Source organism: Suncus etruscus, chromosome 4 (genome assembly GCF_024139225.1).
Source record: "Suncus etruscus isolate mSunEtr1 chromosome 4, mSunEtr1.pri.cur, whole genome shotgun sequence".
Lineage (NCBI taxonomy): Eukaryota > Metazoa > Chordata > Mammalia > Eulipotyphla > Soricidae > Suncus > Suncus etruscus.
In genome coordinates this window covers 86,573,142-86,694,793 of record NC_064851.1, presented here as the reverse complement: position 1 = coordinate 86,694,793, position 121,652 = coordinate 86,573,142, and the positions used below count along the sequence as shown (strand labels likewise).

At 36.6% G+C, this 121,652-nt stretch overlaps 4 protein-coding genes across 4 annotated transcripts; 1 reads left to right on the top strand and 3 right to left on the bottom strand.

Annotated features, from left to right (window-relative positions):
• Positions 1-12,793: 12,793 nt before the first annotated feature.
• RWDD1 (RWD domain containing 1) lies at positions 12,794-31,580 on the bottom strand. Its single transcript, XM_049771373.1, has 7 exons — positions 31,339-31,580; positions 23,873-23,938; positions 20,872-21,002; positions 17,678-17,821; positions 16,666-16,798; positions 15,920-15,982; positions 12,794-13,093 (listed from the first exon to the last, which is right to left on the bottom strand). The coding sequence occupies exons 1-7, from the start codon at positions 31,409-31,411 to the stop codon at positions 12,969-12,971; spliced, it is 735 nt and encodes a 244-aa protein (XP_049627330.1). The 5' UTR covers positions 31,412-31,580; the 3' UTR covers positions 12,794-12,968.
• A 9,405-nt stretch (positions 31,581-40,985) lies between these two features.
• On the bottom strand, positions 40,986-46,580 carry CALHM4 (calcium homeostasis modulator family member 4). The gene is made up of 2 exons (XM_049771366.1): positions 46,020-46,580; positions 40,986-41,366 (listed from the first exon to the last, which is right to left on the bottom strand). The coding sequence occupies exons 1-2, from the start codon at positions 46,578-46,580 to the stop codon at positions 40,986-40,988; spliced, it is 942 nt and encodes a 313-aa protein (XP_049627323.1).
• Positions 46,581-58,418: 11,838 nt separating this feature from the next.
• Positions 58,419-91,852, top strand: TRAPPC3L (trafficking protein particle complex subunit 3L). Its single transcript, XM_049771377.1, has 5 exons — positions 58,419-58,460; positions 62,818-62,915; positions 64,813-64,912; positions 88,412-88,597; positions 91,733-91,852. Exons 1-5 carry the CDS (start codon positions 58,419-58,421, stop codon positions 91,850-91,852), a joined length of 546 nt encoding a protein of 181 aa, XP_049627334.1.
• CALHM5 (calcium homeostasis modulator family member 5) lies at positions 79,988-85,870 on the bottom strand. The gene is made up of 2 exons (XM_049771365.1): positions 85,331-85,870; positions 79,988-80,377 (listed from the first exon to the last, which is right to left on the bottom strand). The coding sequence occupies exons 1-2, from the start codon at positions 85,868-85,870 to the stop codon at positions 79,988-79,990; spliced, it is 930 nt and encodes a 309-aa protein (XP_049627322.1).
• Positions 91,853-121,652: the final 29,800 nt, after the last annotated feature.

The following is a 121,652-nucleotide window of genomic DNA, read 5'->3' as shown; positions in this document are numbered from 1 at the left end:
CAGCAGTGGAGGTTTGCCCTTACACTCAGCTGACCTAGGACTGACCTGGGGACCTAGGTTCAATCCCCTGTGTCCTATATGGTTCCCTAAGCAGGAGTGATTTCTGAGTGCATAGCCAGGAGTAACCCCTGAGTGTCACTGGGTGTGGCCCCAAAACCAAAAACCAAAAAGAAAAACCCAAAAAACAAAAAACACCCACCTTCATCAGTGCAGCATTCCTATCAATGTCTCACATTTCCCTCCTTACCCACCCCCTGCCTGTATTTGAGACAGGCATTCTTACTTCTCCCACTCACTACCATTGTTATGATAGTTGTCAGTGTAGTTATTTCTCTGACTAAGCTCACTACTTTTTGTGGTAAACTTTGTATCATGGGCCGGTCCTTCCAGCCCTCATCTCTATTGTCTCTGAGTATTATTACAATGATGCTTTTTATTTTTCTTAAATTATACAGATGAGTGAAACTATTCCTTCTCTTCCTTTGACTTACTTCACTCAGCATAATAGTTTCCACGTCCATCCAAGTATAGAAAAATTTCATTACTTCATTTTTCCTGACATCTGCAGTATTCTATTGTGTATATGTACCACAGTTTCTTTAGCCATTTATCTGTTTTTAGCCATCTTGGTTGTTTCCAGATTCTGGCTATTGTAAAATGCACTGCAATAAATTTATTTGTTCTTCTTTAAGTTTTTCAAACTGGAGAGATAATTTATTTCTTGAATTTTTTTCTCTTGTTTCCTAATCTATACCTGAATTGTTCTGAACTCTTTCCTTTGCTCTGTTGAATAGGTTCTGATAATTTGTGCCTTAATTCTGTTTTGCAGAATTTTCTTATTTCTTCCTTGATTTTTCTATTCCACCCTATAGCTGTTAGATAGTATGTCTTCTATTTTCCAAATATCTCCATTTTACTTTTTAGTTAACTTCTATTTTCATTGTATTGTGGTCTGAAATGAAAATTGACATATCTATTTTCCTAACTTTATTCCCTTAATATGTCCCTCAACATGTTTCTTTATAAGCCACAAGAGTACCATTTCATGTCTATTCCTCTCCTTCAGTGGACTTTACTCACAATACCCTCCTGTTCCTTCCATAAAGTGGCAAATTGAATTTCCTCTTTTCTTATAATTGAGTAGTATTTCATTGTGCATATATGCCACAGTGCATAGTTTCTTTATCTAGTAATTGTTTTTGGACTCCTGGGTTGTCTCCAGGAGTTTTGACTATTGTGAATATTGCTGTAATAATTGTAGGAGCACAATATTTTTTATGAATAAAGGTTTAGGGACCTGGGAGTACATTCCCACAAGTATATTTTTGAGTCAGAAGTTCAACTCTTTCCTTTTTGAGAACTGCCAATAATAACAATAATATTGTTTTCCAATAAGCTTAAGCCCTCTTTCACCAACAGTGGAAGAGAGTTACTATTTCCCCCACATTCAGGCTAACACTGGTGAATTCCATTCTTTATTATTTTTTTTAATGTGCATCAGTCTTACTATTTTGTGGTGATATCTTGTTTTGATTTGCATTTTCCTGATAATTGATGAGAGATTTTTTTTTCATTTACTCATTATCTACATATCTTCCTTGAGGAAATTTCTATCTATCTCGTCCTACCATTTTATGATAGAGTTGTTTTTATCTTTTTTAGTTTTACAAGTTCTTAATATATTTTGGTTATTAGATCTTTTACAGATGAGTAGTGAGGAAACATTTCTCCCAGTCTGTAAGGTATCTTTTTATTCTAGTCACTTCTATAAGAAGCACTGTTTTTTCCACTGCAGTGCTCAGGATCACTTCTGGCAGACCCAAGGGACCAGGTAGGGTTCCAGGAATCAAACCCAGTTTGACTGTGTGTAAAGCATGGGTCCTATTCACTGTACTATCTCTCACGCTCCCCAGTGAGGAAACTTCTTAATTTGATTTTGTTCCATTTGTTTATCTTTGCTTCTGTTTGCTTGCCAATGGCTGAATATGTCATTGAATCACTGAAAATAGCTTGAGATGCAATATCATGAAAGATTCTGCAACTATTTCTCAATATAATGTATTCAGTTCTGAAATCAAGATCTTTAACCACCCCCCCCTTTTTTTTGGGGATTTGGGGCCACACCTGGTGACGCTCAGTGTTACTCCTGGCTATGCACTCAGAAATTGCTCCTGGCTTGGAGGACCATTTGGGATGCCTGGGATGAAACCCAGTTGGCGTGCAAGGCAAATGCCTTACCACTGTATTAATGCTCTGTCCCTTCTTTAATCCATTTTAAATTGACTTTTGTGCATGATAAAAATGATTTATACCTACATGTGTCTTTGTGATAAATGTCTTGACTATCTTGGTGGGGTATTACACTAAAATCTAGATGATTCTGGATAGCCATACGTATTCCCAGCTGACCGTTTTCCACCATTCAGTCCATTAACATGGGATCCAATTATTTTTTCAGCAAAGAAAGCACGGTACTTTTTTTCTTTTTAATCTCTACAGATCTTTCATTTCCATGGCCAAATGTATTCATAAGTTCATTGCTTTTAATGTTATTATAAAAATAGTTTTGTTCTTCTCCATATAGTTCATTATTAGTATAAAGAAATGCAATTCTTATATATTTATTTTGTATCAATTCATACTTTGAAAAAATGTGAGCCACATTTGATGGTTCTTAAGGATTACCCTGATTCAGTGCTTAAGAATCATTCTTAGTGGTATTCATTTGTGGTGGAAATTTTATATATGCTCATCTCAGAGAGCAACAATTTTACTTCTTCCATATTTAGATGCCTTTTTATCTTGGAGTTCCATGGCCTGTAATTTGAAGCTTAGCTTTTGTTTTTCAGAAGGTGGTGCTAGAGTACCAATTTTTTTGTTTCTTTTGGCATGGCTAGTCAGAAAAAGTTGGCATTCTTAGGAAAGAAATCTAACTTGTTTGAGATTGGTTTTGTGTCACACTGGAATCAGGGTTTACTCTTTGCAGTGCCTAGGGACCATATGTAATGCTGCAGATTGACTCCAAATCACCTGTGCAAGTACCCTATCCACAGTACCATCTCTCCTACACCAAAGGCTTACCTTTGGAGAAAAAAAAATCTGTCAGCAATATTGCAGCACAGAAATAGCTTCTGAGCACTCCCAAAAGTTTCAAAACGAAAATAAATGTTTCAAATAGGCTTCTTTCTTTTCTTTTTCTTTTTTTTCTTTATTTAAACATCTTGATTACATATATGATTGTGATTAGGTTTCAATCATGTAAAGAACACCCCCTTCACCAGTGCAACATTCCCACCACCAATGTCCCAAATCTCCCTCCATCCCACCCACCCCCACCTGTACTCCAGACAGGCTTTCCAGTTCCCTCATTCATTCATTCATTCATTCATTCACATGATTATGGTAGTTCTCTGTGCAGTTATTTCTATAACTGCACTCACCACTCTTTGTGGTGAGCTTCATGAAGTGAGCTGGAAGTTCCAGACCTCCTCTCATTGTCTTTGAGAATTGTTGCAAAAATGACTTTTATTTTTCTTAAAAGCCATAGATGAGTGAGACTATTCTGCGTCTCTCTCTCCCTCTGACTTATTTCACTCAACATGATAGACTCCATGTACATCCATGTATAGGATTCCAATATAAGAGCTACAAAAACAGGTTACCTTCAGTAATAGTCTGAACAAACAGATCTTTATTTTCCACCTCCTATAAAATATCGGTTCAGGCCACTCCCTTATGCCAGAGCTTCATCTTAGGTCACCCAAGCAGAACTGGTTGCATCTCACAGGTGTTCTGTATTAACATGCAGGGGTACTTAATTATTAAATTATGGATAAAAGTTGGAAATTCATAGGACATTAAAAAAGGAGTAGCTTATGGGGCCAGAGCAATAGCACAGTGGACAGGGCATTTGCCTTGCATGGGGCAACCCAGGTTAAATCCCCAGCATCCCATATGGTCCCTCCAGCCTGCCAGGAGTAATTTCTTAATGCAGAGCCAAATGAAACCACTAAGCACAGCCAGGTGTGGTTCAAAAATAAAACAAAAAAGAGTAGTTCAGGATGTTCTAATGCGGACCTCATACACAGTCTTTCCCATTTCAATGGGGGTAATTTATTGAGAAGCTCAAAATGAGAGATTTTAAATCACTGAACATTTGTTTAAATGGGTATTGACACAGGGTTAAAATGTAATACAATAATGAGAAAAAAAATACGACTCATGAAATTAGGTGGCAACTTAGGAAAGACCAGTCCCCCACATCCCGAAAATAATAAACAAAAACAAAAAAAAAAAAACAAAAACAAGCACAGGGGCTAAAGCAAAAGTACACTTACCACACATCCAACCAATCTGAATTCAATCCCCAACAGCCCACATAATTCTCTTGAGCACAACCAGGAGTAATTTCTAAGTGCAGAGCAGAAGTAACCCCAGAGCATTCTGGGGTGTGGCCTCCAAAATAAAACAAAAAACAAATATAGGAGTTTTTTCTATACAAAATACTACTCACCTTATGAGAGAAAATCCTCCTTAGGATATCACTTTGTCTGAAACAAATCCTGTCTGTACAAATGTAAACCCCATCTAAAACTCTAAAAGAGAATTGCTAGTGACTTCTGCCCATTTTGACAATGTAGTTTTCTCCTTCACCTGTCTCCCTCTTCCTTTTTGTTGTTTCTTTTACTCACAACTATGTTTTGTTTACCAAAAAGAAAATAATGGCAGCACTTTCATAGTTGTGACAGTAAGGAACAGTTTTTCTGTTTTGAAATTGTTTAATCTCTGTCATTTTTGCCCCAAGATCCAGTCACAGTTGTAGAATAGTACTGGATGCTAAAAATGCAAAAGATACTTGAAGCATTAGAAGGCACTAGTTGATTTTCAACACAATTTACTAATTTGGTTAATAGATGATGGTGATATCCTTTTCTTGATAAAACAAAGTTTTAAATAATTTGAGATAATTTACAAATTCATTAGTCTAAAAAGTCTGTAAAACAAACATATAACACAGAATTTTTTTTTTTAATTTTGGGCTATACCTAGCTGTGCTCAAGGCTTACTTACTCCAGGCTTTCCTCTCAGGGATCATTACTGGTGGATTTGGGAACTATATGGGGTCCTGGTGATCAAACCTGTGTTGGCCACCAAATACAGGACAAACTCCTTATCCACTGTACTATTGTTCTGGGCCCTATACAAACATTTTCCTATAAAATGGTATTACAATCAATCAATCAAATCGTAATTCAGAATAAAATTCCCAGTAATTCTCATTCTTTAACATATAGCTTTGCCAAAAAAAGCACTTAAGTATAAGGAATAACGAAAGCAAGGAATTAAACAATCAATAAAAACAAACCATGATACTGCCAACAGAACAGCCAAATAAGGCTGAAAAGTGGTGAAAGAAAGAATCTGAGACAGTGATACAGTGATGGAAGGTTACTAGCATTCTATGGCAGAGTGGGGGTAGTGACATGGCAAACATGGCAAAACATGGCAAACATAAAATAGTAATCTGAAGACTGCTATAGACATTACCTCAAAAAAGTGGAAAAAATAACTGAGTACATACATAGATATATATACACACAGAGCAGCTGCAAAAAGCAATTAAATCATGCAAATTGTTGCAATTAGAATGGAATTAGAGTATATCATATTAAATGAAGGAAAAAGGACATGCTAATGGCCTTACTTTATCTGTGGCATATAGAAGAATAAGGGAAGAAAATGCAAAGTACTGAAGTGAGGATACCCAAATTACCTTTAGCTCATGATTATGAAAATAAGAATAGCATGGAATGAAGGATAGGGACTAAGATATAGGTGGAATCATGGACCTTAGAGACATTAATGGTACAGAGGTATGGTATATGCGTATGTAAGCTACAGAGCCAATATTACTATTAGCATAGTCCGAACATCAACAATCAAACTTAAAAATGTGCCTGTCTAAAAAGCAGGGGTGGGAGAGATATTGGGACACTGGTGGAGGGAAATGGACACTGGTGGTGGGACTGATGCTATAACACTACTGTGTGCCTTAAACTTAACTATAACTTTGTAAATCATGGTAACTTTTTTATGCTATTAAAAAAATCTCATTTTCAGTAAAAATTCTATACCTTTTTATACAACTGTTTCTTGATCTGTTAAACTCTTCACAGGAATTTGTCTACAAAGCTCTTATACCATTACCTTCACACCTTATTCTTTTTGTTTGGCTTTGCCATTTAGATTTTATAACTATCTTTAGAAAATAATCCTCAATGCTTATGTATTACCTAAAAGATGAATTGCTCCACAAAGTCAACTCACAAAACCAAATGAAGTTTAAATCAAAGCTTTATTACCTGATTCAATAATCCCATGAACCGGGAAAAGCACTGGAATCAATGAACCAAGTATGTGCAAAAAAAAAAAAAATAGAGGTCTGCATTTTCCTATAACTAGTCTCATTTTAGTCTCAAATCCTCCTTATCACTACCAAAACTAATTTGAAGTTTGTTATAGTACAATAGATTCTTTTTTTTTTTTTTTGACAGAAGTTTCTGATAATTCCTCTTGGTTTTCCAAGACTTGTTTTATTCAGGATTACATGCCTTACATCAGTAGTTATATACCATTATTTACTGGTGTATAAAATGATGTTTAAACCCATGAAAAACTTCTTAAAAGTCAGGGTATACACCTGGTATACAGGTATACACCGGTATATTGCATGCTGAAACTTACTTCTGCTTCAGGGAAGAGTGATCCGACCCCCCTCTTACGGCTGCATCCCATCCAGCTGTCAGGTGTCATCAGTCATCTGCTCCTGATTCATCTTTCAGAACACACAGAGGAGCTGAGTTACCAAGCATTGCATCTCATCCAGTCACTGGGTATGCAGCTTTCCAGTGTGCAGTCCTCTAGTCAGCTTTTATGGGACACAGAGGCACTCTGTCTCCCTCTAGCTGTCCTATTAATCACTGCACCCCAGCCAGCTGCTCTTGCAGAAGCCCCCCTTTCCCCACTCTCAATGTAGATTACAGTTAAAAAAAAATGTCACTCACTATAAATGACAACTGTAAATTAATTGTTGGCACTCCAAAGTCTAGCTTTATTAAATATATGTTAACCTTTGAAGGTTCTACTCTTTTTCTCTTACGTTTTTTTAATTTCCATTTGGTGTGGGTTAAGAGAGGTAGTCTTATATGGTAATCTAATATGGCAAATATAGCCCAAACCCTATAATTTTTTATGGCTTAATTACTTTTTTATTTTTAATAATGATTTTTTATTTTGACCAAAGTGGATTATATGTCTTTCACAGTACATATTGACCACCAAAGTTGTCCTTCCTCCATCCCTGTTACCACCATGCATCCCATATTCCCCTAACCTAACCCCCGGGCTGCTAGCACAGTGGTCCCTTCTGTGTCTATCCTGTTGCAGATTGGATATCGATTCTGTTGTCGTTGGATTGGATTTGGTATTTAAGACCCATCATTTTTATTACTACTTAGTGGTCATACATCTGTTTGGTCTTGGTGCCCTCCACTGTTTCTCTCTCAAATTGGAAGGCGGAACGAGTTGGTTCAAGTTATGTGGTTCTGTTTGAGGGAAAGGAAATAAATAAATAAAATGGGGGTAAGAATCAAACAAGCAAAAAATATGTGGAGTCCTTCTAGAGGCTATAAATATTAATTTTAGAGAAGGTAAAAAGGAGAGAAACACATCAACAGGAGCCGGAGAGATAGCATGGAGGCAAGGTGTTTGCCTTGCATGCAGAAGGATGGTCGCTCGACTCCCGGCATCCCACATGGTCTCCCGAGCCTGCCGGGAGTGACCTCTGAGCATAGAGCCAGGAGTAACCCAAAAACAAAAAAACCAAACAAACAAAAACAAAACAAAACAAAAAAAGAAACACATCAGCATTACAAAAAAGAAAAATCAAACAAAATATCCAAAAATGCACCACAGCAATAAAGACAAACATCACACACTAACCATGGTCCTGAAATAAAAACAAAACGATATGCAAAAAATGAAAACAACAGTAACAACATTAACAAAACTCCCCCCTGCAATTATTTTATGCTGCCTTTTTTTTCCTTGCATAGGCACAGTAAATATTGGGGAAATTAGAAAGGGAATTCCTTTGGCCTAATAGTTACAGGGTTTCTCCACCCTTGAAGTATATTATCAAGGGAATAATTACTAACTCCGTACATGTTCATTTACTCTCCCCTAGGTCCTTTTGTGGTGTACAAAATACTATTGTTCCATCATGAATGATAAAGTCAGACCTTTTATCTAGACATTTTTGGTATCTGCATAGGTCAAAGAATGGAGACTATGATGGATTCTTTCTTTACCATTCTAGAAGTTCTGTTCCATCACTGTTGTTTTAATCAGTCTTCTGTAGTTGGTAGTCTTGGTTTTTGCACTGATCCTAGGATGAAGCCTAGGATAGAGTCTTTCTTATGTTTTCAGATGACCTGTTCAGTTGCAGTTGTCTCAGTCAGACCTTTGGAGTTAGAGATCTTGGTTGTACAGATCATAGACCAAGGCCTACACTAGGGCTTTATTTATTAGTCCCAGGATAAGTTCTGCCCAGTCATTGTTATCACCGTCAGTCTTCTATAGGTTGCGATCATGGCTTTTGCACAGATTAGAGGATGACAAGTTTTCTGACTGCATCCTATCATTAAATAGTGAGGTAAGACAACCTGCTCTTATCTCAAGATGTTGCCATTTCCTCATTGTCAGGATATCATATTAAACCTGGCATAAGTTTGGTGTCAGAGCAATATTAAGAATGTCCCGGGGCCGGGCGGTGGCGCTAAAGGTAAGGTGCCTGCCTTGTCTGCGCTAACCTTGGACGGACCGCGGTTCGATCCCCCGGTGTCCCATATGGTCCCCCAAGCCAGGAGCAACTTCTGAGCACATAGCCAGGAGTAACCCCTGAGCGTTACTGGGTGTGGCCCAAAAAAACAAAAAAACAAAAAAACAAAACAAAAAAAAAGAATGTCCCAGAGGGAGTTTGGTTCCTGGAGCTGTTGCAGAGAACCGTGTCAGTTCTATGTCTGGGATCTAGGCAAATCCTATATTTTAACAGAAAAAGTAGGGCATCATCTTATATGCCCATTCATTTTATATACCAGAAAATACAGTACATTTTTCTCTAAGGCATCTTTGTTGGCAAAAATGTGAGGTAATCAAGACCAGACAGTCATATGTCCATTTCTTGAACACTAAATCCAAAGTCAACGACAACATAAATGATACCCAATCTACATCAAGCTGCACATGGGGGGAACAGCTGCACTAGCATTATGGGGGGTAGAGAAAGGGGGAAAGGGATGCATGCTAGGAACAGGAGTAGAGGGAGCACAACACTGGTGGTGGGAATGCCCCTCATTCATTGCTACTATGTGCCTTAAATATTATTGTGACAGATTTGTAATTCACTTTGCCCACAAAGAAAAAAAAGTGAGGTAATGCAAAAATTAGAAGCATTAGAGTTATAAAGGACATTTAAAACATTTTTAACTGTCATGTCTATGCTATAAATGATGGAAAATTGTGTGTTGTATTCCATAATTCATTCGTTCAACATATATTAAGTGACTGTTCTATGACAAACATTGTTATAGGATACAGCAGTGAAAATACCTATTTGTTTTTAATGTTCATAAAAATTAACATGAGTAGAAAAAATATAATAATCCAAGAACCAATTATTATTCCAAGTGCCAGTTGTTATGCTGCTGCATATTCTATAATGTAAGTGCTTTAGTCAAAAATTTTTTTGGTTGATTCCCTAAAAACAAAGTTAACAGTAAAGTTAAGACTTACTCTGGATGAAGAAACTTGGGAGTATCATTATAATTTGACATAGTGTTTTCATTTTCAGAAATCCTGCCCATACTACAAAATAACAAAGGTAGAATCCACTTCAATTTCTATACAAAATTTAGGCTTTAAAGATCATATATTGCATAGGCACATTTAAATGGGAAATTACTATATATGCAAACACGTTCTTATCTTATAGATGGGAACACAAAATCTTGTAATGCAGTGGGACCTTACACCCTGAACACTGTCTTAATGACCTGGCTCAGGCCTCAGAAGTACAGGCATTATCCATTTACCCCTGAATCAGGGCTACCATCTACAAAACAACTATGGTTATGTACATCACCTGAAAGCAATCCTCTACCAGGGAAGACCCTACCTCTGCTCTGGCATAGATCTACTCAACAGAGACTTCTCTTAACACCCAGAAGACTTAACAACCTGCTTTCAGGACAGGGATCTCTGCATCACCCTCTAATTGTGAGGTGAAACTAAAGGATGCTTCACATCATCCTGACTTTGATGTAGGAAATGGACATATTCCAGGATCCTTAGCTACAGAAACCTGAACAGTGACTGTGTGAAAAATAAAAGCGTATTGGCACTACAATGACTTGGGTTGGACAACCTCGTATGCCTGAAGCTTAGAGTTGGTCTTATGCCAGAAAACTTCAGGGGTAAGGTCTCTGTATTTAGACCAAGGCTTTTCCTTCCCATGTCCCCTATATTTTGCTGGGCCTATGGAAACAATTGCCACTCTAACACCTTCTTTGCTCTGCTCCTTTGACTCATCCTTAATGAAATAATGTATTATGATCAACTGTGTCAACAATACTATAGCCTTTAATGTTAAAGGAGGTATTAACATAAATCTTGTGGCTTTAGATTGCTTTATGTACTGCTAAGAAATGTTATAATGTACTATAATCTGGGGACTTGAGGGCCAAAGTAATTGTGCATGTGTTTTGTTTAATTTTTCTTAATGTTTTTTGGCTAAAAATGAAATTCTGTTTATGGGTGATTGTCTTCCCAGTGTAATTTCACCTTGTCCTCTCTCTTTGCATCTTTGTCTTCATAAAATTTAAAAAGAAAAAAAAGAAAGATAAACAGATCAAATTTAATTCAATCAACTTAGAAAACACATTTTTAAAATAAAAAAAAAGACCACATATGAGGGGAAAGTGGAATAATTCTTGGTATTCAGGTCAAGTCTTCACTTACTTCAGTATAATAGTTTTACTTAGCTCTAATTGAACTACTTTTTGAGGTTCTTATGTACTTGCTAATTAACTTCAAAAAGGCTCTCCTTAGGAAAAACAAATTCCCATTTAAAATAAAATTTCAGACTTCTCTCTGCATAGGTCTGAAAGTACATGAAAATTTGGTCTTAATCAGAAAATCTGACTCCAAGAAAAAGCATGGAAAAGATACTGCTGTACTTCTGAATATGTATTTTTGAATGGAGACAGCTATTTCTAATGACACAAGTGATTTCCTATTGGAGTTCAGATTCACTCCTCTAAAAGTACAGTTGTGGGTGACCGTGCACCCCACATGCTCAAAAGAACTCTGGATGAACTTTCCACCGCCTGCCTGATCCAAGCCACAAAGTTTGCATAGCCCCGAGCCAACAGGAAACTCTGCAAATAAATTTAGCTCAGCACACAGAATCTGGCTTAACCAGATTCCTTAACCTTTCCATGGAATTTGTTTTTGTGCCTGCTCTCTAAGAATTTGCTTCCCCTCCCCTCATCCTGCCAGGTTCCTCTTTATCCTTCCCGCCATCAAAATGTGTACGTGCAGTATGTGCACTAAGCCCAAAAAGGGAATGAACTCTCCCATTGGTTAATGTTGCTGTACTTGTACAAACTTGATTGGTTTATGTTTCAATCCTGTGTTGTTACCCCTCCTACAGTAGCAAAGTATAAAAAACCCTGTTGTCCCCTCAATAAACGACTCTCGATCGGCATGTGTCACCCTGAGTCCTTTATTAACTTCTACAGCTTTATTTTACAAGTGATCACAAAAGAGCTCAGCACTTACGAATTATTTGTGATTGCTCTTCTACTCTGTCCTGGTTGAGAGAAGCTGCTGGCCGGATTTCTCTCCCACAAGGGACGGAGAGGAGGCAATTACATACAGTGACTTATTAACCTGCATGAAGCTTAGCTTTAACTGGCACTCTCCTAAGTCAACTATTTAAAATTACTATGCAGTCTCATGTTCATGAATGTGGGTTATGTATGGCTTTCTCGTAGTGTATAGAAATCCAAGAAATTTAGACTCTTCAGACTATGAGTTAGAAAAGTAAAGTCAGGGAGATAGCTGAAAGGGTTGGAAAATATTTTTCATGTGAAATTCCAGGTTCCATTCCTAATACTACATGGTCTCCCAGGGCAGAGCCAGGGATTGTACTGCAAAGTGTGGCAGAAAAAGGAAGAAAGAGGAAAAGAGGCAGGAGAAAATAACAGTACATACTTTACAACTTTTAAAGAATGGTTCTTAACATAAATATGCATTAGAATCACCTGTGTCACTAATATAAATGTTAACTGTTTTAAAATTAAGATTGAGGCTCAGTGATCATTAACTACATTGAGAATGACCTACAAGTATACACATGTCAACCCTACAGAGGAATCTAACTCATATAATTTTATTTTTAGCCATAATAAGCTTCTAGTTATGCATGTCCAAAAGGTGAAAATTCTTAAATATTAATGTTCTATCCATCTTATGCTAATATTCTGAATGGCAACTCTTAGAATTCAAAAGCTAGCATTGTCTCCAGCAGAGAATTTCCAAGACACTCAAACATAAATTCATACCTGTGCACAAAGTTGCCTATCTTCAAGTCTTAGTGGATTGGCAAGATCTCTCTCCAACATTAGATAATTATAAACATGAGTGTCTTCCTAACAATTAAAGGAATGAAACATTTTATATTTGAAATTTTATGTCAGTTTATTAAGTTCAATGATGAAAGCTCTCAGAAGAATATTCTCCTGAAAATTATTTTTTCTTAGAAAAAAAGAAAGAAAAATCAACCCCTTCTAAGGATAGCCACAGATGCTGTGACAGTCAGGCCTCGTTATACAGACAGGGAGAGTCTATTAGTCAGTCGAATCACTCTCTGGATCAGCTGGATTGTAGTCTGGGTCATCATCATCATCATCTTCCAACTCCAAGTCATCCATTTCCTGGAACAAAGACTCATCTACCTCCACACTGTTTCCAGCTGCGAAAGACAAAAGATTTCATAGTCAGTCTAATACTCAGAATAAAAGACATTACCTACAGACAGTACCAAACAGAAACTCCTAGATGTACTATCAATTGCAAATGATTATGTTTTAAAGTATTACTGCAAAACCTAACAACAGTGATCTATATTGCTGAGCAGAAAGCAGCTATGTGCTTCCAATCCAATTTTAAGAGCAATTTCACCTCATAGTTCTAATATTTTATGTGAATGATATAAGAGCCCAAAAGTTACCATTCTCTCCAAAGATTTTAAAAAAGATAGTAGAATAAAAGTCCAGATATTAAGCCTTTCAAGATAAATTATTTAGGATAAAGTATATGTTATGTAATGATACCATACCCTGGCAATACAAACAATTTTAAGTGGACATGGAACTCAGACCAGTAATTCACACTCCCAATAATGACAACTATAACATTTTCATTCAGCTTATCATTTAATTAATTTAATTTGATCTTGCTCATCTAGTTCCCCTTGAAATCAATAGCTCATATTTTATAAGATTCCAAATATCAATAATGCTTTATAGAATACCTTGGTATTAAATTAAGCAACTTGATTCTTTAGTCTTGAATAGATGAAAGTAGTATATTACAGTACTCTTGAGTGACCAAAATTTATGTTTCTCTTCCTTCCTTTTCATACAACTCACTGACATTCAATTAAATGAGAATAAGTCTTGCTCCATACTTACTGACAACTAAATAGTAAAATACTATTTACTAGTAAACTCTGGTCAAATAATCAACTCCATGAGAAGTAATAAAGACTTATAGAGCACATGAAATCTGAAATACCTGCACTGCTCACTTCAATGGTACATATACTAAAATTGGAACAAAATTTGAAATACTTTCAAAAAATCCACTCCACCAAGATGAAAAGGAACTAGAATAAATAATTCTACATAAAAGTATATGCAAAGGCAAAGAGAAAAGAAGATTTTGAATACTACCAATTGGAATAAAAGATTTTGGGAAACAAGGGGTGGTGTCAAGCAATGATCAGGACATTCCCAGCAATATTTAGCCTGGTGTTGTTCAGAATGATAAGATTGATTTGGGGCCGGGCGGTGGCGCTGGAGGTAAGGTGCCTGCCTTGCCTGCGCTAGCCTAGGACGGACCGCAGTTCGATCCCCCGGCGTCCCATATGGTCCCCCAAGCCAGGAGCGACTTCTGAGCACATTGCCAGGAGTAACCCCTGAGCGTCACCGGGTGTGGCCCAAAAAAAAAAAAAAAAAAAAAAAACAGAATGATAAGATTGGAGGACTCTCAGACCACTTTAGTGAAGTGCTGGAAATTGAACTCAACTTCCCAAATGGTTGAAATCCCAGTCCTTTGAGCCATTAACACTTTTACTTTTTGACCTACACACACACACACACACACACACACACACACACACACACACACACACACACGAACTTTGGCTTCGTACTCAAGAGTCATTCCGAAAAGCCCAAAAGCATATTCAAGGACCTATGCTGTGTTGGCAACTAAACCAGGGCCTCACACATGCAAGGCAAGATTTCTACCACTGAGCTATTTTCCCAGTAGTCTAACAAAAGATTCTGGAGTACAGAGATACAAGAGGAAGGACAAATGGAAGGACTGTGTAAATTAACTTTTCCCTATATGCAATAAGAGATCATCAAGACTTCAAGTAGAAAATATAGTCGCTATGTTCCCACCAGGCTAGCTCCTTAAACTCAACCTTTTCTTTTTTCTTTTTTTTTTTGGAGGGGGCCACACTGATGATGCTCAAGGGTTACTCCTGGTTATGCTTTCAGAAATCCCTCCTGGCTCGTGGGACCATATGGGACGTCGGGGATCGAACCCTAGACTGTCCCTGATCAGCCATGTATAAGGCAAACGCCCTACCGCTGTGCTATCACTCTGGTCCTTCAACCTTTTCTTGAAGGAGATGTAAACCACACTATGAAAAATCTCTGGTACACTGGTCACACAGCAAAAGCTGGCAATCTCAGGAGTAGAAGGTGGACCAAGCCCCTGCACTGACAAAAGCACTCCTGCTGCATCCATCACCCAGAATCACTGCTTTGTCTATCACTGCCTCACCACTCCTTTACAATTCTCTTTGGGAACACCAATCTGACCGTACTTCAGAGACTTCATTATTTGGTTTAATATCACCAGGGCTTTTTGGGAATGAGTGCGGATATTGTCTCCCCCACTGATATCTTCCTTCTACCAGGAGACCCAAAAACACGTTCCACAGAAGTAGTCGTAAAAAGTAATAATGCTTTGAATTTCTGGATAGCTTCGTTTGATACTGTCTTCCTTGTAGGAAAGACCAATTTAACAGACTGCATAGTTAACAAGAGCTTACTAAACCTTCTGACATTGTATTAATGATTTCACTGGAGATACATTAGCTTGCCATTGTACTTTTTTCTTATTTACTTTCTTTTCTTTTTTATTTTTTTAATAACTTTGCTCTCACTAATCTGGAAACAAATATATTATGGTCAACTGTCAACTATGTGATGCATTTTCTTTAAATAAAGTAAAAATAAATTTTATTTTTAAAAACCCTACTATTAATATAAGCATTTGAAAATAACACCTTTGAGGAGGAGATTACTGGGAAGGACATTAAGAAAGAGAGACTGAAGCAGGTAGATATTTTTAAAAACTACTGCATACTTCAGTGAGCAAACAGTAGCATTTATTCTTTACAGCCTTTGGGAGAAAATTTTACATTATTACTGTGAGCTTCATCATTAACATAAAAAAATACCCACACATCGGCAAATATGAAATTCTAATATTATCTTACCATCCTCCAAGAACTGGATATCAGATGTGTCAAGATTATGATCTGTTTCAAATAGCTGTTTTCCTGAAAGAAAGAAATATTTTGACTAGGGCAGATTTTGCTTCCACCTTCCTATTAACCCTTTATGAAGTAGAATAATCCCCCCCCCCAAAAAAAAATCTAAAACCTGCTTTTCTTTTGAATTATAATATATGTGGGGTTCAGTAGCTAAGAGGCATAAAACATTTTCAATAAAATAGAGTAAGAAATTGTTTCCAAGTGACAAATCAACAGGCAGGGTGCTTGCCTTGAAAATGGCTGACTTGGATTCAATCCTAAGCATCCCACATGGTCCACCAAGCCTGCCATTGGTCCAAAACAATAACTAAAACAGAAACACATCCACTAAAGGCTTAGAAAAACAAATGGGTTTGATCTATCTCGTCTATGTTTATTCAAAATTACAGGAGCTATATCTTGGGACCTATGCACTGAAGTATTAAATTTAAAGGTAAGCCATCAAAATTACGACCAGGAAGTTCCTCAGGGGCAGAGTACCTGCATGACCTGTCTGACGTTTTGAGATCAATATCTGACAACACAAAATGTAATACCTGTATGAAGAAACATTACCATGTAGAGGAATGCTTTCACTCTTTGTCTTAGATTGTCAACAATATTTTCTTACACAAATCACTACAAATGATCCTCTTGCTAAATGCAAAATAATATATGAATGTATGAGGAGAAACTGAGCATTATCATACCACTTAATTTATTTTTTCCTGCTTGTTCTTCTTCTTTCATTCGTTTCTTTTTAATTTCTAAGAGTTCTGCATCAAATTTGGCCTTCCAACTTAAGAAATTCTCAATTGTAACTGGAGTGCCATGAAAAAGTTGCTTAAAAAAATAAAAGACAAGAATTACCAATTGAGCTTATAGCATAAAACCCAATCACAAGCTAGGAAAAAAGAACATAACCACTTTTAAAATAACCAGAGAAAAGCCAATATTTTAAGTTCTGAAATACATTAATCTGATTTCTGTTTTACAATCTACTTCTACTAGTTCTTAAAATTTACTCTGAAAAAGCAATTTTTTAACATAAAAACAAAGACAGTATGCAAGAAGTCCATTAATTATGAACTGGTAGGAAAATCTATGCTATATGTCTTGAAAATACAGATTTATATACTAATACCATAGCTTATCATTTCAGAAACAGAGATTTGTCTTTATAATTACTAAATATCTACATCACTCTGCAAGAAGTTTTATAATGTAACTCTCATAGATAAAATAATTTGTTTCTTCTTGCATGAACTTTACAGATTAATCATTCCTCATCCTGTGTGTGCGCACACACACACACACACACACACACACACACACACACACACACACACACACACACAAAGAACTTCATGGAGTCGAAGTGGTGGCACAAGGGATAAGGTGTCTGCCTTGCCCGCACTAGCCTAGGATGGACCACAGTTCGATCCCCTGGTGTCCCATATAGTCCCCTAAGCCAGGATTGATTTCTGAACACATAGCCAGGAGTAACTCCTGAGCATCAATAGGTGAGGCCTAAAAACCTAATTAAAAAAAAAAAATTAATAAAAAAAAACACACACACACACATAAAGAACTTCTAAAGTTTTAGTGGGTTATAGGTTTACTGAAATTTATTCTTGTTTCAAAAATAGTTATTTAATTATCCAAAATATCCAAAAAAGTAAAACAAAAGACTTAAGAGTAAATATCACATTTAAATAATACCTTTTCAGCTTCTTCTGCTTCTTTTTCTTTTTGTTTCTTTTCTTCTTCTCTTCTAGTTTTTATCTGATCTACTATTTCATTTAACTTTTCTTGCACAGCTGTCACTAAGGTAAAGATCATTACCATACCAAGATTTTCTTCTGCCTATATAACCAAAAGCAAAACAAATAAAAACTATAGTAAAAAACAAACATTTCAGAAAGATCAAAACCAATAATAAAAAGTTTCACATAGGGGCCGGAGAGATAGCATGGAGGTAAGGCGTTTGCCTTTCATGCAGGAGGTCATCGGTTCGAATCCCGGCGTCCCATATGGTCCCCCGTGCCTGCCAGGAGCAATTTCTGAGCCTGGAGCCAGGAATAACCCCTGAGCACTGCCGGGTGTGACCCAAAAACCACAAAAAAAAAAAAAAAAAAAAAAAAAAAAAAAAAAAAAAAAAAGTTTCACATAATCAGACTCCATGTATTTATGATTACAAATTTAGTTATGCCACAAATCCAGTAATAAATGACCATTTAATATTTGAATGCATATGTATAACATCTTAAATATTAAATCTTAAAAATTCGCTACACTCAACCTTAAAGTTAGTTCAGTAAATACAAGTAGAATCTAAAAACTCTTTCCTTATAGTATAATGTACATGAATTCTCCAGCATGGTTTCATTATTTTGGTATTTTAAGAGCAATGAAAATGAACTTAAACTTTGAAGTCAAAGTGATTTTCCAAAATATTCAATATAAAATTTAATTTCATAACTTATCTTCATTTATTTCTTTCAGTATGAAAAAGGTTTAAGTCAAATATAAAATCTCAGTCTGAATATTCACAACTCTTACCTACTTTTAATCAATATGAGCTTAACCCAGGACACCATGATCTTCAATTTGGAATAATGTAAGAAATTTCTATGTGGTTTTCTCTGGAATTAGAACCAATGTTTTAAGAGGCCTTGGTTCAATTCCCAGAACAGAATAAAAACACCCCCAAATCTGGTCTGTTATTCCTTATATCAACTTCTCTAACATTTCAATATGCCTAAAAAAGTACTGTGGTTGACCTCTTTAAAAACTATCTTCAGGAATAAACTCATACTTTTTAGACCATTTAGAAGATTATTTGGAAATAATTTAATTCTATTATATATCATCACCAATCTCAAATTTTAAGCTTAAATTACTTAGTAGGATATAAAAAATTCTAGATATAAACAATGATTTCTTCTTTTCTGATATCTTTGCTAAACTTGATCCATACCCTGATAAGCTTTCTACTCCTTTTAGAGTCTGGCAAATTCTTTCTTCAGATCTCAGCTTCCTGGAGATTACTACAATACTTCAAACCTAAGTTCATTAATGTAGTCTTCTACCTCACCCTCTTTTCCACACAAACTAAAAACTTCCAGTTCTCTAGCATATTTCTCACCAAAGTATAAAATCTATGTGAGAGGGACAGTATCTACCATAGTCATATAACTGAAGGCTTGATACATTTCAGAAAACAAATTCCTAAAGGCAACACTTTCTTCTATTAGTTGAGTGAATATAAATTCTGCCACAGATTTTCCATTAATTTTATTTTCTGTTTCTTACTATTGTTGTGGGGGAGGGGAGGACATGCTCCAGAAATCCTGGGACTGCTCAGGTACCATATGAGGTTCAAGAGATTGAACATGGGTCAACCATGTAAAAGGTAAATTCCCTATCAGCTTTACTATTGCTCCACCTCCAAGAATATTTTTTTATATATATCATTGTTCTAAAAAAAAAAAACAGTACCAAAAAAGGGTTAATATGGGAACTAGATAGCTAGAAGCTTTATAAACATTTTCACTTTGAAGTAAGGAAATTTAAATTATGATGTTATTATTTTTATCTTGAGATTCTGTTAGAATGAAAATGAAACTCTCTAGTGTTCAGCAAATATGGACAAACCCTTGAATGACTATAGTGAAATCATAACTTGGCACAATTAGTTTATAAGTCAATTTGTCATTGACTACAAAATTCTTTAGAAGTCACACATTTTCATCCAGCAATCGATCCTACTTCCAGAAAACACTGGGCTAATATGACCATCAATAATTCATTTCAAGGGACCAGAATGATAGCACAGTGGGTAGGGTGTTTGCCTAGCATGCAGCTAACCCAGACTCGAATGCCACATCTCATATGGTCCCCTCAGCCTGCCAAAAATTATAAATGAGGGGCCAGAGGGATAGCACAGTGGTAGGCATTTGCCTTGCATAAAGCCAAACTGGGAGGAACTCCGTTTGATTCCTGGCATCCTATATGGTACCTCAGCCTGCCAGCGGCAATTTCAGAGTGCCAAGCCAGGAGTAACCCCTCAGCTTTCCTAGGTGTGGCCGAAAAACCAATCAATCAATCGATCAATAAATAATAAAGTTTTAAAAAAATTTATAATTGAGACTGGGGAGATACTTCAGTGGTCAGTGGTAGAAGTTTTGCATGTGTCAGGACTCAAGTTCAAACTCAGCACAGCACAGTCCCTCAACGACTGTGAGATATAACGCTGAAGACTCCTGAGCGCCAGTATCAACCAACTATGTAGATCAGTTGGCCAAATATTATTAGGAGTGACACTGGAGCCTCCTGAAATTGCCTGAACATCCTTCACCACCCTCCAGAAAAACCTTTTTTTACACTGACAGTCTTGTTCCCACTGTTCAGAAATTATTTTTGTATAGTGATGTCATGACTGCAGGGACAGAAAAAAAAAAAAAAGAGTAATTATTTTGTGAAAGGGCTTTAGGCAAAACCCAATTGCTCACAGGGAGCCATAGATGGCAGCAACAGCAATGTAAACCAGGGTCATTAGGTCTGCAGCCATATACAATGCAAGGCAAGTACCTCACTTCCTGTCCTTTATTTCTGCTCTCTCTATTAAATGTTTTATTCCCCCCACCAAAAAAAAAAAATCACAAAGCTTATTTTTCAGTACTGCAGATCAAATAAACAAACTCATGCAAGAAAGTAGTTTACTACTAAATTTTACTAAAATTTTAGAGTTATAGTAGGAAAAATAAAAATGCTTTGTTTATGTATAGATATGTATGTTTATGTAAATATAATAAATTCTGCTTGTAAATATATATAACAGCATTTTCTTATTCTTAAAATTGAAATTTATATTGACCAACATAAACATACAGTGCAAACCATAAAATACTTACCTGCAATGCTAATAATTTTAAAATGTCTGAGACATCATTATCTTCTAGATTTTCCTGGGAGAATATTTCATAAAGGGGGGCTTCATCTGGATATTTTTCACTATATGTAAACTTGAGGGTAGTCTGAACAGCTAAAGACACAAGAATTTGATATGAACATTTTAAAATGTAAATTAGAGAAGTCATCATCTTGCTAAATTAGTAATTAACTTAAAATGTGTCAATGAAAAGTATCAGGGACCAGAGCAATAGCACAGCGGTAGGGCGTTTGCCTTGCATGTGGCCGACCCCAGATGGACCCAGGTTTGATCCCAACATCCCATATGGTCTTGTTAGGAGCGAGTTCTGAAGTAACCCCTGACCACCTCCAGATGTGCCCCCGTTTCAAAAAAAACCAAAAGTATCAAAATAAATTTCCTTGCAAACAAAAGACATGTTACAGTGAAGCCAGGCAATCACTAACTATAAATAACACATACCAACCCAGTATGTGTGGGGGCAGAAAGAGGGGGTGTCTCTTCCAGCAGTACTCGTGTATACCTGGACTCTACTTCAGCAAGTATAAGTATGTATAGTAATGCTCTAAACTAACTCTCTAATCCAAGTTATTTTTTTACTTGGGAGGGGGCACACCTAGTGATGCTCAGGGTTGTTCCTGCCTCTGCACTCAATAATTACTCCTGGCAGTTCTAAGGGGAACATATGTGAAGCCAGAGATCAAACCCAGGTCACCTGAGTGCAAGGAAAATGCCCTACACACTGTACTATCATCTGGCCCTCTAAACTCCCCTCTTAAGTTGAACAAAAGATACTGAAAAAATACAGGAAAAATAGGAATCTTGGGCCAAGAAAAATAAAGAAAAATATATTAGCATAGACTCATTTCAGGGCCCTATAACAGTTAGCTCCCAGTACATAAAGTCCATTATGATAGCCCTGGAATTTTGAGTTTCTATCTACACAAAACTAGTTAACCACTGCTTAGGGATTGCTTGAGTATGTTTTAAACTGAAAAATTTAGTGTCTTTTTTTTTTTTTTTTTTTTTTTTTGGTTCTTGAATCACACCCAGCAGTGCTTTAAGTCTTACTCCTAGTTCTATGCTCAGGATCCCTCTTAGTGGGGCTCAGGGGGCCAGGATCAGTAGAGCCAGGGATCAAAACCAGGTTGTTGTTCAAGGTAAATGCGCTACTGCTATACTATACCTCTGGTCCAATGTCAGAAAAACTATTAACTTCACGCTCATATACATACTTTTATTCTTCTGGTCTATATCAATTCAGATCTGCCACTTGTATCAGAATAAAATTCTTACAGGTACATTAGTCTATTTATGTCAGGTATTTATCCCAGTAATTCAGCCTTTCAATTGTTTAATCACACCATTTCTAACTAGACAAAAGTATTTATTAGTCACAAATGATTCTTTACTGATTTTACCTTTCTTATAACTCATTTTTGGTTTTCTCTTTTTGGCCACACCCAGTGATACTCAGGGGTTACTCCTGGCTTTGCGCTCAAAAATCTCTCCTGCCTTGGGGACCATGTGGGACACGGGGGTGGGGGAGTGGGGTACTGAACCGTAATCCGTCCTGGGTCAGCTGTGTGCAAAGCAAATGCCCTACCACTGCGGTATCGCTTTATCCCCATATAACTCATATTTTAATTTAAAAAGCTTCCTGATTTTGATTTAACTTACATCAAAATTTCACTCCATGAGAAGAAAAAGAGGAGACACTTCAATGTGCTTTTATATTTTAATTTTTGTGTAAGATACAAAGAATTCTGTTAATGGATATGAAAATGAATCAGTATTAACTCAATATTAAGTATACAGTACCATTAGCATTCTTCACTCGTAAATATTTCAAATTTTATTAGTAGATCAGGATAACTTTAACTTACTGGTTTTATTATATAATTCAATATAACCATTGTAAAAAACAAATGTATTAGGGAAATGTAAAATAAATAGCAATCCCATCATGAAGAAGTGATCATCATTAACATTTCGGTATACTTACAGTATCTTAAAAATATTTTTAAGTAGTCATCAGGTACATATTTATATTTTAAACAAAATATCTTTTTCTATGGCAGAATTTTAGCCTTACTGGGAGGGATGAGGGGGCAGAAGTTTGGGGCCAATAATATTAACTGAACAGGACAAAGGTGGAAATGTACTTCAGACCTCCATCCCACCCAACATCTTGCCAAATTTAAATGTACTTAATTTTAATGTACTAATTTTATTGCTGATTTATTTCAATTTGCATATTTGTCCTAGTTCTATGGCTGCATATTAGTGTTTTTATGTATAACATTAAATAGCAGCAATATATCTATACTAAGAAAAAAAAAAGAAAGCATATAATTAGGTGTTTATTCACCCAATTTAGAACAACAGTTTAGAACCAATTAGATTGTCCAGTAAGCAATCAAAATGTCAAAAGGTGGGATCATGGAGGAAAAATAGCTCTCAAAACAAAATCATAAACTACTGAAATATGTATCCAGAGAGTATTATTGCTTTAATCAAAAATCTTGTATCCTTGCTTTCTCCATCTAACACTGTTACTATGTTCATTTCTAAAGCTAAGTTCACAATGTCAGAAAATATTTCATTTATTTCCCATTGCTTTCTGTCATGTTTAAATGTAAAATGGTAAAAATTCTGAGAAGCATTCATACTAGATTCTCTTTTTTTCTTGCAGTCAATTGAACAAAATTAAAGGCTGGTGCTCTACTTCTTCTGATCAACATGGCTGGCCCTCTGAGTAGATTTGACTAGAATTTTTCATATACCAGGTCACACCTGGTATTGCTGAATAGGAGAAATACAGTTTAGGGGACTGAAAATACAAGACACACTCTACCTCTTAACATCCACAACCTGAGTCTTAGAAGCACTTTAGTATCTCAATATCCAACAGAACAGCAGTAGAATTCTTGGGAGAGTAAAGTTGAAAAAACCTCAAAGATGTACTTTGGAGTTAAACTTACTTTCATCATTTTCTCCAGCTTCAGATGCCACAGTAATGGTGAAGCTGGGTGGATGTTCTGATAATACTGCAAGGAAATATACACAGTTAAATCAGTAAATATTCCTAAGGCAAATTCTTCCCCTTACTAGCAAAATGACTACCCAGTCCTAGAAATTGAATGCTTATATTCTCATTTCTACAAACTGGATAGAGTATTCAATTGACACAAATAAGTATCAACAACTTGACCCACCAACAAGTATCAAGGAAAATGATTAAAGTTTTTCATACAGGAGGCCCAGGTTTTATCCCCAACATTACATGGTCCTCCAAGAATTGTCAGAAGTAGTACCTGATACCAGTGTATGATCCAAAAAACAAAGAAAATTGCCACCAGATTTCAATTTCCATCTAAAGATTTCTTTAGAAATCTTTGAGTTTTATCAAATCAACTAGAACAATTCACCTCCTTTTCTTTTTTCTGTGTGTGTTATGTTGTATGTGTGGTATCAGAGAACAAGTATACATACAAAGCATGTGTTCTACCACTGGGTACATCCCCAGCCCTCAAAATTTACCTTTAAATTCATAATTCCTACCTATAAACAAGAATTTCTAAAAATGTCTAATGAAATAACAAAATGAAATAAACAAAAATTTCTAAAAATGTCTCAATGAAATAACAAAATGTTTGCCATTACAATACACAGTTATTCAATATTACCAGTAATATTTATATTTATACATTCTAGGTAACAAAAAATAAATATTAATTTAATAGCTTTTCTCCCACATCATCTCTAAAATCACTGTGCTATCTGTCATGGAATTATAAAATTTGTTATAAATCCAAATATAATCTGTTAAAACATAATCTGCTTATAATTAGGTACATATAAACCAGCATTTATATGACTTTCATATATTTTTTTTTGCAGCCTGATGTATAAGTAATATATGTTAGGTATATGCTCCTTCATAAGAGTTTTATAAAAAAAAATGGATGAGAGTTTCTAGAATAACGTCTGGTAGTATCTAAAAACAATAAATTTTGGCTCAATGAAAGAGCTAAATTAATAGAGTATAAGAACAATAATAAATGTATATTCAGAAGCATAAGAGTGACAAGGAAAGTTCAAGCAACCTGTAACTGCTGCTGAGTCCAAGAGAAAACTCTATGTCTCATTCAAGGACAGGAATGTGTATGCCTCTGTGAAGGCTGACAGCACTCAGCAATCTCTCTCAGAAATGAAAGACTTTGGCGGAGTGATAGTACAACACTTGACTTGCATACGACTAACCTGGGTTCAATCCTATATGGTCCTCTGAGACTACTAGGAGTAATCCCTCAACGCAGAGCCAAAAGGAAGCCCTGAGCAGTGGTAGGTATAGCCCCAAAACAAAATAAAATGAAAGAATTAGAGGAATCTTTTAAGAATTCACTATAAAAACTACTCAGATTCTGTATACTCAGAGCTTCTAAAAACTTCATTAACATTAACTATCAAGTTTTCAAAACTTCATTTTTAATTGGTTTAAAATTACTTGAGGCAATACTGAATATCTATGATTAGTAGAAAAAAAAAGATTTGCCGGACTATATATTTTTCCTCAATTTTAGCCGGAGGACTCTTTCTCAGCCACACTTGGTGGTGCTTATGAAACCATGCAGTGTTGGGATTAAACATAGGCATCCTGCACACATGCATTCATTCATAACAGGTCTGGGGGTAGGGAGTGGAAGTCATGTTGAAAAATCCTTGAAAGGTAATTATAGTATACCTTATAATTATGATTGGAATTATATTTAAACCAATCTGTCTATAATTGATCAATTTAATCTCTATTTTCAGATGCAACATCAACCTTTGCATATCATGAAGTCTAACAGTTGAACTACACACATACAGGTTCTATCGAATGGCATGCCAATGTCCTATACATTTTAGAACTCCAAGAGACACCAAATAAGGGGGTTACCTATATTGAATAAAAACAGCTAACATTTATTAATTATTCTATGCCTGTGCTGTGCATTTATATAAAGATTCTTTGATTTCAAATCAAGTTCATGACTTTGTAGGTAGTGTATCTTGTCAAATGAAAAGTATAACATTATTTATTATAAAACTAATTTCAGAAATGTTAAAATGTATAAGTGTCTTAGAATTAATGAAATACAGTATTATATTGAAAAGAATTTTGAAATAATTTTCTCAAGGCTATACAACTAAGAATTAGCAGGACTGAATAAATTGTTTATAGGATTTCATTAAAAAATAAAAATGTTGGTGCGCCAGGTGAGAGAGATATAGTGCAGCAGGTAAGGCACTTGCCTTGCACACAGTCAACCTGGATTCAATTGAACCTGGGTTCAATTCCTGGCATTGCATTTGGCTAACTTGTGGTTACCACTAGGAGTGATCCCAGAGTACAGAATCAGAAGCTCTGAACAGAGCATGTGTGGCCCAAACATATATATGTACACATACGCATATAAAACATGCACTAAAAAAACAGCTATGATATATCTAAACAACAGCAGGTAATTTCTGTTGGAAGTATGCAATCAGAAATGGAGAAGTGGATTTAAAGAGGGCAAAAGTTAACAGTCAGAAAGAAAATACAGAGAGAAATAAAGACCAGCTCTGAAAGAAATTCTAAATCTGGGAAACAAAAGAAAAAAGTACCTGTTTTAAATTAGTAGTAATGCAGTAAAAACATTCTACAGACAAAAGCGTTAATAGAAACCAAAAGTAGAGTCAGCGAGGTATAAAAGATGATTTTCCCTACCCACCCAAAACTAGCCAATGTCTAGGCCACAGAAAAAATTTTATAGCATATTCTATCACTTTGTTATCAGTCTATAGCAGCAGTTTTCTGTACACAGTGCTACTGAGATTGATTCTAAGAAAGAAGTGGTGTCATAGTCAAAAACAAAAAATATCTATAATCTGAAGCCTATGGGACCACCCCAAATACATCTGGATTTACTGTGACAAAGTCTGCAGTGTGCAGTATTTAAACCCGTGTGGGGTGGGAGGGGGAAAGCAAAACGACCCATTGGCTTGCAAGATCACATCTAAATCCTTTCTAAATCCTTACCAAGGTCTTTGTGACCTGGCCCTGCTAACTTGGAAAGTCTCATCTTCTATGCCTTTCACTTGTTGTCCTATTGTTTTTGGCAATAGCCAAGTGACTTGTCTTTTTTGAACAAATATTGCTCAGAGTCAGATTTCTGAGCATGCTGTATTGCTCCCCTAGACACATTTACTTGGCCTCTCTCTCTTTCTCTCTCTCTCTCCTTTCTTTTCTCTCTTTCTCTATATATACATATATATTTATAATCCCTCAATTCTCCAAAACAACTAAGGCTTTCCTCTCTCTTCCTCTTTCCTCTCTATATATATATACATACATATATATATATATTTATAATCCCTCAATTCTTCAAAACAACTAAGGCTTTCTCTCCTCCTTATGCTACAGCTGCATCCTACCCACACTATAAATTACTTACATAATGTCTCTGCCCATTCCAAGAAAATACATAATAAAAATTTGGGAAATGAGGAATCAAGTACCCAGGGATGCTAACAAGAACAAGACCAAACTGTCCTCCCATTTCTACCAGCCTTAGAGAACTGGGAACAAAATCAGCATCTACAATGATTAATTTCTTGTAAAGAGTATCATAGTTTATTAGTTATAAAGTTTTTACACTCATATCATTTCTCCGTATATAGATATAAAAATTGAGCATGTTGAGATTATTATTTGTCAAACATACACACATACAGCTAAAACATACAGCTAGTACTACACCAAACTTCACTATAATAACAAAGTTGTAAGGCAGATACAATTCAGAGAAAACTGGAAGAACACTGCTAATTTTGTGCAAGTAATTATTTTGCTTCTACAACATTTCCCCTTCTAGTTCTAAGCATCTAAAAAGTTAGGTGTCTTATGACTGAATTTCAGGTAATGAAACAGAAGCAAATATATCCTTTGATAGTTTCCTGGTAATTTTCCTAAGAAATTCCTGCATTTTATCTCCAGTCCATCTTCCATTCCTTTTTTATACTACAGTCTGGAAAAGAACACCTTCTTGACCAAGGGGGTGAGCTTTGTGTGCTTGTATATGTGTTTGTGTTTGTGTGTGTATGTGTATGAAGCAAAATCATTTTTATTGAATAAAATTTACTTAGATGTAAAGAGCAAGAAAGAAGAATCTGTGTTCAAATGAGAGGGCCATTTAGAGCAGAGAAAGTAGAGCACTTGCCTTGCATGAGACTTGGCTGGGATTATCCCCAACATCCCATATGGTCCCCCAAACCCTACCAGGACTGATTCCAGAGTGCAGAGCCAAGACTAAATCTGAGCACCAGCATAGCTGGGCTTTGCCCCCAAACAAAAACAAACCAAAAGAAGAGAACATAAATATCTCTAGCGTGAAAAAAGCAGAAAAAAATAATCAAGCAAAGAGATACAGAAGATGAGGAAGTTACAGAGGTGTTCAAGGAAGAACTAACGCCTAAAGAACAAGCTTTTTATCTTAAAGATGACCATTAAAAAGCAGCCTGTAACCCTGAGGAATTCTTGAAATGGAGTTTTAAAACTGTTATCTCTTAAAACCACTGTAATTTTGGAAGGAGTGATTGTCACAATTTAAAGTAATTGAACATGAAAAAAATTATACTCCAAAGTTTGGAGGTAATTTAAAAAGACATGGTATACTGTATTTGAAAAAAATAATGGATCCTGAGTTCTGATCAAAGAATAATTCTAGTACATTTCTGAGTGTGCTAAGGTGAAGAATAATGAAAACAGTATAGGACAGAAAGAAGTAGAGGAAGGGGCTGAAGGTTACATAGGGCAACTGATTGTACACTAGAAAGAATGATTTTATCAAATACAGAGATATTGAAGACAGCAGCTGAAAAGTACACAAAATGATGCACAAATGGAATTAAGGTTCTCCTATAGAACCACAGTCCATATTAAAATAAGTTCTATTCTTAGGGAATGCCTGTCTTACTAAAACTGAAAAACTGTCCTTATAAGTTGACCTCAGTCTCTATAAAGTGCCTGCTCAATCCTGCTACTTGGACAAAAATTTGGTCCAACTAAACTTCCAATAGCCAAAGATTTTGATACAGAAATGGGAAAACCAATTCGAAGTAGTAGTACCATGTCAAGTGAAGTACTACAGAAGGAGGACAAGATAGCAGGAGAGTCCTTTTATATTTCGTAAAACAAGTTATTAGGAGGATTTGAATCAATGGGAGGAGGGAAAAAGGGGGAGGGGAAGGAAGTAAAGGATGAGGAGGGGAAGAGGAGAAGGAAAAAAGAAGAAGAAGAAAAGGAGGAGGAGGTAAAGAAGAAACAACTGTATAGAAGAACTGGGCTGAAGAGATAATACAGCAGTTTCCTTGCATCCTGTTTGATTCCAGCACCCTAGATGGTCTCAGCCAGGGCAGGGAGGCAGGAGTAAGCCCTGAATAAAAGAGTTTGACACCACCACCACCCCCCAAAAAGAAATAAACCATATTATGACATTACATTTCACTAAAAACTGCAACATTGGGCCAAAAAATTCTTTGCAAATGAGTCAATTCTCAGATTAGGCTACATCTGTGTACCTATGGCTAAAGGCTGGCTGGACTGTGCTTCTTTAGCATCCACAAGGAGGTGATCACAAAGACACAAGGCTTTTTTTTTATCAAGATTTCAGCTATCTATGGAAGCAGGGTATCTACTTCCCTCAGGAACAACACTAAGGATTTACCAAATCTAATATAAAATGTTATTCAAAATGAAGTTAGAAAACTACCAACTGTTGTTCCTTGGCAAATAGAAGTAAACCCTTTCTTAAATCTGGTATGAAAATATGAAGACTGAGATTTAAGAACTGGATATATAGAGCAGCGAGTAAGGCATCTGCTTTGCATGTGGCCAGCTTCAATCCCCAGCATCTCATTTGGTCTCCCCAGCACGGCTAGTGGAAAGAAATTGAACAAGATTAGAGCTAGATGGGGTTAGCTGAGAAATATCTGCCTGTTGGTAAAGCAAAGAAAAATCTGTTACCATTGCAACGGTGAAAAAGTAGAACTTAAAAAAACCAGGCTTCATTAAACAGTGACAGGAAAGAGCTGAAGTTTATACATTTAAATAACATGTCATGTTCTTTGACTGCTGACAATCCCCAAGAAATGTCTAGGGAAGGAATGAGGAACGAGTGACTCACAATCCTAGGCTTTACTCACTATTCCTGGCTTTATTTCATTACTTCTCAAAAACTGAAAGGAACAACTGAAATCACGCTGACATGGTTATCTTGTAGCACTTTGACAATCACCTGAGGTAGAGCTTCATACATGTCTTCCTTTAAAACATGCCTAATTTTGGAGATTAGCTCAATTTAGCAAATAATTAGAGCCCTCTTTATCCCTAGAAGAGCAAGATTCCAAATCTCATTAGGCTGGAAGGTCAAGATGTAAATCAGAGGGCCTGCAGAAATAGTACAACAGGTAGGGCATTGGCCTTGGGTGCTGTCTACCGAATATGATCCCCATCATCCCAAATGGTCCCCAGGAGTGATTCCTAAAGGCAGAGCCAAGAGTAATCCCTGGGCAACGCAGGGTATGGACCCACGACTTACCTCAACTCCAGCAAAATAAAAATGTAAAAAAAAAGTAAAAAAAAAAAAAAAAAAAGTAACTCATGTGGACTCAGAGCAATCCACGGGACCCTTCGGAGGTTCATTACCTAGCAAGAGAGTTCAAGACCAGCTCAGGTCTAATATCCACACCCCATCCAGCAGAACCACCTTTGTGGTTAGTTGGAGGAAGGGAGGAAGGGAGGGAGGGAGGAAGGGAGGGAGGGAGGAAGGGAGGGAGGGAGGAAGGGAGGGAGGGAGGAAGGAAGGAAGGAAGGAAGGAAGGAAGGAAGGAAGGAAGGAAGGAAGGAAGGAAGGAAAGGAGGGAGGGAGGGAGGGAGGGAGGGAGGGAGGGAGGGAAAAAGATGAAAGAACTTCAGTGAGGAAGTCATTCTCAAACTGACATGGGATGATAACTCTGAAGACAGCCACGCTGGATGCCACCCTGGTAAGGAATTAAACAGTCTAGCTCATGACAGGTGAGTCTGCGAAAGTCCACGCCTTGCGTCCCCGGAGAGATCAGTCCCTGGGAGTCCCCGCGCAAAACGTCAGAGTCCCCAAGACGCCCCGTGGCTGCTGGTAAAGGACACCCACACCTCCGAGGGTCCCCAATTCCATCCCAGGCCCCAACTTGCCGAGGACCTCCCGTCCTTTCCCAGACTCCGCTGGCAGACTGCGGTCAGCAGAGCAAGGGAGAGCTCGGCTGCGGAGTTCCTAGGCAAGTGCCTGCGCACCTAAAGTGCAGAGCGGGCCCCGAGGAGGCTGGCCCAGACGCCGGCCACGCGGCCCCCAGCTCAGCCCAGGAGCGCGGACGCGGACGTCACCTGTGAAGGAGTCGGGGTAGATGGACTCCAGAGCCTCTAGCTCGTTGCGCTGCTCCTCGACATAATCTGTCATCCTGCCCCTCGCTGCTGCCCATGGAGCAAGCCAGACACGCAGGCGGCGCGGCCGCGCCGGGAAAGCAGGCAGGGGTGGCGGCGGCGGCGGTGGCGGCCGGCCGAGCGCAGGCGCACAGTCCCGGCCAAGGCGGCTCCAGCGCCCAAAGCCTCCGCGGGGCCTGCGGAGCAACAGCCCCGCGCGCGGGCCTCTTCCTACTTCCCCGTTCTGCGTTCGACTCTTTAGGTCTGACTACTTGGGTCACTGATGTGCTGCCTGTCCCGCTCCCGCTTGGAATTGGCTGGAGGCGGCGAAGCGTTCTGACCGGCATTCGCTGCAGACACCTACGACCAGTTGCTGACTTTGGTGGGACCTGACACGGAAAAGCCCCCTCGGCGCGACATCGCGTTGCTCTACTAGTCTGGGCTGGAGGCCATCCTGGCTAATCCGTGCGAGGAGTTAGGCTTGCTGGGACGTCTTCCTTTCTTGATTTCCAGTTTGTGACCTCTTGGCCCTTGCGAGGTGCTGCGAAGGTGGCCTGGGTGACGGTGGCATTCAGGTGATTACTGCCGTGCCTGAGCCTCCCAAGTGCCTTCATATCCATGGAGTCGAGTCAAGTGGACGGGTGGATTGTGCATTTGATACCTTTAGAGTCTGAGGGAAACCTGGGAAGAAATGGACAAGCAGGCCAAAGTTCCGGATTCTAAAAATGTTTTATGCACTGTTTTACAACCTTTTATGCAAAGGCACACTTTTTGTTTTCATGAAAAAAAATCACGTAGCACACCACCATTAGAAAATGTTAAAAATTTAACTCTTGGGGCCAGAGAGATAGCATGGAGGTAGGGCGTTTGCCTTGCATGCAGAAGGACGGTGGTTCGATCCTCGGCATCCCATATGGTCCCCCGAGCCTACCAGGAGCGATTTCTGAGCTTAGAGCCAGGAGGAACCCCTGAGCAGCGTAGCCGGGTGTGACCCAAAATCCAAAAAAGAAAACATTTAACTCTGTGCCTATATCGACTATATATAAAGTAATTCTCTTGAATAGGAACCAAATAAACACAAATTATTTTATAGTTACTTTACTATGAAATAAAGTATTTTATAATTGTTATATTTTTGTTTACTTACTCATTGCAAAACATGGGCCTGTTTGGCCGAACACAAAGCTGATATTCTGGGCCTGAGAGATAGCATGGAGGTAAGGCATTTGCCTTGCATGCAAAAGGACGGTGGTTCGAATCCCGGCATCCCATATGGTCCCCTGAGCCTGCCAGGAGCGATTTCTGAGCGTAGAATCAGAAGTAACCCCTGAGTACTGTGGGGTGTGACTCAAAAACCAAAAACAAAACAAAAAAATAATCTGATATTCTGGCAAGAATCGATGAAAGACACACATGTAACTCTTCATCAATAGCTCTCAGTCTTTCTCTGTCTTTAGTTGTTATAGTCCATAACGTGCACTTTGGCTCACAAATAGATTGATCATGCTGAAGCCGCATGTTACGGATGAAATTGGAATTTTTTCCACAGCACACCAGACAATATCTCATGGCAGAGTGGTTGAAAAATGCTGAATTAAAGGACCGTAACTATAGTTATTGATAGTTGAATTTTAGACATGCATATTTCAACAGCAGTTCTACTCCCAAGTGGCAACTACCACCACCAGTCTTCCCCTACCCTATCATCTGCTACCTCCCTCCCCACACCCCGTCTGCCACCTGACAAGCACATTACAAAGTTTGTTGGCTGCCTCTTAGCTCTCAAGTTTTTAGTGTTGTTTTGTCTGTTTTTGGATATGTAACTATACCACTCCCATGTCACCAATATAACCAGCCCAACCCCTGTTCTTACATTACTTCCCTTTATCTTTTTCTTCCTTCTCACCTTGATGTCTTTCCTTCTCTTTCCTCCTCCCTAAACTCTGGAGTCAAGGATGATCTACATTTTCTCACCCAATTACTCTATATACCACAGTTAAGTGAGCTCATCCTTTCCTCAACATGGTATCACCCAATTCCAACCACATGGCAGCAAATTGCTTGATTTAATTGTTCCTTGCAGCTGCATAATATTCCATTGTGTATATATGTGCTGCTTAATAATCCTTTAATCTGTGGCTGGACATGTAGGTTGATCAGGATTCATTTTTGAATTTGTCAAGTAAATACAACTGAGCACAGATCTAAAGATGTTTGTAGGGGCCAAAGCCATAGCGCAGCAGGTAGGGCATTTGCTTTTCTACAAAGCTGTCCAGGGACCAACCCGAGTTTGACCTCCAGCATCCATATGGTCCCCTGAGCCTGCCAGAGCATTTCTGAGCACAGAGCCAGGACTAATCCCTGAGTGCCACAGACTGTGCCCTAACCCCCGTCCAATAAAAGTTTGTAAATGGGTAGAGTTAAGAGTTAAATAAGAGATTTAGTGACATGTAAAAGTAAATTGCAGTATTTAGAAAAATACTCAAAAGCTTTCATTTAAGGAAATAGAAGAGGAAAAAAAAAAAAAGGAAATGTTCATTTCAGCTGTTAGATAGAATTGAGACCATAGAGGCACCATCTTATTTTCCATTGTTAAGGTTTGAGTCTCATGATTTCACTGTTGTTGACTGTGTGGTGTGTTTTTTGGTTTTGGTTTTGGCTTTGGTTTTTGGGCTGTATCCGGTGACATTCAGGGGTTACTCCTGGCTCAGAAATCGCTCCTGGCTTGGGGGACCTTATGGGACGCCAGGGTTTGAACCCAGGTCTGTCCTGGATCAGCCGCATGCAAGGCAAATGCCCTATCGCTGTGCTATTGCTCTGGCTCCTTGACTGTGTGGTTTGGATATTTAGCTCTATGATTCTTTAATATCACTATTGTACTTGAATTTTCTGCTTCTCATGTGTCTTTATTCTCCCGCCTCTCTACTCTCTTTATTATCTTCTTCCTAGATGCTGGGTCAAGGGTGAGATCTAGTTAGTCATCCCCCTCCCTTTAACTATTGTATTCTTTATTTAGGTTTTTGTTTTGTTTTGTTTTGTTTTTGGTTATTGGTTTTTGGGTCACCTCCGACAGTGCTCAAGGGTTACTCCTGGAAGGTGTGGGGGACCATATGCAATGCTGGGAATCGAACCTGGGTCCATCCTGGGTCAGCCACATGCCAGGCAAATGCACTACAACTGTGCTTTCACTCCGGCCCTTATTTAGTTATTCTAAATGTCACATATAATTGATATATATATAATTGATATCTCATTGTTATTTTGGTTTGGATTTACCTAGTGATAAACAGTTTTTCATTGGCCATCTGTTAGTTTTCATAAGAGACGTGTGTTCATTTTCTCTATTTTTATGGAGATTTTAGATTTTTTGGTTGATCTTATATACCCTTATAATATTTTGTAAATTTTTGCTTTTTAAATTTTTAATAAATTATTTAATTGAATCACCCTAAGATAGTCACAAAGTTGTTCATGATTGAGTTTCAGTCATACAGTGTGCAATACCCTTCATTACTGCACATACCCCACCACCACTAGTGTCCCCACTTTCACTCCTGTCATCTCCCCTTCCTGCCTCTGTAGGAGACATTCTCTCTCTCTCTCTCTCTCTCTCTCTCTCTCTCTCTCTCTCTCTCTCTCTCTCTCTCTCTCTCTCTCTCTCTCTCTCCCCCTCCTTCTCTTCCCTCCCCCATGACATGCCAGGATAAAATTGCAAACCAAGTGCCCTACCTGCTGTATAATTCCCCCCATGTCTCTCATATTTCTTTTAAATCACCTTTAAACACAATTCAGAATGTTCACTCATTCCCCCAGTTAAGAGCATATAAAAGATGGTTTCCCTACACTTCCTACATAAGGGTAACCCTCCATATCACTGCCCTTCCATGCCCTGCCCTTCCTCGGAGTTTCTCCTGAACGCATCCTCTGCTTTCAATCTTGAATGCCTGCAGACAAGAGCCTAAATGCACAATATAGAAGTGATGAGAGCCTGAGCCCAGTTGGAAAGTGGGATCCCAACTTCCTTACCAGTCCTGATCTCACCTGAATAAACACTCCCTACCAATAACTATAATATTAATAAAATCTGAAATTTTATAAAGAACCTACTGCTTTAATATCTGGTTTATTCCCTTTTTCTGATTCTTACCTTTAATAATCGTCTTCTTACTCTGCCTGTGGAAGCTTTATATAGTTGAGGTATTTTCATTTGTTTTGTTTTGGGTAACACCCACAGATGATGTTGGTCTAGATCCAACTCAGTGCTGTATGATTGCTCCTAGAAGTGCTGAGCAGATACTGTAGTGCCAGGATCAAATCCAGCATGTAAAGCGTGTGCTCAGCTCATTCAGCTATTTCCAGCTGGAAGTTCGGAGACCTTTCAAGACATTGGTGTTAGTGGACAAGAAATATTCTTGACAGATTGAGATCTGAAGGTCTCAGTCTAAACACTGTAGGAAGGAGTGACTCTACTACTGCTATCAAAGATCCACTGTCTGGGCTGCACCCATTCTAGATGCCAATGGTGCTATGCACTGACCAGCTTTACTAGAAATAGACTGGACTCACAAATCTACAAAGTTGGGCATTGTAGATGACAATCACCACTGCTTTTCAGGTGACCCCAATGTTTCTATCAATTTCTAGAGAGGCCTAGAGTGGACAAGGAATTCAGTTCTGTAAACTAAATTGTGCTCTATAACAATGAATCCCAGAAAATTACTGAGAATAAGGTCAAAGCTCCTGGAGCCAGCATAGGCAGGCAGTACTCAATCACATGTTAAATTTAATTGTACAGCTGTCGGTAATAGCTTGGAGTTGTTACTTATCTGCAAAGTATGAACCATTCTCTTAGGACTTCATAGGATTAAATAATCAATGGAAATTATTAAAAATTCTTAGTTTGTGGGCAGATTTCTCAAATATGGATTATCTCACAGTAAAAGAATGACAGACTTATCAAAAAACATTAACTCAGATTTGTAAAGTTTATGTAATCAGTGAAGCATCACATACCGAGTAGTCCCTACCCTCCCTTGGTCCTTGATATCTCATATTTCAATTGCTAGAATAAGTTCACATTAAAGCATTTGAATACATTTATCCAACTACAAAACAAAAATATAAATGTTTTATAGTTTTTGCTGAAATATCTGTACATATAAAATATATTCTGCATTTTTCCTTTACTTTAAAACAATTATATATTTGTAATATATTCTGTTGCAATGTATTTTTCAGAAGTAAGTTTTACCTCTGGCACTGTCCATAGAATCATGTGATATAATTATTTTGAAAGTATCATAGTTTATGATGTTTTATTCTTCAGTGATTGTGTATTCATTGACTAGGCAAGGTATTAGTTTTCTCTTCCCACTATAATAAATTTAGTGACAAAGCAGTTTAAAAACATCACTTTATAGTCTTATAATCTATGAACATGTTATATTTCCAGCTATTTCAGATCAGATAGAAGATCAGTGAGTTTGAAGTGAAAGTACCATGTGGAGGTGGACTGTGTTCCTTCTGGGAACTCTTTGGGAGAACCATTTCTTGTCTTTTCTATTTCTAGAGGTTTCCTGCATTCCTGGATCCCTTCATTTTTCAACTCCAGTAACTGCCTTTCTTATATATCACTCATTCAATATTTATCTTCTTGTACCATATCAACTTCTCTATGACTCTGATTCCACATCAGGATTATTTCTCCATTTGGGAAAATTTGGAGAATGTGAGCATGGATTTGGATATATACACAGTTGTTTTTTTTTTTGTTTTGTTTTTTGTGTTTTTTTTTTTTTTTTTGGCTATTTGAGAGAGGCTGGCTTTTATGCAAACATGAATAATGAGAGACTTCCACCGATATTCATTTTGACCTTAACTTTCTTTTTAGTTTAGTTTTGTTTTGGTGCCACACCCAGTGTTGCTCAGGGGTTACTCCTGGCTTTGTAGTCAGAAATTACTCCTGATGGTGCATGGAGAACCATATGAGATGCTGAGGACTGAACCCAGGTCAGTCTCATGCAAAGCAAGAATCCTACGCATTTATAATTGCTCTTACCCCTCCTCATTTTGATCCTTTCAAACTAGTCCTATTAAACAAACACTCCACTGACTATACAATGGGGTCTATCCACTCTCGGCTTGATAAATAGAATCTCTGAAAATCCTAAGCAAGTTTGCAGTTAGTCTGTGGATAGCTCAGGTCAAAAGTTAGGCTCCAGAGAGAATGGGCAAATCACTTTGTTAGCAGTTTTATATATGCAGGAATAGTAGAAGATGAAAGAGAGATACACAGATCTGACATACCTGTGTGTTATGGGAACACAATATTTAAGTTTTTTGTTACAAGAATAGGAGAATGATACCAGAGTCAAAGTCCCTAGGACTTTGATAAGGTGCTTCATTGCAGTATTCTGGTTCTCTGTTCCAGTTCCACCATTTACAGCCACTTTCCCTAAACATTGCTTTTCTTCTTTATGTTTCAGTAACCTGATCAATTAATTAGAGGACCTAGTTTGAGGCTTAAGGTCGAACCTGCTTTTAATTATGACCCTCAATTCATTAGATATCTAATGAAGTAATTATGCAAATTGAAAGCATTTCATTTGGGTATGACTTTAAACAAAATCTCTTCATATTTATGTATTTTTGGGGGGTGGTACAACTGGAAATTATTAGGAATTACTTCAGGCTCTGAGCTAAAAGATCACTCTTGGCAATGCTCAGAGGTCATATGCAGTATTGGAGATGAAGCTTGACTTGACAAACACCTTACCCACTGAACTATCTCTTTGGCCCAGTATTTTAAGTTTTTTAATGTAATTGCAGAACATTATTCACTATGCATAAAGTTATTTACCTATTTAATATAAGACATAATTAGAATAATTGATTTCAAACCACTAGCTTAAACACTTAAGTATTTTACTACTAGTGCTCTACGCCACTTGGGGGCAGCAGAGAAGTTCTGGTATATTGAGATTAGAAAAGGTTTCACATAATTGATGGTTAAAATACAGAAAAATAATTTCATTCAGGGCCCTGGAAATATCAAAGGATTTACAGCCTTTTCACATTCTGGGTGACCATATACACCCTCACCTTTTGCCCCAACATAAGTGCAGTGACTTTGGTCATCCCTCATACCTCATCTGTGGAGTCTGGCAACTATGAGCACTATTTGGGATCTTCCCTCCAAAATAACACTAATTTGATTCGGAGCTATAGCACAATGAGTAGTGTGTTTGCCTTGCATTCACTCACATGCATCCATATGGTCCCCTTAGCCTGCCAGGAGTGTGAGCACAAAGTCAGGAGTAACCCCTGAAAGCTGCCGGGTGTGTCCCTCCACACACACCCCCCCAAAAATAGCAGTAATTTATGCCAGAAACAATTTCCTCTCTGAAATACTACATTGGTGGTTTTTTTTTGTTTTGTTTTGTTTTGTTTTTGTTTTTTTTTTGTCTTGAGGTGACATTTATAAGTTGCATTCTGCAGCTCTGTTATTTGGTGACTTTATTGTGAGTCCAGTGTTCTTTTTATTTAGACTCATTTCAACTATAGTTGTATTTCTTTACTTTGTGTTTTGAAATAGCAGTACTTAGATGACAAAAAAGAAAATCTTTCCTTGATCGCTTGAAGATCAGTATATTAATATTCTTTTAAAAGTGAAATGTCAGGACTAGAGAGATTGTACACCTTAAGATCATTGCAACTGGCCCTTGTTTGACCTCCTGTACTGCATAAAATCTTCTTTGAACCCCTAAGTGATCCCTGAGAACAGACCTAGGAGTCTGCCCTTAGCACAGCTATGAGTGACCAAAAAAAAAAAATAGTAGACTGCCAGAAAATGCTCATAATCAAACAGTGGATTGTGTGTGTTGTGCCAGGCAAGTACTTTACCTGAGTCCTCAGTCATTTTCTCCTATTACTAGAATCAACCTGGAATTACTACCATTCCATAAGATTGTAGATACACATATTGACCTACATACATATGAAAATTAAACTCTTCTAAGACTTTGAAGGAACCTTGATCATTTATATGGTTAGTACCTTGCCTGATGAAAGGCAAGGTATCATTATCACTATTTTATAGAGGAAGCAACTGAGTCCCAGAGAGACTTACCCAGTAAGTAACTGGGAGGAAGTTCTTTTATCCTAGCAAATTTGTTGTCTCGTGTTTTTTGTGTCTCATATTGTTTTTTTTTTCTTAAAAATAGGCTTCCTAAAATATATTTTTACTATTAATTCTAAGGAACCAATAATTTCACACAAACTAAACTCATAATTGTTCAAACTTAGATAACCATGTAAATGATTATATTTTATATAGTCAATTAAGTTTTCTTCGCCTTGAAAGTGATTTGAGTGAATCTGACCATGACATCTAAGTTCGTTGTCCAGTTATATTTTAAGTAAACAAAACTATAATCTTACCTCTTGTCTAATGAACACATTGCTTAAATGAGCCTGTTAAGAACTAGGCACAAGAGCCTATTAAAAAATCGGTGAAATATTACATAAGTTTTATTTTTCTTCAGCTGTTTTAAATAATAATAAGCAAAATAAAGATTTTAGTCTTGCTTCTCCAAATAGGTCTTGAGTAGAAGGATGTGATTTAGTAATAAATGGCATGTAGCATATCTGCATTGCATAGTGGAGTGTAGAAAGGCAGCTTTCTATAATAAACTTATGTTGTGGCTATAAAAATAATCCTGTATGGAGGTATTACAAATAAAATGTATTTACTAATGAAACAATATTCCATCATCTCTTAGATATGTGAAAATGATGCAATATTTTGTATGGGCTTTGTCTTTGCATGTTATCATTTTAACAGGTTGCCCTTATTCATAAAAGGTAAGGTATTTTAGGCTATTGATAAGAAAGTAAAGTAGTATAAAAAAATCTTGGTTATTATTCAGAGGTTAAGTTAAAGCCAGAAACAGGAGACTGGAAAAGTAGACATGGGAGGAAAAGAGAAAGTGAGAGAGTAGTTTTTATCAGCACTAATTTCTTAAAGATATTGTGCTGTCTGTTGTGTTTATATTCTCACATTTAATCCTGGAAGCCCTATCAAGTAACTCTTACATGCAGATAATAAAGTAGGATTCAAAATAATAATTTTCATAGGACTAATAAGTAAAAGAACCAAATTAATTATTTTTTGTCTTCAGTTTTTTGGTCACATCTGGTGGTGCTCAGGCATTACTCCTGGCTCTGCACTCAGAAATCACTTCTGGCAGGCAAGGGAGACCATATGGGATTCTGGGATTCAAACCATCGGCTATCCTGGATCAGCTGTGTCCAAGGCTGATCTACCTACACTCTACCTACACACCTCTTCGGCCCCCAAATTAAATTATACTTTATATAATTTCAAATTTCTTATTGTTTAAATAGACATTAACAGCATCACTGAAAATTTTAAGAAGAGAAATTGATAGAATTATTAGATTTATTTTGAAAATAGAATTTTGAAAGAGCTTATATGAAAAAACAACTAAAGAGAGAAAATATTAACATATTACATTTAAATTCCATTCTCATAAAAATAATCTGTTAAGCAACGTGAATTGTGAACAATTTATAATGAACTGTTATTGCAATCATTTTAATTCAATGCCTTCTGATTTGTCTTCATTCTCTTCATCTACTCTGTCTCTTAGGAAGCTATAGTGACCTTGAAAGTCCTCATCCAAGCACAAGAGACTGGGTGCAGAAATATCTTTCCAGTCCTGACATGAAGGAATACGGATGTTTTTGACTTCTTCATTTCCAGGAATGAAACCAAATAGTTTCTGTATGCGCTGTCTGATGAGGAATCGTGAATGCTGCTCTGCAGCTTGTTGAAAGAGCTCCCTCTCATTCTGGAGATGGTTATTCCAGTAATAATACTGCAGAGAGGTGAAGGGTGTGCAACACCTCGCCACACAGCGGGAGACAAGCACAGCAATGGTTATCAAAATGATCAAAATCCAGCCCAGCATCTTCAATTTAAAAGAGAAACAGACAATGCCAATACAGTGAATAGTCAAGTTACAATTATAATATGAGAGGGATTCCTACAAAGCTGTAAATTAAAATATGGATATGAAATTTTCCTTTCTAGTCTAACATATTTACAAAATGCTGATCAGCATAATTAGAAATAGATATGAGAGTAGTAGAAAGAGAAGATATAGACACAACTATTTTAACCTGGGCTCTGGGTTACAGTGAATTTTGACCAGTTAACTTGAAATGAATTCTAAGTGCTATCTTGGGGATGGCAGGCATGATCACAGAGCAATTACCCTTGCATAAGGTACATAAATTATATACTTTACTTTTAATTCAGTCTTATTTTTTAACACTCAGGTATAGGCTCATAAGTTCTTTCAGCACTTAATAATTATTTGATAATGATGGTGATGCAAATGATATGCTATATAATAATGGTGATTTCCTAAGGTGCCTCAATGATGTGCCAACAAGCATTTATTGCCATGTCTTCCTGGATTGCTCCTTCTTTTTTTTTTTTTAATAACTTTTATTTTGACCACAGTGGATTACAAATCTCTCACAGTAATATTTTAGGTACATAGTGAGATTGAATCAGGGGCATTCCCACCACCAATTTTGTTCTCTCTCCACCCCTGTTCCCAGCATGCATCCCGTATCCCACTCCTTTGACTCCGGGCAGTTATTATTAGTGGTTCCCTCTGTGTCTAGCTTGTTGTAGATTGAGTATCAATTCTGTTGTCATTGGCTTTAGATTTGGTGTTCAAGTCTGATCATTTTTTTATTTCTACTCGATGTTCATATGACTGTTTGGTCTTGGTACCCTCCATTATTTCTCCTCCAATTCGTGAGGCAGAACAACATGGTTCAAGTTATGTACTTCTGTTAGAAGGAAAGAAAAAGAAGAAAAGAAAAGGAGGGGGCAAAAATCAAGCAAGCAAAAAACTGGGAGGAGTCATTCTAGAGGCTATAAATATCAATTTTAGAGGAGAAAGGGAAAAAGGAAGAAAAACATAACAAGAATGCAAAAAAAATCAAACCAAAAAGAAACCCAAAAAGCACCACAGCAATAAAGACAACCACAAAACAATAACCATGGTCCTGAGATAAAAAAAAAAGCAAAGCACAAACAAAAATTCAAATAAAAAACAAGCAATAACAAAAATATTAATTTGAGCTATTTTTTTGCATAGCACAGTAAATATTGGGGAGATTAGAAAGGGAATTCCTTTGGCCTAAGAAATACAGTGTTTCTCCACCCATGAAGTACACTGTCATGGGAATAACTACAGGCTCCGTACATGCTCTTATTCTCTCCCCTAGGTCCTTTAGTGATGTTTGGAAACTTTTTGCTCAGTCGTGAATGATAAAATCATGCCTCTGTAACTAGAGATCTTGGTATTTGCACAGGTCATAGGATTGCTCCTTCTTTTTTTGCAATCTCAAAAGGAAGATACTAATCAGACTTCCATATCATTAAACAAAATGCAGTTTATTGTTCTGCTTTTCATTTTTCTTTCCTTCAAATTGGTGTTTGTTGATGAATTCTATAGTTTTATTTTGAAATATAATTTGACTGGAAAATGATCTGAACTTTATTTATAACTATAGAGTTTCCAACTTAAAGACTGACAAACAGCCGTTTTCTCATCTCAGAATCTTTTACTTTGAATTATTCTTTTTGAATGATTTAGCTCAGATTGCATAGAGATAATTTCTACATATTTAGCAAGGCCAGTAGTACTCTGAGAGGTGACAGTCTCTTATGCAGTTTCTGACACATTACAAGTCATGTGTGCAAAGCAGGAAAATATCACTCTATGAGAGGAAAAGCCAACAAAGTGATTCATCAAAATTTAACATAATAGAGACCAGCACATAGATTTAAGACCATCTCAGATACCCATTAATTTGTCAGCAAGTTGACCTCCAATCATGTTTTACATGATGCCTCTGGGGATTCAGACATTTTATATAAATTCAGATATTTATATACATTTTTTTCTACAACTTAAAGAAAAACTGAAGTAAAAATTATTTGCAAAAAGTGTCATGGTAAAATGGAAATAGTATGAATTTTTAATATCTTGTCACTGATGAATTCTGCTATATGAACTCTCTGAGCTTCAGTTTTCTTATCTATAAAATAAGATAAATTATACATATCTAGATTATAAGTATCAGAGTTTATATGAAATGTTTATATAGCATATAATAAACATCACAATAAAACTTAGTTTCTTTTAAATCACTACACCAAAAATAAACTCATTGACTAATGGCATACAACTGAAAGCCTCCCTAAGTCTGAACCATTTATTGACATCTCTGAGTGTAATAAATAAAACATTTTATTTTTAATTTACATAAATTTTTATTATTGAACATTATATCTTAATGTTTATTTATTATGGAATAACTTTTTCCAAATATAAAATTGCTACCTCTTTATTTTATTTACTTTCACCTAGCTGCACTGAATTCTTCTATCTCCACTTTAGGGCTAATACATGAAAATATTGAGACAAACACAATCTATTTTTTATAATTTGTTAATGCTTTTCTTTTAAATATCTTTATTTAAGCACCATGACAAACACAGTCTTAATGGGATATCTAATTATGCAAAACTTCTATTTTCTGTGCTTTTGTCCTAAATTTTTCAACTATATGATAGATAAATTTTAAAGTTTAATAGCAGAAAGGAATCTGGGTTAAAAATTGTATGCCTTTACAATAAGTGGTTTAAAAGAGTATGATTGTTGAAGCCAGAGAGATCGTACATGAGTTGAGATAATTGCCCTTGGATGTGCATGACAGTGGTCAGCCACCCTTATGGTCCCCCAAGAACTGACCAGTCATGATGAAGTGACTAGCACAGAGCCAGAAGTCACCACCTCCACAAAAAAAAAAAATACGTTTTTGTATAAAATAAATACAATTGGTTCAGCTTTATTTCCTTCTTACCCCAACCTCTCTCACAAAACTGGTTAATAAACACTATGTTTATAATCATAATTTAAGTTTATTTTTAATTGTAATTAAGACTTTCAAATATTAGATGGAATTTCATTAAAGAACATGTTTAAGTGTATATTAATAGAAATACATTTAATAATATAATAACAATACTTTTTTAGGGTTAGGAAATTTTATTTAAAAGCAGAGAAAAGAAATGTTCTCAAGAGATCACGGGCAGCTCCATAGAGAAAACCTCATAAAGTGAAAGACAAGAATTATGAACCACAATTGGAATGTGGACAGTTTAAGTGTAGAATGCCCAAATAACAAGATTATTTTTTAATTTGGGGGCTATTGTTTTGATGTTTTGGGAGGTAGGGGATCACATCTAGAAGTGATCATGCCTTATCGTGGTTCTATGCTCTGGGGTCTTACACATAAGACCATATTAGAGATCAGGGATTGAACCCAGTCTGCTGTGTGCAAGGCAAATGCTTTACCTGTTGTACTATCTCTAGCCCAAATAGCAAGATTTTACTGTACTATATGACTTGAAAATGTTTTTCCTAAAATCCTTTGAAGAAACAGAAGGTCAATACTTTTCTACAAAAATTAATTTTTTAATTTAAAAGACCTATAAATACAATTGGTTCAGCTTTATTTCCTTCTTACCCCAACCTCTCTCACAAAACTGGTTAATAAGCACTATGTTTATAATCATAATTTAAGTTTATTTTAGTTGTAATTAAGACTTTCAAATATTATATGGAATTTCATTAGAGAATGTGTTTAAGTGTATATTAATAGAAATGCATTTAATAATATAATAACACAATACTTTTGTGGGTTTTTTTGTTTGGTTTGGTTTGGAGGCCACACCTGGAAATGCTCAGGGGTTACTCCTGGCTCTGCATTTAGAAGTCACTCCTGGCAGGGCTGCAAGGACCATATGGGATCTTGGGATCAAACCTGAGTCGGCAGTGTGCAAAGCAAAATGCCCTACCCACTATAGTATCATTCAGATTCCAGTCAGAATACTTTTAAATCATTTTTAAAATATAGATTTTGGACACAGTACTGAACACTCTCTTTGTTTATTAAGAGTTTATAGCAAGCATTTATTTAAGAAAGTCAAAGAGGACTTGAAGAGAGAGTACAGAGTAAATTGTATGCTGTGCATACACCTCAGATAATCGCAGGCACTACTAAAAGTGATCCCTGAGAACAGAATCAGGAGTAAACCATGAGGACACCAGATGTGGCTCAAACTTTTTTCCTGCTCCCCCAATAAAAGAAGTAAAAGAAGGATGAAGTGAAGCATTTACTTACCCAGCAGGGGGTAGGGTAGCCAAAGGATTACTGTGCACTTTAAATGTTTTAGCTCCTATGTGGTAGATATTTTATTTATAGCTGAGAAGAGTAATACTTGGGTAAATTCAATAATTTATTTAAGTTTTCACAGGGTAATAAATGGCAAAGCAAGATTCAAATTCAAATCTACAAATTTTGGAGCCCAATTTCCTGACTAGATCTATGTAGATACTCAGTAGGAATCATTTTTATCAATGATGTCTAGTTTCTGTTCTATAATGAGGATATATGAGGAAAGGAAAATGTATAAAGTGTTTCCAAAAGCATTGTTAATAGGATAGCATAAGAAAAAAAAAAAAAGAACTTACTTGAGATTGGTATCTGTGCAGAAGGGCTATGTTATCTCTTGCGAGTATCATATCTTCAGACTCAGTTAATGTGAAGCATGGAAACTCAGCCAAGATTTTTTCCCTTTTGTTAGCACTGACATTGTCAAACACTGGATATTGGTCCACCGACGTGAATTCACTTGCTGCACATTCATAGTAGGTACCTCTTAATAAGGTCACTGCCAGCCACGTTAATGGAGCAACAAGTGCCCTCCCAGTGATGCTGAAGAATTGAAGGCAAGCCAGCTTGCGCTCCAGAAGGCTCACTTTCTGATGTGGAGAGGCACATCTGCAGCAGTAGTCACTGGTGATTTTCCATGTTTGACTTCTCAGAGCATAGCCAACAACCAGAAGTATCAAGGTTGGAATGATTAAAAATGCAGAACCATAATAGAAATTTTTCCCGACCTGACAGGGACATCCAAATGTAAAAGAAGAAAACAGTTGTTGTCCAGCAATCGTCAAAGCAGCAATTAAAGAATTAATGCATGTTCCACTTCTCTGCAGAGAAGATAAAATATTGTTTAGAGTTGGACTCATCCTGAGAAGCTCTTCCACAAATCAGCCAGTAGCTCTTTCTGATCATCAGACTCCATGGGTATAATCATTTTATGGGACCTTACTGGTTAAACTGGTTGTGTCCAGTGTCCCAACATTCTTGCATGTTTAAAGGATTCTTGCATCTTTCCGTATGTACTTTATGGACCCTGAGCTAATAAATACACTGATGATTTACAACTGCAAACAACTAGAGATTCATGTCATAAATTAAAAGAGCGTGGTTCTTCAGTATATCTTTCCTCTGAAAAGAAGATCACGAGTAGTGAAGCAAATTTTTTCCATTTTGCTATATGCTTTTTCTGTGGCACAAAATGCTCTGCACCACCAAAATAAGCAAAACAGGATATTCTCGGATTTTTACTAGGTCAATGTTTTTGTTATCATAAAATTATAACATAAATAATAATTAGGAAAATACCATATATGGAGGTGATCCAAAATTTAGAGCTGTCTGAAATATCCATAACTTGAATTCTTGCAGAAGATTCCAAAAACTTTCACCCCAAAGAGAAAAATAAGGCAAGGCTATGTATAAAGTTAAAAAATTCTAACTTTGCGTTAAATGTTAGTGCTAATTTACTATAACAATTTATTTCTATAAAACTTGAGCTATAAATTTACATCATATGATCTTATTATGTATTTTGGGATTATCAACATTTTATATCTAGAAACAAAATGAGTAAATGCTTAAGGTAATTTTTGGCATTTTCTATCATTCATTATAAATTTTTATTATGTAACTTGTGTTTAAAAGATTGAATTAAATTTTGCTCTAGTGAATATCATAAATTTTTTAAAAAGTGTGGCAAATGGTCATAATTAATATATAATTAGTGAAGTAAAAATAATGTTAAGGAATTCAACCCAAATGAAATAAAAACAAAGACATAAAACTACACAACATATTTTAAAAATCACCTCCATGATTTGTGTAGTAGCAGTTCTAGAATAATTAAAAGCAAAGGGATACTGAAGGGAAATAACTGCATTATGTAGAATTGAAGAAATCTGCCACATCAGAAGTGTTGGGTGGTCTAAGTAATGTAAATAAGCAAAGAACAACCTAAGACACATCATAGTAAGACTACAGAATGTGAAAAATCACATTTTAAAGGCTACCAATAAAGACACAAAAAAGCTACAAAAGAATGACAATATACTGACAAATGTGGTAACAATAGAAACCACAGAGTATTTTCAGAGGTTTAAGTCAGCCAAGTGAGCACTCAAGACAGAACAAAATAAACAGTGAGACAATGCAAAATTTAAAACTCATGCTTTTCATACAGCCAATCCATTTTAATCCAGCCCACACATATTCCCCGGGGCATCACCAAGTGGAGACACCTGGAGCACTGCCATGGTGGCACCTCAGAACCTTAGAAGCTCTGTATCATCCAATTGTCTATGAGCATTGCGTGGGAGGGCCCCCACCTCAAATAAACAAGATTCTTAAAGGCAAGGGAAAAGTAACTCTAAAGATCATGAGGAGAAAAGGAGATATTTTTTACTATGAGTAAAAAAATTCACAGGAAAGACATAGGAGAAAAAACTAATGATTACAATATGTTTAAAGTTTTTATTACCTGTAAATAGCATCTTTATTTAAAAAGCTGTAGCTAAGGCAATGTGTAGGTATAATAAAATACCGCTATGAAAACTAACAAAATTTAAAATACTGACCATATCAAATGTAGAGGAGGACTGCATATATACTGATGCTGGGAATATAAAATGAATAAAACACTTCAGAGAATTGTTAAAAGTTAGATAGCATGTGATAAGTAACTCAGTTATTTATCTCTACTTAAGAGCAATGAAAACATGTGCACATGAAAACAAATGCATCAAGGTCCATAGTAGTTTTACTAATAATAACTGATAACTAGAAATAGTGTAAATGTTCAACAAGGTGATGAGGTCAACCAATTGATATATATTCATAAAAGAGAATGCTCTCAGGAAAAGAAAAAGAATAAGCTATCAATATACATGTATATAATAACAAAAGGAACTCTCAATATAATTTCCTGAATAAAAAGATTCAGGTAAGAAATCTGAATAAATTACTCTACATAATTATAAAAACATAAATTAATTCACTTGGAGAAAATAGACAAATTATTACATAGGAAGTCAAAAGGAGGAATAAGAAGAAAAGGCTAACCTAGAGCATGGAATAACTTTGTGGAGCTCTATCAATTTGTTTCCATGGGATATTCTTTATGGATAGGATTAAATAATGAATCAGAAAGGCTAATTACATGAAAAGAACTTAATATTTGCATTTGACAAGAAAATAGGGCATGACAGTCCATTGGGGAACATATGAGAACACTTAGTTTGATTAGGAGGAAGAAAGGAGAAAGGAGCTTAGGCCAGGAACTTCACTGGAGTTTCTCTAGGAAAGAAAAACTATAACAGGAGAAAAACTTTGGATTGGATAGTTCAACGAAGTCTGGTGAAATTCGAACATAAGGGCTATTTCTATTTACATCATATCTTGTTCTGGGTTAATCAAGCAGGGAGAAAAACTGACTTGGCTTATGAGAGCTAGATAAGATATGGTTCAGGGACCAGAGAGATAGTGCAGTGGTAGGGTCCTTGCCTTGCATGCAGCTAACTCATGTTCAAACCCCACCATCCCATATGGTCCCTTGAGCACTATAAAGATGGCACGTTCTTGGGGCTCCGACCCCAAGAATGTAAGATTTTATGAACTGGGCCTGAGATATGGCACAGCGGTTGGGGTTTTCTTGCATGTAGCAAACATGGGACTGACCCAGGTTTGATTCCCAGCATCCCATATGATCCCTGAGCTTGCCAGGAGCGATTTCTGAGCTCATAACTAGGAGTAACCCCTGAGTGCCTTTGAGTGTGGCCCAAAAACTAAAAAAAAAGAAAAGATTTTAAGAACTTTGCCCCCACCCTGCAATCCCAATGTACAGCCTTGGTAAATTCACTTCATACAGACAAATTCTAACAAGTAATTATTAAGAAGAAATGCAAACAGTAGTACACATACAATATGTTTTAGAACATACAGTAACACTACATTCTTGTTTGGGGAAAGGTTCATATCCAGCTGCACTTAAAGGACTGGAGTCTGGAGATGGTCACTGGGCCAGCTATACATGGTGCCCAACATTAGATATTCCTTACGGTCACCTGAATAATTTAAAAACATATGTAAGAATAATGAGAATAAAGGCCTGAGTAATGGTTCCACTGAAGAAGAAGAAGAAGAAGAAGAAGAAGAAGAAGAAGAAGAAGAAGAAGAAGAAGAAGAAGAAGAAGAAGAAGAAGAAGAAGAAGAAGAAGAAGAAGAAGAAGAAGAAGAAAAGAAGAAGAAGAAAGATAAATACAATTAAGGAGGGTACCAGATATTTCAACTCCACCAGTTCTTCATTTTTTTATTTAAAAGTTGGAAGTCTATGACTAATTCAGTAGAGTTTGATGGTTAAGTAGCCACATCTTGTCTTGTTTGAGCTTATATTTGCACATTAAATGCCAGTTAAAGTACTATACAGAAGTAGAGGGTAAATAAAAGTACTGTTCATTAAGAGAACGATGCAAGAAAGGATAAAATGCTAATTGACTATAAGTCACTATTGGAGAGACTGTCACATTCTTGCTAAAAAGTCATTTTTTGATGATAACTCTAAGGATTTTTGTTGTTGTTGTTTGTTTTGTTTTTGTTTTGAGACCACACCAGGAAGAACTCAGGGGTTACTCTTGGCTCTGTGCTCAAAAATCGCTCCTGGCAGGCACGGGGTTTCATATGGGATGGCAGGGACCTGGGTCTGTCCCAGGTAGGCCACGTGTAAAACAAATACCCTATGCTATGCTATTACTCCAACCCCTAAAGTTTTTTTTTATTAATATTATATTAAAGAAATAATGATTTACATCTTCAGCACCATGTCCAATTTTTCAATGATTTGAATTTACTAATGTTTTCTTTGATTGATTTTTGGGCCACAACTGGCCATGCTCAGGGATTACTCCTAGCTTTGCACTCAGGAATCACTCCTAATGGGTTCGGGAGATCGTATAAGATGTCTAAAATCAAACCAAGGGCTGCTGTGTGTAAAACAAGTGCATAAACTCTTTGTTTCAGCTCCAATTATTTCAACATTATTTTGAGAGCTACAGACATATTGTTTACTTGTTAAGAGATCTTGCTACTGACTGTATATCCAATATGTAAAGTTTCAGCAAGATCCATTACCTCTGAGTGCATGTTGTTAAATGAATTAGGAATATCAGATTTGTTAGCCAGAGTTGTCATGAAAGGGCATGTATATGAGCAGATCAACTGATTTCATGCAAGAAATTCCATTAAAATAAGCTTCAACAACAATATAGCTCCTGACCTTTTTGCTCTCTATTCCAAGTAAGGCTTCCCCCTTACTTGAATCTCATCCAGAATGTGAAGTAGAGCTTCTTTTCTACTAGTGAGATCAGCAGTATGCACACCTATTCTGCATCATATTAACCCACACTCAGCTTCTGAATCACATGACCATATTAGTGGATGCAAAACAGATCTTCTCAATAAATTACACATTGCTCACAGTTACTCATCTTATAATTTGGTGAAGCCAGGCAGAAAATAAAGAATGCAAGCCCAGTATAATCCCTCAGCATCAAGGGTCTTAACAAAAAATTCACCCCCCAACACAATAAGAGTGCTTGAAAACTGGTGAAGAAAACACATAGAAGCCCACCAAGCTCAGTGAGTGAAAACAATATCATTGAGGACATAAAAAACACCAGTAAATAATCATGCAACCATGGTGATGTTCAACAAGTTCAAAACATTACAGCAAAGTACAAGGAAATATGAGTCAAAAAAAGAAACTACTATAATTAGAAATGGAAGAACTGCAGAATATGGAAGAACTGAAAAAATGGAGAATATGGTAGATAATATACAAAAGTCAAAGAAACTCTGAATAGCAGAATAATAATAATTGAGCAAAAGATCAAGGAGTTTCAAGATCAGGATAAAATCACTTTAGGAAACAGCAGAAGGTGAAAATAGTCTGAAAAGAAAAGAACATACCAGATAACTGTGGAATGAATTCAAGGGAACAATATGAGAATCAGCAGGGGTAGGAGAATGTAGATTCATTGGAATTCCTGAAGACATATAGGTAATCACAGTGCTTTATAAAGAAATTATATTAAAAAACAATAGTTAAAAAATCATCGATAAGAATTTCCCAGTTACGAATTACAGGCACGACGACAATAGGCCTGAAGTGTTTCAACTAAAATAGACTCAATTAGGAAAACTCCAAAACTTAGTACTTAAAATGACAAAAGCCAAAGATAGAGAAAGAATACAGAAAGCAGTAAGATCAAAAAATGAACTTAAATACATAAAAAAAAAGTCCCTAAAGTGTATTGCAGATCTAGCAAACGAAAGTCTGTGAATCAAAAATGATAAAATGAGGGACCAGAGAGATAGCATGGAGGTAGGGCATCTGCCTTGCATGCAGAAGATCAGTGTTTCGAATCCTGGCATCCCATATTGTCACCCAAGCCTGCCAGGAGGAATTTCTGAGCATAGAGCCAGGAGTAACCCCTGAGCGCTGCCTGATGTGACCCAAAAACAAACAAAAAAAGTAATAATAATAATATCAAGATAAATTATAATTCAGATTTTTGACTTTGCAGTGTTGACTTTATTATTATTCTTTTTTTTTTTACAAACTTGTACTTGATTTTGACAAAATCATCAATGACAAAATAGTTCATGATTGAGTTTCAGTCTTACAATGTACAATATCTTTTACCAAAGAACATTTCCTACCACCAATAATTCAAATTTGAAGGAACAGTGCAGAGTTTCATGGAGAAGAAACAGCTTAGGGAATTCATAGCCTAGAAACCAGTTTTGCAAAAAGCATTAAAAGAACTTCTCTAGGCGCCGGAGCAGTGGCACTAGAGATAGGGTGTCTCCCTTGCAAGCGCTAGCCTAGGACAGACACAGGTTCAATCTCCTGTTGTCCCATATGGTCTCCCCAAGCCAGGAGTGATTTCTGAGTGCATAGCCAGAAGTAATCCCTGAGCATCAATGGATGTGGCCCAAAACAAACAAACAAAAAAAAAAAAAACCAAAGAAAAACAATAAAAGATCTTCTCTAAAGGACAGTTTAAATTTCTCAAAATGTGGTATTAAGTATGACACTCAAACTCACTAACTCTACTTGATTAAGAAAGTTATGTTTTTTTTTTGTTTTTTTTTGGTTTTTTCGGCCACACCCGGCGGTGCTCAGGGGTTACTCCTGGCTGTCTGCTCAGAAATAGCTCCTGGCAGGCATGGGGGACCATATGGGACACCGGGATTCGAACCAACCACCTTTGGTCCTGGATCGGCTGCTTGCAAGGCAAACGCCTCTGTGCTATCTCTCCGGGCCCAAGAAAGTTATGTTTAATCCTAACTTTCAAAGTGATCTTATACATTTTTAATATTTAATTAACATATTTATATAGTTAATATAGTCAGCAATTAATCATCACAGAGTGACTCTTATTGGCTTATTTTTGACAATTCCTTAGCTTGTTAGAATAAATAAGATGAAATTAATTTGTTATATGCCTGCCAATTGGCAGGCTGGTGAGTAGGAAGTAACCTGGGGATATTGGTGAAGGGAAGGAGACATGAGTGGTGGTACTGAAGTAGGAATATTTGCATGTCTGAAGATCTCTATTATGAATAACTGTAAATTATGGTGTCTTAGTAAAACAAAAGAAGAAAAATGAACTCACACACAATACAGCTTCAATAGTAGAGAAAATAAAAAAATTAATAAAAAGATAAAGAGCTTCTCTAAGCATTATTGTAGCTTTGCCTTGTCTGAATATTTAGGGATAATCTCTTATGATAGTTACTGAAGTTAACAAGATCAGTATACATGTTCCTCTTTTAATATGTCATATCTCTACTCAGCAGCCCTGTTATCTCCCAAAGAACTAGAATAATATAATTCCCTAGTTGACCATTTTCTTGTGTTGAATGACTATAGTACAGATATGATGAAATTTCAGAATATCTTCAATCAATCCCAACTCTAAAGTCAGTTCTACGATACTGAAAGAAAAAAACTATTAATGAGGGGCCAAAGAGATAGCATGGAGATAGGGCATTTGCCTTGTATGCAGAAGGATGGTAGTTTGAATTCCGGCATCCCGTATGGTCCCAGGAGCCTGCCAGGAGCGATTTCTGAGTATAGAGCCAGGAGTAACCCCTGAGCTCTGCGGGTATGACCCAAAAACCGAAAGAAAAAAAAAAACACAACTATTAATGAAAGAGGACTTGCTTTAACTTCTGCATTATCTTATTTGTGTATTTTCTTTTGAGGCCTCACCCCTGACAACACTCAGGTGTTTGTTCCCCATGGCTCTGCTCTCAGGGATTACTCCTGATACAGCGCAGGAGACCTATAAAATGCTGGGGATAGGACCTGGCACAGTGTATGCTAGACAAGTTTTCAACCTATCATTCCAGCCCTGCTTCTGCATTATTTTTAGCATGGTTCTTCTTTGTTTTCTGTTTGCTTTGGCTAACTATGAGAAATATAACCTCCTTGTTGGCTTTGTAGTAGTTATACCTAAAATGATAGAACCAAAGAAACATTTCATTTAGAGATTCTGAAAGCAGTGGATTTCACAGTCTGAAAACAGACAAAACAGTGACTTCAATGCCAGTGTATATAGCTATGCTTGCATGTGGTATATTCTTGTATAATAGCACTTAGCAGAGATTTCTTCTTTAGGCCCAGAATTATAACTCAGTGTTCAGAGAGGGGATGATCCATAGTTCAGAGAAAGAGTAGATTGTTCTAATGCAGTCATCCTGTTTTGAATTCTCACCGTGGAGCTGTTGTTACCATACTATGAAACTGATTCCTGTGTTACCATTACTCTGCCACCAAGTATATAAAGTTTATTTATGTTAGAAAATATTTCCTCTAGTGCTGCGGACATGTTGCATCCCCAGGCAAAACCTTAGTGGATCAGATAAACTCTCACTGGGAATAAGCGGAAACACGAAGCGGACGAATATGAAATATGAAATAATGATACCACACGCAGTATGTGTGGGGTCGACACATCTCTGGAAAGAGTGCGACAAATTTTAATCTTAGGCAAGGGAGTATATAAAGGGAGAAAGAGGCAGTGGTAACATGAAAAGAATGCAATGTACATTGTTTGATTTAAGAACAAATCACATAGCTTAGGGTGTTTAGTAACCTTAGAATAGAATTGGTTTTAGTTAGGAGTTAGAGGATAAAAGGAAGACTGAATTCTTACATATCAAAGAAGTTTTCTGGCCCTAGGTGTCATTACTGATGTAAATTAAAGGATAGCAGGAATCCTGGTTTACCCCTGATAACAAATAGTCTTAACCTGAGGGAAATAGTATTCTAGCTAGGGGCTAAGACCCACTTCCTATGATCTGGTAATAGAAAGAGAATAACACTAAAGAAAGAGATACAATATTTATACCTAATGAAATAATCTAATTCTACACTGACCAAATTGTTTGCAAGCAGATATTCAAAGTGACAGGGAGAGTTTCCAAGACAGAAATCATTCTGCTTTGAAGCTCAAAAGCATGGAGAGAAGACCATTGTCTTGAAGATGTTATGTTTTGACTTGGCCTTCAGAAGTGAAAAGGCTAACAGAAAGAGAGCTGGCTGAACTTTAAATTGCAAATATGCTAAGCCAGCAGAGAACTTTTAACAGCTTTCTTTGGTACTGAAATTCCTTTAATGACTGCAAGATAGCTAAGGCCGAATTTCTGTAGTGGCAAAAGAGACAAAATTCAAATAAATAATAGTAAAGAAAAAATGTAATGTCACAGCCGTGTTAGAATTATAGCCAATAATCCACGCAAAGGGTCAATAATTGACTTCTCTGAAAGGGCCTTTTGGTAGATAATTCTTGAGAGGAAAATTAGATATTGCACCAGGAAGGCAAAAGCCACGTCTGGTGAGTGTTTCTTTATGTGGGGTGTAACACTCTAGAATTAAAATTGTCCCCAAAGTTGGTCTAGTAACATTGTTTCACTATACCTTAGTGGTTTTTGAAAGCCTATTTCTAAATAGTTTACTCTAACATAATTAGGTTGTATGCAGCATGGAAATAAAACTCAAACAAACGTTTTATCTAATGGAGAATAGGCAGACCTAGCCAAATGCTTCTATGTTGCTTGTTATCCTGCAAATCATCAACACGATTATTTTCAAATATTTTGGTTTCTTTCTCTTTTCCTTCCTTCCTTCCTTCCTTCCTTCCTTCCTTCCTTCCTTCCTTCCTTCCTTCCTTCCTTCCTTCCTTCCTTCCTTCCTTCGTTCCTTCGTTCCTTCCTTCCTTCCCTCTTCCTTCCTTCCCTCTTCTTTCTTTCTTTCTTTCTTTCTTTCTTTCTTTCTTTCTTTCTTTCTTTCTTTCTTTCTTTCTTTCTTTCTTTCTTTCTTTCTTTCTTTCTTTCTTTCTTTCTTTCTTTCATTTCTTTCTTTCTTTTGTTCTTTCTTTTCCTTTCTTTCTTTCTTTCTTCTTTCTTTCTTTCTCCTTTCTTTCTTTTTTCTTTATTTTTCTTTATTTTCTTTCTTCCTTTCTTCATTCCTCCTTTCTTCTTTCCCCTCTCCTTTCTTCCTGCCTCCCTCCCTTTCTTTCTTTTTTCTTTCTTCTTTCCTCCCTCTTCCTCCTTTCTTCTTTCTTTCTTTTTTCTTCCTTCCTCTCTCCCTCTCTCTCTCCCTCCTCCCTCCTTCCCTCCCTTCCTTTCTACCTCCCTCTCTCCCTCTCTCCCTTTCTACCTCTCTCTCTCCCTCCTCCCTCCTCCTCCCTCTACCTCCCTCTCTCCCTACCTCCCTTCTACCTCCCTCTCTCCTCTCTTGTTTCTTTCTACCTCCCTCTCTCCTTCTTTCTTTCTTTCTTTCTTTCTTTCTTTCTTTCTTTCTTTCTTTCTTTCTTTTCTTTTCTTTCTTTCTTTCTTTCTTTCTTTCTTTTCTTTTTCTTTCTTTCTTTCTTTCTTTCTTTCTTTCTTCTTTCTTTCTTTCTTTCTTCTTCCTTCCTCTCTCTCCCTCCTCCCTCCTTACCTCCCTCTCTTTCTAACTCCCTCCCTCCCTCCCTCCATCCCTCTTTCTTTCTTTCTTTCTTTCTTTCTTTCTTTCTTTCTTTCTTTCTTTCTTTCTTTCTTTCTTTCTTTCTTTCTTTCTTTCTTTCTTTCTTTTTTCTCTTTCTTTCTTTCTTTCCTTCCTTCCTTCTCTCTTTCTTTCTTCACTCAGGAATCACTGTGCATGCAAGGCAAGCACTCTACTTACTGTACTCACTCCAGACTGTGAACAAAATCTCTATGACTTTTATATCTCTATCTTATAAAATAATGATAATTAAAATACTGAACACAGATCTATTGTATTTGAATTTAAATGTATAAGTAAAATTAAAACATTATAATTAATATGCAGCTATAAAGTACCCTTGGCCCCAAAATGAAGCAAACTGATTTTTTAGAAAGAAACTTAGAAAATAGGTGCAAAGACTTTCATTGCTATGCAATTCCTTTCATATCTTTACCAATGAGGATAATTTATAGTAATTAGTGTTTATATAGTGCATTATAGCACATTATAATGTGTTTTATAATGCACATTATCTCTTTGATTCTCACAATTAATCTGAGGTGAGTATTATTATTGCCAATTGTCGATGTGGAAACTAAACCATAAAGCAATAAAATGGCTTGTCCAAGGTCACAGAGCCAGTAAATGGTGTAGTTGCAGTTTAGTTTGAGCCTTCCAAATCCCTAAAGATTCTTTCAACTACATCATAGTCTTCTTCAAAGTCATCAGAAGGCTGTCACTTTGTAGAAAGAATTTTCCAGAACAAAGAGGCCACTCAAGCTGTCAGAAGTAGTAAACTACTTTTACAAATTAAGATTTATATTTCTATTTTTAAAAATCTCTTGCCCCTAAGCACCTGAAGTTGACAAGATGAGATGGTTTCTTGTTTTAACCTTAAATATATATATATATATGTATGTATATATATTAAAAGAGAGCTTTTGATAGATAACATTTTAGAAACTGCAGAGCAGATGCTAAGAACTTGCTTTCTCTGCCAGAATCATTGTACATTATTAAACTATAGAACACCCCCCTTTTTTTTAGCAATAGTTTTATAAGAAAACACAGCAGCCAAATCTGCTACTCTTTAAGATTTCTGCTTATGAAAAAAGTTACAGATACTTTAAATGTTTTCAATTATGTGAGACGGGGACAGTAATACCCATTCTTTGGGTAAAATATAATGCCCATTAGAGTTGTTGATTTGATTTGAATCTCTGGACACTAGAGATTGCTGATCCTGTCTCAGATTCACACAATGATCAATAAAAAAGACTGAATAATGCTAACATTTAGATATATCCTGAATTATGAAGGTTTCAGTTTATGATTTTAAAGCAATGCCTTGGCCAGAGCACAAAACACCACTCATATACTCCCTTGGGTTAAGGAATTTTCAGTAGCTGATGCTTTGGCCCCACTTCTCATTATCAGCAGTTCTGCCTTAACAACTTGTACACACCACTGGAGCAGTATTTAATTGGAGACAAGTTGCATCCAGAGGACTATTCTGTTTATAATGGTTCTCTTTTACAGTACAGTAAAGAGCAAAAGCAGTAGAGTGCAGAAGTAGAACTTGTGTTTCAAAACAGGAGCAACTTGAAGAAAATAAGTTTGATACATCTCTAAGGTAAAAGTCATCGAAGAGCGCTTTCTCCATCTATCAAGTACTATGTCTCGTTCTACACACAGAAAACCAGAATACCATAAAATAGTAAGATATTTTTTTATAAGCCTATTCTCAAAGAGATGTTTTCTACAGACATAATGCTTTTTTGAATGAGTTTTAATTTATTTTGAAATATGTCATTCTATATAGACTTTCTGTAAAAAATGCTTAATGAATGACTATGGCAACAGTTGCAATTATTGCATATATACTGTAGCAGAACGTGTAATTACTTATATATGATATACATATATACATATTGGATCTTCGTTTCTGATTAGTATTAGCCTTAGGTGTAAATTTTTCTTTTATTTGAAAGAACATATGAAAGATTAGCAAAACTTTTTATTTCAGACTTATAAATTGATATATTCCAAATTTTATTAAATAGGAACCAAAATGTATATGAGTAAATTTTATGCTCAATAGAAATAAAGTGCCAAAGAGACTTAATAATAAATGACTGACTTTCTCTACCTTAAAAATGTATGTATTTTTATTATAATTTTAAGTTATATTATTTTATTTATATCTTATAAATTTTGTCATTTTTTTTGTTTGTTTGTTTGGTCTGCTTTCTAGGTCACATTCAATAGTGCTCAGGACTTATTCCTGAACCCAGGGAGTACCTGGGAAACCAACCTGGGTTAGCTCCTAAACTAATATTGTGGCCACAAATTTAGTTATTTTTCAGATTAGAGCAATATAATTATTTTTATTACTTCTGATTATATTTTTAGTAATTTAGAAGTCATATATATGAAAATTATTAAATTTAAAGTGTTATTGTTTCAAAAGAATTATGGGCATAGTATAAATTAAGTAATTTCATCATAGATACTTAGAATTGTATGATTCTTTGGAATACCCACTTGGAAATGTCCATCTCTGCTATTCTGGGACAGAAACTTATTTTTTATTTTATTTTATTTATTTATTTATTTATTTTTTTGGTTTTTGCGCCACACCTGGCGATGCTCAGGGATTACTCCTGGCTGTCTGCTCAGAAATAGCTCCTGGCAGGCACGGGGGACCATATGGGACACCGGGATTCGAACCAACCACCTTTGGTCCTGGATTGGCTGCTTGCAAGGCAAACGCTGCTGTGCCATCTCTCCGGGCCCAATAAACTTATTTTTTTTATGTGGAGCTCTAAAGTTAAAAAAAATTAGGCCATATATAGTTCACATTGTCATAAATCTCTTAATTCACAAAGTAGCAAAAAATTTTTTATCCTGATATATTCAAACTACCAGAAATAATGTTTCGATTTTTTATATGTTAATATTATATATAATACATATATAATAATAAAATTATTATTTTAAGAACTATGAAGAACAATTTATATTAGGCATTTGTGATCAGTGGCATTATTTGGCTTTGGTATGAGTTTAGTTGTGACAAAATGAGAAAACTGGCCTTTATGGCATTGACCTTAACATCTAGCTGGAAGTAAAAATATAAAAAAATTACTATTCTGTCATCAGAATAAGAGAGAAACACAGAGAGAGTCAAGAAGGAAAAGGGGCCATTATTGCAACTTGGTTTTAATTACATACGTGGGCTCAATGTTCAAGTTATGCCTTATAACTAGGGTAGAACTTTGTATCCTTTTCTCTTTTTTTTAAATTATTTTGTTTTACTGACAGTAGTTACAGAAATCTTATCTGTGTCTCAGTCTTTCCTTTCTATCTCTATCTCTCCTTTACTCTTGCTTAATTCATGCTGCAGCTTTGGCACACAGCAGTAATCTGTCCTTGGCTGTGGCTCCCTAAATATTAGGAAGATATTTAGGTTTAACTTACAAGATATTTTTTGAGATTTATGATTAGGTTCTCAAAAAAACCTTAAATAATAACAAAATTAAAATTGAATATGTGGTGAAATTTTAATGACTTGTTTAGCAATATTATTTTCGAGTCACTTGCTTTGCAGCTCTTGTTTCCTAGTATCAATATTAATGTACTATTTTCTTCTATCTAAATAAAACATGTTTGTGCCCTTAATGTAATGTCAATTAATATTTAATACAGATTATATGCATTGACATTTTGATGCATATTTTCAACATGAATTATATGTACCATATAATATTCATATTCCATCCATTTAAGTCTTATTTAGGTATAATAAATATTCTACCTGACATTTATCGTGATACAAATCTATTCATAAGAGTAAACACTGCTAGACCAATTTTGAAAGTATTTGTCTCAAAAGGAAATAACATTGAAGACCAGAGAAATAGATATCAGCATGCTGATATTAGCATGCTGCTAAGCTAAATTCTATCCATTACACCCTAGATGGACCCCTGAGTTTTGCCAGTAGTGACCTGGACTGCAGAACCAGGAGTAAGTCCAAGCACTGATGGGTGTGGCTCATAAACAAACAAACAAAACAAAATTAGCAAACATGGGGTTGGAGAGATAGCACAGCAGTAGGGCCTTTGCCTTGCATACAGCTGACCCAGGACAGAGGTGGTTCGCATCCCATATGGTCCCGGTGCCTGCCAGGAGCGATTTTTGAGCTTAGAGTCAGGAATAACCCTGAGCGCCACAGAGTGTAACCCCCCTACCCCCCAACAATTAGCAAACATTTTACAAAAGCTACTTCGAAAAACACTTTGATTAAACAATTCTATTTGTTTGTCAAGGCACTTCTGACTATACTTTAAAAAATTATTAAATACATATTATCTCCTTTGATACCTCACTGTATTAGGCTACTCTGGATCTGGAGGTAAAGATAGCTCCTATAATGTGGATTCTTCATTGGACCATCCGAAAATACAAGATTATTCAGAAATTAGACTATTTTTGGCAGTATTTTCCCTTTCTCATTCCCCTTCACACCAACTTCTACTCTAAACAGTGCCTTCTTTTGTGTGTTCCAGAGTCAATATATCTGAGGACCTTGTAATCTCCAGTCCACTAGGCAAGTTATTCATTCCTCCATAGGCTTCTTTCCGTCTACTGCAGGAATGAGAACAGTGTAATACATATTACTTAAAGCCTCATTTTCCTAAATGGTATTCATTAGCAGAGTAAAAACAGGAAAATTTTTTAATGGATTGATTGAATTTTGCTTTTTCTGTTGCTCTTATTTCTCAACTTAACCCCTATGCTGTACCAGACCTAAACTATTCTACTTTAGTTTTCATTTTATTTATTTATATAATTATTTAATTTTTTTCAGCCACACCCAGTGACACTTCAGGGTTACTCCGGGCTGTGCGCTCAGAAATCACTTCTGGCTTGGAGGACCATATGGAACATCGAGGAATCAAACAGTGGTCTGACCTAGGCTAGTGCACACAAGGCAGATGTCTTACTGCTTTCGCCACTGCTCCATTCCCTAGTTTTCATTTTAATTAATTTCAAAATCTAAGAAATATTTTGAGTTATAAGGGTTATAAGAGTTATAAAGAAAGTATATTTTCTTTTTTTCTCTAAGTTTAAAGAAAAACAAAATCTTACAAATTTTATCCTACAGTTGAGTTCTTTCTTATGGACTCTTTGGAGAATTAGTAGCTCATTAGGTGTTGTGCAGACTCATAAGTAGTCTCACTTAATTATTTAAACTAAATCATGGCCAGCATGTACCAAACTATAGAAGCAAGTTGTTAGTTTTTAGGGAAAAAACACTCGATGAAATTGCATCACAGGTCAATTGATGTAAGTAAATGCATGTAAGATGTAAGATATTATATTATTACATTACTTTATTTTCTATTTCCTTTATTCACCTTCACTCTAGCAATGCTTAGAAATGTACATGCAATATCTATTCCCAAGTGAAAATTGCTGGGCTGTAGAAAATGTAGTGAGGGTAGTATGTTTGCTATGAATGTGACAAACCTGGGCTTAATCCTAGCATACCATTTAATCCCTCAGAAGTAAGTTCTGAATGCAGAGCCAGGAGTAAAACCTTAGTACATCCAAGTTTTTAAAACTAACAAAGAAAACAAAGAAACAGAAACAAACAAAAACCCAGAAGGGCCAGAGAGATAGCATATTAGTTGCACGCGGCTGATCCAGGGTTGACCTGGGTTCTATCCCTGGCGTCCCATAAGGTCCCCCAAGCCAGGAACGATTTCTGAGTGCATAGCCAGGAGTAACCCCTCAGATTCACTGGGTGTGGTCCCAAAACAAAACAAAAATAACAAACAAAAAACCCAACAACAACAACAACAACAATGAGGGCTATAGAGATATTAAAGCAGGTAAATATGTAGCCAAGCTGGATTTGATTCCCAGCACCACCTTGAACCCTACCAAGAATGATTCCTAAGCAGAGGGCCAGATAACCCGAACTAATGCTGAGTGTGGCCTGATCTTTTACTTTAAGGAAAGAAATCTATGCTTTGTGTATAAAATAAAACCATCCTTTCCTACAGAATAAAGATCTCTTTGTCCTCACCTATGGAGCTCTGGTTGCACAACTTTGTAAGGATTATGAAAAAGATGAAGATGTAAATAAATATTTAGATAAAATGTAAGTATGTCTTTCATTATCTCATGTCTTTCATACATTATTTAAATATGAAATACACATTTTCTGCATTTTGTCTGCCTTTATGAATATTCTCGCTCCATTTCACCAGTTCTTCTGTTTTCAAAGAACCACATCTTATAGAAAAACAGTTTCTTACAACTTTCATTTGAGCTGATAGCATAAAGCAAGCACTAGGATGAAACTCATCCCTAGCCATGAAGATAAAGGTTTCTGGTTTTAGATTCATTTCTTCCATTTTAGAGTCAATTATTTAATTACTTTATCTGAAATTTTCTGTTAACAATATTATGTCATCAACTTTTTCTAAATTATTTTATAACATAACCTTCCAATATGAAAATATATTTCCACAGCATAGAGCAACTGTGGAAGGATATTTAAAAAAAAGATAGTTAATTAAGGCAATTAAAAAAACTATAGACAAGAATAAAAGAAAGCTTTAATTTTCCTTTTTTTTTCTTTTTCATTTTGGGGCTACACCACAGTGCTGGGGGGAGGGTTACTTCTGACTCTGCGGCCATTTGGAATGCCATGAACCCTGGTTAGCCACGTGAACTGTGTTATCCCTTCAGTCCCAACTATAATTTTTTCTACTGTAGTTCTTTTATTATTTTAACTTTAACTTTTTTGCTTTCCTCTTAAGACTCACTAAACAGGTGCCAGGAAGATAGTTCAATAATCTAAAGCACATGGTTTTGGTGCTAGAGGCTGAGTGTGCCTTACATTTTTAATTAGGCACATATAAATCTGCTTTGGAGTAACATACTCATTGATCAAAAAAGAAAATATACACAGTATTGATTATACTTTTCTGACTTTCTATCATAGTTCTCATTATCAATGTCTCAGAGTGACTATTCATAATAATAAAAATTATTAAGAAAGAAAGAAAGAAAGAAAGAGGGGTTAAGGTGCTTGCTCTTCTGAAAGTAACCCAGTTCCATTTTAGTGCCACATATGATGATCCCTATGCTCCCTAAGCACTTCTAGAAGTAATCCCAAATGCAAGCCAAGAATAGCCCCTGAGCACCATTGGGTGTGACCCAACACCACTATCAAAGGTACTATTTCCTCAACCACATTGAATTCTTTAGATCTATTTTGTTGGAGGTTCAGTGATACTGGCCACACAGCCAGTTGTATTATTAGATTTCAATACCTTCAGAATTCTTAGATTTGAACTTAAAAAAAAAAAAGCACAAACACCCTCTAAGCAAGTCCTATAGATTTAGTTTCCTGGAATGAAGCATGAATTGTCCAAACTTTAGTCCTTTTTTTTTTTTTTAAATGAACTTCACTAAATATTCTGACTGCTAAAACTTGTACTCGTAACACAAATTGATTTTTCTATTCTTTTCCTTTTTTCCAGACTCAATTTCAGACATGCCTGCCCTCCTCCAATAATAATTATGCCAAGAGAACAAACATTTAGAACAAACATTTAAATAGACAAGTTAACTGGATTATTTTCTGATTCTATTATTGGAAAAAGATGAGAAATTTTATTGACAGTGAGAGACATTGGACTGCACACACCAATATTCTTCAATTTTAATTTTCTCTGTCAAGTTTGAGTCAGCCTTCACACTGATAAGATTATCAATCTTCACACTGATAAGATTATCAACCTTCACACTGATAAGACTACTGCTTGTTAGAGACTAGTTCTATGTCCTAGATGTGGTGTTCTCTACTCTATGGCACAAATAAGGAAAACATTGTCAAATAGTCATTGGCATATTTAATTTTACTTGTTACTAGTGCCAGTGCTACAAAGATGAATCTATTTTTAAATGCTTATATATATTTTTGTCAAATATAATTTTCAAATTACTCAGATGTTATTTTCAGGCCATACTCTTTCTTTTATCCATAGGGGATATGGTATTGGAACACGTCTGATAGAAGATTTTTTGGCCCGATCCTGTGTAAGAAGATGTCATAGTCATTCAGAAATTATAGACATAATTGCACAGGTAAATGCATTTTTAAGACTAACTATAAATTATTAAAATATTTTATTTTCCTCAAGTTTAATGTTTTTTCTGCTTTAAGTAAATAGATTTATTATTAATTGTTAGGTGCTAAGAGAAAGGATGAAGACCAAAATTCATTTTATTTCAGCAGCTATAAGGTTGTTATGAACAAAAATCAATGCATTCAGGCACTTAAGCATCCATAGATTTTTTTTTTGAGCATAATGTATGTGGTAAAACATTTGTCTTCCAATAGGAAAACTGCTTTAATAAGATAAAGAGTGGAGTAGAATAAAACACACATGCCACAAGCCAATTAACTTCCTTTTATAATAATTTTCATCACATAAGAGGTTGTCTTGAATACTCTATGTCTTCCCCAGCCCCTCCTCCTTAAAGCAATTTTTTTCCAGGAAAAAATAACTTTTTCCAATAAATCCATAGACCTCAAATAAGAACAGCAAATTAAAATCACCATGGAGTAACTTAAATTTATTATATATATCACATATATAAATAATAAGATTAGAAAAAGGTATTTCTTTCATATTTGAGTCCATAGTTATTAACCCAAATTTATTAATTTTGTAAGACCTAGAAAAAGGACTTTTAAAGTTGTGAGATATTTATGAGGATGGGTATTTACTGTCCCTTGATTCTCACAACTGAAAGTCGTCAATATCACTTTTTATTAAACATTGCAAAGCTGACTTTTAACATAAATAAAATTATAATTTTACATAGTGCTTGTGATTCTATATTCAATTGTAAGACTTTTTCTTTTCCAGTGTATGAAAAGAGAATAAATTCCATTTGTTTGTATATTTTTTAACTTTTTTTTATCAATATTTTTAACATTTTCCACATACACATCTTTTTTTCTCCTGAGTTAGGTGTAATCCTAGGTTTTATACTTTTCTGAAATGATTTGTATTTTTATTTATTTTTGTAAATGAAAATTTCTTTCTAAATTTATTTCTTTGAATAGTTCATTGTTAGTGTGTAGAGAGCACAACTGATTTTTTTCTGGTTTTGGGGCACTCTCTGTGGCACTCAGGGATTACTCAGGTTCCATGCTTAGATACTCTTGGCAGGCTTAGGGAACATAGGGGATTCCTGGGATCTAATCCAGGTCTACCTGTACAGAACAAATGTCCTACTCTCTGTGCTATCTCTCTAATTCCAAAACAACTGTTTTTTGTATATTGAGTTTGTATCTGTAACTTTACTGAAATTATTAGTTTGAACAGTTTTTTGAAGAATCTTTTGGGTTTTCTATATACATAGTGTTACTATCATCTGCAGATAATTTTACTTTTTTTAGAAAATTTTAACCCTCCCCTTTTTTTGCTTATTTTTTCTGGCTAAAAATTCCAGTACTTTATTGACTAAAAATGGTAATTGTAAGCAAACTATTCTTGACGATAGAGAAAATGCTTTCTACTTTTCACCATTGAATCTAGCAATGAAGAAAGGACAGTGTCTCCTTAAATATTACTAAAATTAAGCCTGAATAGTCACATAAAAATATATGGCCAGGCTATTTTTATATTCATCTGTTGGTGACTTGTTTAGGATTAAAATTTTTATTAAAAGGTCTGCCCTTGAGGGAAGGGGGATCGTAAAAAAAAAAAAAAAAGGTCTGCCCTCCAACATTATTGTGATTTTAAAACTTTTAAGTACTCCTAGGAGGAGGCAGGTGTTAAAAGTCACAGCTTTGGTTTTATAGACAAGCAGGTAAAGGGTAAGGAAGAATATCATAGCCACATGCTGATTTGGATGATAGCAAAGTCAAGAGTAAAACCAATAGTTGTGACTTTTGTTTGATCGTCCTTTCAGACACCCTATAGAACATCACTAACATCCCTCTCAAATGCTTAATAAGCTATAACCTTCAGAGAAGTTACCACCTCTGTCCTTGATCCTGAGAAGGAAAGAGAAGGGAAAAAGAAGAATGTGCTTGAAGATAATTAAGTAAAGAAGTCTATGTCCATAGAAGTACAGCAAAAGACTAACTTTATTCCATGCTTTATATTCTTTTGTTTCTGGGAATGAATGATTATGTGATTTCAGGTCTAATTAGCATTAATTATCAAGTCTTAATTAATTTAATTAATTAATGTCTTGATTAATTTTAGGTCTTAATTAGCATTCGCCTCTGCTTTCCTTGTATATCAAATTATGACATCTAGTGGTTTGAAAATAAATACCATGATCATAGTAAAGGATCTCTATGATAGAGTGAATGCTTCTATTGAGGTTAGACAGACATCAAATCACTAGTTACAGCAACCAAAAAGAAACAAAAACATACAGTAGTATGTTTGACCTAAAAAGGAGATAGCAAATTAATTAATTTCTACATTAAAAGATATGCATTTTAATGTGATTTTAGCATGTGCAAGGTTACTATTTTATGTGATTGACTCAAACTGCATTTATCTGCTTTGGTTATTGAGCCAAATCTAGAGATACTTCTAGCTTACTCCTTGATTCTGCACTCAGAAATCACTCCTGAAGGGTTCAGGGTATCGGTATCAGTTTCCAGAGTTGAATTCCAATCATCCACGAGCAAGGAAAGTGTCCTACCTTCAAACTAAAATTTTAATTTTATTTTAATTTATTGTTATTACTTTGTTTTTTTTTGTTGTAACAGTAGCAATATTATTGTTTTATAAAAGCAGTGCTGTTGCACCACTTCCACATTTGTAGAACCACAATCTCTTCACCATTTCCCAGCCCACGCCACAAAACCCTCAGATCACAATTCTATTAACAATCAATTCTATTAAACATATATATATATATATATATATATATATATATATATATATATATATATATATATCTCAATCCATTGTGGATTGTCTAAACCATTGTTTTATTGCTTTATAGTTTGCAAATGAGTGAGATCATCTGACATTTTCTTTCTCTTTCTTTCTTTTTTTTTTTTTTTTTTTAGTTTTTGGGTCACACCCGGCATTGCTCAGGGGTGACTCCTGGCTGTCTGCTCAGAAATAGCTCCTGGCAGGCACGGGGGGGGGGGGGCATATGGGACACCGGGATTTGAACCAACCACCTTTGGTCCTGGGTCGGCTGTTTGCAAGGCAAACACCACTGTGCTATCTCTCCGGGCCCTTTCTTTCTCTTTCTGATGCTTTACTTGACACACTTGACACAATCCAATTCCATTCAAATTTCAAGAAACTGCAAAATATCAACTTCTCTCATAGTTGAGTATCATTATATATATCACAATTTCTTTATTCACTCATCTGTTATTGGGCATCACTTGGGTTTTCAGGTCTTATCTATTGTATATATGATACAAGCAAACATATGTATATAAATAACCTTTTGGATTAATGTTTTTGTGCTCTTGGGGTAAATGTCTAGGAGTGGAGTTGCAGAGTCATATGGAAGCTTAATTCTTAATTTGAGGGGTGGTTTGGGTCACACTTGGAGGTGCTCAGGAATTTTTCCTGGTTTTGTGCTCAGAAATCACTCTTGACAGGCATGGGGACCATATGGGATGCTGGGATTCTAACCACCATCCATCCTGGTTCAGTTGCCTGCAAGGCAGATGCCATACCTCCATGCTATCTCTCCGGCCCCTTAATTCTTAATTTTTAAAGAAGTCTCTAAACAATTTTTTAAGAGATTGAATTAAGGAACAGTCCCATCAACACTAAATAAAAGCTCTATTTTTGTCACATCTTTTCCTTATTGTTTTCAGGCCTTTTAAAGAAGACCGTATTCACAGTTGATATTATGTCTCCTTGTCATTTTGATCTGCATTTACTTGATAATTAGTGCAAAAACTTTTCTGATAGGTCTGCTGACATATTTATGGAATCTTTGAGGCATTGTCTGGTCATCTCTTCTCTCAATCTTATGGTGCTATTTTATTTTTATGTGTGGTGGTGGTGTGTTTTGAAAGTTCCTTATGCATCCTGAAGATTAGCCCTTCGCCCGATGTGTGTTGTTTGCATATTTTCTCTCAGTAGGGTATCTTCATTTTATGCTTCATTTATTTAGCTGTATAACAGTGTTTAGTTTTATGTCATTTTATTATACTATTTGTTTATTTGTGCTTTTATCATATCTTGAAGTGTACCCTTAAATCAAGATTTTAGAAAATTCTGTTTGTGTTTTCCTAAATGTGTTTTATAGGAACAGGTTTGATATAAAGCTCTTTGATCCATTTTTAATTAACTATTGTGTACAGTGTCATATATGAATCTAATTTCTTATTTTTGCATGTGATTACCCAGTTTTCCAGGTACCATTTGTTGAAGAGACTATTCTTGGTGTACTGCATCCAAAAGCTCTTGTTATAAAGAAACTAACAATGCATGTGAATGTTTATCTCTGGACTCTCAATTCTATTTCACTGATAGGAGAATTTGTCTTTGTTTTTTTTTTTTTGTTTTTTTTTTTTGTTTTTTTTTGTTTTTGTTTTTGGTTTTTGGGTCACACCCGGCGGTGCTCAGGGGTTACTCCTGGCTGTCTGGAATTTGTCTTTGTTTTAATGTAAGAAAAAATTTTATTACTATAGATTTTCAGTAAAGTTTAAAGTCTGAGTATGTAAGTAGAAAGATCAGGGTAAAGTGCTTGCTATGCAGTAGGTCCACCCTAAATGGCAGTTCACAGATGGTCACCCAAGCACCAACAAGACTAATCCCTGAGCACAGAGCCAGAAGCAAGCCCTGAACACAGGTGGGTGTGACCCTCTCCCAGAAGAAATCCTATTTAATCCAATACACCAATGGATTAAATGCAAAGTACATTACAATCAAGTGGGGTTTATCTGATTATGCTCTCAGATCTGTGGTTTCTGGTTGAAATATATTTTCTTTCTTTACAAGTCTTGCTTTTCCTAGCAACTCTAACAATAAATAGTTAAATGTGGTGGCTATAGGGCCCGGAGAGATAGCACAGCCGTTGGCCTTGCAAGCAGCCAATCCAGGACCAAAGGTGGTTGGTTCAAATCCCGGTGTCCCATATGGTCCCCCGTGCCTGCCAGGAGCAATTTCTGAGCAGACAGCTAGGAGTAACCCCTGAGCACCGCCGGGTGTGGCCCAAAACACAAAAACAAACAAACAAAAAAAATGTGGTGGCTATAACTCCAAAGTCTTTTCCAGAGTCTCTCTGCTTTTTAATTTGTAAACGTGTTGGAGCTTTTTTACCTAGCACAAAGTGATCATCAAAGCTGGGAAAGCTTTTTACTGTCTAGCCAGTGTCACTGTGATGTTTTGAGGAATATAAAAGGAATGTATTATTTTTCAGTATAAATATTACATCAGAATAGACAAATAAATGGAATTTTAGTACCTATAAAATTATTAAACTTGAAATCTGATCTTTAGATTAAAAATTTGGAACCCAATTCATTCTATTTATTGTAAATCCAAATATGAAATGCTTTTCTTTTAGTGGTACGTGTTAAAATTTTTAAAAATTACTGTGCAAGCAAGGATTTTTTTGATGAGTGATAAAAATCAATGAAATCATTGGAAGAAAAAATATTGGAGACAATATAAATGAGGATGCTTAAAGTAAGGAAGAAACTGAAAATAAATAAATAAATAAATAGAGCAGTGGTGCAGAAGTAGGGCATTTTCCTTGCATGCTGCTGATCTAGGACTGACCATGGTTAAATTCTCTGGCATCCCATATAATCTCTCCAAGTCAGGAGCAATTTCTGAGAGAATAGTCAGGAGTAACCCCTGAGTGTCACTGGGTGTGGCCCCAAAACCAAAATAAATAAATAAATAAATAAATAAATAAATAAATAAATAAATAAATAAATGAAGGAAGGAACTGTAAGTAGTAATTTATTTTTAGTTAACAAATCTCTTATTTTTGAAGAAGGGACACACACCCATTAGTACTCAGGGTTATATCTGTTTATCCACACAGGAATTACTCCTGAGGTATTTGTGGGACCATATTGGATGCTGAAGTTTGAACCTGTAATAGCCACATGCATGGCAAGAACTCAACTCTTTGTACTCTCTAGTTCTTTAACAAATTATTTTTATTTCAACAGAGTGGTAAACAAAATTGAGTTTATACAAAATAATTCAGCAATTTATTCTACTGAGCTGAATATGAAAAACTGCCATGATTGATGCTCTGTGGGTATTTCAAATACTTTGAATCCTCAGTCTTGGATTACTTTAGAATGGCAATAGTTCTATGACAGTAGATTTGTGCTCATGAGCACTGATTTAATATTTTCACAAGAATATTCAAATCACACATTTTAGAATTAATTATTTAACTAATTAGTGTATTTATTGATTGATTTAAAGGAAAAACCTGACAGTCTCAGGAATCATTTCTACTGGTGCTGAAGGGATCATAGGTGAGCCAGGGATTATAACCAGCAAACTTGAACGTAATTAGTACCGTAGGTATCTTTTGCACTGCCTGCCATGATTTCAGCAGTGTCAAACTAAGAAAAATACACACTAAAGCCCCCAAAAAGATGTCTTTCCCTCCTATTATGTCTCTACAAAATCTTTTCATACAAGATCTCACTCCAGATTTGGAAATCAGTCCATAAAAATTAGGGTTAGAGCTACGAGTCAGTAATACAACCAGAATCCAGAATAAAAAGTATCTACAACTATATTTACTTATATTACTTGTATATAAATATAAATATTATTTATTTATATTACTTGTATTTCTTTGTTTTTTGGGGGGCCACACCCAGTGACACCCAGGGGTTACACTTGGCTATGTGCTCAGAAATTGCTCCTGGCTTGGGGGACCATATGGGACACCGGGGGATTCAAATGTGGTCCGTTTTAGGTTAGCACGTGCAAAGCAGATGCCCTAACACTTGTGCCACTGCTCCGGCCCCTTGTATTTCTATAGTCATTTAAAATTTGGTGGCCTCACAGTTATCTCTGTCTAAACAGGATATGCTAACACAGGAATTATTTTCTTCTCTAAGTTCAACTCCAGATGACTAGTGGGAAGGAGATAAGACAAAGGAAATCCCATTCTTTTCTCAACAAAGTGCTATTAATTCACACAACTAAAGATGCAAAAGAAACTGAAAAACACATGTTTTATACTTTTTCTTTTGTCCATTCTACATGTTTATTTTTACTTCTTATTAAGGTACATTGATTTAAAAAGTTATTTGTAGTTAAATTTTAGGTATATGTTTTAGCACCAATCCCATCACAAGTGTCAAGTTTCCTTCATCAGTGTCCCCAAATTTCTTCTCTCTAGCATCCAGTCTGCCTCCTTAATAGGCACATTTTTAAGTTTATTGTAGTTTGGATCTCCAGCGTTCAGTCTGTTGACTCTGTGCTTGGAATATATAACCATACCACTTCTCTGTGTAACTAATATACCCAAGAGCTTTGGTCCCTCTGCCCTGTTATTTCCCATATCTTCTTGCTACTCTTCTATTTCTTTCTTCCTCTTTCCTCCTTTCTTATACTCTTGAGTCAAAAATGATCAAGTCATCTCCCTTCATTACTTTGAATTCCCTCTTCCAGTTACTGTACATGTCAGAGATAAGTGAGATCATCCTTTGTTTGTCCTTTCACTTCTGCTCACTTCACTTGATCTGATATCTTCCAGTTCCATCCATTGCAGCAAATTGCACAATTTCATCTTTCCTTGCAACTGCATAGTATTCTATTGTTTATATATGCTGTGTATATTTATTGTGTATATATGCTGTGTAATCCAGTCATCAGGCATTGGGCATCTCAATTAATTTTATATATATATATACTTTTTAATGAATCATTTTACATCCTGGGTGTAGATACCCAGAAGTGAATTTTTTGGGCCATATGGGAGCTCAAGTCTTATTTTTTGAAAAAATCTTCATACTGTTTACTCTAGGTCAAAAGCACAGTTTCTTTTTTTATGTATTTATTTTGGGGGGCTGAGGCCACGCCCTGTAACGCTCAGGAGTTAATCCTGGCGATGTGCTCAGAAATAGCTCCTGGCTTGGAGGACCATATGGGATGCCGGGGGATCAAACAGAGATCCATCCTAGGCTAGTGCACACAGGCAGTTAGTTGCTTTACAGCTTGCGCCATCACTCCGGCTCCAAAAGCACAGTTTCTAATGTGCAAGCGTTTTTCTGAAATAAAGATTTTCCATTTAAAAAGTAAAACAATTTAGGGGCCTGAGAGATAGCACGGAGGCAAGGCATTTGCCTTGCATGCAGAAGGATGGCGGTTCGAATCCCGACATCCCATATGGGTCCCTGAGCCTGCCAGGAGCGATTTCTGAGTGGAGCCAGGAGTAACCCCTGAGTGCCACTGGGTGTGATCCAAAACCTGAAAAAAAAAGTAAAACAATTTAAATACAATCACTGCCTCTTTTTCTGTAAATGTCTGTCTAAAAATATATGTGTTCTTTCACTTTCTACCAACCCTATTAGATTGTTTTATTGCTAATAAAATTACATCATGATCAAGAAACCAGAATACAGTTGGCCAATAACTGTTTCCTCATTCCTGGAAGTTCAAGGAAGTAAAATGAAAGACCATATGCCAGTTTTGCACTTAAGCTTTTCTGTTATGAAGAGTGTATTAGGAGTTTGGATGTTATACTTACAGCCTGCATAACACTTTTATAGGCTTTGATTGAACAATTACACTTTCTAAGATGTCTATAGATCTTAATATGACTTTGCATGCATTACAAAAGGCAGTAGTTATACTGTCAAGATGATTTAGCAAACATAACCTGACAGAACAAATTTGGAAAAGTGAGAAAACTCATGACTAACTTTACTTAGATCATCTTTCCTATGAATGGAGTGATATACACCTGTTTTTATTTTAATCCATTTATAACATACTATGTTACTGTGTTTTGTGTCTTATATTCCAAGAATCTTCTGCTGCAGTTCAGTTTATTATTTTAATGTATTTCCATTATTCATTTAGCTCGAGAAAAAGCATTTCACAAAGAATTGAAAAATGTTTTTAGTTTTACAATACATAAAAAGAGTTTTTGTTTGTTTGTTTGTTCATTTTGGTATTTCGGGCCACACCGTTTGATGCTCAGGGGTTACTCCTGGCTAAGCACTCAGAAATTGCCCCTGGCTTTTGGGGACCATATGGGACGCCAGGGGATCAAACCGCATCCTTCCTTGGCTAACGCTTGCAAGGCAAACACCTTACCTCTAGCACCACCTCGCCAGCCCCATAAAACGTGTTTTATTAAATATTTTATTGTGTTATCAAATGAGATTATTTTTTATTACTGGGAAATTGGACTAACCCATCAGATCTGTTAGCTTTTCAAAGTAGGAAAAAAAGTTAGGTATCCTTGTAGTGTGTCCTAGGATGTCAAACAAATCAGCAGTAAACAATATTTAACATTCATTGTTATTGAGGTGAATTTAGAAAATAATAATTAAATATTGAAGTGAATTTAGAAAATGCTTGAAAGATCTTTTCACACTTCTACACACTGTTGAACCTACGATTCTGTCCAGAAGAGGGCAGCAGTTTACATTTATCTCCAAGTTAAAAAAAGACTTCATTTTCCCCTTTCATCCTAACTAGCTCCATCTGCACAAGTTCTATCATTTCAAGTAATATTTATTACATTGAAAATATGATACTCTCAAACACAATCATGTATGTAATCAAGGTGTTTAAATAAAAAAATTATGCATTAAAAAAAAAACAAAAAAAAACAAAATAATTTACTTTATATTGCTTGTTACAACAAAATACTAAATGGAATAATCAAAATTGTTTATTAAAAGAAAATTTGTGAAAAAAAAAAAGAAAATATGATACTCTAAGATGTCTCCAGTTGCTCAACAAAACAAATTCACAAGAGTAGAACTGTAACAGAAGACTAGACAGGACAATTACTATTTCTCATTAAGTAATAGACAATGAATACTTCTTGAATTTAATGGTTTCCATTATTGTTGAAGTTTGGAGTTACATCCAGTAATGCACAGGGGCCACTTCCCTAACTCTGTGCCTTGAAATCTCTTCTAGTGGAGCTTCAGGAGATCATAAAGTGCCAGGAAATTATAAAATTAACCTCAGGACTCCCACCTGGAAAGTATGTTCAATAGTTCATTAAACTATTTCTTTGGTCCTCATCTTGACAATTTTATTAAAACAATTCTTAATCTTACACTATTTTGATGAGTGTGGAAAACTTCAGGAGAAAAGGGATATCCATTTTGCTACATTGAGGAGGTGAATTGTGACTTCTAAATATAACATGAACTAGATATTACAATTCATTTAATAGTCACATGCTTTTTCTAAGTTTATTTAAAAAATTCTCTAGTTTAAGGTACAAAGGCATATTAATTATGCAAAATATTTTTATGGTTTCTAAATACATTTATGAAAACGTTTTTGTTATTATTAGCTAATTAGAGATAAGAATTAAACATTTTGATAACTCATTTTTATTATGGAAAATACTTAAAATGCATTCTATTTTATTAGGCCTTTGTCTAATACATGGTCAGAGAGAACATTATTAAAATGATATTTTGGGACCCAGCAGTGAGTGAGACTTCATAGAAGAAGATAAATGGAAAACCCGTTAGAAATCCTGTCCTCCAGGGGGCCGGGAAGGTGGCGCTAGAGGTAAGGTGTCTGCCTTGCAAGCGCTAGCATAGGACAGACCATGGTTCGATCCCCCGGCGTCCCATATGGTCCCCCCAAGCCAGGGGCGATTTCTGAGTGCATAGCCAGGAGTAACCCCTGAACGTCAAATGGGTGTGGCCCAAAAACGAAAAAAAAAAAAAAGAAAGAAATCCTGTTCTCAGTAGCAGACATTTCTGGTACCCTTCTTCAGTTGTCAAACATTTTGGTGACTGAACTGTTTTCTACTTATTTCTCCCTTACAATTACATTCTAATATTTTTCTATTGTTATTTATCTTCTCTTTTTCTCAGGAACTTTGCTGCTTTCAATTTTTATTAACACATCACTTCTAATTGCTTGCTTTTCTTCAGGCCTCTTTTGTCTTCTGACCAATTTTTCAAACTGTGACTTTCTTCCTTTGTTTCTTTCTAATTCTTAAAAAAATGAATGCTTCAGGGTCAGAGAGATAGCATGGAGGTAGGGTATTTGCCTTGCATGCAGAAGGACGGTGGTTAGAATCCCAGCATCTCATATGGTCCCCCAAGCCTGCCAGAAGTGATTTCTGAGTGTAGAGCCAGGTGTAATCCCTGGACCTGCCAGGTGTGACCCATAAACAAAACAAAATGCTTTCCAGAAGTCACCATAATTAACTATTCTGAATATATAAGCCTAAATGTAATGTACTTAAAACTTTGCACTATTTATTATATAATATACTTTGGGGCCACACCTGGCAGCTCTCAGCAGTTTCTGAAGCTCTGCAATCAGAAATCACTCCTGGAGATCATATGGGATGGCAGAATCCAATCCGGATTAGCCTTTTGCAAGGAAAACACCCTAACCACTGTGATATCATTCCAGCCCCACAATGCACAATTTATGAATTGAGTTTACATCATAAATCTACACACAAAACAGGGAAGCTTTTTTTTTTATCTTTTTTTTTGTCCTTTGTCTTTCGTGTGCTTTCTATATTTTACCAGAAAGAAAATTAAACATCAATTTTAAAGTTGCCCACACATACACACACACACACACACACACACACACACACACACACACACACACACAACACTACAGGGGTCCTCAAACTTTTTAAACAGGGAGCCAGTTCACTGTCCCTCAGATCATTGGAGGGTCTGACTATAGTAAAAACAAAACTTATGAACGAATTCTTATGGACACTGCATATATCTTATTTTGCAATGAAGAAACAAAACAGATACAAATACAATATGTGGCCCATGGGCTATAGTTTGAGGACCACTAAGAAATGTAGCCTGTGTGACATACAATTGAGGAAAACCTAATTTTTTTTATTTCTAGTCATCCCTTGCTTTTGTTAAATTTTCTCCTGATGTGGAGGGTTGGATTTTGCTATGTTTTTTAATATGATTCACTTATGTTGCCTTTATTAGCACTGGGAATACATCCCTCTACCTATTGTCAACATCATCAAATGATTATGCCTGGCTCAGCCTGCCACCTGGCCGGAAGTGGAAAGTAGGTGCTGTGATCCCACATACTGCTGAAGGACAACTTCCTTTTATTTCAGATTGCAATATCCAGAATAACCTTCCAGGCTTTAAGGATATCATTACAGTACAGGGTGGGAAGCAGGGAGAAGGTTCAGGTGGCTGCCGCCTTTTCCTATATCAGACAGCCATTATGACTTTTGCAAAGATCCACCGAGGCTAAACATTTAGTATCTTGTTAAAATAATCAGTACACCAATGCTGGAGGATTTAGCCATTATTGCTATATCCTTTTTCTCCTGTCCAAATGATTGAAGTAGGAAATTGAAGTTCAGAATGGGTGTGTCCTCAGAATCTTGGCTGGATTTGGGAGCCAGACATTCCTTACTATGTGACTCATTCAAGGAGCTGAAGGGATGGGGAAAAGCCAAGTGATAAACTCAGTCATTAATCTAAAGTTTCTGAATAGATATGGAGATGAAGGTCAGTCTAAGTGTGGTAACTGGAGACCTGATCCCAGAAATCTTTCTCAGACCAATTGGATTAGGATGTGAAGAATAAAGCACGCATTTGTCTCACTTTTCAGTACTTTCTAAAGATTTTAGCTTCCTTTCAATCCTCAACCAAACGAAACTTAATCAGATCTAGCCTAAATAGAATGTCTTTCTTTGCTATTACTTACATATTTTCAAAGGCTAACTCATAATTTAGTCAGTGGAACTTGTGGAATTGCTTTTCCATCTCCACTTTTTTCAACATAGGATATTAAAATAAGTGGGAGCTCTTGATAAACAGGAATTGAATTCCATGGAAGTCACAGTACAACACCACACATTCTAGAGAAAGCTGGCATCACAGCTAGTTGAATGTCAAACCAATTTCTTTCTTTGTAAACATTTTTGAGCATAAAGGAAAGAGTGGAAAAACTAAAAGAAAAGCTAAACCTTACTGTTTTAAAATTCTCATATTAAAAATATTGAGAGAAAAAGGCAATTAAAATATTCTGATAATTTTTATCATTTGTTCTAAAATATGATGGCTAGATTATTTTTTAAAAAGTTAGAAAAAATGTTTAAACAAAGACTAGCACTGGGGCTTGATTCTTCCTCTTAGTAGGCAAGAACTGCCTTACATAAACACCTGCTCACTTGATTTATTCTCCTCTGTAAGAAGTGAGAAAAGAAACATGTAGGAAATTTTCTTTTGTAGAAAACAAATATTCAGAGCCTTTCTGTAGACTTGTTAGGTCTAGCCCAGAATCCAACATCAACCACTCACTGATGGCAGAATTTTTATTTGAAAGCAAGGTACTGATAAAAATAAATAAAATTTTATTATATTTATGTGCATATATTTTATAAACATATGAGTCATCCTTTCTTTCTTTCTTTCTTCTTTTTTTCCTTTTATTTAATACCCACCTAGTAGTAATTAGGGTTTACTCCTGACTCTGCTCAGGGATCACTTATGGCAGTGTTCCAACTACCAGGTGTGGTGCCAGGAATTGACCTGGGATGACTATTTGCAAGGCTAGGCAAGCACTTTATTCACTGTACTAATATCTTTGGCTCAAAGTGTTTATTCTAGTCAAAAATATTTCTATTAAGGCTCATTTGTCACTAAATTCTGCATGTCATCTCATCTTATATTCGTCTCAATTCCACTTTTCTTATCAGTACTTATAGAAATTCTGGCTTTTATAGTAGTCTTATATTCTTATTATTATTAGAAAAATTTTTCAGAAAGAAGTGCTCAACTTTTCAGATTTCTCAATATATAAAAATTTAGCATGTCCTAATTTTTTATTAGAGATTCTTATTTTTTAACTCATTATTTAGATTGAAAATGGTAGCTGAAATCCCTGAGAATCACCCATTGTGGCCCAAAATTCACAAAAAAAAAAAAAAAAAAAAAAAAAAAAAAAGGTAGCTGCAACGTCAAGAGACATTATAGTGGATAAAGTGCTTGCCTTTTACACAACTAACCCAGTTCAGTCCCTGGCATTTGATATGGTTCCTCAAGCCCTGCCAGAAGTAAATTCTGAAGGTAGAACCAGGAGCAGCCCTTGAACATCACTAGGTGTGGTCCCAAAACAATAAAAAAAAAAAGGCTATTACATTGTTATCATTTAATTAATACATCTATTTCCTACCAGTACATAAGGCAAATTGAAGTAATTGTCATGGAATTACCAATAACCAACGACCAATTAAATAAGGACCATAACGAGCCTATTTGGGCTTAAGGTAAAATCTATATGGACCTAAAGATCCAGGAACACATGAGACAGGCCAGGCAAACTCTAAGTCATTCCTGCGTGATGTGATCTTTGTCACACTAGAAAGATTTTGTGTAGATGTTCCTTAACCTTTTATCAATGCCTTAGGATAATGGATTCAATCCTCCCAACTCCCATATTGATCACCTGGAACCTTCTTTTAAAAATTGCTGATAACCAAGCCCTACTTTGAACCCATTAATACATGTTTTCTGGGAATAAAGGCCAGAAATCAAAACTTTCTTTAAACAACTCATATTGTTCTAATGGGAATTCACTGCAAGGAGCCAAGTTGTTGTTTTTTTTTTTCCCAAGGAGCCACTGAGTCTGGTAGGTTGTGTTTCTCATTTACAATTCTCACTTACAATTCTACTCCAGATGCCATAACCATTATTTACAGTGTGGCATATACTTTTATATTAGGTTGAGTGTGGAATCTTAGAACTTGAAGTAGTTGAACCCAACTTTCAATCAATGAAAATGTACCTTTGTCACTATCTTTGACCAATTATTTAGCATCAATTTGAATACAATCTGACACTTTCTCACATGTGCTGTAAAGCTGCTTACCATTGGCTAATGTCTTTCACTGAAACATTACATGTGAGAAGATCCATAGTTACCCAGGTTGCTGTTGATGCAAGAGGAAGTTTTGCAAAAACCAGAGTGCCTTAGACACAGTGAGTCAGTGATGGTGGATAAATCACATGCTGTGGGCACTACCCACAAGGATCATTGTGGTCTCCTCGTCTTCAGGGCTAAGTTCCAGTCCTTCCTCTACCACCTGATGAAGTGTGCTATAGAATGGTCGGCTTTCATGGAAAGAATGAAGTTGTGATGCAGCTTCCCAGGCTGCAAAGGTGGGCAAAGGGAAGACGTCCGGTCTCTTGTTTTCAAAAAAGCTTTTCAGGTTTCTCTCACTCAGTTTGTTGGCATAGTCCAAGAACTTATTTTCCAAAAGCTCTTTCTCCTTTTGTGCATATGTCTTCCAAAAACTCATCTGAAGGTAACTAACTTTAGATCGGCAGCGAGCATAACAAGTGGTGAACAGAGAGAAGAAAGATGCTACACAAATCAGGAACCATCCTAGAATCTTAAGAAGAAAGAAACATTGAGATCATGTCAAAGCAAGGCACTTCTCAAGAATCTGAGATGGTATTTTTGGACAATGTATACTTAAATGCCATGGCCACTACCATACCTTGGTTGAAATCAATCATCTTATCAACTTAACACTTTGACAATGAAACTAAAATTAGCATTACATAATCTTTACCCTTTTATCATCAAGAATGCAGGCAAGTGGAAAAGAACCAAAAAAATCACACTACTATACTCCAATTGAAGAAACTGGTCACTCAAATGGTATTAGCTATTGATGGAAAAAATTCTATGCATGAATTAGTGTGGTCATAAGGCAAAAAAAAAAATTAGTCATCCTAAACCTTGAAATTATTGATTCTGAATTTGAGAAACCAGAAAAAAAAATCAATCCCTCTTTAAATGCAAAAAAAAAAAATAGCTGGATATTCCCCCTAAAATTTAAAAATAAAAATTGTTTGTTTTTGGGCCACAGCTGGCAGCACTCTGGGGTTACTTCCGACTCTGCACTCAAAAATAGCTCCTGGCAGGCTCAGGGGACCATGTGAAATGCCAAGGATTTAACCCAGGTTCGTCCTGGGTCAGCAGCATGCAAGGCAAATGCCTTACTTCTGTGCTATCACTCTGGCCCCTAAAAGTAAAATTTTAAATAACTTTACCTATCATCTCAACTTGAGGTTTTACAATTTTAACTTATTCTTATTTGAAAATAACAGAACTCTTTCAAACTTTATTATGACATTTTAATTAAATTACTCTTAATATTGCTCAAAATATAGATTTAATTAAAATCTGAAATGACAGTCTGCAAATAAACCCACTCAGTCATACCAGTCAGATTATAATTGAATGGTTCCCAAATTCTAGCTCTAGTAATGAGTCTTAAATGCTACATAAATCCCTACTCCAGATTGGCACTACTTGGGTTTAAAATACAAGTTTTCTCTTACTGCTAATATTTGTTGTGCCTCAATTCCCCTAGTTGTAAAAAGAGAACTGCCCATTTCAGGTGTAACTTGGAGGACTAAATGAGATAAGAGGGAGATGTATACATTTAAGTGTTTATTAATATAGTGTAGTGCTTTATTTATTTATTTTGGTTTTGGGGTCACACCCAGCAGCGCTCAGGGGTTACTCCTGGCTCGATCCTCAGAAATAATTCCTGGCAGGCTCAGGGGACCGTATGGGATGCCGGGATTTGAACCACCGACCTTCTGCATGCAAGGCAAGGCAAACACTTTACCTCCATGCTATCTCTCTGGCCCCTGTGTAGTGCTTTTATTTTTTAAATTTTTATCTGTATTTATGTCAAGGCATCATTGACTCATAGTATCTTTGTCATCTTGATGAATGATTGAGGCACAAATACCATGCTGTGAAAGTTCTCGTGTTTACCTTGAATGACTATGATTGGCTACCACAGATCTTTCCCCAAAATTAGCTCTGGAAGAACACCTTAGTTATCCAGCACTTCTGCTTAAATTTTAAACTATTTGATCCTCTTCAGTTCTCTCCTTCCAAATTGTATGACCTTAGTATATTTTTATTAATACCTTTATTTAAGCACCATGATTACAAACACGTTTGTAGTTGGGTTTCAGTCATAAAAAAAAGTACACTCCCCTTCACCAGTGCAACCTTCCCACCACCAATGCCACCCAACTCCCTCCTCCCCAATCCCCTGCCTATCTTTGAGACAGGCATTCAATTTCTCTCACTCACTACCATTGTTACGATAGTTATTAGTGAAGTTATTTCTCTAACTGCACTCACCACTGTTTGTGATAAGCTTCATAGCATGGGTTGGTCCTTTCAAACCTCATCTATAGTCTCTGGGTTTTATTACCATATTATCTTTTATTTATCTTAAATCCCACATATGAGTGATACTATTCTGTGTCTCTCTTCCTCTGAGTCATTTCATTCAGCATAATAGTTTCCATGTCCATCCGTGTATAGGAAAATTTCATGACTTCATTTTACCTGACAGTTGCATAATATTTCATCCTGTATTTGTACCAGTTTCTTTAGCCACTCATCTGTTGTTGGGAGTATGAGAATAGTGTTGACTGGAGTGATAAGCACTAATTCTTCTTGTCCTCCAATTCACAATAATAGGGATATAACTAGAAATAGTGGTAGTTCCCACCCAACACTAAACAGTGTTCCTTTATTCCTTCCTTTACACCCTGGGAGCTATCTCTATTTATGCTTCTTTTTTTGCCAGCCTTCTTATGTCTATTATCTATACCTCTCAGCAACTCTCAAAGTTTTAAGCCAACTTCCAGGAAAATAAAGTTCAGAAGAGTCAGATTACAAGCTCTGTACCAAAGCGAGCAGTGGTATCAATATTCATACCTTAAGTTGATCAATTCCAAAGCTTAATTCTTGCAACTCCACTCTTCTTCCTCCCTCCCTCCCTCCTTCTCCCTGTTACCCCTCTTCCTTCCCTCCTTCTTGCTCTTCCTTCCCTTCCTCTCTCCCCTCCCTTTCCTCTCCTCTCTTCCTCCCTCCCTCCTTTCCTTCCTTCCTCCCTCCCTTCCTCCCTTTCTTCTTTCCTCCCTCCCTCCCTTCCTTCCTTCTTTCCTCCCTCCCTCTCATCCTCCCTTCCTTCCTTCTTTCCTCCCTCCCTCTCATCCTCCCTCCCTCCCTTCCTTCCTCCCTCCCTCCCTTCCTTCCTTTCTTCCTTCCTCACTCCCTCTCTCCCTCCCTCCCACCCTCCCTCCCTCTTCCCTCCCTCCCTCTCTTCTTCCTCCCTCCCTCCCTCCCACCCTCCCTCCTCCTCCCTCCCTCTCTTCTTCCTTCCTCCCTCCCTCCCTCCCTTTCTTCCTTCCTTCCTCCCTCCCTTCCTTCCTTCCTTCCTTCCTCCCTCCCTCTCTCCCTTCCTTCCTTCCTACCTTCCTACCTTCCTTCCTTCCTACCTTCCTTCCTTCCTTCTTTCCTTCCTTCCTTCCTTCCTTCCTTCCTTCCTTCCTTCCTTCCTTCCTTCCTTCTTTCCTTCCTTCCTTCCTTCCTTCCTTCCTTCCTTCCTTCCTTCCTTCCTTCCTTCCTTCCTTCCTTCCTTCCTTCCTTCCTTCCTTCCTTTCTTCCTTCCTACCTTCCTTTTTTCCCTCCCCCAGAAACGCTCAGTGGTTACTCATGACTCCAGACTCAGTAGTCACTCCCAGAGATGTTCAGGGATCAAACTCAGGACTACTGATTACAAGGTAAATCTTCTACCCTCTGAGTTATTGCTCCAAAACACCGCACTGTGGTTTAAGAATGAAAATAAATCAGCTACCAGCTGATTTCTTGAGAACTTGTTTGTAATTTGGAACTGGAAAGTGCAATTTCTTATAAACAATTTATTTCTTTGCAGAAAGGCAGGCATTTTCTCCTAGAATTTAGCTTTGGGGAGAATGCACATAGTGGTGAGAGGGTCAGTCACCTAGGGAGCAAGATCTGCTGAATTAACTCTGGCAATCAATGGGTGATAGACCACCCTCACAACCTGAGTTGGCTGTTCCTGCCTGTTGCTACCTCTTTGACCCACTGCAGTCAGCAACTACTTCCTCCCTTTGTTCACATCCCTTGTGTGCCTTTCTCTTGCAATCAGCCCCAAGTTCTTCTCATACTACTAAAAATTAGTGGGCACACAAATCAGTGTGCCCAGAGTCAGCTATGACAGAATGCACATGACTAACTTGTGTCTGTGTTTAGAGAAGAGATTCATAACATGATTATTGTTTGGATCTGGCATTAACTGAATGGAGATGAGTGCCTGAGGACATGCATCATAAATCACTCATTATATCATAACACTCATAATTAATACCTTCCTTCAACAAGAGAAGGAAGACATTGAGGAACCTAGCATGTTTTTGTCTGAGATATGCTTTGTGTATTAAACAAAAGATTTTACTTCGGGGGCAATTTTAGGCTTATCGGTTTATTAAGAATATATGAATATATGCATTGTCAGTCAGTTTTGGAATTATTCTTGACAGACTTTGCCTCATTGTGTCACAATAAATGTAAGTCCCAGTAAATGTGCATTATCTTTAGTACACTTATTCTGAAACAAAAAGAAATTTTGACAAATTGTGGACTTGTGTTTCTACTTTTAGTATTGGTTTTGGTTTGAAGAAAGTAATCTTATTATGGAGATGTAGTAAATCAGTTACTTTGTAAAGTTGGGTTACACATCTGGATTTGTGCTCACTTAACTGCAAGTATGACAAGTTATTTCTCTCAGTCAGGTAAATAAATTTATAATTTCCTTTTGTTAGTTAAGAGTCCCCCATATCTTGAGCCTCTAAAGTTAAGAACTTCTTAAGCTGTATAGCACAAGCAGAAAGGATGTAACCTCTCTAGAGAATGTAGATCCTTTTCACTGAAGGCTATTTAAAGTCAGCCAATTACTGTTTATGTGGGAATTTCCTTTCAATCCTGATAGTATTCATGCAGAGATAGGAGTTGCCAGAAACTATCAAGGGAATCGCCATACTAATTTTATTACATTCCGTTTTAAAAAGTATTAGCTCATTTAGTTCAGCTTTATTTTAGTAGAGAAATATCACATTGTGTTTCTGAGAAATCAGTTTTAAAATAAATAATGGATATATGGCAGTAATTTCTAATTACAGTTCTGCCATTAACACTCAATTATGAGCTGGTACCATGCATTATTTACAATGTCCACCCAGAGAGATTGCTTTAAAGTACTTAAGTACTTACAAATGCATAACCCAGAGGATATCTTTTTTTTCTGGAGAGACAAACAACAATACAATCAGCATTTTTACGGAGCCATCCAACCTCTAAAAGCTTTTCTGAATATTAACAGCTGCATCTGTTGCAGTTCCTATTGTTTCAAAATGTTCTAGCAGGATTCAGACACAGCCTTGGCTAAAAGAACAGACTGAAAAGTTGTTCTGGAAGAAAATAGCGAATGTATCTTTTTTACCTGAGATTGGGCTTGCAAGGTGCGTTTCAGTTCTTCATCATCCAAACTTGTCATGCTGGTTTTGCCACAAGATATTTTGTAAAGTTCTTCCCAGCACTCTTTGGGCTTGTTCTTGCAAATTATTCCCAGGAGTCTTTCACTTTTGGTCCCACTCATGGCACATTCATAAAAAGTTCCATTCAGCAAAGCCACAGAAAGCCACATCATTGGAGCCACCAATGAACTCAGAATGATCTGACCAAGGACATAGAAGAAACGGTAGCTGTGACCCGAAGGGAAGATTTTCTTGGGATTCACACAGCAGCCAGTGAAGAGTTTCCATGACCCGTTGTTCACAAAGAGCCCCAAGATCAGTAACACCCAGGCAGGAGCAAAAAGGAAAACCAATCCATAGGTTACATTATCTGTGCTGCAGGGACACTTAAAAGCCACAAGTGAAAAGAGACGCTCACTTCCCACAGTCAGTAGAGCCATGAAACTGTAACCAATAACAGTTTTCTGATTAGCAAAGAATTTAATAATCCCCTGAAAAGCCTCCATCTTGAAGATATACTGAGGGAAAAACGCTTTGCCCTTATTTATTAGTCAAGCAGCTGTGGCAGTAGTTAAGGGTGGAGCTTTTTCTTCATTAGAAACAACAGTCTCTCTCAGACTGAATTCGGCCAGATAAGGAAACAATGTCATCCCCTAGGAATGAATATTTCCCAACTATGTTCAGATAATGCCTCCTACTGGAGGATATTGAGCCATGAAACTAGAGTCAAAACAGAGATTTAGGATAAATCCAGTGTACAGTCTTTGTGGTTTTGTGTTAGTGCTGTGTGTGAATTAAACCATTAAAGTACAGAACTGAATGCGGAAAATGAAGAGTAAGGGAAGGTGGAAATTGCAGAGCCTCATTTTCTTATTATTTCCATGTGTCTTGAACTGAGGTTCACAAATATATTCTCATACAAATATTAATCTAGGACTTTTCCAGTCAGAGAAAGGGTCACTAACATTAAAGGGATCAACCAATTGTTTGATAGTCAAAATACATCTCTAAGCTTAGAGTTTGAAGAGGAATTTTTTACATTTAGTTTTACTTTATTATAATATTGATATAATGTGATTATCATATTGAAGAACTAAAATATATTACAATCTAATTGTCAGTGTCATATTCTTTAGTTTAAGGAAGTCTGAGGGGAGTTTATTATTATTATTATTATTATTATTATTATTATTATTAAATGTTGGGTTTATTTTACTTTTTTTTTTATTAAAACACATGATTTACCAAGTTGTTCATGATGCAGTTGTTTCACACATTAAATGTTCTGACAACAAAGAGGGAGAGAGACACAGAATAGTCTCACTCATCTATGGGTTTTAAGAATAATTAAAGACATTATTGTAATAAGGCCCAGATATGATAGAGTTAAGGGCCGGAAGGGCCAGCTCACAATATGAAGCTCACGACAAAGAGTGGTGAATGCTGTTAGGGAAATAACTACACTAACAACTATCATGACAATCTTAATGAGTGAGAGAAGTAGAATGCCTGTCTTGAATACAATCGGGTGGGGGAGGAGTGAAGGTGGCATTGGTGGTGGGAATGTTGCACAGTTGTAGATGCCTTGTGCATGGAGGACTAGTTCCAAAATTTCCTTCTAATACATAATACTGTACTTACAGAACATGTACATCTGCATTATATTTTTAATATTAGTGGTCTTTTCTGACTATGAACTCTTCCATTTTATTTTTTGGTTTTTGGGCCACACCTGCCAGTATTATGGTGTTACTCCTGGCTCTGTGCTCAGAAATTCCTCTGGGCAGGCTTGTGAGATACCAGAGATAAAACCCAAGTCCTCCATGCACAAGGCAAATGCCCTCCCTACTGAACTATCACTCCAGCTCTCATCTGAACTCTTCTAATACAGAAACCACATTTTACCAATTTATTTGTTTAAACATAGTAAAAATAATAAAATAAAATTATTTCATAGATGCTTATTAAATATTTTTTTCAAATAGTCTTGAACTTTTACTGCATGCAAGAACTATGTTAGTTATGTCATAATCAATGACTACTCAATTGTAAGTGAATGCACAAATAAATAAAGAACCTCTTGGTATTTCTAATTATACATTTCATAAGGTAGTTGTTCCTTTTTCTTATGCTGCCTTTAATTTTAAGAATGAAATTTAAGTAAATTAAAAGGTGACACTAAGTTAGTATTTCTGCTAGTAAACTACTGCAGGTTTGTACATTTGGTGAGAAAGAAGTGCCTAGATTAGGAGTTAAAAAAGGTATCAATGACAAGGTACTTGGCCTTGTCACTAAACTTTTCTCAATCCCAGTTTACATACTTGTAAACAGGAGGGCATAAAATAAATTTCTAAGATTTGTTTCATCTCTGTATTGTAAAATTCTTCCCTGTCTTGTTCAGGGTCAGTCAACTGCAGGCTCTGTGCTCAGGAAAAGCCCCTAGTGGTGTTTGGAGAAACTATATTGTAATGCCTAGAATGGAGTCAGGGTCTGTATAATCTTGTATTTCCCATTTTTTGAGAAGTTACTTAATAGGTCAACTTTGTGCCCCCTCCCTCTATGTCTTGCTTCTTTTGAATTTTGCCTTCTTTAAGCATTATAACATCTATTCTTCCCAAATGACTCAATTTATTTAATCTTCAGGTCTTCATAGGGCATACATCTCTCCTCTGCCATGTGTCTAGAACGCCTTCTGATTTAAGAAAACAAATCCTTATTGCTCGTACATTCAGATTAAATAATTCAATATATTATCTTCCTCAAAGATACATAATGTTGATATAATTTTTGATGTAATATTTTAGCTCTGTTTAATAAAATCTATTGTTTAGAGAAAACCCTTAGGATAGTCCATATTAAAATATAAAGGTTTAAGACTTTCCAGGATCTGGTGTCAATTTCAACACTTGAATGTGAACCCAGACTTCTTGACTATCTCCATGTGGTTAATCATTGTTCTGCACTTTCTGGAACAGGGTTTTTGGGTGACCTACTAACAGATTATATTTGTTCTATACTGGTTTAATGTATATTTTTCTCTACATTAGGTTGCTTTCAAGATGTATTTGGGAATTACACCAAGTGTGACTTGCAACAATTCAAGCAGAAGGGAATTTTCCCTGATTCTAGACAAGAATCCTCTGGTGGAATTTGTGGAAGAGCTTCCAGCTGGGCGATCCTCTCTGTGCTACTGCAATTTACTCTGTGGGATTATCAGAGGTGCCCTGGAAATGGTAAAGCACTTCATTTTCCTCATGTATTTGTTTACTCTATTGTACCAAATTTCCTAAATACATGGCATCTTCAAACAACAAGTATTTAGTGCCTGTTAATACAAAAATAGCACACAAATTTATTTAAAAATTCATATTTTATAGATATGTCAAAGTATATGATGCTATATACCTAATATATATAATACCACAAATATTATATATGTCATACATATCATCTATATTATATATAATAAAAATTAGAAACATTAATGTTCTCACATAGTTTCTGGACAATCTGGTAACAGTTTAGTGAAATGATTCTGACTCAGTGCCTTGCTCAAAGTTAGCTATAAATTCATGAAATTTGTTGTCACACAGGCCAATCCAGGGGACTCTCTCTGGACATATAGCCGAAACTGATCATTTTTGTGGACCATTTTGGAGGCTTGCTTTCATACCTGAATTACTGATTGAATTTAAAAAATTATTAGCTTCTACACCAAACTAAGATGAACAAGCCAGAGTTGCTCCCTTTAAGAATCTTTAAGATGTATAAAATGTAACTGAAGGTTATGGGACAACTTTGTTTTAGTGCGAGGACAGAGGCAGAGAAGGCTTCTTATAGAAAGTTTTTTTTTTTGTTTTGTTTTTTTTTGGGCCACACTAGTTTGATGCACAGGGGTTACTCCTGGCTAAGTGCTCAGAAATTGCCCCTGGCTTGGGGGATCATATGGGACGCCGGGGGATCGAATCACGGTCCTTCCTTGGCTAGCGCTTGCAAGGCAGACACCTTACCTCTAGCACCACCTCTCCAGCCCCTCTTATAGAAACTTTGAACTTACATTTAAATTATAAATATAATATTGGATTTATGATATGGGAAGCAGAGGAAAATTATATTTCAAATGAGAAATCTGTCCAAAGGTTTGAGAAGAATTTAAGGACCAAAGACCTTGATTCAGTTTTTTATGACCTACATATAAATTGAGACAAAGATTGCCATGAAAAAGAAAACTGACATTCTAGGTCCAGAGACATAATTCAATGATTTGAGCACATATGTTGTATGAAGGAGGCCCTGTTCAAGCCCCAGATCCACAAATGGCTCTCCAAGCACTGCCGGGAGCAGCTCCCTGACACAGATCTGAGAGTAGCTCCTGATCACAACCAGGAGTGGAGCACAAACAGAAACAAATAAAATAAGTTCACTTTATTTTATTGAAGTCTGATTTAAAAAAGTATGAGTGAGGGAAGGAAGTATATGACACACTTTGAAATGTGGATTTTTTTTGTGTGTGTGCTTTTGTTCAGGGGTTAGTCTTGACTCTGTACTCAGGAATTACTCCTGGCAGTACTCAGAGTGCCATATTGGATACTAAGGAGAATAATAATAATAATAGGTAATCCAAAAGAATAACATGATAGAAATAATATACTAGTCACAGATACTTATAATAAATAACCTTTGGGGTAAATTGGGGGGTATTTTTGAGCAAAGAAATAAAATGTAAAATCAAAATTTAAAAATAGGATCAAGAGGGAATAAAAGGTAATAGAGGGGTTAAGTTGCATAAGTTGCATACAGCCCTCCTTGGCTTGATCCCCAGCACCATGCAGTACTGTCAGGATTCAGCCCTGGAGGCTGCTGAATCATTTCTCCAGGATCTCTTAATATAGATCAGGTAATCTCCAGCACTATAGAACCCAGTAGCTCTGCATAATCAGGTCCTTTCTTTGAACCTGCAGGCTAATGGTCTGACAATTGCCCAGCTCTTCCTGGGCATCACTTAGGAGTCCTCCTCCATTCCCCGAGGGTAAAGATGTCTTTGATTTTCAGATGTTTGACTAAAGATGTTGAAAAATGAACAGCAAGTGTCTGAAATCATGCAGTTCCAAACATTCAAATAGCAAAACATATTCTCCATATTATTTTAAATGATTTTTTTAAGTTTTGACAAAGACAATAAAAGATCTTAAATGGAAAAAAAATAATGGTAATTTAGTTACTATATTTCAAGGCACAGCTTGCATCCTAGTGGGTTATATCACAGAGACACTTTTTTTTTTTTTAAACCCTGTGCAATTCAATATCTTGATATATCAAGACCCATAAGAAAGTCTTAGTTGGGGCCGGGCGGTGGCGCTAAAGGTAAGGTGCCTGCCTTGCCTGCGCTAGCCTTGGACGGACCGCGGTTCGATCTCCCGGTGTCCCATATGGTCCCCCAAGCCAGGAGCAACTTCTGAGCACATAACCAGGAGTAACCCCTGAGCGTTACCGGGTGTGGCCCAAAAACCAAAAAAAAAAAGTCTTAGTGAGATTTAGGCATAAAAATTATAATTCAGTAAAACTAATTATATACTAAATCTAAACAATTTTACTTATGTGCCTGTATTAGGGACTTTCACTGATTTTTTGAACAAATAATCCATTGAGGGTTGTTCAATATCTTATGTTGCTTTTTTTCTTTCTTTTCTTTTTTTCTTTTTTTTATTATGTTGCTTTTATATGAGTAAATTTTAAAGAATAGAGATGTACATCCTATGGTTACTTTAATATCTAAGAACTAGAAATGCTTAAGGAAGGAAAAGAAGATATCAAATATTCATATCTATAATGTTTATCTTTAATTTTTATGATTTATTTAGTTGATAGTATTTCAAAGATCTCAAAGCCATAAGTGACTGCTAAAGGTTTTTAGGAAAAGTGATTACATTATTTAAATAATGGCACAATGATATATAGCAAGTTTCTTTGAGCAGAATTGCTTAATGATTCTTCTATCTTTGGAAGTTCTACTTGGCAAGGTATACTGGTGCAATGCAATATTTGAGTCAGGAATTTGTGTCCTTCTTTGAGATGTAACATTGTAAGCAAAACTGGACCCACATCTTTGAACTTGTCTCAGAATGACCAGTATTGGATCTAAACTAGTTCACCCTTCCTTTTACAAATTAACAGCTTATGGCTAACCCACAGCTAAATCAGATCTGGAAAAAGAGCATCTCATCCACAGAACAACATCGTTTTTACATCATACCGAAAAGAGAGCCAGTTCATTAAGGAGTAAATAGAACTGTGAGAAGAAACAAAAAATAAAGATTTTTTTAAGCCCCCCAATGATACAAGGCTGATTTTCCCCTTCTTTTTCCTAGGTCCATTTAGCTGCTGATGTTACGTTCCTGCAAGACAAATTAAAAGGCGACAGTGTGACAGAAATAGGAATAACATTTCTGAAAAAACTAGATGAGAAAAAATACAGACCGAAAAAATGAAGAAGAGCATACAAAATGCCACAGAATATCTAGTAGGGAATTAATATCAATTTATCATGTATAGTCATAGAAATCTTGAAATGTTTAATGAGCTTTAAAAAGTTTATAAACCAACAAGGAATATTAAAGGCAGGGCTCTAGAATTTAAAATAGTTTCTTTCCCTTTGCCTATAAATCACACATTTTATTTTTTTTATTTAATCACCGTGTTTACAAAAATTTCATACCTGGGTTTCCATCATGTATTGTACACCAACCTTCACCAGTGCAATCTTCCCACCACCAATGTCCCCCCACTTCTCACTCCCACCCCAATCCCCTGCTTGTGTATTAGACAGGCATCTGCCTCTCCCCTCACTATCATTGTCATGGTAGTTTTCATTGTGGTTACTGCTCTAGCTGTACTCACCACTCATTGTGGCAAGCTTCATGTCATGAGCTGATCCTCCCAGCATTCAGCTATTGTCTATGAATACTATTTTCATATTGTCTTTTATTTTTCTTATATCCCGCAGATGCGTGAAACTATTCTATGTCTTGTCTCCTCTCCCTCTTAAATCACACATTTTAAATCGCATACACACCAGATTCATATACCATATGATAGAAAGCATGAATTCCAAATTCCATAGTCTATCAGAGAGGTCTATTTATTTATTCACTATGGTAATATTTTAATAATTGCTATATATACAGTCAGTATATCTTATCTAGACCTCTCTTTGTAAAAATATATTAAATGACATAAAGAGATTATTATAAAGCAGATAATTTCTAGATACCATATTTGATATGTTATAGAAAATAATATTGGTAGCATTTTCCATATCTAGAAAAACTCTGGTTATGGCTTTTCTCAAATATTGACTTGGCTTCAGTTACAGCTTCTTGAAGCTATTCATAATTTGTCAGAGTGAAATATTTGTAATTTGGGAAAGCAAGGTATTTATTTAAATGCTAATTTTAACATACTTAAAAATAGAATTTATTTTTAATTATTTTAAATTTTAGAAGACTTAAAATATATTTTTTTAATTTTTATTGTGACTGAACTTCATTACACAAAATTATTTACGGTACATAGTGACAATGAATGAAGGGCATTCCCACCACCAATGTTGTCCTCCCTCCACTCCTGTTCCCAGCAAGTCTCCCATATCTCCCTCCTTTACCTCACCCCCCCAGAATACTAGTGTAACTGATCTCCACTTTACAGCTTGTTGTAGGTTGGGTATCTATTCTGTTTGGTGTTCCAGTCTGGTCATTTTTATTTACACTACATGTTCATATGACTGGTCCTGGTATCATCCTTTTCCCCTCTCAATTTATGAGGCTGAATGATTTAAGTTATGCTATTCTGTTGGAGATAAAAAGGTTAAGGAAAAGAGAAGAAAAAATTTGGTGTCAACTACTAAAAAAAAAAAAAGGAAAGAAAAAAGAAAAAAATCAACGAATAGTATCCACAGGAGTGAAAAAGAGAAAAAAGTGGAAGAAAAAAGAGAAGGAAAATAATATCAAAAACAAACAAAAAACAAAACAAAACAAAACCAGAAAAAGTGCTGGAGTGGCAGGGTTTGGTGTTATCCCACCTTCTTTTTTTTTTGTATAGGCACAGTAAGTATAGGGGAAGGAAGGAAATTTCCGTGGCCTAAGAGATTCAGGGTTTCTCCACTCTAGAAGCATATTGTCATGGGAACAACCACTGGCTCCATACCTTCTCATTGCCATATCCCAGGGTATTTTTTGTTTGTTTGTTTTTTGGTGTCAGGAATCTTTCCTCTCGGTTGTGGATGAGAAAATTAGGCCACTGTAGCAAGCAATTTTGGTATTTGTGCAGGTCCTAGGACAAGGCCTAGGATAGAGTCTTTAAGGTTCTAGAGGTTCTGTTCCAACATTGTGGTGTGTTCAGTTTTCTGTATCATGTGCTCCATGTTTTTGCTCGTTCCCTAAGCCAAAGTCTAGGAAATTATGGTTCCAAAGGTTCTGCTCAGTCTCTGTTGTCAGATTGGGCCTCTGTACTAAGAAATCTTGATTTTTGTAAGAGACCTGAGCTATAGCCTAGGGTAGGGTTTTCCTTAATGGTCTCAAGGTAAGTTCTGCCCAGTCACGGTTGTCAAAGTCAGTTTTCTGTAATTAGTGCTCTTATTTTTTATAGTTCAAAGGACGATATATCTTCTGGTTTCCACTTAGTGTTAGGTGATGTGATAGGACCTCCTGGTCTTAGGTCAAGTTGTCATTTCCTCGATGTCCTCGTTGTCATATTAACATTGGCACAAGAATATCTCCCAATGGAGCTTAGTTCCTGGTGTTGTTGCAGGGAGCTGTTTCAGTTCTACGTCTGGGATCTGGGATTTGAGAATGAACTAACACTGTCCAATCTCGTGGAGACTGAGTTGTATCCACATGACAGATGTCCAGGATGGGAGGCACCCTTGTATAAAAAGTGTGAGTTCTTATCCTTAGAAGATAAGGTCTTGTGTCTGAGACCATGATTTTCCCTTATTTACTGTGCCTATACAAAAACGTATGGTGTCTTTTTGTATTGCTGGTGCTATTCCGGGTAAGGATGACAGGCTACACATACAGTATCTATGGTGTGGTCTGAGCTTTTATCCCAGGCAAGACGTTTTCTTGGTTTTTGTACCAAGTAGCACCAAAACTGGTGAGAATAGAGAAAATATGTATATATAAAAAATAGAACATATAGATAAAACTGAGGTTAAAAAAAACTAAATTGAGGAAAAACGGTATATGAAAAAAGAAAGTGATGAGGGAGGCTATCTGTATGTTTAGGAATACATATCTTAAGATGCATTATTATAAAGTTATTAAGCTTAATAGGCAATATAGGCCTCCCAATTAGGTCTTCTGAGATATTCTTGTGGGGAGTGAAAGCCAAAGCAATTTTTCATATCACAGAATTTGGTCTAGAGTTTAAGATATGACTTGCGGCATTTCAGAGTCCTGTAATGTTAAAATATATTTTTTATAAAATATTTCTACTGGTTAGGTTAGAAAATTTCTGAAATTAGACAGTAAATATTGGGTTTTTTTGATCAGTTTTTTCTTTCATTGAGAATATTTTCTTATTTCAAAGCTTATCCAGTTAAAACTTTTATGGTAATCTCTAAGTTTTGCTATAATTTCTTTTAAAAATTTTATAAACTACATTTTGTCATTGAGATGAACATATTTAAAATTCAAATTTGCTGAATTAAATAAGCAATAATCTCTACCTGACCCTCAGTATACAGGAGAAAACTATACAATGTCTAAATTATAGGGCTTTGTAGATAATATAAATTACAAATAAAAGTTAAAATTAATGGTGTAACCCCATCAGTAAAAACTGTTGTAAGTGATGTGAAGTGCAGACCAGTATTCTCAACCTGGAATCATATAGCTTCCTGTGGGTCCTCAAAGTATTTCAGTAAAAGTCACAAATGTTGGAGGAACCTTGGATGAAGGATAGGAGGCCAAAAGTTAAGATGAGGGCCACAGGAAGTAAAAAGGTCAGTAAGGCGACTTTTGCTGGAAAAAGGTTGATGATCATTTACAACAAAATTAGTCATTTTTACTTAAAAGAAACATTACAAATGAGTGCGCAAAAATAAATTTCACAATTACACATAAAAGTAGCATGCATTCTTCACATTGAAACACTGTTGTAGATTTCAAGGTGCATAGAAAAAAAGTCCCAGTTTTATTTCTATTTTAAGTGACTTCTGCTACTCCTGACTAATGGATAATCTTGGTCAAAGCACATTTTTCTCTCACTTTCTTCTCACTATAAATAAAAGAATTCCATATAAGAGGATTGTACATCACCAATATACCATAAAAATTATATTAGTGAATTTAAATTACAATCACAGCTAGAGTGCTTCAGGCTGAGCATGTGTCTTTCATACAAGAAGCATGCATTTAATTCAAGTGATCCCTGAGCACCGCATGAATACTAAGTTAGGAATATCACCTAAGCTCTACCAGATATAGCTCCCAAAATAGAAATAGATACATAAATTACATAATTAACTGCCAAAATTATACGTTTTTACAAAAAAAAAAAGAGCTAGGGGAAATTTGTTACTACCTGTGTAGGTATCTCTTCAGAGAACCTATTTCCACTGAGGTTTGATTTAAGGACATGCAGAATCAGCAGTACTTGCAACATCATGAGAAGAACTGTCAACCCATTCTACAAAAGACCAGAAGCAGAATCTAGAAGAAAATGTTTATAGCAGAAGGAATATATCATTGATATGTGTCTTAAATTGATGATTCCAGGAGAATGTTTTCTATAATTTGTCCAAAGATTTTTTAGAATATTTTTAATCTTGTGCTCAATTTCTTCCTTCTTCTTTATAATCACCCCTTAAGGAAATATATCATTTAAAGTACTTCCTTCTAAGTTTAACAACCAGCCAACCACTTTGAAATTTCCTTATTACCTGGAGTATTCAGTACCAGTCTATAGTTTTTCTCTTCTTTCTTTCTCAGACCAGCCATCAAAACTCATTTGCCCAATTTATTTGCTACCTGCCCATTGCAGATAGTATAAGCTTAGTGCTTAATTAGGGATAATTTCAAGATGAGGTTGATCTCCATCCTTTCCCATTACACTGAAGAAGGAGACATGTGTCTTGACATTGAATTTATGCAACAGAAGTGATCTAAAATACCAAGAGAAGAACTTGCTATGTTTCATTAACAATCTTTCCTGAGGAATGTACAAGTCTAGAAAGTTCTATTCATAAGAGTTAGAAGAACAATATATAGAATATTACTAATAATTACTTAAAAACTAAAATAGAAGACACTGATTTTAATAATTTATTTTACTCATAATAATTATTCAAATATTATTTTAACTAAATATAAATACCTTATAGGCTATATAAAGTTATTGAGATAGTTTATTTTCTTTTTTGGATGTATCTCAATTAGGTGCAAACTTTCAATAATTGCTAGTGTTTTGTAATACTGTGAAAAAAGTTTGATATATTTAAGTATTTAATTGAGCATTTGGCATTTTATGAGTTCAAACATAAAATCTAAATTAATTTTAAAAACTAAATTAAAATTCTTTTTTCAGTCATGTATTCAAATTTTAAGTGTCTCAATGGTGATATGAGTTGGTGAATAATGTAAAATACAGAGGAATTCTAGAATAACTAAAGTAAACTCGCAATGTTATCCTAACCCAGTACACAAGAGATAATGTGAAGATTCCAGATTCTAAATCAGAAGGTATAAAAAAGTAAGAAAAACTTTACTTAAATGTTTTATGGGCCAGCATGTGGTCTCTCCTAGAGAATGACCCATGTGCATTGGAAAAGAACGTGTATCCAATTTTCTGGGGATGGAATACCCTATATATAACTATTAGTCCACTTTCTTCCATTTCTCTTTTCAAAGCTAGAATATTCTTGTTTAAGTTTTGTTGATCTATCAAGAGGTGACAGGGCAGTGTTGAGGTCTCCCATTATTATTGTGTTGATACTGATGTCTTCTTTCAGATTTGTCAACAATTGTATTAAATACTTTGCTGGTCCCTCAGAGGGTGTGTATATGTTTAGGAGTGTGATTTTTTACTGTTGTACACATCCCTTGATTATTAGGAAATGTTCATCTTTGTCCCTTATAACTTTTCTGAGTCTAAAGTTTTTATCATCTGATATTTTTATGGTCACTCTAGCTTTTTTAAGGGAGTTGTTTGCTTGGATGATTTTCCTCCAACCTTTAATTTTGAGTCTGTGATTGTTGTGGCTGTTCAGATGTGTTTCTTGTAAGCAGCAGAATGTTGGATTCAGCTTTCTGATCCATTTTACCACTCTGTGTCTCTTAACTGGTACATTTAGCCCATTGACATTGAGAGAGATAATTGTCATGGGATTTAGAGCCATCTTTGTGTAGAAGTTTGGTGTGTCTTTAGGGCCTATCTTGTCTTAAAGTTGACCTTTCAGTTTATCTTTTAAGGCTGTTTTGGAGTCTGTAAAGTTTCTGAGCTGCTGTTTATCCATGAAGCTATGTCTACTTTTTAAACATGAAAGTAAGTCTGGCTAAGTGCAGTATTCTAAGCGAAACATTCATTTTGTTGAGTTTTGTCACTATATTCCACCACTGCCTTCTGGCTTTGGGTTTTTTTTGTTTTTTTGTTTTTTTTTTTTTGTTTTTTTTTGGTGACAGTTCTTCTGTAAATCTTAAGGAGGCTCCTTTAAATGTAATTTCTCTTTTTTGATCTTGCTGCTCTCAGTATTTTATCCCTATAAGTGGGATTCATCATTGTAACTAGGCTGTGTCTTAGGGTGTTTTTCTTTGGGTCTCTTTTAGCTGGTACACTTTGGGCATGCAAGATCTGGTTGCATGCAGTGTTTAGCTCTAGGAGTTTCTCTGAAATGATGTCCTTGGCTGTTGATTCTTCCTGGGGATTTTCTTCTTGGGTCTCTGGGACTCCAATGATTCTTATGTTGTTTCTGTTGAGCTTATCAAAGACTTCTATTTTCATCTGTTCACATTCTTTGAGTATTTTTTCCATTGTCTGATCATTTGCTTTAAGGCTATTTTCTCATCTCTTCTGCTGTATGGAGTTGTTCTGCATCTCATCTTCCAGCTCACTGATTCTGTCCTCAGATGCTGTTCTTCTGTAGGAGAGGCTTTCCATTGAGGTTTTTATTTTTTTCTACCAAGCTTTTTAGTCCTGTTATTTAAGTTTGGAGTTTTCTTATTTCTATCTTTGTGGTCTGTTCAGCTCGATCTCTGCTTTCTTTGAGTTTTATGAACATCCTCCATATTTCTATTCTAAACTATCTGAGAGGACAACTAGATGGTTGGTACTTTTCAGGTCATCAGAGCAGTCATCTTCATTATATATGCATGGTGATGTTTGCTGTGTTTCCCTGTTGACACACATGTAGTGTGGTTTTTACTATGTGATGTGGTGGGTTTCGTGGCTAGAAGATGTGCATGGCTGCAGAGCAAAGTGGCTTCTCACCTCTGGTTCTACCCAGTCAGGAAGCAAAGCAGCAGCCTTTTATAATGGCTCTTTTGTGCCCAAACACACAGCAGGAATCATCATCCACCCTTCGTGGGCAGAGACAGCCTACCTTATGATGAGCCCTGAGGACATTATGTTTGCTAGCAACTTCCTGGCTGCCTCATGCAGAAAAACCGAAAAAGCTACAATGGAAATATTTTTATGTAAGCATTTGATAGTAAAAATTATTGTACAGTATTCATCATTGTGTGATTTTAAATAAGAAGCTTATGGTAGTTTCACAGAATAACTACAATTATATAAATTTTTATTAAAATTGTTGTCTTGAGGGGCCGGAGAGATAGCATGGAGGTAAGGCGTTTGCCTTTCATGCAGAAGGTCCATGGTTCAAATCCCGGTGTCCCATATGGTCCCCTGTGCCTGCCAGGAGCTATTTCTGAGCATAGAGCCAGGAGTAACCCCTGAGCACTGCCGGGTGTGACCCAAAAAAACAAACAAAAAAAAATTGTTGTCTTGCTTCTGATCCTCAAATCTTGAGTCAATACATATTTTATCTCATCAAAATTTGTTTTTATATCAAAAACAAAGGTAAGAAAAGTTGGGGGAGAGATAATTTAATGGAATTAAAAATGTTCCCTTTAGCATCCTGCACAATTATTTATTGCCTTTTCAAATATCTCAAGTTCATCCGTTAGTTATTAGAAGCCTGGATCTCCTTAGCATTTGGAAAGAAATATTCTAAATAAGTGGAAAGTTTCTCTTTTCCTTGTTTTTGAAGACCAAGGAAGAAAATTACAAAAACAGATGCTTGAAGTGAAAGAATGACATTAAAAGTTTTAAACATTTAAAAGTTGAAATGTGGCTCTTTAGTAGATAACTTGCCTTAAGTGCCCTTAAACACACACACACACACACACACACACACACACACACCTGAGAAAGAGAGAGAAAACAATACTATGTGAAATGGGCATAGAGCTTTAATTGACTACTTTTTCTTTAATAGGATCCCTCTCTCTCCAGAGCAAAGTCAAAAGTCTAGAGTCACTACTAGTGATTCAGGTGGACAGTTTGGTTTTCAGTTCTAATGATGAATTGCTAGCTGTGGTAGTCAAGGGCCAGTGTTGCTTAAGGGCTAAGGGACCACCACAGTGCTGTACAGGGGCTACGAGAGTACATCTTGGAAGAGCAGTGCTCAGAACTTTTCAGTTAGAGAATGTAGTTCAGGATTTCTATCATGCAAGTCTTGTCATTCCCATAGTTATATCTCAACACTAAAGAATCAATTCCATTTTTGTTTTTGATCCACACCCAGTGGTTATCTTGCTCTGTCCTCAGAGATCACTCTTGGTAGTTTTGAAGGACCATAGATGCTAGGGATTGAGCACAGGTTATCTGCATGCAAGGCAAGCACCCTACCTGCTGTAGTATTGCTCAGGCCCCTGAGAAATCTATTTTTTAAGAATACTGATAAAATGATCATATCTAAAGAAAAAAGGAAAACTCATTTATTTTTCATAATCTAATTTGTTATCTCAGTTCTAAATGCACCATTTTATATTAGCTTTAGTAAATGCATTTAAATAATTATTCTAAATAAAATAATTTAATTTATAAATAAAACATAACAATAATTTTGAACCAAGTAGAAATTGAAGTAATAATACCCTTAACCCTACAATATTATCACAATATCTGCTATCAGGGCTGGAGAGATAGTACAGAGATTAAGGAGCTTGCATGCCATGCAGACATACACAGTTCAATCCTAATTACTTCATATGGTACCTTGAATGCTTTGAATCATGGTAATGATGAATGAAGCCACACCATGAGTGAATAAGAATAAGCCTTAAGCACCAACAGTGTAGGGCCCAACATCACTTTTTCCTTCACCCCAAAAAAGGTTATTTTTAACTTTTTATTTAAAAAATAATCAAAATTACAAACATGTTTGCAGTTGGACTTCAATCATAAAAAGAACAGCCTTCTTCACCTGTGCAATTCCCACCACCATTAACATCAATCTCCTTCCTCCCCAGCCCCTACTTGTAGTCAAGAAAGGTATTGTACTTCTCTTACTAATTACCATTGTTATAATTGTTTTTAGTGTAGTTATTTCTCTTACTGCACTCACCGCCCTTTATGGTAAACTTTATATCGTGAGTTTATCCTTTCATTTCAGCCCTCATCTCTATTGTCTTTGAGTATTATTATTTATAGATTTGCAAGCTCACATCAGTAAAGAAAAAAGGGGCCTACATAAATAGCTTAAAGACACAGCTTATAAAATTAGAAAATAATCAACAAAATTAACCAAAACTAGGTAGGCAGAAGGAAATAACAAAACTTAGAGCAGAAATCAATAAAGTTAAAAGCAAAAATAAAGTCCAAAAGATCAACAAAAGCAAAAGTTGGTTCTATGCAAAAGTAAACAAGATTGATAAGCCACTAGCAAAACTCACAAAGTAAGAGAAACTTAATAAACCAGACTAGAAATGAAGAGGGAGATCACTACAGATAATATGATTCAAAGACTAATCAGAGACTACTTTGAGAAACTCTATATCACAAAACATTAGAAACTGAAAGACATGGATAAATTCTTGGACTTTTATCATCTTCCATGGTTGAACCAGGATGTTCTATCTAGCATATTTAAACAGACCAATTAAACAGACTAATCACTGTGAGGAATTTAAAATGTTGATCAAAAGTCTTCCCAAAAACAAAGCCCAGTCCCGGATGGGTTCACTAACAAAATCTTTCAAACCATTCAAGAGGAAGTATTACCAATCCTTTCAGGCTCTTTCAGGAAATTAAAGAAGCAGAAACATTCCCAAATAGTTTTTATGAAGTGATCCCTGATACCAAAACCTGACAGAGATGTTGCAAAACAAACAAACAAACAAAAAAACCCCTACAGATCAATATCCCTGATAAACACAGATGTAAAGATCCTCAATAAAATCCTGAAAACCAGGATCCAATGCCTCATCAAGAAGATCATACACAATGAACAAGTAGGTTTCAATCAACATAAATACACCATATTAACAAAAGGAAAAATAAAAACCACATGAAGTATCAATTCTTAAACAAGTTTTCAGTCAATTCTATCATTTTTAGCCTCACTTATAGTTTACTTGGATTGCTAATTTCCAAGTCTGCTAATAATTCCATGATACACGCAGATACTGATATCTTTATTCTCCGATGTTAGCATTCAGATTTTTCATATTAAGAGACCAATTACCACCTGTTTTTCAACTTGCAAAACTTGTGCTGCCTTTTTCTCCTCTCCTATTTTTTACTTGCTTTATATCACTAAAAATTATCTTCGATTTGTTTTCTCGTGGTTAAGTATTGAAATTTTCAGTAAGCACAAATTGTTGGATCTCAAACTGGAGCAGAATATGGAGAATCTGGAATAAAAATTTATATTCTGGGGGAAAAAGTTAATATTAGAGAGTGTCACCAACTATCTGTGAGAGGAATTAGTCAGCACCCAGCATGAATAAATGTGTTTATAAGACTAGAAGAGCCATGGAATTTTGTTGGTATGCACAGTGGCAAGCAGATTTAAAGTTATGGAATATGGTCTTAGAGCCAATGGCTAAAAGAGCCTGCTTTACAAATGTGAAGTCATAACTTTGATCCCTGGTGCTGTCCAGTGCATTAAACATGATATTGGGGTCTCTGCTTTCTGGTAATTGTTACAATTAAACAGTGTGTGAGATCTCTGGAACATCATTAAGAAAGGGCAGTCTCTAGAAATCACAAGTCATAAATGGAAGACAAGGAATGTGGAGAAAAGGCGTGGGAGGATATGCACTCCGTAGAATTCATTTTAGATCACATATTGACTATAAGTAATTGTTATGGCAAAAAAAAATCTTGATTAGAGCCAGAAAGAGAGCTCAATGGGCTGGATGCATGAAAAGCATACAATCACAGTCTTGTCCCTTAAACACTGCCAGGAGCATCCTCCAAGCACTACTTGTGTGGGGCCCACAAATCAAACAAAACCAAAAGAAGTAAGTCTTTTTTAAAACTGAAAACAGAGAAAGGGATTAGAATAGTTTTGATTTCTTAAGAGAAAGACCATCTGCTTTTGATTTATGATCTTTCAGTCCTCAAGTGTTTTTAAGCTGTTTTTAAATATCTAGACATATGACGAGGGGGGGGGGAGGAAGAGAGGGAGAGAGGAAGAGAGGGAGAGAGAGAAGAGGCTCTTTGCCAGCTCTAGAGCAAGGCAGGGGTAAGAGTGAGGGTGGTAGGAAACAGGAAACATTGGTGATGGAAGGGACCACTGGTAAAGGGTGGTGTATATTGTATGACTTAAACCCAACAGTGAACAGCTTTGTAACCAGAGTGCTTAAACAAAGCAATTAAAGTTAAAATATTTATTAAAAAATCTAGACATATAAAGATCTGGTCCCTATGAAATAGAATTTTGTTTTTATGAGTATGTTTTTATGAATCCATCAATTTGCCAAACCATTGAAATAAGTTGCCACACAGTTTGACCAGACCTCAGATTGGAATGTATTTTATTTGATTTGGTGCTTAGATATTTTTTGTTTTTGTTTTGCTTTTTGGGCCACATCTGGTGAAGCTCAGGGTCCACTCCTGGCTATGTGCTCAGAAATCGCTCCTGGCTTGGGAAACCATATGGGACTCCAGGGGACTGAATCACAGTCCATCCTAGGCTAGCGTGCACAAGGCAAATGCCTTACTGCTTGCGCCACAGCTCCATCCCCTAGATGATTTTTTAAAAGAATATTAATGTACTATGATGTCAATTCACACAACAGCTGATTTTCCATCAGTTTCTAATTATCTGAGTTACTCTTAAGCAAACTTTATTATATCCCAAGTTGTTGATACATACTCCATAAAAATAGATTTGGGTGGGGTTTGATTTTTGAGCAGCACCAAATGATGTTCAGCACTCAGGAACTGCTCGTGGCAGCAGTCAAAGAACTCTGTGGGAATCTGGGAATCAAACCAATATTGGCTGCATGCAAGGCATGCACTATTACTCTGCCCCCCCAAAACAAATTATTTTTATTTTTAATTTTCTTTTCTTTTTGTAAGAAAAATTTGATTGTTTACTTTGTTCCCTGTTTTCCTGGGACCACCAAAGCCAGTGATGCTGAGTCAATGAAGTGCAAGGGAAAGGGATCAAACCCGGAGCCACGCCTGCACTCCAATTCTTTAAGCTGGTTCTTCATACCCATTACATATATTTTAATAATTTTTCTTACACTATAATTGTGCTTTGGAAGTGAAATTCTGAGCTGGGAAGATAGATCAAAAGGCAGGGATGCATGATTTTTAATACAAAAACCAGAGTTAGATCAGCAGAATAACGTGGCTCCGAGAATCATTAAGATTAGACTTAGTGATTCCTGAGCTTCACTGTTGTGACCATGACCATGGTTGCCACCAATATTACTGAATTAAGTAATAATGCCTCACTGGGTCCAAATATTGAACCATCTCCTTTGGTTGAATGAGTTATTCTGAGAGTGTTCTGTGGGTACCCTTAGCAGTGCCTATAAGACTCACCATCTAAAATCATTAAGTTTATATAAAAGAGATCTAAAAGGGGCCGGGCGGTGGCGCTGGAGGTAAGGTGCCTGCTTTACCTGCGCTAGCCTTGGAAGGACCGCGGTTCGATCCCCCGGCATCCCATATGGTCCCCCAAGCCAGGAGCGACTTCTGAGCGCATAGCCAGGAGTAACCCCTGAGCGTCACTGGGTGTGGCCCAAAAACAAAAACAAAAACAAAAACAAAAGAGAGAGATCTAAAAGTAATGTAAGAAATCACCTGATTTTTGTACACATGATTCTTAAGTTTACCAAAAGCACATTTACCAAAAGCAGCCTCTAGCTGCTAATTTATTATTTAAATAATTTAATTAAAGCCGTGTGTCTTTAAAAATGTTAAAAAGGGGTTCAATATAGTACTAGGAAGTAAATAATAAGGCACTTTAGTGAACTTGAGAGCAAAGTCATAAAATATCTGAGGTATAAATTACTGTGAATCATCAAAGCTGAACATACAGAGAAATTATTTGATATAAATTTAATAAACAAAATACTGTGTATTGAGAGCCTACCATGACCTTTTGATAATCTCATATGTTTTGCTATCAGGCAAAAAATATGACTTTGAGTGCTTCTAACCCAAGTCCTTTTGCAGGGTTTTATTTGCAGCAATAACCATAGAGATGAAATAATCTCTCTTAAACAAAATGTAGATTAGATTACTATTTACTACAAAATGAATGCTTCATACTCAATATTCTCTCCAGTAATGCAACACACTTTGCATTACAGCATCCAATAACTGAAACTTTTACACAACTTATGCTAGCAGAAAAAAAAAAACTTTTGTTCTTGTATAGTAAACTTCAAAATCCTTATGAAATCATATTTATATAATGGGAGAAATTGAGCATAAGTATAGCGGAGATAAGTTTAGTAAAATAAGTACCACCACACCGGCCCCAAGTAAAGATGAGATAAAGTGAATGGCAGCTACATTTTTTTTTGTTTGTTTGTTTTTGGGCCACACCCAGCGATGCTCAGGGGTGACTCCTGGCTGTCTGCTCAGAAATAGCTCCTGGCAGGCACGGGGGACCATATGGGACACCGGAATTCGAACCAACCACCTTTGGTCCTGGATCGGCTGCTTGCAGGGCAAACGCCACTGTGCTATCTATCCGGGCCCCATCAGCTACATATTTTATTAGCCTTTGTGACCTTTTATTCTGTTTTATTGTGTTTAATTAACAAAATATTAGAAAGTAATTCAAGGGGCCGGGTAGGTGGCGCTGGAGGTAAGGTGTCTGCCTTGCAAGCGCTAGCCAAGGAAGGACCGCGGTTCGATCCCCCGGCCTCCCATATGGTCCCCCCAAGCCAGGGGCAATTTCTGAGCACATAGCCAGGAGTAACCCCTGAGCGTCAAATGGGTGTGGCCCAAAAACCAAAAAAAAAAAAAAAAAGTAATTCAAGAATATCTCCTTATAAATAGCCCTCTAAAATTGTTCCACCTTGGTTGATCTATAGATAATTGATCCATGCCATTTTGATGACTTTGGATAAGGTTTTAAGTTTTTTTCTTTAATGATGCAAAGAAGGAGGACAAGGTAAAGTTACAGTAGGACAGTCACCCAAAAACAGAATTCTCAGAAGAAATCCCCCTGCTGAAACCTTAGTTTTGAACTTACAAAGAACATTAAAAAAAATAAAATAGAACCCATGTACAATTACTTTGTCCCTCAAGACCCCAGATTGTAGTACATTATAACATTTCTTAGCGGTACACAAAGCAACCTAAAGCCATAAAATTTATGTAACTCCTTAAACTTGAAGACATAGTAGTTTTTTACGTTTCCATGTACATGCATATTACTTTAAGTTAACCTCAAAATTTTAAGTGGTTTTTTTTAAGATTTAGAGTCAAAGGAGCACAGTAAAAACGGTGTTAGAGTGGCAATTATCATTTACATAGGCCCACCAAAGTATATGGGACATGGAAAGGAAAAGCCTTGGCCAAAATACAAGGAGACCCTACCCTTGAAGTTTCATGGCATAAGACCAACTCTAGGCTCCAGGCAAACTAGTTTGTCCAATTCAGGTCATTGTCTATAGTGCCAATACAGTTTTATTTTTCACACAGTCTCTGTTGTTGTTATCATGTTTCTGTATTGAAGATCCTGGAATCTGTATATCCTACATAGAAGTCAGGATGGTGCAGAGTGTCTTCTAATTTCAACTCACAATTAAAGGGCAATGCAAAAAGCCCTGTCAAGTAAGCAGGTCGTTGTTGTTGTTTAAGTCTTCTCAGTGTTAAGGGAAGACTCTTTTGAGTAGATAGATGTCAGAGCAGCAATAGGGTCTTCCCTGGTAGAGGATTGCTTCCAGGTGATGTTATAGACAACTTTGGATGTTTCACAGATGACTACCCTGGTTCATGAGTGAATGGAAAATGCCCATTCTCCTGAGGTCTGTGCCAGCTCATTATGTCAGTGTTCAGGGTGTAAAGTCCCATTGCACTATAATATTTGTTTGTTCCTATATCTATTAGATAAGAACTCATTTGTATGTATGGTATTTTCCATTTTAATGTGCCTATGCAAACAAGGAATAATGCCACGTGGTGTTATCAGCACATATGGGGGCTGCAAGAACAAGTCCAACAATCCCAGTGACTTGATGTAAACGTAAGCATTAAACTGAGGGACTCTTTCACCAAAATTCCTTATTAAACAGTTCACAAAGAGAAGAAAAGATAGAGTGGGAACTAATCAGAAACCTAGTATGGGAGCAACCACAGTTACACAATGAAGGAAGGAAGAGGCCAAGAGGCAGCTCAGAGTAAACAAGTAGGAAAAGAGTACTGGTCTCTTCCCAGCCTGAGAATCCATCCTCTCATTTTTATTTTGAAAATATATGGGGGCTAGCACCCTCGCGCGATTTTTAAAATGGAGACCAATGAGAAAAAAAATTACCAGTGAATGTCTGGACATACACCAGTGCTGTCAAGCCTTCTAGGACCCCCCAAGCTAGGGAAAAGGCCTCCGGCATGGGGTGTCTCCTAACCCCATACCTGGGAAGAGCTGGCCTCCAGGATCAGAAGGAACCAGGAGCCAGATATCTGCCCAGACTCCTCCCCATACTCCTCCCCGCTAGAGGCAGCTACATTTTAAGAAGAATAACAGTCAAATGAGCTAAAGGTTTGTATTCCCAAATGATGCATAGTTACACAGTTGCTCATCGATTTTTAACCATACGATATCCAACACCCATTGCTTCATTGGTGCATATTTTGCATCACCAATGTCCCCAGTATCCTTCTTCTATTATTCGACCCTACTCTATATCAGTTCTTCTTCTGAGTCTTTCTCTCTCTCTTTCCCTTTTAGACACTGGTTTGCAATACTTTTACTAATGGAGTATCATCCCTATCATTTTACCTCCTTCCAGCACCCATTTCTTGTCCAGAGTAATTTCCAACTATCATTGTCATAGTGGTACCTTCTCTATTCTAACTGCATCCGCCCTCCTTTTTGTGGCAAACTTCCTACCTACCATAGTATGTCCCTCAAATTCTAGTGAAATCTAATCTCCAATGTGATATTTCAGGTGTGGTCTCTGGGAAACGATTAGGACATGAAGTCAGCACTATCATGAGTGTAATTAATGTCCTTTAAAAATAAGGCTCCAGTTGGATTAACCAGACTCCATTCTATTCAGAATATTTCTTCTTTGTTGGTGCTTGTTACTTATTGAATGGAAGAACCTTTAGATTGAAGCACTTTTGGATTGGTGCCTTAGACCACTCCCCTCCGTGTGGTCTTTGGATTTTCAATAAAGCCCCCTGGTCTCAGGGAAAAGTTGCTTGTAGTTTTGGTTTTCCACTACTAAAATTTCTGCTTGCTGGTCTTAGTACTAGGAGCAGAAGGCTTGAAGTGGAAATCCCTGAACCTTTTTTATCTCCTTAATCATGTGTGGATTATTTCCTGTGTTGGCTTTTGCTTCCAGACCCATAGTATCCCCAATCCCCATAGGATTGGAGCATGAGACTTCCACTTTACTCGATGCTTGGAATAGGGATTCTCATCTGTCGCTGATAACAAGTTCCCTGGAGTAATCTTGTGGTTTGTTCAAGTGGATTGTTTTGCTGTTGATTTTTAATTTAGCTCCTATTTGATTCAAAGTTATAATAATGGGGGCACAGTGGTGGGGCATTTGCCTTGCAGGCAGCCAACAAAGGACAAACCTTAGTTCAACTCCCAGCATCCCATATGGTCCCCCAAGCTTTCCAGGAGCAATTTCTGAGCACAGAGCCAGGAGTAACCCCTGAGCACCACCAAGTGTGACCTCAAAACAAAAACAAAACAAACAAAAAAACACCCAAGTTTATAACAGTGTTTTGGATTTGGGTGAAGTGACTCTAGTCTCTCTTCACATATATTGCTACCTTCTTTATTCCAACAGTCAAGATTAAACATACTGATAGAGTAATTTATACATTGGTAAACTAGTAGTGATTTTTCTCAGCATTATAGTTTGTATGTGTTGTGAAATAAGAGAAATTGGGGTCGAGCATTCTGAAACCACACCAACTGTTTCTAAAACACTTTCAATGGCTTCTGAAGTGCCCCTTACTATTTCTGAAAAGTGTACAACCTCAGAAAACAATATTTTTTCAAATAGTCACACCTGCTCATGCTCAAAGCTCTCAGGCTGATAATTTGTTACCACCACCACTACTCCCCATGCCTCCTCTGACGCTAGGCCAGAGGAGCACCAATGCTTCACCTGACAGTGATTTACTAAATGAAGCAAATGCCAAAAATTAAATAGTGACAGTCCATCAGATGCTGAGTCAGAAAGCATATCTGTAAGTATACCCACTCACCCTGCCCCCACCACAGTTCCATAGAGTGTGGGACAAATCCCACTCTGCCCCTGCTGTGAATCCTCAGAGATTTGTTACTAACACAAACACAGAACCAACTTCCTCCCATCAGGAAAATCAAATCTCAACATTTATAGGTTTAAATATGGAATATCTTGGTCGATTTAAGAAAGCATGCTTGGAGTATTTGAATTGCTTGCTATCAGGAGTGATGGTGGGTATTGGACCCATCAGAACTTTAATACTGTGTTTAAGAACTGCCTGAGTGCTTCCTAACTTTTACAGTGGAAAATGGTTTTATGAAAGACCTAAAACCAAGCTTAATAGCCTAGATCACTCTGAAAAAATTTTTGCAGGAGTTCTATTGTCTTATGAGTTGTTAATTGGAGAAGGGGATTCTCTCAGAAATAAAAAAGCAGTCTTATTTACCCAGTGCTGTTTCAAGACTTGTTAGAGCTTGTGTTGAAGGCTCGGACAAAATGGATGCTGATGCCGAATTTTAGTGTAGCCATACAAATATATTCCAGGGAATTTCTGAGCTATGTGCAGAATTTCTTGGGAAACTGACAGAGCCTATGTGGAGGAAGTACAACAATGTAAAACAATGTTAGCCTTTGAAAATGCCAATAAAAATAATCCCATTAAGGAGAGACATGTCATATGATTTCTACATGCTTGTCGAAATATTTGAATATGAAATTCTACTGTTCATTTATCAACCTATGATAAACAAAGGCAAACTCCTGCCCCCAAGAAGTTTATTACTCCATATGGTAATGCTGTACCAGAACTAATACAATTATCCTGCTAGAAGGCACAGTGGACTCTGCCCATGGAATGGCAAAGAATTCTTTTGCACTAAAGATTGTTTCTCAACTTCTTATCATGTATTGAGCAACTGGGAAAGGGGTCCAAACCCAATCCCACGAGTTTACTCTAACTGTGACAAAATGGAAGATTTACATAGAGACTTCTGAATGCCACCCTTTTCTGCTCTAGCATCCTCTCAAGGCCAACACTTAATCATCTAGTTTCAGGAAACTGGGTCTCAGGGGCTAATCTGAGACTCCACAAAATCAGGCAACATTTTCATCTACAATTCATCTTCCCAGCCCAGCCCAAGATACTTCCACAACATAAACTCATTAAAGCCTACCACTTCAGGAAGCTGTCTTCTCAATATCTCCTGCCCTGAATAATTAACCATAATACCAGCTCAGTGCCTTTACATAAAATCTAGCATGAAAGGACCAATTCCTTCAGGAACTTGTGTGCTTGATTATAGGAAAAAGCAGTCTGACACTTAAAGGTATTTCTGTTCATCTGGAAATTATAAATTCTAACCACATTGGAGAAAAATAGTTCTTGTTTCCATAACCACTTTTAAAAAGGTGAAAACAGCTCAAATTTTATTACTTCCTTATGTTATGCTTGACAAATCAGAATGCATCAGGGAAAGAGGTTTCAGAATTATGAACCCTGATGCTTCTACTAATCCTTTAATAGCTTATACTGTTAAGTTTAAAGAAGAAAATCTAATAATAACCTTTGAAATTCAGGACAGAAATTTTGATGAAATGTTTGACTCTGGACCTAAAATTTCAGGTCATTATTTTCAAGTATTGGTTTCAGAATATACCTTATAGCCTAGAGGGAATAGATGGTATTTTGCCTCCAGTATCTGTCCATCAGTGCAGTGTTTTTCAACCACCGTGCCACAACACACTAGTGTGCTGTGAGATGTTGTCTTGTGTGCCCTAGAAAAATTCCAATGTCATCCATAAAATGCAGCTTCGGCATGATTGGTCTATTTGTGAGCCCAAGCGCATGCATGTTACGTACTATAAAACTAAAGACAGAGACTGAGAGCTGTTGACAAAGAGCTACGTGTGTGCCTTTCTTCAATTCCTGCCAAAATATCAGCTTTGTGTTCAGCCAAACAGGCCCAGGTTTCACACTAAGTAAACAGAAATATGAACAATTATAAAATAATTTATTATTTCATAATAAAGTAATTATAAAATAATTTCTTTGTGCTTATTTGATTCCTATTCAAGAGAATTACTTTACATATAGTCAATATAGACACAGAGTTAAAATTGTTTTAACATTTTCTAATGGTGGTATGCCTTGTAACTTTTTTCATGAAAAAAGTGTGCCTTTGCATTTGAAAAACACTCCATTAGAGAACTAGGTTTTTAAGTGCTTGGGGCTGGAAAATCAACAAGCTGTTTTTCTACCACATGTAGATAGCTCCCTGAAACTTCTGGGACTGCGATTTATCAAAGCAATAAAAGCAGAACATCATATCCCTCACTCAAACCCCCCTTAAAACACCAGCTCAAATGTTTCACCTTTCCAAACCTCTCTCCCTTCCTACCAGCTCAGAAGTTTTGCTTTTTTAATTGGGGACATTGGGTTAAAGCACCCAGTACCCATTCTAATTGAATGGAAATTTAATGTTCCAATCTATAGTTTCCATTGGTTCATGAACAGCACAAAATTAGTGGCACTGAAAAACTTAGTTGATGAACAGTTAAGACTGGACACACTGAAATCTCCTTTTCTGAATGGAATTCCCCTATATTTGTGATAGAAAAGATATGGTAGCTGGAGACTTTTATCTGATTTAAGAGCTATCAATTATTGTTCCTATGGGAAAATTACAGAATAAATTACTTTCACCAGTAGCCACTTCAAAGACTTGCCTTTTATATTGATTGACTTAAAAAACTATTTTTATAAATTTTCCATTTACCCAAGACATAAAGTGCTTTGCCCTTTCAGTTCCTTCTCTCACAATAGAGGTCAGATGCAAAGGCTGTTTTTCTTGGGGAATTAAGAACTCACTGACAGTGTGTCAATATTTTGTTCTACATCCTTCCCATGCAAGATTGCCTTTCTGTGTTATCCATGACATGAACGATACCTTCTTAGCCTGCCGTACTAACAGATAATTACAATGTTTGTATGAATATGTCATCACATACCTGAAGGCTAGTTGTTTAAAATAGATGAAGAAAAATTCAGACTTTGTCCCCATTTCAATAGTTGGGTTTTGTATTGGAGTATACTTTAGTGCATCTCCCAAACATCTCTATCAGAAAAATCTAAGGACTTTTAATGACTTTGAAACTTCTCTCTTTTCATTTATTTCCTGTTAGACACTGTGGTATGAAATATTTTTACTGAAAAAACATCATGCATATCACTTTTCCTCCTTTCAGCACCCAGTTCTTGTCCACAGTGATCAGTTCCTATTATCCTTGTCATAGTGATCCCTTCTCTACCTTAATTGCACTCTTCCTCTATTTGTGGCAAGCTTCTTACTATGGACTGGTTCTCCTGACCCTCATCTCTACTGTCTTTGGTTATTATTATATTATCTACTTTTATATATCACAAATGAGTGAGATTATTCTATGTCTATCCCTCTAACTCATTTCACTCAGCATAATACTCTCCATATCCATCCATTATAAGCAAATTTCATGAATTCACATTTTCTAACAGTTCCATAGTATTCCATTCTGTAGATTTATCACAGTGTTAGCCTATGCCTTCAACAATTTAGAATCTAGCTTTTTGTTTGTTTTAATAATCTGGATTTGAAAGGGACAAATAACAGCAACAGAATTAAAGCATTAAGGTTTTAGAATATTTTATGATGCAATTTAAGGAAGGAGGGAAAATTATAAACAGGGACACCAGGTTAAAAAAAAAAACAACTAATCCAAGAATTCAGGATCAGAACTTACAGAGTTTTCGAGAAACAAATTTAAATCAGCGTTTTATGTTTGAGCCTTCATGAAAAGTGCTTTAGTGCCAGAACACCTACTATTACCAAAGAATAAAAGATAAATTAGGGAAAAATCACTGAGGAAAAGAAAGAAATGTAGAACAGTTCTCCAGGGAACTTAAATATAGAGAGGAGTTGGTGTTTTGATACATCATAACTGATTAAACAAAATCTTTTCAAATATTAGTTTGGTGGCAGGTGGTATTTAATATTTATGACAAGATGACACTGATAAAGTTCTAGAGGTTTTTTTCAGAGCAAGTTTGGTTTAAATAAGACATATTCACCACTTTTCATTTTTGAGTTCTACACAAACTAAATAAAGCATTATGTTGAAAAAAATATGAATTACGGGGCCCAGAGCAAAAGTGCAGAATTTAGGGTGCTTGCATTATATGCAGCTGACCCAGGCTTTTTTCCTGCCAGAACTGTTCAGGGAGAATTCATGAGAGCCAGGAATAATCTCTGAGCATTGCTGATGTGCCCACCTCCACCATAATCCCCACAAAAAATAATCACTGCTCCTAAAACAAAATGAACATCCAAGAGAAATGTGTTATTGTGAGAGTATCTTAAAATAGTACTGATGGGGGAATTTTTTTAAGGCACAGCGCTGCTTATTATTATATTCTAGAGCAGCATTGTACTATAGGAATATAATGAATGTAACGTAAGTCATTAGGTGAGTCTAAGTATCTTGTTTTTAACTTTAAGTTACTACTTATTAAAAACTGATTAAAATTTTGTGACTTACAATACTGCTAATGATGATTTGTCATGTACATAATTCCTGAATCGGCTGGATGCAAGGCTTTTTTTGTTTGTTTGTTTGTTTATTTTTTGTGTCACACCTGGCAGCACCCAGGAGTTATTCCTGGCTCTGTGTTCAGAAGTCACTCCTGGCAGGCATGGGGACCATATGGGATGCAGGGATTTGAACCACCATCTGTCCTGAATCTGCTAAATAATACTTTAATGTTTTAGTTAGTTAGTTTGTTTTGGCCACACCTAACATCACTCAGGGGTTATGCCTGGCTCTGCACTCAGAAATCATTTCTGACTTGGGGACCTTATGCGATGCCAAGGATCAAACCTGCATCCATTTTGGGTCAGCTGTTGCAACAAATGCCCTACCGCTGTGCTACCACTATGGCCCAATGTACATAATTCCAACACTACACACATCATCAATACACTAAGTAGCATGTTTTTATTTTTTTGGCTTTTGGGCCACACCTGGCTTATGCTCAGGGCCTACTCCAGGCTCTGTGCTCTAATCACTTCTGGCAGTGGCACAAAGGAATCATATAGGGTGTCAGAGACTGAAACCAGGTTAGCCCCATGCCTGCTGTATTATCTCTCTGTCCCAGTAGCCTTTCTATACTTCTGATAAATATAAATAAGTCATTCTCCAGCCTAGGTAAGCTATTTATTTTTAGAGAATGTTTCTATGAAAACTATTTTGTTGAATTTGTTTTCACTTTTCTCAGAAAATTTTGGCTATTCTTCTATTAAATGTATTTTGCTCTTGTTCATTTAATCACTTGACATTTTTCACTTATCTATTTTTATTCCTTGAAAGTGGAGTTTCAAGAGAACTCACATGCCTTTTTACTACACAAAGAATGGTCTACAGTAGACACCAAATCTTCTGAATCTTTGATTGTGGACATCCAAATATCATAGCTGTGAGAAAAATATTTTGTGTTACTCATTAGCTACATAGTCAGTAACTTTTTTCTAGAGATAGTGCTTTCCACATGCAGTAGGTATTCACAATATTGATTGGAATAATTTTCAAATAATTAAAGTTATTAAAAAGTTTATATTTACCATGAAGTCATTGTTTTAATGGAACTCAAAGCTTTACAAGAGAATAATTGAGAGCATAAAAACCGGCTATCCTTTGCAAAAGCTGGCTCCCTGTGTGTGACACCAGGCGGGGAAAATCCGCGAAAGTACACCGGCCCAGTGGGGCTCAGCTGTGAAAGACTGTGAGTGTGACCTGTCTATGTCTGTCTACTGTCCTCTTGCGTGAAACTCTTGCGAGTGGGGCAAAAAGAGCCTCCAGAAACCTCGCTTGCCCAGACGCCATTTTCAGGGAGGGACTTCAGAGCATAAAAGCCGGCTATCCTTTGCAAAAGCTGGCTCCCTGTGTGTGACACCAGGCGGGGAAAATCCGCGAAAGTACACCGGCCCAGTGGGGCTCAGCTGTGAAAGACTGTGAGTGTGACCTGTCTATGTCTGTCTACTGTCCTCTTGCGTGAAACTCTTGCGAGTGGGGCAAAAAGAGCCTCCAGAAACCTCGCTTGCCCAGACGCCATTTTCAGGGAGGGACTTCAGAGCATAAAAGCCGGCTATCCTTTGCAAAAGCTGGCTCCCTGTGTGTGACACCAGGCGGGGAAAATCCGCGAAAGTACACCGGCCCAGTGGGGCTCAGCTGTGAAAGACTGTGAGTGTGACCTGTCTATGTCTGTCTACTGTCCTCTTGCGTGAAACTCTTGCGAGTGGGGCAAAAAGAGCCTCCAGAAACCTCGCTTGCCCAGACGCCATTTTCAGGGAGGGACTTCAGAGCATAAAAACCGGCTATCCTTTGCAAAAGCTGGCTCCCTGTGTGTGACACCAGGCGGGGAAAATCCGCGAAAGTACACCGGCCCAGTGGGGCTCAGCTGTGAAAGACTGTGAGTGTGACCTGTCTATGTCTGTCTACTGTCCTCTTGCGTGAAACTCTTGCGAGTGGGGCAAAAAGAGGCTCAGAGGAGCACGGCCGCTCCGCTTCGCTACGCGGCCGTGCACTCTTTCTAAGGAAAGAACTCCATTGCAACAAGAAGGAAAAATCACACTAAGAACGGCGCTATATCACAGAAGCAAACATTTCTCTCTGGACTGTCTTCTCTGTTACATGCTCGGGCCTAAGATTTGACCCAGTGTGAGGCTTCATCCACGGAGGACTCCCCTCCCTTAGAGGCAAGTCAGCCCATCCAGAAAGGGAGGAGCCAGAGGAGTGTGCTGCCTACATCATATAGACAATGAATACCACTACAACACGTAGAAAAACCCACAATACAAATGTGACAATGGGGAAACAGCGCAGGCCAGCATCAGACATAGAGAATGAAGATGACAATTCTGAGGACCAGATAATGACTGAACAACTAATCAACCTCTCAGATAAGGACTTTAGACTAGCAATATGGAAGGTGCTCAACAGACTCCAAGAAACCATGGATCGAGTTGAACAGAACACTAATAAGAACCAAGAAAATATGAAGGCAGAAATGACAAAACTCCAAACTGAAATAACATGTCAACTAACAGGCCTGAAAAACTCAGTAAACGAAGTGAATGACAAAATGGATAAGCTCTGGGACAGGGTATCAGAAGCTGAGAATAGACTTGGTGCTGTGGAAGATGAGATACATAACAATTCCATACAGCAGGAGAGATTGGACAAAAAACTTAAAGCAAATGAGCAGACAATGGAAAAATTAGTCAAAGAATGGGAACAGACGAAAATAGAAGTCTATGATAAGATCAACAGAAACAACTTAAGAATCATTGGAGTCCCAGAGACCCAGGAAGAAAATTTCCAGGAAGAATCAATGGTCAAGAACATCATTAAAGAGAAACTTCCAGAGCTAAAGAATATATGTGATCAAATCCTGCATGCCCGAAGAGTACCAACCAAAAGAGACCCCAGAAAAACCACCCCAAGACACATCCTAGTCACAATGACAAATCCCACAGATAGAGACAGAATTCTGAAAACAGCAAGATCAAAAGGGGAAATCATGTTCAAGCAAGCTTCCCTGAGATTTACAGCAGACCTGTCACCAGAAACGCTCAATGCCAGAAAGCAGTGGTGGGATATTGTGACAAGACTGAATGAAATGAATGCTTCACCCAGAATACTATACCCAGCAAAACTCACTTTCCGGTTTGATGGAAGAATACATGGTTTCACAGACAAAAAACAGCTCAGAAACTTCACAGACACAAAACCAGTCTTAAGAGAAAAACTGAAAGACCTAATCTAAGACAAGACTACCCAAAAGACACACCAAATTTTGAAATAAAGATGGCGTTAAATCCCAGGACAATTCTTTCTCTCAACGTCAATGGACTAAATGCACCAGTTAAGAGACACAGAGTGGCTAAATGGATCAAAAAACTCAATCCAACCTTCTGCTGCCTACAAGAAACGCACCTGAATAGTCAGAACAAACATAGACTCAAAATAAAAGGCTGGAGAAAAGTTATCCAAGCAAACAACACCCATAAAAAAGCTGGAGTGGCCATACTAATATCAGATAATGCAAACTTTATACTCAGGAAGGTTGTAAGGGACAAAGACGGACATTTTATATTAATCAAGGGGTACGTAGAGCAGGAAGAATTCACTCTCCTAAACATATATGCACCGAATGAGGGGCCAGCAAAATATTTAATACAACTGCTGACAAATCTGAAAAATAATATCAACAACAACACAATAATTGTGGGGGACCTAAACACGGCTTTGTCAACACTGGACAGGTCAACCAGACTGAAACCCAACAAGAATATACTAGACCTGAGGAGAGAAATGGAAGAAAGAGGCCTAGTGGATATATATAGGACACTCCATCCCCAGAAACCTGGATACACATTCTTCTCCAATGTACATGGGACATTCTCCAGGATAGACTACATGCTGGCACATAAAACATACCTCCATAAGATCAAGAGGATAGAAATTTTGCAGACTACCTTCGCTGACCACAAGGCTCTGAAATTATTTGTGAACTCCAAAGGGACTCAGAAGAAACACTTTAACACCTGGAAGTTAAACAGCCTCATGCTCAATAACCAGTGGGTCCGAGATGAAATCAAGGAGGAAATAAAAAGGTTCCTGGAAACAAATGACAATAAAGACACAAACTCTCAGAACTTATGGGACACAGCAAAAGCAGTACTGAGAGGAAAATTTATAGCTTTGCAAGCACACATCAGGAAGGAAGAAGGAGCTTACCTGAGTAGCTTAATGACACAGCTAATAGAACTAGAAAATGCTCAACAAAAGGACCCAAGAACAGGAAGACAGAAGGAAATAACAAAGCTGAGAGCAGAAATCAACGAAGTGGAAACTCAAAAAACAATCCGAAAGATCAACGAAAGCAGAAGTTGGTTCTTTGAAAAAATAAACAAGATTGATAGACCACTGGCAAACCTAACAAAGAAAGAGAGAGAGAGAAACTTGATAACTCGTATCAGGAATGAAAAAGGAGAGATCACTACTGATATGACAGAGATTCAAAGGGTAATCAGAAACTACTTTGAAAAACTCTACGCCACTAAAAATGAGAACCTGGAAGAAATGGATAAATTCTTGGACTCTTATAATCTTCCACGGTTGAAGGAAGAGGATGTAGCATATCTAAACACCCCCATCACCATTGATGAAATTAAAACAGTAATCAAATGTCTGCCGAAAAACAAAAGCCCAGGTCCAGATGGATTCACTAATGAATTCTATCAAACTTTCCAAGAGGAACTACTGCCAATCTTGGCAAGACTCTTTCATGAAATTGAACAAACAGAAACACTTCCAAATAGCTTTTATGAAGCCAACATCACCTTGATACCTAAACCAGACAGAGACGCTACCAAAAAAGAAAATTACAGACCAATATCACTGATGAATGCAGATGCAAAGATCCTCAACAAAATCCTGGCAAATAGGATTCAATGCCTCATTAAGAAGATCATCCACTACGATCAAGTAGGTTTCATCCCAGGAATGCAAGGCTGGTTTAACATCCGTAAATCTATCAACATAATACACAACATCAATAACAAGAAAAATAAAAACCACATGATCATATCAATAGATGCAGAGAAAGCATTTGATAAGGTCCAACACCCATTCTTGATCAAAACTCTCAGCAAGATGGGAATGGAGGGAACCTTTCTCAATATAGTGAAGGCCATCTACCACAAGCCAGTGGCAAATATTATCCTCAATGGAGAAAAACTGAAAGCCTTCCCTCTAAATTCTGGCACAAGACAAGGCTGTCCTCTCTCACCACTCCTATTCAACATAGCACTGGAAGTACTTGCTATAGCGATTAGGCAAGAAAAGGATATCAAGGGAATCCAGATAGGAAAGGAAGAAGTCAAGCTCTCACTGTTTGCAGATGACATGATACTCTACTTAGAAAACCCTAAAGACTCTATGAAAAAGCTTCTAGAAACAATAGACTCATATAGCAAGGTGGCAGGCTACAAAATTAACACACAAAAATCAATGGCCTTTCTATACACCAACAGTAATAAAGAAGAAATGGACATTAAGAAAACAACCCCATTCACAATAGTACCACACAAACTCAAATATCTTGGAATCAACTTGACTAAATATGTGAAGGACCTATACAAAGAAAACTATAAAACTCTGCTCCAAGAAATAAGAGAGGACACACGGAAATGGAAACACATACCCTGCTCATGGATTGGCAGGATTAACATCATCAAAATGTCAATACTCCCCAAGGCATTATACAGATTTAATGCCATCCCTCTAAAGATACCCATGACATTCTTCAAAGAAGTGGATCAGACACTTTTGAAATTCATTTGGAACAATAAACACCCTCGAATAGCTAAAGCAATCATTGGGAAAAAGAATATGGGAGGAATTACTTTTCCCAACTTTAAACTGTACTACAAAGCAACAGTTATCAAAACAGCATGGTATTGGAATAAGGATAGGTCCTCAGATCAGTGGAATAGGCTTGAATACTCAGAAAATGTTCCCCAGAGATACAACCATCTAATTTTTGATAAAGGAGCAGGAAATCCTAAATGGAGCAGGGAAAGCCTCTTCAACAAGTGGTGTTGGCACAATTGGATAGCCACTTGCAAAAAATTAAACTTAGACCCCCAGCTAACATCATGTACAAAGGTAAAATCCAAATGGATTAAAGACCTCGATATCAGCCCCAAAACCATAAGATATATAGAACAGCACATAGGCAAAACACTACAGGACATTACAGGCATCTTCAAGGAGGAAACTGCACTCTCCAAGCAAGTGAAAGCAGAGATTAACAGATGGGAATATATTAAGCTGAGAAGCTTCTGCACCTCAAAGGAAATAGTGCCCAGGATACAAGAGCCACCCACTGAGTGGGAGAAACTATTCACCCAATACCCATCAGATAAGGGGCTAATCTCCAAAATATACAAGGCACTGACAGAACTTTACAAGAAAAAAACATCTAACCCCATCAAAAAATGGGGAGAAGAAATGAACAGACACTTTGACAAAGAAGAAATACGCATGGCCAAAAGACACATGAAAAAATGTTCCACATCACTAATCATCAGGGAGATGCAAATCAAAACAACGATGAGATACCACCTCACACCCCAGAGAATGGCACACATCACAAAGAATGAGAATAAACAGTGTTGGCGGGGATGTGGAGAGAAAGGAACTCTTATCCACTGCTGGTGGGAATGCTGTCTAGTTCAACCTTTATGGAAAGCGATATGGAGATTCCTCCAAAAACTGGAAATCGAGCTCCCATACGATCCAGCTATACCACTCCTAGGAATATACCCTAGGAACACAAAAATACAATACAAAAACCCCTTCCTTACACCTATATTCATTGCAGCTCTATTTACCATAGCAAGACTCTGGAAACAACCAAGATGCCCTTCAACAGATGAATGGCTAAAGAAACTGTGGTACATATACACAATGGAATATTATGCAGCTGTCAGGAGAGATGAAGTCATGAAATTTTCCTATACATGGATGTACATGGAATCTATTATGCTGAGTGAAATAAGTCAGAGAGAGAGAGAAAAACGCAGAATGGTCTCACTCATCTATGGGTTTTAAGAAAAATGAAAGACACCCTTGTAATAATAATTTTCAGACACAAAAGAGAAAAGAGCTGGAAGTTCCAGCTCACCTCAGGAAGCTCACCACAAAGAGTGATGAGTTTAGTTAGAGAAATAACTACATTTTGAACTGTCCTAATATTGAGAATGTATGAGGGAAATGTAGAGCCTGTTTAGGGTACAGGCGGGGGTTGGGTGGGGAGGAGGGTGATTTGGGACTTGGGTGATGGGAATGTTGCACTGGTGATGGGTGGTGTTCCTTTTATGACTGAAACCCAAACACAATCATGTATGTAATCAAGGTGTTTAAATAAAAAAAAAATTAAAAAAAAAACAAAAAAAAAACAAGAGAATAATTGAAAGGTTATCTGCAATTTAAGGGGTAGGAGAAGTAGCTAACACCAGGCAGTGTAGGTGATGGCTCATGGCTCACTCCTGACACTATGCTTGGGAACTAAATTAAAATTTAGCCATGTGCAAGGCATGCACTTTAATTTTCATTTTATCTCTCTAGTACCAGTAACTTATAATTTTACAAGAAATATATGACCACTGAATATACATATTCATTTCTCACAATTAATAATATTATCATACTAATTTGGTTTGGTTCCATACCTGATTTATGAGGACTTACTCCTGCTCAATACTCAGTAATAACTTCTGGCAGAGCA

Excerpts from the sequence above, each read along its gene's own strand:
- CALHM5 (XM_049771365.1), bottom strand. The coding sequence starts at position 85,870 with ATGGAGGCTTTTCAGGGGATTATTAAATTCTTTGCTAATCAGAAAACT. Across the intron at positions 80,378-85,330 it reads CCTTGCAAGCCCAATCTCAG|ATTCTAGGATGGTTCCTGAT; the intron begins GTAAAAAAGATA and ends TTTCTTCTTAAG.
- RWDD1 (XM_049771373.1), bottom strand. The coding sequence starts at position 31,411 with ATGACAGATTATGTCGAGGAGCAGCGCAACGAGCTAGAGGCTCTGGAG. Across the intron at positions 17,822-20,871 it reads TAAAATTATTAGCATTGCAG|GCAGAAGAAAATCTTGGTAT; the intron begins GTAAGTATTTTA and ends TTGGTTATATAG. Across the intron at positions 16,799-17,677 it reads AAGCAGAAGAAGCTGAAAAG|CAACTTTTTCATGGCACTCC; the intron begins GTATTATTTAAA and ends TATTTTTTTAAG.
- TRAPPC3L (XM_049771377.1), top strand. The coding sequence starts at position 58,419 with ATGTCTCGTTCTACACACAGAAAACCAGAATACCATAAAATA. Across the intron at positions 58,461-62,817 it reads AACCAGAATACCATAAAATA|AATAAAGATCTCTTTGTCCT; the intron begins GTAAGATATTTT and ends CCTTTCCTACAG. Across the intron at positions 88,598-91,732 it reads TCAGAGGTGCCCTGGAAATG|GTCCATTTAGCTGCTGATGT; the intron begins GTAAAGCACTTC and ends TCTTTTTCCTAG.
- CALHM4 (XM_049771366.1), bottom strand. The coding sequence starts at position 46,580 with ATGAGTCCAACTCTAAACAATATTTTATCTTCTCTGCAGAGAAGTGGA. Across the intron at positions 41,367-46,019 it reads TGCACAGATACCAATCTCAA|ATGCTGGGCTGGATTTTGAT; the intron begins GTAAGTTCTTTT and ends TTTAAATTGAAG.